The following is a 129,586-nucleotide window of genomic DNA, read 5'->3' on the forward strand; positions in this document are numbered from 1 at the left end:
TAGCCCTCACGCCGCCTCACACAGTGGGTGAGGGCCTGCAGTTCTGTGGTCGGTGGTCCCAGTGTGGTCCGGGACCTTCGGGAGCCGGTTAGAAGGACTCCCAGCCCCACCCGGGCCTGGCCGAATCGGAAGCTGAGGCTGGGCTCAGGGGTCTGTGTCGGGAGAAGCTCTCCGGTGACTTCACACGCGTCCTAACAGCAGAAACGTGCTGCCCTCCCAGTAAGGCAGCTGGGAGGGGCTGGGAGGGACCTGACCTCATGCCGGCGGCCTCCCCCCCACAGCCTCAGGAAGCCTCTCCCGGGGTGGAAAGGGGGTCTGCCTGAGCCAGAAAGGGGGTCTTCCCGGGCCTGTTCCCCCCAAACCCCTTCCGACGGGTCAGCCTGTGGGGCCAGCGGCCACGCAGCACCGCCGCAGTGCCAGGGGCGGGGGCTGGACACAACAAGCGTGGGAACACCTCAGGGCAGTCTGAGGCTGGGAGAGAGCCAAGGGCAAGTGAAAGAGGAGGTGGCTCTTCCAACCCGGCAAGAAGGGGCAGGAGCTCCCGGCCGGTAGCGCAGTTGGTTAGAGCATCATCCCGTTACACCAGGGCGTCGAGGTTGATCCCTGGTCAGGGCACATACAAGAATCAACCAGTGAATGCATAAGTAAGTGGAACAACAAAAGTCGATGCTTCTCTCTCTCCCTCCCTAAAAAGTCAATAAGTACATTTTTAAAAATTAAAAATAATAAAAAAGGAAGAAACGGGAGCTCAGGGTAGTCCTCTGAAGTTTGCCATCTCTCCCCACATTACCAGTTAGCAAGAGAACAAAATACTGAAACCCTTGTATGATCTTGTTCAAATGAAATCCTCTTTGGGGTGTTAATTCCACCCATGAGCCTGCCTTTGCACTTCTGTTTCCTTCTCTGGTTCTCCCCAGAGGTGTCTTGTGGGGGAGGGGCTGGAGCTCCCTTGCTCTGAGCTCCTCGTTAGAACCAGAGTGGCAGGCCTCCTGTGGCCCTGCAGCCCCCTCCACTAGCCCCGCAGGAGCTGCAGCCGGGCTGCTGAACTGAGCTGCAGTGAGTAGGTTAAGCTTAGCTGCAGGGAGGGAGGGTAAATGTAGCTGCAGGGAGGGAGGGTAAATGTAGCTGCAGGGAGGGAGGGTAAGCTTAGCTGCAGGGAGGGAGGGTAAATGTAGCTGCAGGGAGGGAGGGTAAACAGGGAGGGAGGGTAAACGTAGCATGAGCAGTGAGAAAACTCACCACAGTATTGGAAAGGAGGGTGGAAAGACAAACAGTCAGGCAGGAAATGGCTGGAGATATTTTTAAAAGTTAGATGTTTTTACATCAGCAGGGTCTCATAATATGCACATTAAATTCCTTCAGGAATTAACTGATGTTATTAGAGATCATCATTATTCCTTTTTAGATTAATATGTTTTTATTGATTTCAGAGAGAGGAAGGGAGATAGAAACATCAGTGATGAGAGAGAATCACCGGTTGGCTGCCTCCTCACACCCACCTCCGGGGATCGAGTCCCAGGGACCTCCTGGTTCATGGGTCAATGGTCAACTACTGAGCCACACCAGCTGGGCGGTCATCATTATTCTTTTTTTTTTTTTTTTCATCATTATTCTTGAGACTCATTTAGGTAGAAGGAATCCCTAAGAACTATGACATAGTCAATGAACTGCTTTGAGGCTGAAAATGGGGGTGGTGTCTGAGGGACGCATGTAAAGGGCTTATAACTTGGGCAAACACGTAGGAGAAATTACAGGAGACTAACTTATGTGTATCATGACAATAAGGCTACATGTGCAGGTAAAGGGGGAATGACAGGGTGAGGGTGGTTCTGGTATAAATCACTATTGCCAGACTCACTGAACAGCAGAGTTTAGCTTTAGTTTCTTTAAGGGGAGTCACTCTTAGCCTGGCCGACATGGCTCAGTGGTTGAGTGTCGACCTATGAATGGTTTGATTCCGTCAGGGCACATGCCCGGGTTATGGGCTTGGTCCCCAGTAGGGGGCGTGCAGGAGGCAGCCAATCAATGATCCTCTCTCATCATTGATGTTTCTCTCTCCCTTTCCCTTCCTCTCTGAAATCAATAAAAATATATATTTTTAAAAAAGATATGGCCAGGAGAGTGTCAATCACTCTTAATTGGTGTCTCTAGTCTGACCACTGCCCTGAGCTCCAGGCACACACTGCCACCTCTGGTCACAGATCCTTGAGCATCCATCCCAAAGCCACCTGCTCCTGCTGCCGTGCTCCGTGGCAGAGGTAAGCCTTCAGGCCACACATCTCAAAGAAGCTCTCCCTCCCCTCTCCTCCTGCTTCAAAGGAGTCTCCAACTCTTGTTAACCTGAAGTTTCCTAGGACTCACTCCCTTCCTTCCAATCTGAACACAGGCATATTTCAGGAATACTGTGGGCGTGGTTCCAGACCTTTGAAATACAGCGAATATTGCAATAAAGCAAGTCACATGAGGTTTTTGGTTTCCCAGTGCATACAAAAGTTATTTTTGCATAATACTGTAGTCTGTTGTGTGCAATAGCATTATGCCTAAAAAACCAATGCACATACCCTAATTTAAAAACACCTTATTGATCCCACCACTGTCACCAAAAAACCTTATTGCTAAAAAAATGCTATCATCTGAGCCTTCAGCAAGTCATCATCTTTTTGCTGGTGGAGGGTCTTGCCTTCAATTTGTAAGAAGTGCAACATCTGTGGAGGGCAGTAAAGCGAGGTGTGCCTGTACTGCAGCCCTGGTCCTGTCCTGGATCTGGACAATAACTCAACCTTTTCAAACGCCGCTCTGATCAAGTTACCCTACTCCTTTTGTCCCCCTGGATAGCTTCCTGTTATTCTGAGGAGTCAGAGCAAGCTCCTTCCACAGTCTACCAGGCTCGCTCTGAGCATTCGCCTTCTCTTGGTTGCTTAGCTCACAAGGATCTTTAGGTTTTCCGGAGATGAAGTGCAACCAATTAAAAAAATTCCCACAGCAAAAATTACCAGACCCACAGGGAAGAAAGCCACCATCGAATTAAAGCATCAGTACAAAAAACACACAACAGATTTAGCTGTCTGTCCTTCCATTCTGTAATTATATACTTCCATTGGTGTGACTCTTTGATTATAACTGTCTCTTCTCTAAACTACGAGCTCCATGACGCAGTGACTTTGACTCTAGGTGGCATACAGAGGTGCTCAATAAATAATTTTGAACAAGTGAATGAATGAATGAAAGAAAACTATTCTTCCCGACTTCCCTTCTGTCAGGCCAGCGCTCTAGACTTTATGTGGATCCCGCCTACCATGAAGCAGCTAGATTCCAGACCCAATAAACAAACGTAGTTTAAGAACCATGACTAACTTTGCCATGACTAACTTTGAGGGAACTTCCCAAGGACCCCTGCAAACAACAGAGTGAGTGTAAACCAGGTTGTCTCCAAAGCTGCCCTTGGGGCAAACGCTAATACCGTGACCTTGAAGATTAAAGAACCACACAGAAGACTACATAGACCGTGAGTCCCAGCTGAACCCAAGTCTCATAAATTAAGTCAAGATCTGGAAGGGGCTACACTTTTAGCAAAAGCAGAGACCAGAAAACTTCCACCCACCAGTAAAGGGAACCTACAAAGAAATATGCCTCTCTGTGTGTGGTGGGGAAAAATTAAGAATAAGATCGGCTCCCCTCTGAACCAGGAACCAACCACACGCCTGTTCGCCTGTTCGTTCACTTCATGTTACTTCAGGTCTGGGACATCTTCCTCCCAGAAATTAATTTGTGGTGTTAGCGCCCCCTTGTGCCTGGTGGGAGAAACTACAATTTTTTTCGAAAGGCGAGCAGCCTAAATCAGGATCTTGAGGTTTTCCCGAGATAAAGTGCAACCAATGTAAAAAATTCCCACAATAAAAATTACCAGACTCACAGGGAAAAAAGCCACCATGAATTAAAGCACCAGTACAAAAAACCCACAACAGATTTAGCCCCCCAAGCATTTCAGATATTAGGTTTACCAGATACAGAATGTAAAGTAACCATGCATAAAATATTTAAATGCATAAAAAGAATGAAAAGAAAGACAGTATAAAAATTATTATGGATATTTGAAAAAAACAAAACACCAAAAAACTGTCACAGCGGAAGAGAACTGAAGGCAGATGGGAAGGAATTTGAGCACAATGCAGAGATGTAAGAAGATGGGGACCCATCTTTCTGCCTCTGGGCTCTGCATCCAGTCCATCGTCTTCTCAAGACTGATGATGACAATGCAGAGTGTTTAAAATAGTGCCTGGTATACTCCCAACAATCTAGATAAATAAAATAAAATAGTGCCTGGCAAGTAGAAAACACTTTATAAATATCAATTTGCTTAAGCCACATGACTGGCCTGTATAGTCGGTAACTTACTATCTCTCCCTCTAGTGAGCACCTAGGAACAGGGGCTGTGCCTTATTCACCTTTGCCCTGGAGCCTTGTATGCCTTCTGAACACAGCGGGTGTCCATTACAGGCTGTAAAGGAACTGAAATAATGTACATAATATTTTTTTGCCACCCCTTACTTTGCATGTGGCAGTACCTGCAAAACTGAATAGGACTGCCTTGACCTTGATTTTAAAAAACTTGATCTGTTGGAAATAGTCCTCTTCGGCTCCTCTCACCCCTTCATACGTAATTAAAGCATGTGAAAGAGGAGGTGGCTCTTCTAACATGTGAGCATGTGAAAGAGCTCTATCCATGAAGTCCCACCAACTCAGCAGCTTCCTGACTCGGTTTTCTCGTTTCCACTTTTGCTCCCCACCTTCCCATGTTTTGCACACCGCAACTAGAATTAGATTTTTTAAAATATAAAATACATCATGGTCTTCCTTTGTCTCAATCTCCCTCCACTCCCAAACTAACATCTCCTGTCTATTTAGAATAAAATGTAAATACTGTTGGCTCAAAGGCCCTGCCTACCTCTCCACCCTCCTCCTATTGGCCCTTTCTCACTTGCAGCCACGGAGCTGTCTTCCTGCTTCTTAAACCTGTTGAGCTGTTTCTGGCCTTCGCTGTGCGATGTGCGTACCTACTATTCCCTTGGCAGAGGACACTCTTCCTTCGGAGCGATGAGTGTTTCCTTGGTATCTTTTACGACGTGGCCCAAACGTCATTTCCCTGACTCACCCCTCACAGCCACTCTCTGTGGCATCATTGTCTTCACCGGCACACATCCCTACTTAAAATCACACATCCCTACTTAAAATCACACATCCCTACTTAAAATCACTGCGCTTATTCGTCTGCCTGCATCTTTGTCTCCCTCCACCGGAAAGTAAGGGGTCCTCTCTGTCTTGTTCAGCACGAGCTTGTGGTCCTAGAACAGGGCCTGCCCCACCAGCAAGGCATTCCATAAGCACTGCTTGAATGAGCCACCAACGTTGCCTACAGATAGGCAAGGCGTGATATGTGATCTCAGTGCCAGAAAGGGAGAGGTGACTTGTGGCTTTAAAAAAAAGCTCTGGGAAGAAGTCAGCAATAAAACGCTGTGACATGATGCTGCTCATGTAAGAGGAAAATGACACCCAAGAACAGAGAGCTAATCTATCTGTCGCTTTGGTCGGGCCTTTAGAGGCTGTATAATTTTGGTTTTAACATTTAAAACGGTATGTCAGAACTGGGATGATTTCAGAAAAGGGACCATTTAAATGAATACAGGGTAGAAAAAAATAGAATCTGTGAGGAAAGGCTAAATGATTTGAGAACTTAGGCTAGAGAAGGAAGGCCAGCAGGTGGCTTCGGAACTGTTTAAAAGTGAGTCTCGTCATTGTCCAGCTGCCAGGTGTTGTGGCCAATTAGGAAGAGTCACACGGGAAGAATCAATCAGCCTTTATTCACTTCCTGTGACAGGGCAAGCGAGAGGCAGAGGCGCCACCTCCCCAGTGTTCCATGTCCCCCAGTGCAACCGCACCAGGCGAGGGCCAGTGAGATGCCAGGCAGACCAGGGCTGTCTCACTGTCAGGAGCCCCCTGAACAAAAGGCTCCTGCCTCTTTATGGACCATGGATGGGGAAGGGAGAGAAGGGCTGGGAATGAAAGGTGCTGGGCCAAAGCAGAGGCCCCTGGGAAGTACTTGGGCTGCGGCCTCTAAGGAGGAGCCTGGGCTATGAATGCAGGTATAAGCGGGGCTGCCCTGGGTGGCCTGAGTCCTGACTGCAAGACCCTCCACAAAAGTGCACACGCAGTTGTGACTGCCTGTGGTCAGCCTCAGCACGTAGGATTGTGGCCTGAGCGGGACTTCTCACCAGTCAGTCTGTCTGCGTTCAAAGCCCACATCCCTTCCAGGTAAAAGCATCCTCTCGCCAGCTCACTCTCACCATCTGGCTCAGGCTTCACCATCTGGACCAGTCAGTCAGTCTCTCTGCCTCTGGGTCTCACATCTTTGACCCACCTTCCATGTCTGTTTTCTAGAACCCCACAAATGACCTGTCCATTTCTAACTGAAACCATTTGGGGTGCCCCACCATTAAGTCTGGTGGGCTAATTGCCCCTCCTGCTCTCGGGGTCTCCCCCGTGGCTCTGGTGGGAATGCCTGACTCCGTGCCCCCGCCCCTTGGCCTGGAATATCCTTCCCATTCCTGTCTGCCCTTCCAGCTACAGCTCAGCACTCACCTCCTCCAGGAGTCTCCCAGGCTCTACAGGGCCACAGCACTTTGCATATAATCACACTCCACTGTCATTGTCTGCAAGGTCCTGCCCAGCAGGGACATCATCTTTGCAACCTGGTCCGTCACACAGGTCTTGCTGAAGAGATGTTGTGAAATGATCAAATGAATGAGAGAAAAAGAAAAAAAAGAAAAAAGAACCGACGACTATTCCAAGTTCTGGTCCATTCTGTATCCCTAGGAAGTCCCTAGCCTGCCTCCCTCCTTCCTCACATCACCTCCCCTCCCGCAATCTGAGAGTGAAGTTAGCAGAGCAGCAGAATGTGCGGGGCAATTCCTGGGATCTGTCTGCTGGCAGAGGAGGAGTCCCCATGCCCAGGGGGTCCTTCCTGCTGGAAGAAGAGGACCCCATGGTCATCCGCAGACAGCTCCAGAGCTGTGTGGTGGCAACCCTCAGCAATCAAGCTAAAAATCAGAGTTGAGCCCTGGCCAAGTGGCTCAGTTGGTTGGAACATCGTCCTGTCCATACATCGAAAGGTTGAGTTCGATTCCCCATCAGGGCACAAACCTAGGTTGCAAGTTTGATCCCCAGTCAGAGCGAGTACAGAAGGCAACGGATCGATGTTCCTCTCTCACATCAATGTTACTCTCTCTCAAATCAATAAACTTACCCTCAGGTGAGGATTAAAATAAAAATCCGAGTTCAAAGTTTCCATCCTTCTCCCCTGAAAATTACACCCTGGCCTCTTTCCTCATTAAAAACTTTATTTTCAGAAGCAGAACTGTTTTTAACACAGAGAGTTCAAGGCATCGGCCTGTCTGTAAAGCCCAGATTCCACCTTCCCTAGTCCCAGCCTCCCTAGAGGTTCAGAAACTACCTAGCCTAGCTTCACGCCCCTAACACGCCCCCTGGGTCCCTCTTCCCTGGGCTTGGATAACTTGTTCAGAGCTTAGACTTGGTCTCCCAACTTGTCTTCCTTGTACACCTTTCACAAAAGCTCCATTTCCATGGGAAACAGACCAGCCTCCAATCTGCCTTCTGTGAGGGCGTTTCCATGGGAAACAGGAGAGGAAGGGGCTCTGGAGAGCAGCAGGGGCCTTTACAGGCAGCAGAGCCGCTCCACCTCCTCCTCGCAGGCATAGAATTTTTCAAAGAGCTCCGGGGAGGTGCCATTGCACTCAAACCACCTCCTCAGCGTGCCCAGGGCCCGGAGAGCGTCGGCTTTGGTGGGCAGGGGCTCGAAGCTGTCCTCACCAGGCCCCTCATCTTTAGTGTCCACCTCCTCTTTGCACGCTCCAGATATGGGCTCCTCCCCCTCCAGGTCCACAAAGCGGGAGAACTCCTCGAGGCTCAGGCCGCACGGGACTGGTGGCATCTCAGAGGCTTTGTCCAGGGTCAGGGGCATTCTGCAGGGAGCCAGCCCTTCCTGAATGAAGCTGCTGACAATGGACTGGGGAGGCACCTTGGCCCAGGCAGCCGCCACCATGTGCAGAGTGTCCAGCACTGTGATGCCTGCCCCAGCCTCAGCCAGCGATGTGCCAGCCCTCTCGCTCTGGACAGCTGCCAGCTTGCCCAACAGACGGTGCCGGTAATGGGCCTTAAAGGCCCGGACCACAGAGTTGGGCAGGGACCGTGTGGTGCTAGCGGTAGAAAGAGGCAGGAGCCTCACATGGCAGAGCCCAGACAGGCCTGCCAACCTCTCTGCCATTTGGGCAGCCAGCAGCAAGGCTACCTGTCGGCCCTGCCTCCCCACGTCCCGGTCAAACTGTGCCAACCACTCTGACCAGGGGGTGCCCAGGTCAGGGTGGTAGGAGGCAGGAAGAGCCTCACTGCTGACCCCAAAGAAGCACCTTGGTGCAGCTTGGAGCCCACTGACCAGTACCCGTCGCTTCTCTGTGCCCCTGGTGTTGGCACACAGCAGCACCTGTACCTGATCACCTGTACCCACTCTGCCAGGCACTGCCCGATACAGCAAGGGCACTTCAGCATAGCCAAAAACATCCTCTGGGGAGAAGTCTTTCAGGGAAAGAGGCAGCTGGGTCTGGGACGTGAGGCCTGAAGGAGGTGGCTCAGGGGGAAACGGAGGTGCGAGGACATGGCGGGCCCCAAAGCCCACGTTGTTTCGGCGTTTCCAGCGGACCAGCCAGCCGATGCTGGGCACAAAGTCCTGGCCCATGATGTCGGCCAGCTCCTTGGCTTTGTGGAGCAGCATGGGCCCCGTCACGTCCCAGGCCTTGGCCCGGGCAATGTGGTACCAGCAGAGCAGAGCCTCGTCGATGCTGCTGTACTTGGACTCCCGCTTGCGCTTGCGCTCCCTGTTGGCGGTGCCGCTGCACCAGTCTGCCAGCAGCTTCTCCTTATTCTTGCAGATGCGTGAGATCTGGGGCTGGGAGACCTGGAAGCGCCGGGCCACCTCCGACTGGGACATCTTGGACTCATCCAGGAGTTCCAGCACCTGGATCTTCTCAGCCAGGGACAGGGCATGTAGCTTCTTCTTGCTGCTCAACTCCATGGCTTCTCCAGGGCACCTGTGGGGAGGAAATTGGGCCATCTGGGAAAGGGTGAGAGGGTACACTGGGCAGGAGGTGTGAGGGCTGGGCTGAAAGAGGAAGGGAAATGGCTAGGCTGAGTGAGCGGTGGGCTGGACACTGATCCGGAGGAATGCCAGAACACAGCTGGGGGGTGGGGGGGTGGCTCAATGGTCAGGAGAGGGGAGTCTGGGCTGGGTTTGATATAATTGGGGGAGAAAGATGAACAGGGCCAAGGGAACAGCTGCAGAGACAACAAAGGAGTTTGGATGGAGAGAACATGGGGCTAGGGCTGAGGGGGGCAGTTGTAGGTCAGACAATCAGGGCTGCGGGAGGAATCCGGAGGAGGAAAAGGGGGATGACGGCCTGGGCTGGATCTAGGTAAGATCTTGGAAGACGGGGTGGTGGAGTGGATGAACAGAGTTGAGGTGACAGGTGTACAGATGACAAAGAGAGAGAGATGGATGGGGCTGAAGAAGCAAATCTAATTTGGTGCTGGGTCCCGAGGAGCTAGGCGGGGCGGGGGTCCAGTCTGGAGAGTAAATGGGAGCACAAGGCCTAGAGGGCAGGTGCACAGACGACAAAGGGCAAGAGGGGTGATGAGGCCACGGGCAGCTCGAGGGGGCGGGGTGTCACTAATGGGGGAGGTGGGACTGGGAAGGGTATCTGGGCGCGGGCTCGAGCGTCGGAGACCTAGGCAGGCCGGGAGCAGGCTCCGCAACCTGGCCGGCCTCTTCCCGCCTCGATGCCAGGTCCGTCCTCCGGCCAGACCCGGGAGTTCCCCCTGGGCCTCCCCGCCTCCCGCTCCGCACCCACCTCAGGCGCTCGTCCCGCGGCTCCCGCCCTGCCCCTGCCCGTATCCCGAGTCCCGGTCCGGGCGGCGACGGGAGAATAGGGGAGGGACGGGTGCCACGACCCGGAGGGCGAAGAGGGCCGAGGGGCTGCGCGGCCAGCGAGCGGCGGGAGCGCGCACAGCAGGACCTCAAGCGCGCCTCCCGCGCCGGGCTCTCCCGGCGGAGAAGACAGCTGTGCGGCCGCTCCGCTCCCACCCGCCGCAGCCCCGCCCCTGGCCAATTAGATTGGCCCTCAGCGACAGCCGGTCCCGCCTCCGGCTAAGTCTCATTGGACGTCGCGGAAGTGGCGGTTCGTCGAGCCGTCGGGGGGCGGGGCTTCAGCGCGCGGTTGACAAGGCCGGATCCGCCGAGAGCCTTCGCGGCTCCTCCAGCAGCTGGGACCCGGCCCGCAGCTGGGACCCGGCCCTCGGTGCCTGACGACCTCAGGGTAGCGTGGGGGCCGGAGAGCAGACTTGGTGTCCCAAGGCCTCCCTGGCCTCAGCTTCCTCTTCTACCAAACAGGGCTGATGCCCCTCACGAAGTGGTTTGAGAAAATGGAAGCAAGCGTTTCACTAAAAGCCGTTACCATGGACAGCGCTAGACTAGGTCCCAACCAGGTTATGGAGAAACTATTTGCCTAGGCCCTAGGGCCAATTCTGATTTAGGGCGTGTAAAGACTAATTTTTACTAGTTTTGGTACCTGTTGGCAAGATTCAAGTTTCTAAACCCAAGATGTAATGATCATTCCCTTCCTTAGTAACCTTCAGTTCTGCCTGGGCCTGTTCTATGCAATTAAATGTAGGTGTCTTAACCAGGGGCCAAGGCCCCATGCTCTCAATTTCACCTGCTTTCCAGCGTCTCTTCCCTCACGCAGTGATGGCGAACCTATGACACGCGTGTCAGCACTGACACGTGTAGCCATTTCTGACACGCGGCCGCATGCCGAGGATGAAACATTTGCGACTAGAGTCTTGGAGTTAGTTTTTTCCTCAAAGTGACACACTACCCGAGTTATGCTCAGTTTTTTGGCGAAGTTTGACACACCACACTCAAAAGGTTGCCCATCACTGCCTCACAGCTTTGGCTGAAAGGCTGGGGCCACAGACCTGAGTCCCCATCTCTCCGCCTTTCTCATAGGCTTCCCTCCCCACCTCAATCCTGCCCCTATCCTTCCATGTCCCATCCTAAATATAAAAGAGAATGACACAGGAAACCCATCTCCTGCAAACACTTTCCAAATTTCCTCATACTATGCCTGCTATACTAAGGTTCCTTTTTTTTTTTCTTTTCAGATTTCTTTTCTGCCCCTAGGCTGCTCAGCCACCAAGAATCATTGCTTTAGTCCCTCTACTCCTGGCCTACTTCCGTGTGAAAGCGTGATGACAGAGGCTGCGTTCTTGTCCTAACACAATTCCCAGCCCAGAGCACCCTGCTTGCTTGCTTACGGCAATGGCCCAGGCCACTGTGTTAGGTAACAGGGGCTTTCAGACTGTTCCAGAAAACCCTAACGATACTTTGAGGGTTCGTAACAGATTGATTCAAATTTTTAATTTTAATAAGATCCACTACGGAAACTGTCTACATGCTGGCTTCAGGGAAAGAAAACTGCACATAACCATGTCCGGGGAAGGCTGCAGTCCTGCACTCCCAGCTGAGTTCATGCACACTGCACTCACATGAACAAACAGGCTCGTGTGGCTGAGGTGCCTCCGCTCATGCTCATTACTCTTATGAAAAGCTTCATGTGTCCCATCGCGAGGTCAATAGGTTTCCTGTGTCATTCTCTTTTATAGTTACATCATAAGCTTCTGGACCCCCTTTTAAGTATCTCAAATTGCAAGGTCAACTGTTACAAACCTGTCACCACTTGTGTATACAAGTTTAGCTGAATTTCCTCCAAATCAACCAAAATACAGAAGTAAATAGGATGCTAAAGTTGATTTAAACCCAAATTTTGTATTATTTTTTTTTTAATCCTCACCCAAGGATATGTGCCCTGACCGGGAATTGAACCTGCAATCTTTTTGGTGTATGGGACTATGTTCCAATTGACTGAGCCACCCTGCCAGGGCTACAAATTTTGTATTAATCAAAACAACTTCATTTTTTTAAGTCCTCATAGATGCTACATATAACATGGATGAATCTTGAGAACTTTTTTTTTAAAACATATTTATTGATTTCAGAGAGGAAGGGAGAGGGAGATAGAAACATCAATGATAAGAGAATCATTGATTGGCTGCCTCCTGCATGCCCCCTATTGGCAATCGAGCCCACAACCAGGGCATGTGCCCTTGACTGGAATCGAACTTGGGACTCTTCAGTCTGCAGGCTGAGGCTCTATCCACTGAGCCAAACCGGCTAGGGCAATTCATTGTTCTTTATAACAAGGAACTGTTATAACCTGACTTTACATAAGAAATTAAAGTACCCAATTTTCTATCTGCTTTACAGAGTGGAATTCATCAAAAACTTTAATTTGGGAGAAAAAGCTGTATTTTAAAACATTAAAAAAACAGTCCTGCCCTGGGTGGTATGGTTCAGTTAGAGTGTCCTGTGCACCGAAGGGTTGTAGGTTCAATCCCCGGTCAGGGTGCATACAGGAGACAACTCATCAATGTTTCTCTCTCATGTCGATGTTTCTTTCTCTTGTCCTTCCTTTCTAAAATCAATAAAGTAAAAAAAATTTTTTTAAAACTCACAGTCCTAAGAAAGTTTTAGAATAAAGTGGCCTTCATAACCAGGAAAGGGATTCAGGAGATAAACTATTCAGCAGAAGGCTCTGTGTAAAAATGTTTATTTGTACTAATGTTTAGAATACGGGAACTAAAGAAAGAAAAAAGACACATCTCCAAAGCAACAGTGAATTAGGGCCTGCCCATGGCCAAGGGGAAGGCCACACCAGGGTGTCCTAGCATGGAGTATCCCTCCCACTACTGAAGTGTTACCAGGCAGAAAAGTGAGTGATCAGGGTGTGAAGACCTTACCAGCTGCTAGTGAGTGTGCGAGGGAAGAAAGGGATGTCTATGTGGCTTCCCTGTGACCCAGGACCCAGGATCCACAGAACAGGAGGCAGAGACTCTCAATTCAGTTAAGGGCAGGAGCTGAATACCCAGGTCCAGGAAGAACAAAAAGGAAATTACGGAGGTAGGCTTTTTTATCGAGTTAAAAAACAGGCACATTGTCCAACATCTCCCTGTGACCCCCAAGTGGCTGGCCTGGACCCCTGATGCTTCCTCTCCCCACAAAACCAAAGGGAATAAGGAAGGGAAGCAGAAGATAGGAAATTCCAATAGTGGGGAATGCTGCAGTCATCTGTGAGAGTAAGCCAGGTAAGCACAAGAATCAGGGTGAAGCTGCTACTCCCCCTGGGATGGGACAGGGCAGAACCCAGAGGATGACCAAGAACCTACTGGCTTGGGCAAAGGATCCTCAGTAGCAGGAACAGAAGGCTGCAGAGAGCCACTCTGAGGGAAGAGGGTGGTGAGGCTAAGCAGCAGGAAGGGCATGAAAAGCTCCTTGCAAGTTCTTCCTCAATTTACTCAGTTGCTCACTACCAGCTACTCCTGGTAAAGAGGTCCCAGCTTGACTCACCCCTGGGGGAAGGGAAAACCCTGGGGACCAGTGTGGAGGCAAAGCTGAGAGAGAAGTGAGCTGTTCCCCCCACTCTTTCTCAGTGGACACTGTGTGAACCCTGTGATCATCAGGGCCAGGGCCCAAGGCAGGCAAAGTGAATGCACTTCATGGAGAGCCATGAGAAGCTGGGCCCACAGGTACTCCTTGGGGCATGTGTTGCTCCGTTCTCCCTGAGGGCCTGGGGCCAGAAGCAGTCAGAGCTGCCACTTTAGCTTGCTGCTGCCAAAGGCAGGTTGGCACAACCACCCCCAGGTTCTCTGGACTTTTGAGAGAGAGGAGGAAGGGAAAATGGGTTATGGAAAACAAGAGAGGAGGAAACAGCCCTAGATGTTGGGGGGACAGGGGAACTGGCCACATCAAGAGGAGTTCTGGTTCTGGTAGATGGAAGCTTTCTCCTTCAGCAGGTCCAGACACAAGTGGCAGCTCCAACTTCCTACAGAGAAGCATAATGAATGGGGTTAGGATGGCTCCCACACAATCTTAACCTGCTGTCCTTCCAATCCCCACACATCATCTCTGGTATCAGGATCGGCTACAGCAGGATGGGAAAAGTTCTGCATAACAAAATTTCATAGTTATCCTGAACTGGGAGAAACTGCTAGGTCTTCAAATACCATGAAAAATAATTCTCAATGGAGATGAAAGAATCACCTGGAGGCCCGGCTGGCGTGGCTCAGTAGTTGAGCATTAACCTATGAACCAGGAGGTCACGGTTGATTCTCAGTCAAGGCACATGCCCGGGATCCCCAGTAGGAGGTGTGCAGGAAACAGCTAATCAATGATTCTCTCATCACTGATGTTTCTGTCTCCCCCTTCCTCTCTCTGGAGCACACCCACGCTTTCTTCCCTCTTGAGTGTGCATCTTTTCTCTCCTAAACTACAAAGGTCCACATGAGACTTGCTCATGAATTTCTATAAAGGAGGGGTTTAGCACAGAAATTTGGTCGGAAGGGGCCTTGTGGAGAGGTAGCCATTTTTAACCAGGGGGCCAACAGGCAGCGGCAGCTCCTCTGGGCTAACCCTCTCACTCTGTCTCCAAGGCCCCTTTTCTCTGACTTTTCAGTGAGTTCTGGCAGAGCCAAGGCAGAGCACCTGGGCTCGCTCTATTGCCTCTTCTATTCTACGCACTTCCTTTGTTTCACTGTCTCCAGTTTTAATAAACATACTCTCAAAAGAAAAAAAACGAAAATCGTTCTTAGCTTGAGAGCTAATTAAACTAGGTGCAGCTAGATTTGGCCGTGGAGTAGTCTGCCAACTCCTGACCTACAGCCTATGCCATCTGATGGCTTCTAGGCCCTCCACCCCTAGCTGCCTGCAGCTCTCCACTACTTTAGTTCTGACAGTACTTCCAAAGGAAAGCCTTCGACAGTTAATGTAGAATTTTATCAGTAAATTGATACTTTATGGTTAAAAAAGTAAAACACAGAACTCATTACTTCTCCCCAAAGTAGATTTCTAAACTCAGCATGACAGATGACAAGAACAGCTACTAAAAGACTCGGACTTAGTTAGTGGCCTGCTTCTCTTGGGGGAAGGGGAGGATCACTATTTGACCTTACAAGTTAGCTTACATCACACAGTGAGTCACTCTCTTGCCTGGAATGCTGGCCCACATCCTCTGTGCATAGTAACAGCTTCTGGGCATTCACATCCTCCTGAGTAAGCTCATGAATTTCCATAAAGGAGGGGTTTAGCACAGAAATTTGGCCGGAAGGGGCCTTGTGGAGAGGTAGCCACTTTTTGGTGCCATCACCGGTTTCTTCAAAGAGCTTCCATAAACGCGGAGCATTATTAAATAAACTACTGAAGGCCCAGAGTGACCCGTTCAGGCTCCAGGTTCAAGTCCCTTCCAGACTGGGTGGAAATGAACACTAATTTGTCAGGTTCAAAGAGCTGATACCAAAACATCACTTCAGACAAGCTATGAAGTGAGTTTCCTGGACTAACTAGAGGAAAACAAATCACTCCTTCTGGCAATTGTTCTCTGCTCGGTATCTGCTCTCTCTCTCGGACTGTTGATCTTGTGTTTCAAATTTATCTGGTGATAATGTGCAAACATGATACATTTGAAGTTGAAATCCTAGGAAAGCATTCTAAACTGAGTGAAGGCAAAGTGCCTGCTCCCCAATTTGGAAGGATGTATTACTGGTAAGAGAACTCATTTATTATACAGGTGATGGTCCCAGTTACTAATAATTGTTCTGAGTAAAAGATCCAGGCAACCTACCTTCAGGAGGCTCAGACATGGACGGGGTAAGACAGTACATGTGGTAGCCACGATCACAGTCGTCACAGAAGAGCAGCTGGTCCTAGAGAAGGCACGACGGAAGAGGAAGGGAGGAGGTGAATGATAATGGGTCTCAGGTAGGCCACTGGGACAGGTAGGAAGGAGAGCTATGTAGACACTGCTACTACTTCCAAGAAAGGTGAGATAAGTGCAGGTAAGGACAGACATGGGCATCTCTACATAGAAAACCACTGGTGTCCATCTCTACCCTATCAGCTGCCTAACTGATTTCATGGTCCCCAGTGTCCCCTACAATCTATTTTCCAGAGAGCAGCAAAGTTATCTTTTAAAAATATACGACATGCCACATCACTGCCCTAACTAAACCCTCCGACCTGGTGATCCTGCCTTCCAATCTCTTCTACCCGCTCTCCCAATGCAAGGCTCCACCCAGCTACGCTGGCTTGTCTGCCTGAGGTCTTTGCATCGCTGCTCCTTTCCTGGGAATGCTCCACCTCAAATCTTCTTGGTCTGGCTCCTTGGTATCATCCAAACCTCAAAACCAACATCACCCCCTCAGAAAAGCCATCTCTGACTATCCAAGTCGACCAGTTTCTCTCTGCCACATTACTGCTTTCATTTTCTTCATGGCACATCATAAAAATGTTCTTTCCTTGCTTATTCCCACAAGAATTAAATTCCATAAAAACAGGGACCTTGTCTGTCTCGTTTGGTGTGCTTAGTGTCTAGAATGGTACCTGCCACCACGCAGATCATCACTAAACCCCTGCCAAACGAAGTTCCACCCAGGGTGCTGGGGAGGGGCAAGCAGGAGGGAGTTTGCTCCCTCTTACGAGAAAGCTCACTTTGGAGGGGGCTGGGGAAATAACAGTGAGAGCTGAGGAGTGTGCTGGGAGGGGCAGGGACACGCACGTCATTCTCGGAGGTGCCACAGATGTTGCAGCATTTGCACTCGATGCACTGCCAGCGGTAGGTCTTCACTGCCGCCATCATCACGGGGGTGAACTGCAGGCAAGACGGATGCCCTGTGGGGGGGTGGGGGGAGCAAGTAAAATAGGAGCTGGAAATGGGGGAGAGGCGAGGTGACCTGGCTGACTGTGACAGCCACTGGACAATGACAAGTCAAGAACCTCCTGGGGACTGGGTGCTGGCTGTGGCAGCCCTCGCCCTTGGAAGTACCTGAGCGGCCGCAGTCAGAACAGGACACCAGCTCCTCGGGTTGTCCTGTCTTCTTGTTGATTTTTGAGTCCCCCAGGCAGAAGTCGCAGTAGTTGTTGGGCAGGGCCAGTCCATCGGGACCTTTCTTGGCTACAGTGAGAAAGAAAGAACTTTGATACCCCTGGGGGCCTTGAGGTCTCTCAACATCTCCAAAAGGAGGGTTTTTCATAACCAGGCCGACTCCTGCTTGCCCCCCTTCTGACACCTCAGCTTACATTTCTGCTCCTCGGACCTCTGGGAAACGGGGGTGGGTGGCTGAGAGTCTTCCTTGTCCTCGCCCTCCTCCTCAGCCAAGTGGGAGTGGGCATAGTGGTAACTGAGGCCTGGTCGGTTCTTGTAACGTTTTCCACAGACTGAGTGGGGAGAAGATTGCAGAGAAAGGTGTGAGGATCCAAGAGTGCCACCTCCCTCTCCCGCTAAGCTGTGGCTCCACCTGAGGCAGAGACAACCACCCCACCCCATCCGCTCTGTTCTGGGACAGGCCTTTAGTGGCGGCTGCTTCTCCTTGGTCAGGAGCATCGGGCCCTGGGGCTCTCCCGCTTCCATGGCTCTTCTCCCTGCTAAACCCCAATCCATGGCCACCTCTACTCTTCCACACTGGCTGTCTGGGAGACTGAGCCCGGCCCCATCAACACTTGCCCTGGAATAGTCTGGGGAGCTCCAGGTCAGGAAGGAAAGGGAATTTCTATAGTCTTGCGATATGACAGGAAGGAGAGGAAAGGTAAGAAAGATAATCCAAACTTTCCCCCGCCTCTTAGTAAATGTGGGAGGCTCATATATATACCCCATATACAACACGGAGCCCATCTCAGCCCAAAGTGGATCAAGGTTTAGGGCCTGGGTCTCTTGGGGATAACCTGTCAACTGAGTCTGCAAGGTAGCTGGCCCCCAAAGAAATCCAAAGACACTCCCAACCAATCAGTGCCCTGCCCAACCCCACCAACCAGCAAGGAAAGCAGATCTCCACGAGGCACCTTGTACTTTTGAGCAGTGATACCAAGAAGAGCCAGGGAGCCAGCAGGAAAGGAGTGGGAAGAGGATGGGAGGAGGAGATGGCAGGATGATGGGAACATTAGCTCACCACCAAGTGGCTGTTTGGGGAAAGGGGAGCAGAGGGATCTGTTTGTAACGGGTTTCTTATAATGCTTTTGAAGCCACCCCATGCAGTGGGCCTGAGCAGCCCTCGCAGCAAGTTTGTGGGAGACAAGCAGTGGGAAAGGCAGCTTCCAGGACTGCGAGGACTGGAGCACAACAGAAGGCCCATTGCTCCCATCCCCAAGCCATTCCAGAGATTTTAAACCAGCATCACAGGAGATGAGAAAGGCAGGAGGAACAAGGGAGGAGGGAAAAAGGGATAGGAAAACCAAAAGTCTGAAAAGTTGAGAGAGCTACCTCTCTGGGGCGCTTTCGAGGTATGCTTTTGTTTGAAACTATCTGAAAGACAGAAAGAAAAGTCATGAGAAGAAGGCCTTGATATACTTGAGACAGGAGCAGCAGCAGCGGGAAAGCGGAGCAAACGAGAGAGAAACCTCAGCGGCGATGGTGCTCCCAGGGTGGAGGGACAGAAGTGGGGAGTCAGAGCAAAGGGGGAGAGAGAACAGACATTGAAACACTTGGTGTTGGACTTCTGGGGCCCTGGCTTGACTGGGGCCAGCAGACCTGGATGCCATCTATCAAGAGGCCGATTCTGCCTGCTGTGTATGCCCCCTTCACCAGCCCCCAACCCCAGGGGACAGCAGAAGTCTCTCCCAGAGCATGCAGGTCCCACCCACCCGGCAGCAGAATGCAAGGGCTCCCTGAGGTCCCAGAGGGAATCGGTCAGCAGGCAGGACAAGAGTCCAGGCTTGTTTTACCGCGCTGAGCAAGAACACAGCCCTCCCTCCTCACATCCTGAGCAGGAGCTGGGTCCAAGGCAAGGACTACCCACCCACTCAGGAGGCACTCACTGTCACAGGCATAGGGCTTGTCTCGGTCCTCTAGGATGGAAGCGTCCAGTTTCTTACGGGCACTGCTAACGCCTTTACCCTGCCAAAAAGAGCAAAAAGATGCTCTTACTAAGGTGTCTAGGCCTAAGGAGTTTAAACTCTCCTAGAAGTGGCTGCTAATCTCACTTGAATCCACAGGCTCCCCTGCCCCAGGCTGTAGGCAGCACCCTGGCCCCTCACCTTCGATTTCCCTTTGCCCCGACGCTTGGGAGTGTCTTCTTCATAGTCCTCATCATCGAGGTCATCCAGGAAGTCATCGGGTTCTAGGATCCGCTGAGTAGATAGGATGATTAGGGTTAGGATGGGCAGAAATAAAGTTCCCCCACAATGGCAGTGGCAAGCTACCAGAACCTCCTTTGTGACCTGGTCTCTCCACTCTAGCCTCATTTCTCACTGTTACCCTTCAACACCCTATAACCCTGCCCCCTTCTCCTTGCAATGTTTTCGGCTCTCCCTCCTCTGTGCCACTCATGTTGTTCCCCTAGCCTGGAATGCCTTTCCCACCATGTTTCCATACAGCTTTCCCTGACACCCAAGTAACCATGCCCCCTCCTGCCTCTGATCTGCTGCCCCGGAAGCACGTTTATTGGTGGTCCCCTTCCAGCACCTCACTTACTAGATTTAGAGCCTTCCTGATTAATTGTGTGGACTTATGGGAAATTTTTGTTAACTGCTGTTTCAGCCTCTCTATATGTGAAATGGGGACCACAGTACCTACTTCATAAGGTTGTATAAACTGGAGGAAATGATGGAAAAGCACTTAGTACCGTGCCTGGAGTAGTTTTAGCTCTTATTATTTTTATGTATAGTTTTATGTGCCTGTTGGCAGGGACCAGGTCTATTTCACATATGTAACCCCAGGCACCCAAAAACTTTTGTGACAGATGAATGAGGGAGAGCCTGAACTTAGAAGGAAAGGAGTGGGAAAGGCTGGATGGTAACAGTGAAGCAGGTCAGCACCCAGCACTGATTAGGGAAAGAGCAGAACTCCGGGGCCTGGCTACAGTAGTACTGTCTCACCTTGCCTCCGTTCTGATTTTGCCTCTCCTGAGGAGAAGGCTAGTTACCATCAAAGCTCCCTTAGCCAAAGTGTTCATCTCGTACCTTCCGTGCTCGACTGTTGGTCACAGGAAACTCGCCCAGGCTGTCATCATCAACTCGGGGATCTGGGGCACCTCGCTTCTCCAGGGGGTCAGTGCGCAACAGAGCCTCTAAACTGCTGCCATCCTGAGAGATCAGCCCCTCCTTCTTCAGGGTCTGGTCTGTGTCTGCAGGCAAGGTCAGGATGAGGCCCTCAGAAGGGCTGAGAGCAGACCGCTCTGGTCTATAGGGTGCTAGGCCAGCCACAGGCCAGTCACTGTCTTCTGGTCTCTGGCTGCCCAGGAACCAAGACACCCTAATTCACTTGGCACCATAAATTATCTGTCTCTTCTATTAGACCGAGTTCTTTAAAGAAAGGATCACATCTTATTCATTTTAGTATCCTCACAATCTAGCATTAGGACTGGTACATAACAGATTAGCAGGCCTCTTATCATGCAGCAGGCCACGACCCTGCTCAGGAAGGAGTGGGCTTACCTGGTTTAATAGATGGGAAAGAAAGCCTTGGGTCCTCAGGAGGGTGGGCTCGCCGCTTTTTCCGCCAGCGCCGGGCAGGGTATGAGTACAGCTGCCCAGAGGCCAATCCTGTGGAAGGAAGAGAGAGAAGTCAAGCCCTAACCCAGTTCTAGAAAATAATATCAAATCCTTTCTAGATGAGTAGGCCCCACGAGTTCTAGAGCAAAGGAGGAATAATGGCAATGCCGGGGCGGGGGTGGGTAGGGTAACTTATAGAAAAGAAAAATAGATGTGAACTCAGGGGTCTTGGCTAACTCTGCAGAAGCCCAACAATAGCCTCAGTCCTGCAGAAAACCAAGATGCTGGTATAAACCTGTCTGCTTCCTCCTCCCTGGGCTTCTAATCACGGGAAGACCATATTCATCCATGGTGGAAAGCAGTAGGGAAAACCCTCTCAGCTGGCTCACCCCTAAAATGAGGAAGCTTCTCCTTCCTTGTGCTCCTGAGTCTGAACCCTCACCTGGACCCCGGTGTCGCTTTTCCATCCAGATGTAACAGTTGCTCTGGGCTACTCCGGTCTGTGAGTCCAAGAAAGGCAGGCGCACGCTGCGCTCAGCACAGAGACGGGCATTGTAATTGTGGCACTGCTCCATGGCATCTTTGTAGTACTGCTCCCCAAGGCTGCAGTAAAGACAACAGGCAGGTGTGTGTCTATGTGTTGGGGGTGAGGGGCAGGGCACAAGGTGCTGAACTATCCCTCACCCTTCCCATCTGCTTCTCCAGAAGGCTCAAGGGTCTGGGAGACTGCTGCTTTGGTTCTATCTGCCTCCATTTCTGCCTCATGGGACACCAAGCCCCTTCACTAAGCCATTAGGAGAAAAGGCACTTGACAAATAAATTACTATTGGGAACGCATGATTTCTTCATGTGTCTAATCAGACTTAAGTGTAATCCACAAAGAGAACTAATGTTTATTTTGGGCCTTTCATGAGTCCGTGCCACTCAAGATGCTATTTCTAAAGGGAATCAAGAAAGAAATAAGAAAAAAAAATGCTATTTCTCTTAACGCTCATCCTCTGAGAAGCAGTGGTTAGTTCCTTTTTATAAAAGGAAATGAGTTCAACAAGGTCTGGGAGACCGACTAAAACATAGTTAGCAAACTACAGTATATCTATACAATGAAATTCTATTTAGCCATAAAGAAGGAAGAAAGCTCTTCATGTACTGATATTGAATAATCTCCAAGACAACTAGGAAAAAACAACAACAAGGTAAGGTGTTGAGGAAGTGTTATAGGATGCTACCATTTATGGAACAAAGAGGAGGAAAAGAAACTGTAGGCCTCCAGGGAGAAAAACCAGGTGACTAGGGGACTTTCTCCTATTTGCTCTTTTATATCTTTTGAATTTTGAACTAGGTATTTATAGGTATTTACTTAGCTAACTAATTAATTCTGTATACTAAGTTTAGAGTCAATGAAAAAACCTGAACTTCCTTGAATACTACTCTTTTTTTTTAAAGGCTATTATTTTAATTTACCAACATCCAACATGTACTTTGTTTTTGAACATATAATTGCAGAAAGTAATGATCAACTTTACTTTTGCAGGGAACATTCAGTTGTCTCAAATTATATATTGCAAAATTATAAAGGAATTATTAAACCCACATTAATTCATATTGATATAAATGTAGAAAATATGCACATAACCAATTTTTAAAAAATGGGTGCAATAAATTAAAAGTAAATAGTCATGGTGTTTCTGTTCCTAAAATATGATACATTGGGACATGTTCCTTAAAAATGTGCTTAGAGCCCTAGCTGGTTTGGCTCAGTGGATAGAGTTGGCCTGAGGACTAAAGGGTCCTGGGTTCGATTCCAGTCAAGGGCATATGCCACGTTGCAGGCTCAATCCCCAGCAGGGGGTGTGCAGGAGGCAACTGATCAGTGATGCTCTCTCATCATTGATGTTTTCATCTCTCTCCCTCTCCCTTTCTCTCTGAAATCAATAAAAATTTTAAAAATAAAATAAAATATATTTGATTGGCTGCCTCCTGCACGCCCCCCACAGGGGATGGAGCCCACAACCTGGGCATGTGCCCTGACCAGGAATCAAACCTTGATCTCTTGTGTCATAGCTCGATACACAACCACTGGGCCGCACTGGTTGGGCTCAATTTGAAACTGTAATCAAGGGTAAACCTTTAAGTGGTCTAAAAAGCTGGAAAACTGCACAGTGCCAGTTATCTGGTTCTAAGCATGTATATGGACACAATCTTGTTCTCATCCTTTAGGGCTTAATGAACACTTTAGCACTGGAGCTTAAACTATAACAATTCATATTTACATATTTTATCGATCTTAAACAGAGGGCAGAGATGATTTCTTTCTCACAGTAACTCCAGTACCAATGAAGGTGTCTGGGCATGTTGATTTGACTTGGGAGTAAAAAGACCTGACTTGGCGAAAAGTCATCAAATGTGAACATTGAGTCAAACCATGGGATCTCCAGTTCCTCTGCTATAGACAGGGGAGGTTGGACTAGATAAGTTCCAACATATCCCACGAGAGGAGACTCATGAAAAGCTGGACAGAGTAAGTCTGTGTTGCTTACGTCCGTATCTTGAGCTACATCAACAAATCCTTCTGGAATCTGAGGGGGGGTTCCCTGAGCAGCTGCAATCAACCACTTAGGCACAGCTTAGCATGTTCCCAGCAACTGAAAAAGTCACACCACACACAAGGCAGTGACACCACAAGACAGCCTGCGTGCTTCAACAAGCTGAAATGACTGTAATTGGAGGTGGGCATAAATCTTATGTTGGAGTGGAGAGAATGGAACGGACTCACATTTGCTCGCCTTTAGGAGGCAGCCTCATAACACAGAGGAAAACTGGATAAACAAGGCTGAGTGCAGCAGCTCCTTTGTTTCTGCTGATGGGAATTGATACTGACACTGGAAGTCAAATGGAAGGAAGGGCCAGACTGGCTGAGAGCTGCCAAGTCAAAGCAAGGAGGCTGGACACAGTCTGAGGGGAATGGATGAGAGATGTTTTATCAAAGTTCTTATGAGTCAAGTGAAATCTCAGAAGGTGGGACAAACTGTCTTGTGAGAAAGAGAGGTGGGAATAAAACAAGTTGGGGGGAGAGAGGACCTGATGAGGACAGAGCAAGAGAGAATGAGAGAGCTCTTAAAAACTTAAGAGTCCTAGCGTGAGAAATTTCAAGCTAACTTCATTCTCTATATCTTGTTACCTAACAGGTTTCAAAACTAGTCAGCAGCCACAGATATTTACTACCATTATTTTACCCTAGTAAATACCTTAAAGATTGTTTCAATTTTGACACCACATTTGGAGGCACACAGAATTTATAAATAGGAAAATTCTTCCCCAGAACAAGATGTAAGTCAGAGCCAGCTGGTGTGGCTCAGTTGGTTGGGCATCGCCTTGTGCATCCAATGGTCTCAGGTTCGATTTGCCTGGGTTTTCTGGCTCAGTCCCCAATGGGGGGCATGAAGGAGGTGGCCAACTGATGTTTCTCTCTTACATCCATGTTTCTATCTCTCCCACTCTCTCTCTCTCTAAAAATCAAATTTAAGTTTTTTTTAAAAAGATGTAAGCCCTAACCGGTTTGGCTCAGTGGATAGAGCGTCGGCCTGCAGACTGAAGGGTCCCAGGTTTGATTCCGGTCAAGGACATGTACCTTGGTTGTGGGCACATCCCCAGTGGGGAGTGTGCAGGAGGCAGCTGATCGATGTTTCTAACTCTCTATCCCTCTCCCTTCCTCTCTGTAAAAAATCAATAAAATGTATTAAAAAAATAAAAAGATGTAAGTTAGAAAAGATGAGCTAGTAGTCCTGACCTCGATGTATAACTCAGCTGTCAGAAGACTAGGCACACCATGATCAAGAAAAGCAATGGAAAAGCATTTTTTTCCCAGGTGGGAATGGTACTGAAAGAATGGAAGCCCCTTTTTAAAGGGAAAGTTCTGTAGGAAAATGTATTGTGATCCACAGCCCTCTGCAACTAGAACCAAGGAAGACAGTGTTGGTTTCTCATTACTAGTACTCAGGAACCAGTGCCTGGTGACCCTCACAATCTCTACAGCTCTTGAAAGAGAAATAAGATGTCATGCTCTATTTAAATGGGCAACCCCTTACGTCTTAACACTACACAAAAGGGTTGGCAACCCTATTTCCCTGAAGAAAGTCTTTCAACATAAAAAATCTCACTACAGCCCGGCCAGCATGGCTCAGTGGACCTATGAACCAGGAGGTCAGGGTTCGATTCCTGGTCAGGGCACATGCCCAGGTTTCTCCCCAAAGGGGAGGCAGCCAATCAATGATTTTCTCTCTCATCACTGATGTTTCTTTCTCTCTCTTTCCCTCTCCCTTCCTCTCTGAAATAAAAAGATATATTTTTTAAAATCTCACTACATATAACTCTCAAAATCTAGGCAAGTCTGACATTCCCCCAGTATAGTAATATTTCCAATATTTTTTCGGGAAGCACGAAACCTGTGTAAAACCTCCCCTTACCATGGGATGGGGGAGTCAACAGAGAGAAAGGCAGACAAAGAAAGAAAGAACATCTGAATCAGGAAAAATAAGTATACGAGTGGTAGATCAACAGCCTCATTTCTAAAGTGAGGGAAATGTCAGTGTGCAGAGAGAGCTGGGGAACTGGAGTGGGCAGACCAGAGAGAAAGATAATGTGGGGAGGATGGGTGGCGGAAAGCAGGAGGATCCAGCTAAAAGCAAGTAAAATAAAAAATAAAAAACACACACACACACACACAAAAAAACACAAAACCACAGGAGGAGGAGAAGGCACTTAGCTTAATGGAAGTGGGAAAGCTTCTCAAAGAGGCTCCAGGCAGGGAGGGAGAGGCAGGGTCCTCTTATTAAAAGGCTCCGGGGAAGAGGGAGGCTCAGCCCACCACAAAGACAGCCGAGAGGCTGTGAGTCCCTAAGACCAGTTCCCAAGCCTTTACCTTGTCATCCAATCAAAATCCAAAAGCCCCAACTAGACAACTAGACACCTCTGTCTTCCGACCGGCACCCAGCCCAATGGAAAAGGAGCCGCTCGATTCGCCCCGGGCATGAACCCATTTCAGTCCTCATTCCCATTCCTCTTCAGGGAGGAGGCTGGGTTGAAGCAAGTCCCAAAGCATCTCTCCCTCGTGGCTACCAGGCCTCTCTCCATTTCCCCGACAACGATGAACTTTAACTTGGCTCGAAATCTGCCCAGCACAGGGATTGCCCACCGCGAAGACGGCCGGCCTGTGGCTCTCCAGGCTGCAAAGGCGGCCAGGGCGGCCTCGGTCCAGTTCCCGGGTTGTGATGGCTGGGATGCGCCGACGCAAGGCCCTTTCCCCTCAAGTTCTTCCCCTTGTATACCTGCTCTTCAACGAATTCTTCCCGAGAATATTTTTGGTGTTGGGTACCTGATACCCAAGACCCCCACCCCCCACGTCACGCAGCTGTTTAGGGGGAAAAAAGAAAAGAAAAAAACAGTCCCGCGATGCCCAATCGCGCAGAGCTGCCGAGCCGGTTGCTTCAGGGCCAGCCTCGGGCAGCCAACGGGAGATCGGTGACCGGCTTCGCGGGGACCCGGGTCGGTCCCGGACCGCCGTCGGCCAGGCTCCTCCGGACTGCGGCGTCTCGGGAGCGACCCCGGGACAGTGTCTCTCGGACGCAACAAGGGCGCCACACTCTGGAAACCGTCGACTGAAGGAATGCTCAGACCGCACAGCCCCGCCGAGCCCAGGGAGGCTGCTCGCGAGGGGCTCCCGTGTGCCCCTCAGGGCCTCCACAAGTTTCCAAAGAGGCGCAACGTCTTCTCTGGACCCTCCTGTTGCCCTCCCCAGGAGGAGTCCCAACATGGCCCTCCCGGGCACGTCCCTCTCTTCGCCTCGTCCCTTCCCGCACCACCCTCTCCTCCCAGGCCCTTTACAGGACCTCCCGGCCCAGGAGAGAAAGAAACGACCACTCACAGCTTCACTACATTTTCCACCACAGCCGCCATCTTCCCTGCTCCTCTCCCTCAGGCCGGGAGGCCCGGAGCCCAAACGCGCAGGCGCGGGGACCTAACGGGGGACCCAGTTTCCTAGTCCCTCTGCGCAGGCGCCGCCCGAGCGCGCGCGCCCTCGAGAGCGAGCGACGGAGGACAGGCTTGGAGCCGGCTCGCGGGGGCCGAGGAGCCCGACGCGCAGGCGCAACGGACAGGGCGCGCGCGCCGAGCCGCCCGCTCCGGCCCCGCCTTCTCCATTTGGAGGAGCTGGAGGAGGGGAGGAGGGGAGGAGGGTCCGGCCGCGTCAGAAAGGAGAGTGCGTGGTTGGTGAAAACTGGCAGGCCCGGAGGTGGGCTAGGTGGGCCCCAAGCGTCCTGTTACCTCGCTGACCTTTAACCTTGTGGTTAACCCTTTGCTGTCATCACAGGCGGGGCGGGGGTGGGTAGCGGAAGATAATAGCGCACAGTCCACTTGGGATGCCAAACGTGGCCATTTTAGGGAGAGGAAAATTAACGCCCAGAACTGGGTAATTCTCTGGCCTACATATGGGGGTCTGCTCAGTAACCCCGCCTTCCTGCCACCCGCTTCCCTGGTACCTACCTCTTCTCCCCGCCTCCTGCTCCTGCCTGAGCTGTCCCCTCCACCGAGGTTCTGAGCTTCCCTCCTGCTGAAGTATGGTAGCAATCATCTCAGGTAGAAACTGCAGTTTTAACTTTAACTTGAACCCTGCTGTTTTGGGTTCTGTACTTACTTGCTTGCTAAAACAATAGAAAAGTTATTTTGATTTTCTGAACTTATGTATGCTATCCCAATCGATTGAATACTCCATGGATGGTGGTTTGAACATCCCATTGATTGTGATCTTACTGGTTATCGAAGCACATTCCTTCTGTACCTGGGAACCAGGACAGCACAATTACCCTAAATTGTCTCAGTAGCTACAGATAATGTGTTTCGGTTGACTCAGTGGTCCCGAGACCAGGACAGCACAATTACCCTAAATTGCCTCAGTGGCTCCAGATAATGTGTTTCTGTTGATTCAGTGATCCGTAGACCCAAAACTATACTTAATCTTTATAGATAACTAACTTGCTCAATTTCGCTTCTGTAACTGCTTTGTGCAAACCAGGTTCCTCATTCCAAACCCAAAGATGTAATCGATACCTTTGTGATATTCTGCATATAAGCCAGATGTGGCGAGCATTTCGGGGCTGCGAGATTTGGAGTGCTGATTGCCCCCTCGTAAGCCGCCGGCCTTTAATAAATGACTCCATAATTCGACTTCTTGATTGAGGCGTCCTTTGTGAGATTCGGGGTACACTACAACACTGCACCTACCCCTCTTTCTGTACCACTCATTTCTCCTTCACTGTCGAAGCATGCAAATGTGTGCACAAACATGGCTTAGTATCCTTTAAAAAGAAGCCCTTCCTTGAGCCCATGTCTGCCTTCGATTATCACCCCATTTCTTTCACCTTTTCATAGCCAATGTTCTGTTTGTACTTCCTATCTCTGTTGACTTATTTCCAAGTCTTTGCACCTAATTTAAAGGGGGTTTTGTACCCACCAAGTCACTTGAAACAGCTCCTAACAAAGTCGCCATGACGTTCATTTCAGTAATTTAGAGATCTCTTCTCTGTCCTCAACAGCCTGTCAACTCCCATGGCACCAGTGACCAGTCCCTCCTTTTTCCAACTTTGCTCCAGGTTTCTGAAACATGCACCTGGCTGTCCCATCACACTGTCAGTCCAGCAGCCTATTTTCTTGACTCTCAGTCCTCTGTCCCACCTATAACTATCAGAGCTTGGTTTTTGGTCCTTGTCATATACCTATTTCATCAGTTCCAAGATGCACATATCTCCTTCCCTCTCGCCCATTTTTAAAAAAATATATTTTATTGATTTTTTTACAGAGAGGAAGGGAGAGAGATAATTAGAAACATCAATGAGAGAGAAACACCAACCAGCTGCCTCCTGCACGCCCCCTACTGGGGATGTGCCCACTACCAACATACGTGCCCTTGACCGGAATCGAACCCGGGACCTTTCAGTCCACAGGCTGACGCTCTATCCACTGAGCCAAACTGGTTTTGGCCCTCTCGCCCATTTTGAATATTTCAGAATTCTAACACGTCTTACCATCAAACTTGTTTGGCAGATGAGAGTTGTGAGATATTTGTCATTATCTACTCCTTGTACCAAACTTGCAGACTAGGTGTCATCAGCTTGGAGGACCCCAGAGATACTTCTGGGAACCAAATGATTGTGGGGACAAAGGGTATCAGAGTTGACTCCAGCCAAGGAATCAAAAGTATGTGATATGGCCTAAATGTTTGTGTCCCGTCCCCCCCGCCCCCAACCCCGCATTCATGTTGAAGCCCTAACCCCGATGCGATGGTGTTTGGATGTGGAGCCTTTGGGAGGTAATTAGGTGGAGATAAGGTCATGAGGGTAGAACCCTCATTATAGGGATTAGTGCCCCTTTAAGAAGACAGAGCCCCAGCCGGTTTGGCTCAGTGGATAGAGAGTCAGCCTGCAGACTAAAGGGTCCCTGGTTCCATTCCAGTCACAGGTATGGACCTCGGTTGCAGGCTCTATCCCTGGCCCCCTGTGGGAGACAACCAATCGATGTGTCTCTCTCACATCGATGTTTCTCTGTCTCTCCCCCTTCCTTCCACTCTCTCTAAAAATCAATAGGAAAGTATCCTCAGGTGAGGATTAACAAGAGGAAAAAAAAAAAAGATGTTGTTGTATTAAATACATAGTTCCTATTAAAAGAAGAAGAAGACAGCCGAAACCGGTTTGGCTCAGTGGATAGAGCGTTGGCCTGCGGACTCAAGGGTCCCAGGTTCGATTCCAGTCAAGGGCATGTACCTTGGTTGCGGGCACATCCCCAGTTAGGGGGTGTGCAAGAGGCAGCTGATCGATGTTTCTCTCTCATCGATGTTTCTGACTCTCTATTCCTCTCCCTTCCTCTCTTTAAAAAATCAATAAAATATATTTTAGAAAAAAAAGAAAAAGAAGAAGATGAAGAAGAAGAAGAAGAAGAAGAAGAAGAAGACAGAGATATCTCTCTCCATGAAGACACAACAAGAAGGCAGATGTTGACAAGGCAGAAAGTGGGCTCTCACCAGGAACCAAATCTGCTGGCACCATGATCTTGGACTCCCCAGCTTCTAGAAGTATGAGAAACAAATGTCTGTGGTGGAACCATCCAGTCCATGGTATTTTGTTACAACGGTCTGAGCTGACTGACAGAGTAAGCTGTCAATAAAGCTGAACACTCACATAGGCTGTGATTTACCATTTCCAATTGTGGATCTACACACCAAAAAGAAAGGACAAGAATGTGCACAACAGCATTCAGTGGAATAGCCCTAAACTCGAAACCTCTCAAGTGCCCACAACAGCAGAATGGATTAAACAAGAATGAAAAGCGCAAGCTATTGCTATACAGCAACATGAATCAATCTCAAAAACTTAATTCTGAGTAGGAGAAAACCATTTTAAAAGGACATCATGTTTGATTCCATTTATATAAAGTTACACAAACAGACACTATGGGGCTACAAGTCAGGAGAGTGTTACCTTTACAGGACAGTGACAAGGAGGGGGCATGAGTTGTCTCCTGGGGTGCTAGTAATATTCCTTTTCTTCACCTTGGTAGTAGTTACATAGGTTTGTTCACTTTGCACAAATTAATTGAACTACACAAGATTTGTGCACTTCTCTGTATTTACAATTCAATAAAAATTTTTAAATGAAAAGCATTAGCACTAATAAGTAGGCTGGTTCTGTCTCATTGGGAAGGCAGTTTATGAGCCCAGCATCAATGGCTTTCCGTTCTTGCAGGCTCCTTTTAAGAAATGCTGTATCGCCGAAACCGGTTTGGCTCAGAGGATAGAGCGTTGGCCTTCGGACTGAAGGGTCCCAGGTTCGATTCCGGTCAAGGGCATGTACCTTGGTTGCGGGCACATCCCCAGTAGGGGGAGTGCAGGAGGCAGCTGATCAAGGGCATGTACCTTGGTTGCGGGCACATCCCCAGTAGGGGGAGTGCAGGAGGCAGCTGATCGATGTTTCTCTCTCATCGATGTTTCTAACTCTCTATCCCTCTCTCTTCCTCTGTAAAAATCAATAAAATATATTAAAAAAAAAAAAAAAAGAAATGCTGTATCACTGAGTAATAGGTACTCTATATGCTCAGAACCAGCGACCAGTCATACAGCGTTTCTCTTACAGACAGAAACCGAGGAGTGGACGTAGGGGGTGCAGCCACTTGCCATCTGAACTAAAGACTTTTGCAAAATATTTCCTGTGCCTGCCAGTCGCTTCTGGCTCTGGCTGGTCTAGAGCCTTTAAGGACCAAAGGGAGTTATGTTTCCACCAGGGGGCACAATATGATTTCTCCGAATCAGGAGCTGAGCTTGCCAACGGGTCATTTTGCATTCTACATCCACTGGGCAAGAAAGTAAAAAGAGGGTACTACTATCAGCTGGAGTGATTGATACTAATTGATAAGGGGGTAATAGGACTGCTATTACCCAGTGGGGAAAGAAATATAAATGAAGCCCAGAGGGTTTTCTTAATATTACATTCAGTTAATTGGAGACAGGCTCCTGGTTAGTTATTTAATTCCAACATTCCCACTGAAGACAAATGAAAAATCAGAGAACGTGAACAAAAAAATCTGAAAAGCATTGCAAAGCTAATAATATAGTGAAGAATTACTGGGCCAACATTTAGGAGGCTCAAACCCAGAGAGGTAAGCCCAGAATTCAAAGCAATTTTTATTCTGGAGACATTCACCGATCTGGAAGATACAACAGTGAAACAGCTGTTGTTTGGCAGTCTTTGGTGGGGAGGGCCAAAACTCAAAACCCAGAGCCTGCCCAAGGTAGGAAGTCCGATACCCCACCAACACACACACTTTAAGATGGGACCCCTACTTGTATGAACATGTAGCCCAGAATCATATTACCTGGGTGGTCCAGGGACGCTCAAGCCTTGAACTTGGATTCAGCTGGACCCATCCTTATCGTGCCCCTAGTCACCTGGCAGAAGCAAGCATATTTAGTAGCAAGCAATGTCCTTTCCGAAGGAATGTACTGTCATCCAAGGCTTCAACTTATTTCTAAACACCATTTTTCAGATATGATATTCAGTCCATAGTCAAAGGTAATCAGGCACACAAAGAAATAAGAAACCCTGCACAAGAACTGACACAAACAACAGAAAACATAAACTGACCCACAAAGATTTAAGATTCCGAACTTATCTGATAATGGCCGTAAACTAACACTGCTTACTGTGTTTAAAGGTAAAGACAAGCATATCAATATCTGCCGGGAAAAAGTACCTATTAATAAGTGCCCTAGGTTTGGCTCAGAATCACATGTGATCATCCTAATGTGCCCTGACACCACCGTACCCCTTGCCCCAGGCATTTCCGGTCAAATAGTTTTTTCAGAGTGTTCAACACTATTGGGAATCGGCTTCCTTGCTTACAAACTTAGTATCTTTCTCCTCCTAGAACGTTAGCTTCAGGAGGGCAGGGATCATGTCTGTCTGGTGTCCCAGCACCTGGAGCACGCCAAGTACACTGCAGGTGCTCAATGAACAGCACTGATAGTGCTCTCAGGTCCCTCCCAGTCCCAGGCCCTCAGAATCAGGGAAACTCTCCCGAAGCCAGGAGCTGGGGGCCCCCCCAGGGTCAGCCCGGGTTGCAGACTGGCCTGTCTTCGGGGACAAGGGTACAGGGAGCACAACTATGAGCAGCAGCAAGTTTTATTGCGACCAGAACCCTTGGTCATGTGGAAGGGGATGGGGTGGAGGGCCATTCGGTCATTGATGCCATGCTTCCCGTCCAGGACATGACACCAAAGGTCTGTGCCCTGCCTCTTCCCTGCCCCCCAATCAGGGCATCCGAGGGGGCTGAGGCAGAAGGGAGGTGAAAGGGGAGTCCATTTCAGCAGAGCCTTCACCCAAGAGGTCTGAGGGAAGGAGGAGCCGTTGGTAGTGGGGGCCCAGGCGGCCCAACATGCTCAGGGCCCTTTGGGCTGAGTTCTGCACGTGTCCTCGTGGGTTTCATGGGAAAGCAGTGAGATGCACTCTGCCCATGGGGAGAGCGGGGAGGGAGGCCAACAAAGGCTCAGAGTGAGAGATCTCTGGCCAGTGACCACACCAGCAGGACTTGGGATCCCGACTTGTAGGCCAGGGCCATGTCCCCCGCGCTTCCCGGCATTCACCCCAGCCTAGGCTTCCAGCCTGGCTCGCCTCGGTCCTATGTGGAGACCTGCAGGTCCTGGTCCATGATCTGGAGCACGTCGTCCAGGATGGACGGCCCCAGGTCCACGTGCAGGGAGAGCAGGGAGCTGGCGTGGGACAGGAAGGGCTCCTCAGCCCCCGACTCAGGGGTCAGCCCATTTTGGGCTGAGCCCGCCTCCGGAATTCTCCACATGTCCACACTCCCTGCCTCCTGCGGGGAAGGCTGTGGGGAGTGCTGAGGGGTCTCCAGGTGCAGGCGAGGGGGTTTGGGTGGGGCCTGGGTTGTGGGCAGCGTGAGGGCCTGGGGCCCACCGATGACTGGGAGGGAGATGGCGTTCTTGAGCAGAGGGGACGGCCCTTCGGGGAGCTCCTGCCCACACAGGGCGGCGGGGGTGAACTGGAAGGGGAGGTTAAAGGTGCCATCCTCCTCGGGTCCCTCGACTGCCGTCCCTGGAAGGAGGTGGAACTTGCCCTGCAGGAAGGAGATGTCCCCGAACATGTCACTGCCACCGCCACTGCCGATGTGAATGGTATGGCGGAAGTCCCCCAGCGGCGGGCTGATCATGTCTGAGGACAGCAGGTCCCGAAGCTTCTCCTTCTTGCCCTTGCGGCTGCCACGCTTCAGATAGATGGGCGCCTTGGTGGACATAGTGACCTCCCCACCCGGGCCTGGCTGCCGCCGCTCGCCGAGACCACAGGCTCCTGCTGCCTCCTCTCGCCACTCAACCGGACACACCCGGAGGGTGGTTTTCAGGCACCAAAACCCTGCAAAGGGCAGGGAGCAGGGTGTGGGGCGTGGTCACAGAGTTGGCCCAAGGAATTAGAAAAAGAAAGACGAACTATTGCTGAAGTCAGCGGGTGGAGATAACGCAAGTCACACTCTCCCAAAAGCGTGGGGAACTTCTGGAATTGGCAGCAGAAAGGTGATCGTGTAGGCAGCTGTGCTCCCTGGTCTCGCCCTTGTGCGTGTCTCCCTGGTCCCGGGCTGAGGAGCTGAAAGAAACGCCAAGGGTACAAGTCAGGGACAGAAGGACAAAAGGCAGAGGCAGCAGTGCCAGCCCTGGCAGCCCAAGTGCAGGGGCCCCGCTGGAGGGAGCATGTGCTCAGTCCTAGGCCCGCTGCACCTGAGGGCCTGGATCACCAACGCCAAGCCGCTCTCTTACAAGAGGGGAAACTGAGGCCCGGGAACCTGAATGACAGGCCCGAAGTCCCATAAAAACTGGCCCTGGCCAGCTTTGCTCAGTGGTTAGAGTGTCGGCCCGCAGACTGAAGGGTCTCAGGTTCAATTCCTGGTCAAGGGCATGTACCTCGGTTGTCTGTGCGGGAAGCAACCAATTAATGTGTCCCTCTCACATCGATGTTTCTCTCTCTCCCCCTCCTCCCTCCCTTCTATTCTCTCTAAAAGTCAATGGGAAAAATATCCTCGGGTGAGGATTAAAAAAAAAGTCCTGGCTCTGGTCTCTTGCCCTGGGTCCCTGGCTCTGCTCATTACCATGGCCCAGGCACTCACTCGCTATTGCACATCAATGGCGCCCCAAGAAATGGCAGGCAGGTGCCAAATTGCCTGGGGCTCTCATAGACTGGTCTCAGTTCCCTACCTGGCAGAGGACAGAGATCTTGTAACCTGTCTTACCCACCCAGACCTGGCACAGGGCTGGACACACAGTAGGTGATCAGCTGGCAGAGCCATGTTACTGAGACACCCCTCCCCCCCCTGCCCTCCATTTGGCCCAATCACATCCCACCTGGAAGTGAGGTCACCTCACAACTTCTCTTTTCTCCTCCTCCTGGTCAGGAGTTCCTTACGGGCAGGGGCTGAGTCTAATGTAGTTTCTGCCCCCCTCCCTGCCCTAGCACCTAAGGGGAAGATGGATGGGGGGACCAGTTGGGGGGGTCTCTGTTCTTTGTCTGGCATTTTGCTGAGTTCTTTGCAAATACATCTCATTTAGTTATCACAACCACCCACCTATCATCCCCATTTAAGAACTGGAGCTATGCCCTAGCTGGTTTGGCTCAGTGGATAGAATGCCGGCTTGTGGACCAAAGGGTCCTGGGTTGGATTCCTGTCAAGGGCATGTACCTTGGTTGCAGGCTCCGGCCCGGGCCCTGGTCAGGGCACATGCAAGAGGCAACCAAAACACATCGATGTTTCTCTCTGTCTTTCCCTCTCCCACTCTCTCTAAATGTATTTTTTTATTGATTTCAGAGAGGAAGGGAGAGGGAGAGATAGAAAGATCCATGATAAGAGAGAACCATGGATCGGATGCCTCCTGCACGCCCCACACTGGGGATCAAGCCCGCAACCCAGGCATGTGCCCTGACTGGGAATCGAACCTGTGACCTCCTGGTTCATAGGTCGATGCTCAACCACTGAGCCATGCTGGCCGGGCTCTCCCACTCTCTCTAAAAGACCAATGGAAAAATATCCTCGGGTGAGGATAAAACAAAACAAACTGGAACTATAAGACATTGGAGGGCCCTGACCGGTTTGGCTCAGTGGATAGAGCGTTGGCCTGCGGACTGAAGGGTCCCAGGTTCAATTCCGGCCAAGGGCATATGCCAGGGTTGCAGGCTCAACCCCCCGTGGGGGTGTGTGCAGAAGGCAGCCAATCAATGATTCTCTCCCATCATTGATGTTTCTATCTCTCTCTCCCTCTCCCTTCCTCTCTGAAATCAATAAAGAAATGTATATATATATATATATATATATATATATATATATATATATATATAAAAGACATTGGAGGAATTCCCACAAGGTACTGCAGAGGGAGAGAAGCAAAATGCAAAACTGTAGTCTAGAAGATTCCATTTATTGGAAGCCTTGACCAACTCCCCTCCCGCTTCCCACATACACATGTATATGTACCTACATACAATCCGCGTAGAATTTTATTCTATGTGTGAACAGAGAATATAGGAGACCAGCACTAGATGTCATATGTGCTACCTAGACTGGAGTGGGGGGCAGGGATGGAATGTGAGGTCAGTGATGTGAGAGGAAAGGTGTCCTCAATAAAAATTATCTAATATTTAGCCCTGTTACTATAAAATAAAATATGTAAATATGAAAGGATGGCGGTCAAAATATTGATGGTACTTCTCTAAGGTGGTAATATTTCTGGTGACTCTGCTTTGCTTGTTCATACTTTTATAAACTCAGATTCTTTTTTTTTATATATATACATATATTTTATTGATTTTTTTACAGATAGAAAGGGAGAGGGATAGAGAGTTAGAAACATCAATGAGAGAGAAATATCCATTAGCCCCCTCTGCACACCTCCCACTGGGGATGTCACCGCAGCCAAGGTACATGCCCTTGACCGGAATCGAACCCGAGACCATTCAGTCCGCAGGCCAACCCTCTATCCACTAAGCCAAACCAGTTAGGGCAAACTCAGATTCTTTTTTTTTTAATATATTTTATTGATTTTTTACAGAGAGGAAGAGAGAGGGACAGAGAGTCAGAAACATCGACGAGAGAGAAACATCGATCAGCCGCCTCCTGCACACCCCCTACCGGGGATGTGCCCACAACCAAGGCACATGCCCTCGACCGGAATCGAACCCGGGACCCTTGAGTCCGCAGGCCGACGCTCTATCCACTGAGCCAAACCGGTTTTGGCCAAACTCAGATTCTTAATGAGCTTATATTATTTATGTGCACATTATTTATAAAATCAGAAAAATAAAGCAATTTTAAATGTGGAAAAAAATAAACACACTCTGAAGGGTGTCACACTGGGTTAACAGGAAGCCTTCCGAGCACTCGCTCTAGTTCTCACGGTGAGGGAGTGGCCCTGATACGTGGATACAGATGTCAGAGCACAAAAGGCAAAGGAAGGACCGTGTCCAAGGTCATCCAGCGGGTACCCACATGACCTCACCATCTCCCTCTGCCCCGTCCCCGGGCCGGCAGGGGTTGAGCAAGTGGGAGTCAGCCAGGGAGGGCTGAGCAGGGCAGCCCTGCGGGCTCTGCCCCAGTATCCTGGGCCGGGTGAGGGGCTGGCAGGAGGAGGCAGGAAGGAGGCAGGAGGATGCAGACGTGGCAGAATCACCCCTCAGCCCAGGCTCTCACTGAGGAAACCCCACCCAGCACCGGACACCCAGGGTCAGCACGCTGAGCCTCAGAGACCGGACATCTTGCCCCTCCCAGAGCACCTGCAGCTTAACAGGAAACAAAGGTCTAAGTCTCCAGTGTCGGAATTCCAGCTAAGCTTGGAAGGAGCTGGGGGGAGGAGGGTGCCTCAAGGTCTTAGAGTCCCCTCATTCATCTAACAGATGCCCACCATGCCAGGCCTGGGGGGCGCGTGCTGGCACACACTCTGTCTGTCCCCTTGGCAGGCGAGAAGGCCTGGGGTGGCTTTTCCTTCCTTTTTGCTCATGGACAGTGGGGCTGACTGGTGGGATTGCTCAGAGCCTGGGCCAGGTCCCCCCCCCCCCCCCATTACACAGGGGTGCCAAGACAGCCTGAGTGTTTCCACAACAAACTGGGCGTCCCTGACAGCTGGCTCCCTCAGAGCCAGATGTACCGCCCAATTCCAGATGTGGGAGAACAGGCTATCGAGGAAGGGTTGGGCCAGCAGCAGCCACCCAGGGGAGAGCTGAGAATTGCAACCATCAAGCCGCAAGAATTCACATTTGGCAACCACAAGACCCCGCATCCAGCCGCCCTGCACAGCTTCCATTTGAATGCTCCCAGACACAGCACGGCGGGTGTCATCACTGCCTTTTAGAGAAGCAGAAGCTGAATCTCGGACCCAGCCACTCTGGGCCTCCTTCGGAGAAAATGACCTCCCGTCACAAGGAATACTAGACCACTCCCTACCCCTACCAGGGGTGTTCTAAGGGCAGCCTGACCTCAAAATCAGGAGACCGACCTTAAATCCATCTCCACTTAGGATTCACTCTGATTTGGGGAAAGACACCTTTCCTCTCTGGTCCTCACCTTCCCCATCCATAAAATGGGCTGGCAATAAAGCCATCACCAGAGGGCTACTGGAGACCCTACTGCTATACTGCAGTTGAGAGCAGCGATGTCACCGTCAGCCAGGCCTTTTATTCAGCAAGCAGCTGTAGGGCCTCCCCAAGCACTTTTGTGATCTGGACACAGTGCTCCCAACAAGACAAAAAAAACAAGGGTCCCTGACCCCGGGCGTCCACCTCCTCGCCCGCCCAGCACAGCCCAGCACAGCAGCGAAGAATACCCCTCGCAGGCCTGGGGAGGCGGGGAGTTGGGGGGGTGGGGTGGGGGCTGTCTCTCGAGATCCCGGGCGGCGCTGGAACCCGAGGTCGCTAGGTGGCGCGCGCGCTCGCTCTAGAGCCTACGGCTCCGAGTCCTGGAGGAGTCCGGGCGCGCGCTGGGGTCTCCGGCGCGCCTCCGGCTCCAGGCAGGCGCCCCCAAGGAGCCTCACGTTCGCGCACCAGATGCGGATGGTCTGCGATATCTTCTTTGCTTGGGAGTGTGAGGGGGGTTCTGTCTCACAACCAGACAATCACGGGGAAAGGGGCGATCCGGGACCCTGCGCGGGTCTCCAAGCTCTGGGAGGAGCCCCCCCCGCCCCCGTGCTTTCCGGCCTGGGCGATGTCCGAGTGTCCATTCGGCGCAGGGCCAGAGCTCGGCGTGCGGGCCCCCGCCCCTGGCTCCCGCGGGCCCCGCTCCTCAGCCCCAGCTCGGGTTCCTGCGCCGATCCCTCCCCGCCCTCTCCCGGAGCGCAGCCCAGCCCAGCCCAGCCCAGCCCGGATCCGTTTCAGGACGCTCGCGGCCGTGGCTAAAGATAGGAGGACACCTCACCATCCGCTAAAAATACGACCCCTAGCCCTGGGCACAGTGCTCCCAACAAGAGTGGGTGGGGACACAGGGCGGCAGGAAGGCGCTCCGGGGCCCCGGGGGGGGCGCGGGTAGCTCAGGCGCAGGGTGGAGGGCGGATCGGGAGTTCGGGTTCGGGATGCACGGCGCCCCGCAGGCAGAAAGGGCTCGGGTGTGGCCGCTGGGACCGAGGCACAGGCGGGAAACACCGTGGAGCCCGCGGCTCCGGGGAAAGGACCTGCGCGGAGGTGAGATGGGAGCGGGAGTGACGGAGCGCCACAGGGTGGGCCTCTCGGGCGACCCCTCGGAGCCGCGGTCAGGCTGCAGAAGCCGGGCGGGAACTCACCTTCAGCGCGCAGGCGGCGGGCTCGCGGGCGGCAGCGGCTCCGGAGCTGGACCCTGCGGCCGATTCCGGCTGGGAACTTGCTGTGCAGACCTGGTCCCTGAAGCCCCGCCCCGGGCCCGCGGAGCCAATGCCCGGCCTCCCCGGACAGGCCCCGCCCACTCCCCGCCCCGCGCCTGCGGCCCCGCCCGGGCTCCCTCCGCAGCTCCGCGCCTGCGAGCAGAAGCGGTCCTGGGGGTCCAGTCCCACCGAGTGCCTGGCTGGGCTCCGTGGACTCGGGCTGTGCCCGTCGGAACCTAAATGCTCAGCTCTAGGAGGGCCGAGGGGGCGGCAGTTGGGAGAGTGAATTCTGCAGAATTCAAAGAGCGTCTTCGGACCGGTTCCTTCCCTGGAGGGCTGGGTCAGGGAGAATTCAGTGACTGCTATGGAAACGAATGAGGCCTTGCAGGTGCCCGCATTATAACATTACAAACGTTCGAGAGCTTTCAGGAGCTTACTGCCCCCTGTAAAGAGAGGGCATTGCGGTGGGCAGGTGGAGTGTCCTGGGCCCATATTTGCGGTCAGGCTGGGTGGCTTCTTCGGAGGGAAGCAGGGATGGGATCCATACTTAGACTTGGTACAGTTGGTTCTTCATTCATTCGCTCACTCTTTCATTCGTACGGTACCAGGAACATTTACTGAAGGGCAGCCCTGCACAGGGTGCTGGAACTAGATGGAAAGGAACTGGACCCTGGCTCCATTTAGCTAGTCAACAAATACGTGTTGCCTGCGGAGATGCTCCGTGATTGAGCGCCCACCTATGAACCAGGAGGTCATGGCCCTGTTCCCAGTGGCGGGGCTGGCGTGCAGGAGGCAGCCAATCAATTATTCTCTATCATCATTGATGTTTCTATCTCTCTCTTCCTCTCCTTCCTTTCTGAAATAACACACACACACACACACACACACACACAACAAATACTTGTTGAGCTTCTACCAAGTTCCATGTGCTGTTTTTGTTGCTGGGAATTCAGCGCCCTCTGCATGGGGACCTCCAGTCCAATGAAGTGAGATGGAGGAAATCCATGTCCCCAGGTACACCATGATACCCTTCCAGTTGGGCAAGGGCTAAGAAGAGTGAGGCAAAGGAAGACTGGACAGTACTGGGGTGCGGGGACCTTGCTTTCTGGAGGGTGACAGTTGTGACAGTACAGTGAGACCACGATGGTGAAAGTTTCCATACCGTAAATGTGGGAGGGTCCATGTCCTAGTCTCCGGGACCTGTGAACATGTTCTATTACAGGGCAAATAATAATTAAGGCTGCCGATGAAATTATAGTTGCTAACCAACTGACTAAAATAGGCAGATTAGTGTGGTCCCAAGTACCAAGAGGTTGCTGGTTTGATCCTTGGTCAGGGCACATGTCCGGGGTTGTGGGCTCCATCCCCAGTGCAGGGGCGTGCAGCCGGCAGCCGTTTCCCCATAGATGTTTCTCTTTCTTTCTCCTTCTCCCTTCCTGCCTCTCTCTCAAAATCAATAAAAATACTTTTTTTAAAAATAGGCAGATTATCCTGAATTATCTAGGTGAGCTCTGTGTAACATCTGAGTTCTTAAAGGAGAAGAGGGAACAGAAAAGGAGGGTCCAAGGAAGGGCAATGGATGATGGGCCAGAGAAATGCTCTGCTGCTGCCTTTGAAGACGGATGGGGGAGGGGGCTACAAACAAAAGAATGTTGGCAGCCTCTAGTCACAAGCATGTCAAACTCGCAGCTGGTGGGCCACATGCCTCGGCCCGCTGGCCGCGAGTTTGACATGTTTGCAAAAAGCTGGAAAAGGCGAGTGAACACTCCCCCGGGGCCTCCAGAGGCCCGTGGACCTGCTGACACCCCGATCTTAGCCCCGTGGGACCCATATTGGACTTCTAGCTGCAGAGCTGCACCTTAACAAATCTGCGTCCTTTTAAGCCTCCAAGTTGGTTACAGCAACAATAGAAAACTAATAAAGGGAAGTTTCAGGGTTTAACCTTGAGCCATCCCGGCTCCCCCCTCAATTCTCCAGGAAGCGTTAATTAGGTAGATTCTGCCAGAATTGGCCTGGTGGCTCAGAGGAAAACTGGCCTGGGCAGTGGAGAGAGGGGCGTGGTGACCCTGGGCCACACTGTGATGCAGGTGGGTAAGAGTTTTGCCACCCACCCAGGCCTGCTTGTGCCCTTACCTAGAGCTTCCTGTCCCTGAGGGCCCAGCCAGGTGGGCAGAGCCAGCATCACCATCCCCCTCTACAGACATGGAAACCAAAGCCAGGGGCACTGACCGTAACCTGCTTGGTCTGAAAGTGTCAAGACACGCAGACTCGGCCTTCCTCCCCCCTCAGGATGCTCACCTCGCCGTCGTCACCCCTGCCTGCCCCTCCCTCCCACAGCACAGTCCTGGGGTGGGGCAGCTCTGCCCAGCCCTGAGCTCTGCCCCTGAGCCCTGGGCCCAGGGTGGGCAGGGAGCCCTGGCCCTGCTGCTGACTTGTTCTGTGGCTGCAGATAAAAGACAGTCCCTCCCCAGCCGGTGTGGCTCTGTGCTTGAGCGGCCCATGAACCAAGAAGTCCTGGGTTCGATTCCTAGTCAGGGCACATGCCTGCGTTGCAGGCTTGATCCCTAGTAAGGTGTGTGCAGGAGGCAGCTGATCGATGTCTCTCTCTCATTGATGTTTCTATCTCTCTATCCCTCCCCTTCCTCTCTCTCTCTCTCAAATTAATAAAAACATATTTTTTAAAAAGACAGTCCCACCCTCGCTGGTTTGGCTCAATGGATAGACTGTTGGCCTGCAGACTGAAGGGTCCCAGGTTTGATTCTGGTCAAGGGCACATGCCCTGGTTGTGGGCTCGATCCCCAGTGTGGGGCGTGCAGGAGGCAGCCAATCAATGATTCTCTCTCATCATTGATATTTCTCTCTCTCTCTCCCTTCCTCTCTGAAATCAATAAAAAATATTTTTAAAAAAGACAGTCCCTTTCTGAACCTCTTTGCCTGTAAAATGGGAGTTAAGTGAGCCCCGAACAAGATAAGGGACTGTGTGTGTTTTGCTGATGGAAACACATGGCCTCGGCAGGAGAGTTTCGTGGACACCAGGTAACAGGAGCTTCGGGGGAAGCGGGCTGGCCTTGCCACCTGCCCCGGAATGACTCTAACGATGAAGCCCCTGAACCTGCAGGAATGTGCCTGAGCTGCAGCCCCCAGCCCCTGCTCATTCGCTGAGAGTCCGCCATTGGGGGGAAGGGGGTCAGAAGCTCCATTCAGAGTTAATGACAAAACAAAGGTGCAGGGATGGAAGCTTAGAGCAGCAAAGACACTCAAGGCCACAGAAAGCCGGAAACCAACTCCAGAGGTTCAGGGGGTCGGATGGGGGAGCAGTGGGGGATGGGTGGAGAGCAGCCTATTTGGCCACACCAGCCTGGCCCAAGCCCTTGCTCCCCTTGCTCAGGGACTGGTGAGCAGTCCAGCCTGGCTGCCAGGCCAGGGCTCCCAGCCAGGGCCCGAAGCCAGAGGACCTGCCGTCTGCGCTCTGGGGACTGTGTTAAGGACACCTGGATGTGACAGGCTTCCATTTAGTGCTGGGTCCCCTTGTTGCTCTGTAAACTCCTGCCATCGCCCCGAGCAAGGGCCCCCCACCAAGCCCACAGCCAAGGCCCGATTTGTGCCTGGCAGTGGGTTCTGCGCTTTGCAAGCGCTCAGGTAGGCGGTTCGCTCTCCCCGTTCACAGGTGAAGTTCTGTCCCTCGGCTGGGGCCAGGGAGCCCGGGAGCCCGCTGCCAGTCCTCCTGGATCTGCTGAATGGACAGACCTTTGTGCACACGCCCAGCTGCCAAGGAAGCCCTGCAATTAAGGAGCATTTATAAACCAGAATCTCATTTACTAAAACTGGTGTTTTTACGTAACCTCTCAGGCTGTGTGCAGGGCCCGAGTGTGGGCAGGGAGGCTGGGATCCGGGGCCAGGGGATGGCTGGGTTGTCCTGCTGTTCTGACCCAATAGACACAGGCCAATTGCCCCACCCGCTGCCCCCCACCCCAGCCTGCACCCCATGCGCAGGGTCTGATGCCTGAGCCAGGGCCTGCACTGTTCTTGCTGGAAGGGTTCCTGGACACCCTGGTGGCTGAGGGGCAGGACCCTGCAGGATGTTTGGGAGAGTTTAGAGGCAAGGAAGGCTGCCATGGCGAAATGCCCTGAACGGGGTATTCAACTTCCTGCTCCTCAGGGTGAGCCCCGCCCTGGCCCTGGGATGGGCCCAGTCCATTCTGCTCCCCGCAACCCCACGGCCAATCCCCCCACACAGGACCCTGTAATCACCACCCGGGGACTGACTCAGCCCTTCCTTCCCCTCCCAGACTCTTCTTCCTGGAAATCATTTGCGTCAGCAGGCCCAACCCCCCAGTGGGTCCAGGGGGAAACAGTGAAAAGCCCCTTCTCCAAGGTTGGCTGGGGGTGATGAAGGGGCTGGCAGGGAAGGAGCCCCAGGCTGGAGCCAGCTCTCTGTGGTCCCACTTACCTGGGAACCTAGGGCCCTGGGAAGCAGGTGGGACAATGGGGACCAGGAATCTGGGGCAGGCCTGGGAGCGGAGGGTCACAAGGGAAGGGTGGTGATAATCTTGGGGGCATCTAGGAGGTCAGTAGAGATGAGGTCTGTAGAGCACCTTCAGCTCCCCCCTCCCCACACTGCTCCCCCTCCCCCAATACCCCCAGGAAGCCTCCTCCATCCCAGCCTGAGCTCAGCCTGCAAGGCTCCGTGACCTGAGCCAACCCTAGGCCTGGGTTAAATTTTTCCTTGATTGTTTCTTGTTTCCTTCCTCCCCTGCGCTCCTGCCAACTCCAGCCCTGTCCTCCTTGCTCCCCCCACCCCCCCAAAGAGCTCTGATCCATCAGAGGCCGGGCTTTGCGATGAGTGTCCCCTTGGAGCTACCTCTGCCCTGCCTTGCACCCCTCCTTGGGAGCTGGGCGGCCTTGCTGGGGGACTTTCCTTTGGGTCTGAATTTTGGCCCCAGGCTAAGGCCATGGGGTTTTCCAGAGTGGTGACAGCTCTGTGCTAGCAGGGACCAGCCCAGACACTTCCTCCCAGAGGCCCTGGGACACCCCAGCCGCACTGCTGTCGCTGGGCCTGGGGAGTAGAGTCCACAGGGGTCCTCCCCAGCACTCCCACCCCTTCAATGCACCTGGTCGTTATTCATCGTGAAAACTCTTATTTGCGTCCACCTTGTGCCTAGGGCTGTGCTGGACTAGAGAAGACACAGGGGGTCAAGGCTGGGCCCCAGCTCTCAGGGAGCAGGTAGCTCCGAGTGAAGCAACCAGCTCTCAGCAGCATATTCTGTACACTAACGGGGGCCCATGTGGGTACAGGCCGGCCCTGACTCACTCTGGCTACCCCGGGCCGGCATGGATGAGGCTGTCAGTGACTGTGGATTGAATGAAAACCAAAAAGAACAGCAGTGAGAAAGATTTGTTCTGCTAGCGTGGGGAAGCAGATGGGAAAGTTAGGAAGCCTTCAGGAGGAGGTGATATTTGAGTAGGGTATTAGTGGGTGAGTAGGAGTTTGCCAGGCAGATAAAGGGAAGGCTATTCCAGGGGGAGCAGGCAGAGGCAGAGGCAGAGGCCAAGAGGGGTACAAGTAGATGCATGGCATGATCAGGAAACAAGAGATGTCCAGGAGACCATGGCCTAGGAGGGGGAAGTCCAGGAGGGTGGTTAGTGAGCGCTGTTTTCCTTGCCCAGCCTCCATTCCTCTTATTGTGGTGACGCCCCTCAATTGTCCAGAATCTCCAGTCTGACTGAGCCCACCCCCAGGCTCTCAAAGTGGGCCTGAGACCCAGGCCTAGCCAACCTGAGTCAGAGGAATGGTTCAGGGATGGGCATATGACACCAATGAGTTTCAGCCTGGGAATTGCTGGGACTCTTAGGGTTACAAATGTCAAGAAGCAAACCCAGGACTGCCAGTGACTAGATCTACCACCACAAGGAAAGATTATGTCTAGAATAAAGCCTGAACAGAGAAAAGCAGAGCCAAGAGAATGAATCTCAATAACATTGCTTTTGATCCTAGATCCAGCCATACCTGAAGCAGAATCTGCTATATGGACCAACAAATTATAATTGTTTTCTAATCCAGTTGGAATTGGGTTTCTGTCACTTGCCACTGAGAATCTTGCCCCTTAAAGAATAATTTATTTTTATTTATTTATTTTAAAATATATTTTATTGATTTTTTACAGAGAGGAAGGGAGAGGGAGAGAGAGTTAGAAACATCGATGAGAGAGAAACATCGATCAGCTGCCTCCTGCACACCTCCTACTGGGGATGTGCCCGCAACCGAGGTACATGCCCCCGACCGGAATCAAACCTGGGTCCTTTCAGTCCACAGGCCGATGCTCTATCCACTGAGCCAAACAAGTCAGGGCATTAAAGAATAAGTTAAAGGCAAGCAATAGCTCATGAAAACCACTGAATGCCATGGGAAAGGAATTAAGGACCTGTGTGGAGGTGAAACATAACAATTGCATGTTTTCCATTTAAATTTTTTTGACATGGCAATGATTTCATGTGGTTCAAAATTCAGAAGCCATAAGAGGCAAAAAGTCTTTCTCTTACCTCTGTCCCCACGCATCCGTTCTCTGCCCCATAGACAAGCAGCATTATCAGTTTCTTGTAAACACTTCTAGAGATAGTCTGCATGTGTAGGCAAAGCCTCTCCCAGATGTTTTACACACATGGCAATGTTTAGACAAGTAGAGCCCCAACGTCCTGCAGGCCCTGGTAGCATGGAGGGAAGCAGGCTCCATTGTCGGGGGCAGTGGGACTCACTCGTAGGGGCGTGGAAACCACGTTTTATTGAGCCTCTGCTATTCACCAGTCCTGCACCTTGCTTTTTTCAGTTAATTTATATTTATGGCCACTCCCTGTCAGTATACAGAGTATGTCCTGGGTTTAACTCTTAAAAATAAATATATTTTTATTGATTTCAGAGAGGAAGGGAGAGATAGAAACATCAATGATGAGAGGGAATCATTGATCAGCCGTCTCCTGCACGCCCCACACTGGGGATGGAGCCCACTATCCAGGCATGTGCACTGACCAGGAATCGAACCGGGACCTCCTGGTTTATAGGTTGATGCTCAACCACTGAGCCACCCTGGCCGGCCTGGGTTTCACTTTTTGATGGCTGCATAGTATTCCAGTGCACTGTAATTTACATAAGCAGTTCTCAGCTGGTGGACATTTAGGTTGTTCCCAGCCTTTTCCGATGACAAGCTGTGCCACAGTTAGTCTTCTTGCACAAATGCTGTTTCACACACGTGTGAGCATAGCTGTGGAGTAAGTTCGGAGAGGCTTGGGGGTCAAAGGGCACATTCAGTTGTCATCTGGTCAGCTCTGTCTGTCTGTCCTTCTTGTGGGATGTGCCAAGTACCAGGCCCCCAGCAGGGACCTCAGGGCCATTTCCCCTCAGTCTCCGCAGCCCCTGGCTCTCAGCCTTTTTGATTCCTGTCAGTCTGAAAGGTAAACACTAAACAGAGCCGGGGAACCTCGGCGTACTTTCAGCTTGTCAGAGGCTTCTTGGCCATCTTGGCAGGGCTTCAGGGCCATTTGAATTTCCTTTCCATGTTGGTCGCTTTGGAGAGGGCGGGCTGGCGGGAGGCCCAGTTGGAGGCAGGGGACAGTTGGTTCAGTAGAGAGAGACAGGACTTGCCTCTGGATTGTGGTGTAAAGCCAGGGTTGGAGATAATAAGATCAAAATATTAGAATTTGGTGACAGACCAGAACCATGGAGGGAGAAGGAGGGTCAGACCCAGTCCAGGGTGATGACTTGGGTGATGAGGGTGGGCAGGGAGGAAAGGAGGACGATGAGGCACCAAGGGAGACAGAGGATTCTGGGGGTGAAGATAATGTGCCTCCTGCCCGTTCCCCAGTTGTGATGGATGCATAACACCCACTGCCGGCCACGCCCCTGCTACCTGCTTCAGTGCCACTCACCCTGGGCGGGGTCCTGCTGGCCTCTGCGGCCTCAGGCCTCAAGCCACCTCTCCACTCCCTCTGTTCCAGACAGCGGCCTTCCGGCCCACCAGCCCTGCCAGCCCCTCGGCAGCCCCCTTGCACGCACTCTTCCTGCAGCTCACCTGGCCCCCGCCTGCACATCCTGCAGCTCTCGGCTGTGCTGCCTCCCACTCCAGGAGGCCTTCCAGACCCCAAGTCCCCTGCCGTATACCCTTGGAGAAACTGGACACTGTCTTCGCTCTGCCATTGTCACTTGATACAGGTCTACCTGCCACTGGACCGTAACCACCAGTTTCCCCAAAGCGTATGCCATCTAGCAGGTGCCGTATGAATGAATGAATGAATGAATGAATGAATGGCAGGATGCTGGGGACAGCAAGAAGGGGTTCTGGGAGACAAAGGTTCAGGAAGTAGAAGATTCTGGAACCAGTGACCGGTGACTCGCTGTGAGGCACAAACAGCAGGTCTTGTGAGCCGGACTCCCAGGCAGCGCGTTACAAACGTGACAGGATGTGGAGAGCTGGAGGGCGGGGAGTTGTATATATACATAGTTTTTTCTTTCTTTTAAAGTCATCCATGCTTATGGCAAAAGATTTCAAACAGGACATGAGAATGGACATGACAAAGAATTTTCTAAACTCCTGACCCCTAGCCTTTTGACACCATCCCCCCCCCCCCCCCAGAGGTAGCCAGTGTTACTAGAAATATTCTAAGGGGCAGGGGCAGGAGGCACATTATCTTCACCCCCAGAATCCTCTATCTCCCTTGGTGCCTCATCGTCCTCCTTTCCTCCCTGCCCACCCTCATCACCCAAGTCATCACCCTGGACTGGGTCTGACCCTCCTTTTCCCTCCATGGTTCTGGTCTGTCACCAAATTCTAATATTTTGATCTTATTATCTCCAACCCTGGCTTTACACCACAATCCAGAGGCAAGTCCTGTCTCTCTCTACTGAACCAACTGTCCCCAAAGTGTCCCCTGCCTCCAACTGGGCCTCCCGCCCAGAGGTAGCCAGTGTTACTAGAAATATTCTAAGGGGCAGGGTGTTTGAAGGGGACTTGCACCCTCATCGGGGGAGAGGGCTTCAGGAGAAGGCTGTCAGGATCAGGAACGGACCTGCCTTCTAGTCCCTGGCCCAGTGCGCCGCCTGCTGCTGCCTGCTTTGTCTTGGGACCCCCACTGCCTCTGCGGGGTGCGGGGCCTGGAGCCCACCTTGGCCACCCTGCTTCTCCCCTTTCCCACTCCTCTGGGGTGGGGCCTGCTGACGGGGCCCTGGAAGAACTGGGAGCAGGCAGAGGAGACAGGCTTGGCTGGGACCTGAAGGCTGGGGGCTGACGCCTGGGCTCTCAGGGAGCAGCGTGCAGGGATCAGAGGTCAGCAGGGTCACGGGGCAGCAGCTGTCCCTGAGACCTCGGAGAGGCCCCTGGGCCGGGGCAGCTGCAGGGTTCTCAGCTGTCAGGCAGGCTCTGGGCAGGGAGGAGCCGGAGGAGGAGGGAGGGTCTGGGTAGAAAAATCTGGAGCTGGCCGTGGGCCCAGTTGTGTACAAGGACAGACTGGCCCCTAGGCACCTGGGGCCGTTATGTCCAGGACAGTCCCAGAGGGAGCAGAGGTAGGTGTGGCCACTCAGCGACAGAAGACCACGTGTGGTGTCGTTCCATGTACGTGATATGCCCCGAATAGGCAAGGCCATAGAGACAGAAAGTGGAATCATGGTTGCCAAGGGCTGGGACTGGGGAGATGGCAAGTGACTGCTAATGGGCATGGGGTTTCTTTTTGGGGTGATAAAATATTCTGCAATTAGATAGTGGTGATGTTTGCACTCTGTTACAGAGAATATACTAAAAACCTTTGAACTGTACACATTAAAACGGTGAAGTTTATGTTCTTTTTATATATCAGTAACAATTCTTAAAGTGTTAAAAAGTAATCTGCCCAGCTGGTGTGGCTCAGTGGTTGAGTATTGATCCAGAAACCAAAGGATCACCGGATCAATTCCAGGTCGGGGCACATGCCCAGGTTGCTGGCTCATCCCCAGGAGGGGGCGTGCAGGAGGCAGCCGAGCGTGATGTTTCTCTCTCATCAAAGTTTCTATCTCTCTCTCCCTCTCCCTTCCTCTCTCTCTAAAAATCAATTAAAAATGGAAAAGCTCTAACTACCCGCGTCAGTGGAGGGCTTTCACAGTCGGAGCGCTCGCAGTCTGGAGGGCGACCATCCAGGACAGTCCACCCAGGGGTGGCTCTCAGGTGGCTCAGCCAGGAGCCCCAGGGTCAGAGGAAAGGAAATGTGTCCCAAACAGAGAAGTGAAACACCAGCGAACATGGCTACTCCCAGCACCAGGGGAAGCGACAGGGCCCAGCTGAGCCGGCCGGGTGACCGAGGTCAGGGAAAGGAAACGCCAAGTCCGAAGAGGCTGCAGAAGGCAGAGCAGAATGGAGGGCCTGAGGGGCGGTCATGGCCCTGCCCCTGCCCTCACCCCCGGAGGCCCGCCCCCCCCCCCAATTCCCCTGCTTTGTTCTGGGCACCCACTTGTTTCTATGCAGCTGTCAGCTCTCCCCTGCCCTCAGCCCCCCACCCCGCCACCAGAGTGAGGAAGAGGCAAAGGGCAGGGCTGCGCAGGGCTGGAGCTTAGAGGCACGGGAAGGAGAAACTTGGTGAGAGCTTCACCTCTGGGCTTGTGTCTCAAGGACACAAGGCACAACCAGGACCAGGGAGATTCTACCAAGAACCTGAAGCAGGTGGGCCCCAGGAGTCCAGGCCCAGCCCAGGCTCCTCGCTTCCTCCACCCTCCCAACCTCAGCCAGAGACCCTGTGCCCGGCGCAGGTGGGAGCAAGAGCCCCCACGAGCAAGAGGGATGACGCTAGGACACCAGGGACTCAGCTGAAGAGGGGCCTGGCAGCTGCTGGGCACGGACTTCCTGACAAGGGAAGCATCTGGTGGCAGAGGCGCACCTCCGCCAGACCTGGCTGTCCTCTGCTTCACACCCTGCTTTCTTGCTTGCTTTTTATTTAAGTTTTAAATGCCTACTCTGACCTTCCCGGATCGTTTCCAAGTCACACGACTTGTATCCAGGCAACGGCTCTCAATCCCATTCATTCCAGGCGGCTCCAGCTCTCTTCCCGGGAGGCCCTGCACACGCCTCCCCCCAGGATGCAGCTCTCTCCTTCCCCTCTGCCGTCTGCCCCCATCCCACAGGGCCTCTGGGTCCTCCTGAGCCGGTCAAGGAGACGGGGCCTCTCTGGACCTCACCAAGTGGGGACCAAGATGTTACCCTGCCAAGGCTTCTTCAGCAGCAGCATGAATAACTGCCAGGAGCCGGGCTCCCAGGAGCCACACGCTCACGTGACAGGGCTTGTTTATCATGGCCGAGGGCCTGTTGCTTATCTTCCCAAGCAAGGGTTTCCCAAGGAGGGGGGCGTTTTGAGCGGACACTGGGCTCGGCGGAAAGAAAGGTGACATTCTCGAACCGGGCAACTGTGTCATGTTGTGGAAGAGGGGCCCGAGCTCCAAAACGCCACATCCGGAGCCCAAGTCACGCTGCCCTTCGGACCACAGCTGGGAGCTTCAGGCGTGGGGAATTCTGGGAGGGAGATCAGCTCCCCAAGCTGGGGCTTGTCTCCGATTCTTGTCTGCAGAGGAGGCGCCTAGCAAACGAATGAGGCACAGCAGCAGCTGCTCGTTCTCAAAGGGAGACCAGCTTTACTCGAGTCCCGTCACATCTGTCATCGATTCCGCCGGAGGCGGGAGGCAAAGGTTGGGTGCTGCTGGGTTACCTATTTATCTCTGACTCAAGGCACAGGCATCAGCCCCGCTGCTCCCTCGGCCCGGCAGCTGGGGGTGTCCTGTCTTGGCTTTGGCATGTGAGGCAGGACCGTCTGCCAGTTTAGGGCAGAAACCCACTCCACGTTTAGCCAGCCTTTCCTCGGTGCCAGAACCACGGGCACGAGGACGTGTTGGGGATCCTGGAAGGCCTGGCCTGCCGTGTTCTGGGCTATAGGTGGGCGCAGCGCTGCTGTGCAGCTTGGCGGAGCCAGCGCCGGGGAATCCAGCATTGGCACAGCTCCGTGAGGCCGCCCCCTCCAGATGGAGGTCAGGCTGGGACCACAGTCTGCATGGGAGAGCGGCGGGGAGGGCCAGGCACGCAGCCAGCTGCTCGCTCTGCAGCCCAGCTCCGTGGCCTGGGCCTGGCACCCCTCCTCAGCAAGAGGCCGTGGGGCCTTGGAGCAGCTCAGGAGGACCCAGGCTGGGGCTGGCCAGAAAGCCAGTGTGACAGCCACTCTGCCTTCTCTGGACGGAGGTCAAGGTGGCAACCCTCCTTAGTCACCACCGGGAAAAAGAGAGTGGGAGAGAGATTAGACCCAGAAGTTACACTCAGAATTTACTTTTATTTCTCCAAAAGTTGTTTCTGTGTCTGACTCACGTAGAAAATCACAAAGCCATCTTGCTTTTTCTGAGCACGCTGCGGCCCCAGCCAGTTCGCGCTGGACTTCGTGTGTCAGAAACAAAAGCGTTCTCCCGGAGCCTCAGAGCCTGGGCAGCCGCACACGCCTTCCCTGCCGGGCCCTCTCCCCGCAGCCTCTCCCCTGCAGTTGGCTGCCTCTGCTCCTTCACCTTCCAACAGTTGGGATCTTGTCAGAGGGCCACTCCTGGGCTCTTGGCGGCTATGGCTACACGAGGGCCTCCACAGTGGGGGACGGTAGAGCACCCCAGGCCTCAGATCCTCACCACCTGGGCGGCAACACACGGACTCCGCCTCCCCTCCCCGTCCATGGTCTGCCTCCTGATGTAGAGTCGGCCATAGGTGCCCCCGACCTGCCCTTTGGTGAGGCGCCCAGGGTTCACACAGACACAGCCAAGGACATCCTGGGAAAGGAGAGGAGGAGACCGGGTTTGGAAAGGCCAAACTAGGACTGCTGTGACAAAGTTGGAATTATCTAACAGATGTCAAACGGTTTTATAAAATGGAAAGACATGCAACCAAACACATCTTACGTCAAATATGGGAACTTATTACTGGAAAACTGAGTTCCTTTGGAGTCTCTGAAACAGAATGGAGGTCACTGGGCAGATGTCAATCAGCTCCCAAATTTGGAGACACACGTGACCTGGCTGTTTTCCAACGTGAAAAAGTTTACCTCTTGCCAACCCAGAGCCAGTTCAACGTGAGGTTGGCAAGAGGGGACTTGGCTGGGGGAGTCCCAAATCCCAGGAACCCAACTCCAGGTGGGCGGGGCCTCGGTGGCAGAGATGAGCAACCTCCAAGTTTTCAGGGCTGAGGCCACTTGGAGGTGAAGTCAGGATTCAGGGGTGGAGCAGGCAAGCACATGAGTGAACCGTCCCCAGGTCACCGTGGCAGGGCCCCCTGAGAACTACTGTTTGAGGGCCATACTTCTTGCCTACAGGGCTCCCAGGCTGGGCTGACTGAGCACCAAGCTCTGGGGGGAGAGGGAGCAAGAGGATGTCATTTACTTAAGTGTTTGATTAAGAGATTTGTTTTCTAGTCCTACCACCGCTCCCAAGAAACGAGGCCACCACCCCCGTCAGCAGACCCACGAAGAGTGGGCGCGGTGGGTGGTCTAGAAGGGAAAGTCAGAGACTGCTTCTGGCCTGTCTGGGGAAGAGCAGAGTCCAGTCTTACCTTGACAAAGTATCTGAGCTCTGAGGGGACTATGAGGACATCTGGGGTGACAGGCAGCTGTGCATAGGCATAGAAATTCTCATAATCAATGGCCATGTCTTCCTGGGGAGGGTACAGTGGGTAGTAGCTACAGAGATGGAGAGAAACAGTCAGAGCAGCTGATTCAGATGCAGGACCCCCTTCCCACATGGAGGCCCTCTATGTCGCGGGTTCCCATGCCGTCACAGACTCTTTTCCTTTCCCCTCTGTGTTTGGGGGCAGAACACAAGATTGTCATCACAGGGTGGAGCTCCCTGGTGGTGGCCTGGGAAAGGCTCTCAGGATCAAAGCTGCCAGAGCTGCATGAGCCCAAAGCAATCTCCCCACGGCCAGTCATTGTTCCAGGAAGCGAGCTCACCTCCTCTGCGTCAGGATGTGCTTGAGTATTCGGCTGAATCTGTCTGAAGTTCCAGAAGCACTGGGGAAGGCAGATAAGAAATGGAATGCAGAACCTTGTTTTTCAGTTTCTGTTTCTCTTCGGGAGGACTCGAGGATTTGATAAACTAGAGAAACTACATTGCCAAGGCAAGAGCGTCCCTCTGGGGAAGTTTAAAGACCCACCCACAAGTAGCTCGGTCTTTTCCCACATGAGGAGGGGCAGGATGCTGGGTTAAGAAGGGAAAGAGCAGGAATCCCCTGTGATCAAAACCATGACAGCCAGCACTGGATTGTGCAAGAGCACGCAGCGTCTGCACCAGTGAGGGAGCGTGTAGCTGGGGTGACCCTCACAATTCAAATCTCCGCCAACAAGCACACGCCCATGTTCACACGGCTGCAGAACCGACACGCACAGATCTGGCTGCGGCGGACTCTCTGCAGAGCTACTCACTGCTCTGGTGGGGAGAAGAGCTTCCAAAGCTCACAGGCCAGCGGGGACACCACCCTTATTTAGGTCAAACGTGGGAGGAGAAAGGCAGATAAACTTCTCTCGCCATAAATTAAGTGCAGGCAGCAGACGTGGTTCTTTGGGGTCTCAAAGACGGCAGAGACAAGTGCTAACAGAAACAATGGCTCCAACGGCTCCCTCCAGGGCCCAAGGGTGTGGGGAGGGCCGCGGTCCTGCCTGCGGGGCTGGAACGTGCCTCACCTGCTGATCTCCTCGGCCCCCATGTGGAAGAGCAGGTCCGTGGACGTCAAGCCGAAGACCAGGCCGTTTATAGAGAGGCTGCAGGGCTCGGACACAAGCTGCACTCGCTAAAACGAGAAGGGGTTGAGACGCACATGTGCACTCCAAGCTCAAAACTTCCTTATGAAAGTTGGGGGTCTCCAAGGGCTTAGGGAGCCCAAACCAGCGTACAGTAATTTATGAGCACATGTGCCTGTTAACAATAGCTTAAGCCTGGCCGGCGTGGCTCAGTGGTTGAGCGTCGACCTGTGAACCAGAAGGTCATGGTTCGATTCCAGGTCAGAGCACAAGCCTGGGTTGTGGCCTTGATCCCCAGTGGGGGGCTTGCAGGAGGCAGTCAATTAATGATTCTTTCATCATTAATGTCTCTATCTCTCTCTCCCTCTCCCTTTCTCTCTGAAATCAATAAAAAAATATATATTTTTTCAAAAAAGAGTAGTAGCTTAAGATTCAGGCCCTGTGCATGCCCCAAAATGGCATCTTCACCTCCACTTCGGGGACAGAGCTGGGTCACCTGCAGCACAATCGATTCTGGCTGCCTGCTGGCCAAGGAGGGGACGCTGGTACCTTTTTGTCCTCATGAGGCAGATCGGAGTAGCTGAAAGGCGGCTGTGGGTACACAGGCTCATGGTGCACATCTCTCAACGATGGGACAAAGACGAGGTGGGAACCGGAGCTACTCCGTCACAAAATCATCCGAAGAGGGAGGAAAATGAACGCAGGTGAGTAAGGACAGCTGGACGACAGCGCTTGTCCAAGACCCTGCTTCCAGGGAAGTATTTCAGAACCAAACTCTCCTATGAAGAGAGATGCCACCTCCCATGGGACAATTTGTGCTCATTCACACATCCACCTTGACCTGGAGCAGTCACCCAGGATGTATTCTCTTGGCTCTGCGTGATGAGGAGAAGATGGAACTACTGTTTGGTAGAGAAGTTAGGATCTAGAAAATCTAGGAAGACAGGATTTGACCAAAGGATCAGAGCCTCAGAGCCAGAGCTGAAACCAAGATGTGGCTTAAAGGCGTTAAGTCTCGTGACAGGGCTCTTGCCTGGGGAGGGACCAGCATATGTATCAGACCTGGAGACCACAGCCTCCTACTGGATCAAGCACTGGGCCACGGAGCGGCATCCAGGACAGAGAGGTCTTCAGAGCGATGGGGAAACCTGACTGGCTTCTCCCAGAGCCAGCCCCTCCCCTCTCCCCTGGGGAGGCGATGCGCTGTTCTTATTTCTCAGCAGACAGCCTCGGAAGAATGAAAGACATTTAACAGCAGCAGTAAAAGCAGAGCTGACAGATGTTTCCTTTGATGGAGGCAGAAGGAGAATCCCTAGGTTACAACGCATAAGTGATATAAAAACCTTTAACTCTGGGGGCCAATTGTTATCCTCCCCAGCCACACACAAGACAGGAAAAAAGCCCCATTTCCTTGGTCCCCTCAGCTGTGCTTGCAGAGGGGCCTATTATAAACCTTATTTAAAAGGACTCTTATTTAAAACCCACCAGGAACTCTCACTGCCATCTCCTTCTCTCCTTACAGGGTGGCCTTCCCCAATGCAGCCAATGGCCAGAGCTGCCTCGTACAGGATAAAGGTGTTGGTGACTGCTGTCACTTGTATGTCACCCCTGCTCATGTGAACTGAGACTTCTGCAACAGAAAATCAGAATCTCGAGACCAAAGGAACTTCACATATTAGTTACAGTCCCCTTGACATTGAAAATTCACTGTAATTATCCAAGTCTACCAATTTGGTGCCGGAGGCTAGCAAGTAGGCTGGGGGAACCTGAGGGGACAGCCTGTGCTCCAGGCCCCAGGGGCTCAGTCTGGATGGACACGAAGGTACAGCTGGGCTTTAAGAAGGAACTGCTGTTCAGTGTAGGCGCTGGAAGAGCAATAGTTAAGGAGGAAACGCTCTTGCTCATGGTTATAGACCGGCTGCAGGGGGAGGGCTCCGAAAGAAAATTCCAACTATGCTGAGGATTGCACAACCTCATACATCACCCTGGGAGGGCCCTCACACAGGCTTGGCTCCTGTGAGGGAGGTGCTTTCTCACTGGTTGTGGTTTTTATTGATAAATCAGCTTAATGCTCTGCATTTCCGACCTCTCAGGAATAAAAAGGAACTCCCCAAATGAGGACTGTTTATATACTGTTTGGGGGGAGGTGGGGCAGCCTCCCTACCCGAGGGCACACCCTGGCCGCAGATGAAAGTGCCTGGTGGTGCTGGGTGCTGCCCCAGGGTAACAAAGCCTGGTCTGTTCTTTGTTTGTGCCACTGCCGTCAATACCACACGGGGTGAGGAACCAAAACAGAACCCAATCTCACACTGAAAGCTCCCAGGCGCGCGGGCGCAGTGCTACGCAGCCCTGCCTGTCCCCAAGGGGACCTCAGGCTGACAGCACAGGGGCAGCAGCCCTGCTCCTGTTTGTGGGGGTTTATCTCCCGAGCTCTCCAGGTCTGATGAACTCTCAGGGCCACAGCAAACCTGGGAGGCGAGAGGGAAGCAGAGCCATCTTCACGGGAGGAAGAGGCAGTTCCCGCCGCAGCCGGTCACTGCACCATTCAAGTCCCCTGACTCGGGGTCATTTAGGGGCTGTTTCCCCCAGTCCACGAGGCCTACCATACCGGCCATGGTGCTGCCGGTACAGGAAGGTAGTATTCAGGCTAATCGACTCTGGGATCAGTTCACTCGGTCAAGGGGTGGAAGATTATACATCTTGTTTTAAAATCTACCTTTGTTACAGACTTGTTTTTAAAAGCTTATCCTCAGGAATGTTGGTTTTTTATGAGCTCAGCTACAGGCCAGCAAATCCCCAGAGAAGATCTATCACCTACACCAATCTCTCCCAAACCCAGCACCGCAGGAAAAGGGACAGGAAGTGACTGTTCCTGAAACAGCACCTTTTCTCTCAAGTTAGAACTGCACATTCTTCTCGTCCCCCTGTGACCTGCCACGGCTCCTTCCCCCGGGTCTATGGCAGGGATTCAAGATCCCCACCCTGAGTTTCTACCACGGCTGCTTTGGCCACCGGCGATGCCCACAAAATGTGGGCAAGCAGTGACTCAGGGGAAGGACTCGGGCCCACCCCAAACACTCACTCACACAATAAGATGTCCAGGCCTCTCGGGGTTTTGCTGTGTAAGTCATCACACACTTCCAGGAACATCCTGGGAAGATTCCGTGGAACATGAGTGTATACGAACAGGAGTGAGAAAAGGAAGGAAGTACAGAGCGAGCAAGGGAAGAGCAACGTCAAGTGTGTTTATCTTTGTGGTTTACAAAGATGCCTCAATGCAGCGTCTGTGCCCTTGAAGTTCAAGAGTTCTATCTGATCCCTAGTTCAAAAGATGAAAGGATAGGAACTACCCCTCCTTTTGAACAATTTCAGTTTTTTAATGGGAAGGAAGCCCAGGAGAAGCCTAGGCAGCTTAAGGCAGCATTTCTAAATTCTGACCTTCGTGTCCCTTCAATAATCGTGCGTAGACACTGCTTGAAAACATCTTCAAATGGACTCGTCAGGAGACAGTTCTGCAAGAAAAGATTGAGAGGGGGGACATTTGGCGATGATTCATTTGTTTAACGTTAGATGACCCAATGTACCAGCTGTTGAACTAAGAGCTGAAGGGGGTGCAAAGGAGGACAGCTCTCTGTCCGTAAGGAGCTGGGTCCCATGGGGACAGGAAAGGAGACCGGGAAATAATTAATCCTCTTGAATATAAGCTGAAACACTAAAAGGATGAGCGTTTGGGTAGATGTCCGGGAAGGGCCATTTGTGTTAGTGCATCAAAGGACAGCAGGTCTGGGCCACGGAGCTGAGGGGAGCAATGGTAAGGGACTTCCCAGTGCAGCCCGTGACGCCCGGACACCTGCATCTGTGCCGACGCTCTCCGGCCTTGGCGTCAGGCGTCACAGAGGAACACCAGGACTCAAGTATTTGTATTTCCCTCCCCCAGCTCCCAAATGGCCTTGGATTCTGGTGAAATGAAGCCCTCAAATTCCATATCTTTATTTAAAATGCCCCACTACAATGTCTTTCTGACTAGCTATAGGGATTAGATGCAGGGTAACTCCAAGAGATGAAAATAGCCCAGCCAGTGTGGCTCAGTGGTTGAACCTCGAGTCAGGAACCAAGAGATCGCGGTTCAATTCACGGTCAGGGCACATGCCCAACTCTATCCCCAATAGGGGGTGGGCAGGAGGCAGCCGATCTATGATGTTTCTCTCTCATCAATGTTTCTATCTCTCTCTCCTTCTCCCATCCTCTCTGAAATCAATAAAAATATATTTTAAAAAATGAAACAAAATAAAAAATAGCCTCGGGTGAGGATTAACAATAAAAACAAAAACATAAAATAAAATGAGATGAAAATAACACTGAGGGCTCAACTGAATGCAAGTATCCACCACCCTCCCCCTCATCCCAGTCACTTACCTCAACCTGCTCATGCTTAGCATCCAGGAAAGGGCCAAACTACAAATAAGGACAAGGAGAGAAACAAAAGCATCAAATCAGAACCATGTGCGTCTTCACCCCTCCTAGCAGTTCTTTCTCAGCGTCCATCTGTCCTGCCAAGGCTGCGTGTAGAGCCTGGGACAGTTAGCAAATGGGGTGGGGGCACCCAGCCAAGATCAGACAGAGGCCGGGAAGCCTGGAAGCAGGGAGTCCACCATGGCCCCATAACCAGTTGTACAGCCTCCTACAATACTGGGCTTTTTCTAATCGTCTAAACCCAGCAAGGGAAATCTACCACGCTAACAGCAGTGCTTTGCACTTAAAAAGAGAACAGGTCAGAACTTGGAGAACTGGGACAGAGGCAAGGATCCTGTAAAGACAAGGAAGGATGTAAAAACGTTGGGCTTTTAGATTAAATTAAGGCCTGTAGACATGTACACATCTCCAAAGATGTAGATGAAGAACTAAAAAATATTTTTTAAAAGGAGGAGAATCCGAAACGCTTCCCAGGAATTTAGATCGGCACTGGATCTTTTTCTAAAGCCAACTGCCTGGTTTTCCCGCTGGTGCCTCCCTGAGCGAAGCTGTCCTGGGAGGGCCCCCTACCAGGATGCAAACGTCCGGCCGGTCATGGTTGATGATGGCAATCAGGTCAAGCAGGGGGTCATACGTGATGCTGTCAGATGTGGTGTATGGTCCACAAGCCACCAGGACCATGTTTTGCTCAAAATCTAAGAGAGAAAGGATGGTAAGGTGTTGATTAGAAGATCCTGGGATGGTGGGAGAAAGGACAATTAGGGAGAAATGCCACAGGATTCAATTAATTGAGTCTCCTTGTGTGTGCAACTCGGGAAACCCAAGATGAATAAGACCACATCCCGATCCTCACAGAATCCTCCACCAGCAGGTGCACAGATGGGTACGCAAATACCTGGACCACATGACATGCACACTCCGAGCAGCACATGGGAGTGGCGGGAGGAATGTGGCAGTTAGGAGAGGACGGATCAAAGTGAGATTTTCTTATATTTCCCCCCCTAACTTTTCTTTTTAATCTTCACCCGAGGATGTTTGTTTGGTGTGTTGTTGTTTTTTAAATTTATTTTTAGAGAGAGAGGAAGGGAGAAAGACAGAAACACTGATATGAGAGAGAAACAATGATTGGTTGCCTCTCGTACGTTGCCCCAAATGGGGATCGAACCTGCAACCTTTTGGTGTATGGGACGATGCTCCAACCAATTGAGCCACCTGGCAAGGGCTCCCCCTAATTTTTTTATTGTGGTAAAATACATATAACATAAAGTTTACCATCTTAACCCTCTTAACATTTCAGTGGTATTAAATAAATTCATAATGTTGTGTAACCATCACTACCACCCGCCTCCATAACTCTTCATCTTGTAAAACTGAAACTGTCCCCAAACAGGCTGCAGTGCAAGGCTGGGAATGAGCAGCTGCTGCCGGGTGGGGTGCAGGGGTGCTGTGCTCTGGCCACTCCTGTGTTGCCCTTTTCCTCACAGCATCTGCTCTTCTTTGGAGAACCAGCTGCCTCCTCCATAAAGCAGTCTTGGGAGGGAGGGGCTGTAAATTAGGTGCACTGTCCTCCCCTGGCCACAGGACAGGCATGTGACCCAGTGTCAGCCCTTCTTCCTCTCCTCCCAGGTTCTGGAATCTCAAGGTGAATTATTCAAGGACAGAAAAAAGGCTGGAGCTGACCTATTCCAGCAGAGGTGACCGGACGAGACAGCGGGGAATTCCTGCTACCTGGACACCTGGAGTTGCTAGCTCCTATTCTGGTTCTAGCCGCCTGTCTAGTCTGTGAGCTACCTGGACTTCCTCTAACAAATTCTCTTTTTCTTAAGGTGGTCTGAACCAGTTTCTGTAGCTTGCAACAAAACAACAAAATCCAAAGATCCCGGACTTCTTAACATGCAGCTGCAACAAATCACCACAATTAGTGACTTAAAACAACCCGCATCTATTTTACAGTTCTAGAGGCCAGAAGTCCTAAAATCAAGGTGTTGGCAGGGCTGTGTTCCCTCTGGAAGTTTGAATCTGTTTCCTTGACTTTTTCGCTTCCAGGGCCACCCACATTCCTTGGTTCGGGGCCCCTCCTCCATCCTCAAAGCCAGCAGCCTAACATTTCTACTCTCTCAGAAGCTGATCCTCTTGTCCTCCCTCTTAGGGACCCTGTCACTACACAGGGCCTCCCTGGATAATCCAGGATAACCCCCAGCTCAAAAGCCTGCATTTATTCACATCTGTAAAGTCCCTTTTGTCGTAGAAAGTAACACATTCACAGGTAATAATACCATGAACTGAGACAGAGAATCAACGGGAAGAATAAGTTTCATACAGAGCAGGGGGCAAAGTTAAATTTGGTTCTGCGGTGCCTCTAGGAGATGTAAACCCAGGGCAACTAGCAAGCACCAGGAGGGCAAGGCCCACATCTTACTCTGTCCAGGAGTGCCTCCCTCCTACCGTCTCACAACACACTCAGCTGCTTCCAAAGGCTTCCCTGGCAGCTCAGACTCTGGGCATCTCAGCCACACTCCCCTCCCTCCCTCCCTCCCTCCCTCCCTCCCTTCCTTCGTTGTTGTTAATCCTCACCCGAGAATATTTTTCCATTAATTTTTAGGGAGAAGAGAAGAGAGAGGGAAAGACGAGAAAAATATCAATGTGAGAGAAAACACACCAACTGCTGCCTCCTGCACAAGCCCCGACCAGGGCCTGGGCCGGGGAGGAGCCTGCAACTGAGGTACATCCCTTATCAGAACTGAATCCAGGACCCTTTGGTCCACAGGCGAACACTCTATCCACTAAGCCAAACCAGTTAGGGCAACCATGTTCATTTCTTTTCATTCTCTGAAACTGATCTAACACCACCATGCTACTCATACTGCCATAAACACGTTTTCTGATAAAATGCACAGTATCATCAATTCCTAAATTTCATTCCTCGTTCTATATCGTCGCCAAGAACGACCTCATACACTATTAATGTGTATGGGCGGTGGCCATCTTACTGTGAATCCTTAATAGTCTTCTTTCCTTACAAAAATGCTTTAAGCCCTTGCCGGTTTGGCTCAGTGGATAGAGCATCAGCCTGCAGACTAAAGGGTCCCGGGTTCGATTCAGTCTAGGGCACATGCCTGGGTTGCGGGCTCTATCCCCAGTAGGGGGCTTGCAGGAGGCAGCCGATCAATTATTCTCTCTTATTGATGTTTCTATCTCTCTCTCCCTCTCCCTTCTTCTCTGAAATCAATAAAAAATATATTTTTAAAAAATGCTTTAAAATATTTTGAAGCAAAGTTTGTTAAAATTTATTTTTGTCTTTCCCCATCTGGTTTAGTTACCAAACAACTCTGGGCTTTCTTAGAAAGTCATCTAATTTTTTAAATAAACTTTTTATTTTGGAATAACCTTAAACTGGTAGCGAAGACAGTACAGAGTTGCTGTATGTATACCTTTTACCCAGTGGTCCTGATGGCGGCATCTTTCCTACGTTTGTCAAAATGAAGGAATTAGCGCTGACACATCACTGTTAACGATTCCTGACTTGATGTGGATGTCACTAGTATTTCCAGGATCCACTCTAGGGTACCACATTGCATTGAAAAAAAATCTTTTTTAAATAGCTCCTAGTTTTCCTTTTTTCAAAGCAACCTTCAAATACCTGTTAACATTAGCACTGAACGGACACGCCTCAGTATGCAGAACCCAGGCGGTCAGACCCCTGGCCGCCCCCGGGCCCCATCGCTGCGGCTTCCTCGGGCCTGAGGCACTGCACTCCTAGACCCTTGCCCACCCTGTCATTGTTGGCACAACAATGCTTGAACCCAAACTTACCTCCATCCTCTTCGGTGGGCTGATAAAATGGAAGTGGCACACCCTTAGAAACAGGAGAGAAATGAAACTGAGGTCTTGCTCCAAGCATCGCCGTGGTAAGGAAAAGGGTGGGCACCGAACAGGGGCGTGTTTGTAGCTGTCTTGCTCCATGGAGCTAAAAGCTCACAGAGCTGATGGTATCTGCCGTTTTTCTATATTTGCTCAGAGCAACAAAGAAACCCAGAAAATGGGAGGTCACAGCAAAACTCATAAACACCCAGCAAAAAGTGGGAGCAAAGTGTGTGTCCTAGAGAAGGAGGGGAGAGCAGCATGTCTGCTACTCTCCCCTGCATTCTATGAAAATCCACGGAAGATTATTGCCTAGAGCAGGGACAGGTAAACTACGGCCTGTGGGCCAAATCTGGCTACACCTATTTTGTAAACAAAGTTTTCCCGGCACACAGGCACTCATGGTTTACAGGTTGTCTACGGCTGTGGTTATTAAAATATTTACTCTCTGGCCCTTTACAGAAACAGTTTACTAACCCCTGACCTAGAGGTAGGTTCCTACTCCAGAGAGAGAATTGAGAAGCAAGTAAATAGGCTCTTTAAAAGGACAAAGTGCACATCTGTGCCCATGGCAAACCTGGAGGGAGGGCAGGGGACCAATGTGGTACCTCGTAGAGTTTAGTGGCAACAAGCTGTCTGCCAGTGGTGTTGATCCCTTCCATAACTACAACCTGAAAGACAAGAAGCAAAACAGGGCAGATGAACGAGAGGTCAGGAATAAATTATTTTGATGTAATTAAAAAAATATTGTCCAGCTACTCTCATTTTGTAATTGTAAACTTGGCAGTATTTTTTCTAGAAACCAAATTAAGGGGGTTGTATTAGTAATAATAATTATGCTTTGCACGGATGACCTAACTTTTACAACAACCCTATGAGGTAAGAATTATTATTCCTATTTCACAGGTGAAGACACTCTGGCTAACTAAAATGGCCACAGTCACACACCTCATGGGGTGGAGCTGGGATCTGAACCTGGGCCTCGGATTCCAGAGCCAAGATCAGAGATACGAAGGCAAATCAGAATCCCCTCACCAGGGTCCGCTGCTGGGCCTGTGCTCCAGTCACATCTCATGGCAGCAGAGGTTGGAAGCCAGGAGCAGCAGGCCAGTGAGGAAATGCTTATTCCTACGCCACAGCCCAGCGCACAGACTGCAGAAGAAAGAGCAGGCCGCATCCTGTCTCACCTGCCCGGGAAACAGAGAGTATTCTTTGAGCTCAGATAAATCCACTGGAACTCGAGCGCCAGAGGAATGTTCTCGGTCTCCCTCCAGAATCACCGACTTGTTGTTCAGCTTCCCATTGCTATCACAGCCAATCTGGCCCAGCAGCGTGACAGGCTCCTGCGGAAGGAAGGTTGCAACAAAAGAACAGAAGCTCAAATTCTGAAGTCAACAGGTTGAATAGCAAAGCAAACCCCAAATAACAACACACATTATTTTGGCAGGTATCATTTTAACCCCAACTCTCAGGGGTATTAGAACTCTTAAAGGGGTCCAGTCTGCCCACCTAATGCTTGAGACCCCCTAAGTGGCACCATTAAGCTTGAGCATCTCGATGAAGGGGAACTTGCCCCTGCACCCCGAGAGCAGCCCCCGCTGCATCTCTGGATAGCTGTAGCTGTTAATAATAATAGCTCACATGTATTGAGCTTACCAAATACCAGGCACTGTTCTAAAGGCTTACATGTATTAACTCATTTAGTCCTCACAACAAATGTGAGGGGCATACTATTACTGTACCCACTTCACAGACGAGAAAACTGAGCAACAGAGACACCAGATTATTTAGCCAAGGTTAAACGGTGAGTGAAGCCTGGCTTTGAAGCCTAGAAGTTTGGCTCTATTCAGGGGAGGAGAACATCCGGCCCATGGGCTGTATGAGGCCCGCAAAATCATTTGGTCTGGCCCTGCCAAGGCATTGGGGGTGAGTTAATTAAATGTTTGACCACGTATAGCAGACTAATTTTTTTTGGGGGGGGACTAATTTTTCAGTTAATAATTTTGTGTAGCTTGTGTATGATGTTGTAAATATCCAAATGGCCCTTGGCAGAAAAAAGGTTCCCCATCCCTGCTCTACAGCCACATCCTTAACTACACACTATACTTACTGCCACTTAACCGGAAGTTCTTCGTTAAATTGAGCTGAAATTTCTCTTCCTGTGGCTTTTTCTGTCCTGTTCCCATTCCTTGGGGCAAACTGAGGAAGTCTAATCTTTTCCCACAAGATCATGCATCTTTGTCCCCCCTCCACTACTTCCTCCCAAGCTTCCTCATATCACATGGTTTCACATTATCTTCCCCAACTGGTCATTCTCTGAATGAAAATGTCTGACCGAGGTACCTTAAAGGCTCTTCTAGAACACACCTCCCTCTAAAGAATGCACTGGCCCTTTGCCAGATTAAACCACGATGTAGAGACACTATTGGCAGCAGCTAGTTCATAACAACAGAGACCAAACAAGGAAGAGACTGTGAAACTCGTTTCTGGAACTCCTGTCCTTGCTGTTGTCCTCACAGTCTGACACGGAATGCTAAGGCCTTCCATCTTTGCTGTGTGCAGGATCCAAGGTCATAAAACCAGAAAGCATTTGTAAGTCTTTCTTCAAAAGGACCCATTTTACCAAATCGAACCAGGGAGGATGTTCTAACTAGCAGGTAGACAAGAAGTGAAAAGGGACACAAGAGGATGCTTTTCACCAGGGATTAAAAATATAGTATTAATTAGGAAGGACCATGGGAACAATTCTTACCTGTGCTGGAACTAGAACAGGAGTAAAAGCCTCAATCTTGTAATGTTCCTTGAGTTCACTGCCAAGTTCTTCTATCTTACAGGTCAGAACTGAAATCCCAAGGGGAAAAAATATTGTGTTTAAGACATTGCACTTGCCAAAAAGAGAAAATACAGCACATTGTCAAACATTAACGCCAGTCATTTTACAGAAGCAGGAAGGGTGCTTAGGAGAGCTGGCCAGTTTATACTTTCTAAAGCCCTAGCCAATTGCCTGATACTTGCTGCTGAAGCTGGCCTTCCATCTGGCCACAGCGGATCCCGGGGCACAATCCCAGGGGCAGCATGGATCCCCACTCCACAGCCTTCCTGTTACTCAGCTCATCAGTGAGAACTAGGGCAAGTCAAGGCCAACCTGGACAGTCTCCCATTCTTTACCAGGAAGAAGCCATAAATGTTTTTCTGCTTTAATACTTTAATTGGCTTCCTTTACATAGCTCAAGTAGTTGTTCCTGGGAAGTGGTTATGTGCTTTTCCTTTACCACTTTTCTTTAGCAAACGGAAGTCACCGGGGAGAATTACTGAGAGTATCATCCCATGTCCTTGCACTAACAGGAGCCCCAGAGGACACCTACGAACTTACGTATTCCAAGGCAGCCCTGGAACTTGCTCTGCAGCCTAGCTGACGCTTTGCTACTTACTCTAACCCTTCCAGGTGGTTTTATATCCGCCAGAATTTCAAAGGGAAAATCAATCACCTTCTCGAATATCTGGGAGCTTCTGGAACATGAATTTGTAGCTCCCAGTTAGTGATTCTGGACACCCCAAGACCTTCAGGCTGATGACACCGGCTCCTCCTCTCCCGGACCAGGACACGCCCTGTGCTGAGCCAAAGGAGGTAACCACTTCTCCTCGGTTATTTCTTGAGTTATATTTCTGAGAGGGAGTAGCACTAATTGGAAGCAAAAGAGACGAACATTACTGTGTTCATCTGTAAAGAGAGAGGAACAAAATGAGGCTACCTTTTGAAAATGGGGACTGGAGAGATGTCAAGCTGGGGTTTGTAAACCTAATCAGCTTAATGGGGTCAGACATACCCAGACCTTTAAGGAATTTCAGGAATGAGGGGCTGCGGAAGACCAGGTTGAGCAATCCCAACCATGTTAGAGAAGTTTAGAGACAGAAAGATATTTTATAGGGTCATTCTCCTGGCTTAAAACTAAACAAAGGAAAACGAAACCCAAACTCTGAACTGATTAAAAAGCAAACTTCAAGTACCATTTTCTTTCCTTCTTGTGAATATTTAGCATTTATTAGAACATCGTCAGAGCCTGGAACTTTGGACGAGCCAAAGGTTGCTGTGCATGTACTAGTATATATCACCTCCCATATAGTTCCAGGTGGAAACAACAACAAAATGAAGTGAAACGAACCAACTTTCCAGTGTCCGTGGTGGGGAGATGTAATGAATCTGGTCAGCTGGTGAACAAACATTCCCATTCTCCAAGGCTCAACTGACAAGTTCTCACATTTCCACTCCCTCCCCAGGGGTAAATTACACCTCCAAGGACACTGACTTTGCTACCTGCTTAGATGACAGTGAGGCCTTCTAACCCTTGGCTGTGAACTAACTTAGAGAGGCCTATTTAGAACAGGCTTACTAGTATTTAATGCACTGAAACTCTGCAGGAACCAGCTGTATGTGGGCCCACAGCAAGCGGGGCCATCGTTCTGTCTTTCCACAGAGGCTACAGAAAATGACTCAGTTAATTATCTCCATCTCCAGGGCTGCCTCCACCTGAATAATTTAGAAGTTACTTTCATAAATTACAAAACCAGTTTCTGATGTCGGCTTTATTAGCGTGCATTTAAAAATGACTAGGCAGCGTATCCCGACTTCTCCAAGCCCCTCCCTGCCAAGCTGGTGGGATGTCTGTGACCGCCGGCCCTTTAAGGCACCGAAACACTCACACGAGGTCAGCTGTACAAAGATCTACAGGTGTCAAAGGACTGCTTCTTCAGAAAATACGACCACTGCAGTAGTGCTGGCCCGCCTACGAGAACCATCTCTATACACCAAGTTTCACAGGCGCCTTTGTCAGTCTAGAAAGTTCGCTTCTAAAAAATCTGAGAACTCCCCAAAGCAGCAGTGGACCACATGAAAGTCAAATTGTCCTTTAGAACCCAATGACGGCTCATCTTGACCGACTGCTATCACCTCCTTTCTAAAGCAACAGAAGTCTTCAGCAGCGCTTGCCTAGAAATGATGCAAAGTTGAGGTGGTGGCCCTGGCAGCCAGCGTCTCCCTAGACCAGGGGTGGGGAACGTCTGGCCCGCGGACCACGGCCCGCAAAATCCTTTGTCCCTGCCAAGGCATGAGGGGTGAGTTAATTAAATGTCTGACCAAATACAGCAGGCTCATTTTTAAGCTGGTAATTTTGTATGGCCCCTGAAAGGGCCCTTGACAGAGAAAAGGTTCCCCACCCCTGCCCTAGACGGTCAGCAGTTCTGTTCCTCAGCCTCAGCCTGGTGTGGCAAACCTTTCTTCCATGCAGCACAGCCCTCACCTATGGAATTCTCTAATATGAGACATGTCATTTACGGATTTCAAAAAATCACGTATGATCTCTGTGGATTCGCGTGCAGAAGTGGCTGCAGGGACAAAACACCAATTAAGTCAGTGCAGATCCACAGTGACAAGAAAACTCTCAGAAACCAGCTGTAACCTGAGGTGGCACAATAACAGGTTATGCAACATTATGAACAAAGATACGTGCTTTTCTTTTTTAAAAACAAATAACTACTTTAGATGGGGAAAAAGAAAAAGAAACCCAACGACACGAGCTAACAGAAGCAGGTGAAAGGCTCGGCGCCTCCGCTGGCAGGACTGGGAGGACTCAGACTCCTGAATAGACAGGTTGTTTCCAGTCAAGATATCAGTTCCCGATCTAGGAAACGAGCCCCAGAAAAGTGGGTGGAAAGTGATTTCCTTAATTACTGTAAGAAACAGTAATTTTCCACACAGGAAGAGAGCGCAGGGAGGGCACAGGGCAACAGGCTCTCCAGCCAGTTGACGGCGGCGGGTGTCCGTCCACCCCTTCAATAAGTTACCCCCAGTTTAATTTGATGGTGGATTAGCCTCCCCCGGATAACCAGACAAAGGGGAGGGCAGAGAGGCTTTTGGGCAGCTGAGTTAATTCCTACCTTGGAGAGAAACTCGATGGCGAGAGGAGCACATGGGGGCTGCGGGTAGACACCCTCCTTTTTGTTAAGGGGGTTTCTGGGGTGGTGACAGCTCGCTTCTGAGAACCCTAGAAACAAAATAGAAGACAAAATCCCAGTCCCCAGACTCAGTTACTAATTAAGTGTATAGTTCCTTAGGACTGGGTCTTAAAAGTCCCATCTGCCAAGCACAATCCCATATAGAAAACTTCAGCAACTGTAACCCAGCTTTTATCAGAATACTGGCCCCATGTTGAAGGCAATTATGAAAAAGTGCCAACCTTTCCCAAAAGGACTGCCGAGCAGGCATGTGTCCTGTCAAACCATGCATGTGGTCACCTTCTTCCCCATCTCTAACTGCTTTAGAACAGGTGTGAGTTCAACAATGCATGGGTTTGACCTGTGTGGACAGATTTTCCTGAGAAGGGATGGGACCATGTTACTATTTATTTTGGCAAAGTCTACCACACATTTGTAAAATTAGAGAAGGGAATGACTAAGGCAGAAAACATGGTTGAGCTCATACTTGGAGAGTATTTAGCAAACACCTCATTGATAGTCATTTTTTGGTTTTTGCTCATCAGCAAGAATCCCAGGATATGCCCAGAATGGAGATGAAACCCGCAGTCCAGAGACCTATTGCTCCCCAAAGTCTAGGATAACTGACCAACAGAGCTAAGGCAAAACCCTTGCCTGGACTGCAACCAGGAGGCCAACTAGTCTGCCCTTGGGCTCCTCCTGGCTGTGCATCTGAGTCATGCCACCAAAGCTGCTTACTGTGGCGACTGTGAGATGAACACTATACAACAAGCATTTTTTAATATTCCTTTCTAGTATTTTACTATTTTTCCAATTAAAAATACAAATTCTAATAGGTACAATTTTAGTTTAAATATAAACCTTTGTTTAAGTACTATGTATACTGATCTTTTTTGCTCTATATTAATTACCAGCATTTTTCCACAATGCCACAATCTTTTTGTAATCTCCACCAAAGGATATTATTTTTCCATTGATTTCTAGAGAGTAGAAGGGAGGAAGGAAGAGGAGAGAGAGAGAAAAACATCGACATGAGAGAGACATCAATTGGTTGTCTCCTGCACATGCTCCTCTCAGGGCCAGGGAACCTACAACCAAGGTACGTGCACACCTTGACAGGGGAATCTAATCCGTGACCCTTTGGTACAAGAGCCATCGCTCTGACCACCAAGCCAAACTGGCCAGGGCCATTGCTACAATCTTTATCCTTTTTAGTAGCTGTATTGATTGAATTGAACTTATCCTATCCTATATAATAAAAGGCTAATATGCAAATTGACCGAACAGCAGAATGACAGGTTGCTATGATGCGCACTTGACCACCAGGGGGCAGATGCTTAACGCAGGAGCTGCCCCCAGCCCGCAGGCCCCAGGCCAGCCAAGGCGGGTGCCAGCCGGGCCCCCCCCACCTCCCCCCGCCGCCATCATCCTGCCATCGCCCCACAGAGGAAGGCAACGCCTGGCGGCTGCAGTGGCAACAGGGGTCAGGGCCAACAAGTGGGCAGCCAAGGTGGATTGCCCCACAGATCGGCCCTGATCGCCAGCCCTACCCATGCACGAATTTCGTGCATTGGGCCTCTAGTACATAATAATTTACAGGATGACTTCTCTATTGCTGGATGTATCAGCTGCTTATAATTTGGGGTAAATATAAATTATGCTGAGATTCGTATTGTCACACATATAGATTTTTCTCATAATCTGGTTTATTTCCTTAGGAGAGTCTTACTAGGAAGAATTATTGGGTCAAAGATAGAAAAGATTTTATAGTTTTGATATACACTGAGTGGCCAGATTATGATTTCTGAACGCATAATAATCTGGCCACTCAGAGTGTGTGTGTGTGTGTGTGTGTGTGTGTGTGTGTGTGTGTGTATTAGAGGCCCGGTGCATGAATTCATGCATGGGTGGGGTCCGGCCAGCCTGGCCAGGGGGAGGGATATACACTGAGTGGCCAGATTATTATGCATTCAGAGATCATAATAATCTGGCCACTCAGTGTATATATTTTCTCAAACTATTTTCCCAAAAGATATTTCTAATATACAATGCTCTGTAGGACTCTAGGGCCAATGTTGTACAGAGATTATTTCAAGAGACAGTTTGCCTCCCAGAACATGGCAAGAGGATGGTACTCTGGGAAAAGCAGTCTCATTTCTCTCATCCTCAGCCCTTGTCGTGAAACCTGATTGTCAACAAGTCAACTGCCCTTACACTCCTCAGGGATGCGCTCACTCTGCCCACGCTCATGAGCTTCACTATTACCACTACACGCCAGTTACTCACTTGTTATGAGAAATCAGTGGGTACCCTATCCTCATATAAGCACATTCTCACACCACACAGGAACCCAAATTATAGCCAAAGATGCCAGTTTATTAATTTACTAGAAATTTTATGCCAATGGTATGGGAACTTCATATTCTTAGGCTAATACACCCTTTCCTGTCAGGCAGGACACGTGGAAACCCAAATTATAACCAGAAGATTTATGGTGAGCATGAAGGCAGAAGAATAGCTGCCAAGTGCACAAGTCAAATATTCAATGGCAATAAGCAAGCCCACTGACATTCACCACTGTAACAGGAATACACCTGCCCCAAGCCCTGACAAGGGTCAGGCAACCTCACCGGGCACTGACTGTGGAAAGGCCGGCGTTGGGCACTACTGATGCCCGGTGTACAATGATTGAGCAGTTTCCACGAGATGGGTACTGTTCTCAGCATATGACATATCTCTAGCCCAGACCCATATTTGCATCTCCTCTGAGCTTCAGACATGTATTTCAAATTGTTTGCTCATTTTAACAAATGAGCTCTGATTGCATGGTCACAAATTCTGATTTATAATTGAGTCTCCCAGGTACCTCTATAGTAGAAATGGGTGTTCCCATGTGGCACCTCAGTCTTTGAGAGGGTACATACTTCAACAGTCAATTTGCATCTGACTTACACATCGAAATACTGAGAGCTGGGTTACCACGAGTCAATTCCCAAGAATGTGATTAACTCTGGATATACAGGCAAGTCAGATACATTCTGGAGCTGCGAAGTTGTCAATCAGATCAATAGGATGGTGGCCCCAACAGGTATTACAATCTGCTTGATGCTACTTGGAGAGCCACCCAATTGTCCTCTTTCAGACAGTCTGTACTTCAACAATTACTGCTGTGCCAGGCACTGGGAGAACAGCAGTGACTAAAGCAAAATCTCTGTCCTCAAGGAGCTTATACTCTAATGGAGGGAGACAGACTAAATCAAAGAGCAAATATATAACATGTTGCATGGTAGTAAGTTCTATGGAGAAAAATAAAGCAATAAAATAAAGGAGAGACCCGGGCCAGTGTGGCTCAGTTGGTTGAGCATCGTCCCATGCACCAAAAGGTCACCCGGTTCAATTCCTGGTCAGGGTGCGTAATTGGAGGCAACCAATCATGCACCAAAAGGTCACCCGGTTCAATTCCTGGTCAGGGTGCGTAATTGGAGGCAACCAATCGATATTTCTCTCTCGAAACAATGTTTCTCTCTCTAAAACAAGCCATCCTACATAATCCTGTATAATAAAAGGGTAATATGCAAATTAACCCTAAAGGTATGACGCTGACATGGCGCATTGACCACTAGGGGGCAGCAGCTCAATGCAGGAGTTGCCCCCTGGTGGTCAGTGCGCTCCCACAGAGGAATCTCCACTCAGCCACAAGCTGGACTGACAGCTACGAGCTCAGTGGCGGTGGGAGCCTCTCCCACCTCCTCAGCAGTGCTAAGGATGTCAGACTGTGGGCCTAAGCTGGCAGGTGGACACCCCCCGAGGGGTCCCAGGCCAGGCTGAGGGACCCCGCCCCCCCGCCAGTGCACGAATTTTCGTGCACCGGGCCCCTGGTAAAAAAATATTTTAAGAAAGAAGAAAAAAAAGAGGGTGTTACGATTTTAGCCAAGTTTGTTCCCTCTGACAAAGGGACATATGAGGTGGACCTGTTTGGTGTGTTTGAAGAGTGAGGAGGAGCATGGAAGGAAACCAGAGGGAATAGGGCGGGCTCAGACAGAACCTCACACTCTGACTCTGAATTTACAAGGTTACTAAGTTACCAGGGAAGATGGAGAACTGGTAGAGAATTGTGAACAAAAGAAACCTGGCCTGACTTTCATCTGAAAGGAGCAATCTCTCTGTTTGTTTGTTTTTGTTAATCTTCATCCGAGGATATTTTTCCATTGATTTTTAGAGAATGGAAGAGAGAGGGAAAGACAGAGAGAAATATCGATGTGAGAGAAACACATCGATTGGTTGCCTCCTGCACAAGCCCCGACCAGGGCCCGGGCCGGGGAGAAGCCTGCAACCAAGGTATGTGCCCGTGACCAGAATCGAAACCGGGACCCTTTGGTCCACAGGCTGAGGCTCTATCCACTGAGCCAAACCGACTAGGGCTGAAAGGAGCACTCTGGCTGCTGTGTAGAGAATTGGTTAGAAATGGACAAGGCAGAAAGATGCCAGGGGACCGGTTAGGAGGCTGTCCTACTCATTCAGAAGGAGACGGTGAAGCCAGGGCCTGGTAGTGGCAGTGGAGGTTGTGAGAGGGGCCCGTCCTGGAAGCAGGGCTGATGTGACTGACGGGTAAGGTGCATGGGGCTATGAGAGGAAAGAACAACTCAAGGAGGTCTCCAAAGTTCCTGGCCTGAGCGAATGAAGAATGGAGGTACCTTCTGCTGAGATGTGGACTCTAGGAGAGGACCACCTTTAAGGGGAAGATCAAGTATTGCTTTTATAATCTCTAAGGGGAATCTCATTACTCCATTTAATGTTATATGCACTTGGTTTTGTGTTAGCAACTTTTTTTTTTTAAATATATTTTATTGATTTTTTACAGAGAGGAAGGGAAAGAGATAGTTAGAAACATCGATGAGAGAGAAACATCGATCAGCTGCCTCCTGCACGCCCCCCACTGGGGATGTGCCCACAACCAAGGTACGTGCCCTTGACCGGAATCGAACCCGGGACCTTTCAGTCCGCAGGCCGACGCTCTATCCACTGAGCCAAACCGGTTTCGGCAGTTAGCAACTTTTTTTAAAAAATATATTTTTATTATTTCAGAGAGGAAGGAAGAGGGAGAGAGAGATAGAAACATCAATGATGATGAGAGAGAATCATTGATCACCTGCCTCCCACTCACCCCCTACTGGGGATCAAGCCTGAAACCCCGGCATGTGCCCTTGACCGGAATTGAACCTGGGACCCTTCAGTCCACAGGCTGACGCTCTATCCACTGAGCCAAACCGGCCAGGGCTGTGTTTAGCAACTTTACAAAGTACATTTTTAGCTTTCTTGCTCTCCACAGACACACTTAAACTATTTACTTTCTTTCTTACAATGTAATTTACTTTGAAAAATTAAGGCTTACTCCATGTTTATGTGTTTCCATAAGTTTATTTATTCACCCCTTTTGAATTTATTGGGGGTGACACTGGTTAACAAAATTATACAAGTTTCAGAGGCACAATTCTATAATATAAATTTATTTTGTATAAATAGTAACTACTATTACTGAATACCTTGCTATGGGCTTGGCACTTTACATATTCATTTCATCCTCAATCCCTCTGAAATAGATTATTTTATTTTATTTATTGTCTAAAGTTTTACATATGTCTCCTTTTTCCCCGCTTGACACCCACCCCCGCCCGAGATAGATTATTATCCCCTGGCTGTGAGCTTCTGGAGGGCAGAGCCCCTGCATGCCCGTTTCATTCATTGTACAGCGCCTGGCACATAGTAGTTGCTCAGTAAATGAATAATGAACCCTAAGTGTATACATAAGGAAACTGCAGCTCAGAGAGCTAAAACCACTTACCCAAGGTCACCTAGGTCTTTTGACTCAGGCTTTGAGGGCAATGCTTTTCCACTACCCTACTCTCTGTCGTGCTTGAATCCAACACAGGAACTAGATTATTTAATTACAGTATCTCCACTTGATATGAAACTATACAACCATTAAAAAGAATAGTTACAGAGAAATGGTATTTATAAAAATTCTATGATATGCTAACTGAGAAAAGCAGGATAATTAAATGTTCACAAGAACTGCCACTATGTAAAAACACGTATGCACAAGGGAAGGAAGATGCATTAGAGGAAATATGGTAGGAAATACATGGAAACTATATGAGTGGTTAACTTTCTCACAGAAGTTCAAATGTCATGATGTTTTTAGAATAAAGAAAAAAACACTATTTGCAGAATGCAATTCCAAACACTGTAAACTCACCTTAGAGGGTGTGGTATAAGAGTTCAAGAGGGTCTCCTCTTCTTCCTCCACTTCAATTCTAAAAATATTGGTTAAGAAAAACAGTAATAAACTTCTCAAAATCTAAGGCAAGGATTGATTAAATAGAAATCTGAACAGAAGGTACTTTTTATTTTTGTTTGTAAATTACACGTGCGACTGTAAATAAATTATAAAATAGACTATGGCTTGAGGCAAAGACCTTCCACAGAAAGGATACAGCTCTTGTATGGAAACAATGTCTCTGGCTCCCGCATGCCCACTGTCCTTGGAGGCACTGTGACGGGCTTTGGACAATCTTTTGCTCAGAAACTGAGGAATAAAAGACGTTGAATATATTACCCCAAAGTCAAGTACTAGAAAAGGTAGATAACAGTCATTAGAAATATAATTAAAGATATAAAATTCCTCAAAGTAAGAATTAAGAAGACACACATGTTCAACTAAAAATAAAGACTTATTCTGTGACAATTTCTCTACAACAATAATAACTTGTTAAAGACCTACCACCTGCTGGGCATAGTCCTAAGTGGCTTACATCCCTTTTCATGTAATTCTGACAATAATCCTAAAAAACATGCATTACTAGAACCACTGACAGAGAGGGAACCAAGCTCAGAGACATTCAATAGTCTGTCCGAGCTCACATTGGGCCTGGAAGCCAGGTGGGTCCCAAAGCCCACGCTCTTCTCAATATGTCAACCTGCCTCCCCTGGAGAGCAGAAACGGAGAATTACCCGATGAGTTCCCTTACATGGTGCCCTTACCTCATGCTCAAAAGAGCTCAGGGTCTCTGAGGTAAGGCAGTCTTTCTGTGTGCTGGTGTAGAAGGCTATGAACTCGCGTACCATTTCCTCCTCACTCTGTTCATACCGAGCACACAGCTCTGCCACTGTGGGGGGAACATTGGACAAGTAAAAACTTAGTTTATTTCTTGCAGCTTTCACCTTGAAAAGAGAAAATGATCCTCTATTTACTCAATCTACATTTATTCAGCACCTACTAATGCCAGGCACTGTCCTAGGCATGAGAATACAGCAATGAGCAAAACAGAGAAGAATCTTTGTCTTCATGAAGCTTACTATTGGTGGGAGACAGAAAACGAACAGATAAGTAAAATATGTAGTGTATCAGAGGCTTAAATGTGCTATGTAGAAAAGTACAGCCAGGAGAGGGATCCGGGAGATGGGGAAGGGCTTGGCACTTTTATTTATTTTTAATTTTTTTAATTGATTTCAGAGAGGAAGGGAGAGGGAGAGATAGAAACATCAATGATGAGAGAGAATCATCGACCAGCTGCCTCCTGCACATCCCACACTGGGGCTCGAGCCCACAACCCAGGCATGTGCCCTGACCGGGAATCAAACCCGTGACCTCTTGGTTCCTGGGCCAGCCGCTGAGCCACACCTGGCTGGGCTCAATAGAGTATTTTAACGGCAGTAGTAAGAACCACATCTCTATGTTATTAAGGAAAAAATCTCAAATAGAGAAAAATACAAAATATGTAAGAGGGGAGAATTACTGGAGTGATGTCCCTAAGAAGGTGAGAAGGAATGGCATTTAGGACTCAAGTGGAAGGTGCGGCTTTTGCCAGGAACATGGGAATACATGCACTGTAACAGGAAAGAAGGCAGGGTAGACAGCACAGACACAGGTAGGCAGGAAGACGCAATAGTAGTAACTTACTGAAGTTCACCAATAACTTCTATTTTTCCAGCAAAACAGGAAGTAAAGTCATCAACTGAGAGTGGGACAGAAAGATGCCAAAGGAGGAGAAGGTGGAAACCAGTCACCGAGAAGACTCAGAGTGAACACGCAGGGAAAGATGGTGTAACTGTCAGGCAATATCAGAGTCCCGTTGAGGTTAGGGACTATGAAGTCAGAGTCTAGGATTCCAACGCCACTGCCAATGTAGTCCCACATGAGACGGAAGCCACAGCACCTGGGCTGAAGCCTTTACAAATTTGGTTCACACAACTAATTTTTCTTTTCTTTCTTTTTTTAAAAATATATTTTACTGATTTTTTTACAGAGAGGAAAGGAGAGGGATAGAGAGTTAGAAACATCGATGAGAGAGAAACATAAATCAGCTGCCTCCTGCACGCCCCCTACTGGGGATGTGCCCACATCCAAGGTACATGCCCTTGACCGGAATCGAACCTGGGACCTTTCAGTCCGCAGGCCAACACTCTATCCACTGAGCCAAACCAGTTAGGGCACAACTAATTTTTCTTGTTTTGACTTCAAGCTCACATTATAGCCCTAGTAGGTGTCAAGGGCACAAGTTTGGGGTGCGGGCTCGACCCCCAGTAGGGAGGCAGCCAATCAATGATTCCCTCTCATCATTGATGTTTCCATCTCCCTCCCTCTCTCTTCCTCTCTGAAATCTATCTATCTATCTATCTATCTATCTATTTGTTTATTTATTTTTAAAAAGCTCACGTAATAAATGAATGACCAGCATTGGGTTTCTCACTTAAGTCTCCTGTTAAGAAGAGTATGCACCAGGCATAGGAGTAATGTGGTCTCTCATAAGAGATTAACAAGTTAATATGATAAAAGTTCAGCCCTAGCTGGTTTTGCCTAGTGGACAGAGCGTTGGCCTGCGGACTGAAGGGTCCCTGGTTCGATTCCGGTCAAGGGCACATGCCCGGGTTGTGGGCTTGATCCCCAGTACGGGGTGTGCAGGAGGCAGCCGATCCATGATTCTCTCTCATCATTGATGTTTCTATCCTCTCTCCCTCTCCTGTCCTCTCTGAAATCAATAAAAACATATATTAAAAATTTTTTAAATTAAAAATAAAAAGTTCAAAGTGTTGATGAATGGTTAGGGCAGGTGCACACTCATCCGTTTCTAAAACCGAGAACTCTACATACCCCAGAGGTGCTTCAATGGAGTCCTTACCCTGCCCCGCGCCTGACCACACATCGGCCCACAGGATGGAGCTCTAGGCTCGGGGACAGGAGGCTGGAGTCACAGACCGACTCAGGCGGCCAGCTCTCCCGTCTGTTCCTGCATGTGTCCCGCTGACCAGCTCCCTGAGGTCCCCTCCAAAGCTAGAACTGTTTCAGGAACCCGCCTCACGGGACTCCCGTCTGCACAGACTGCCAGCGGCTTTGATGAGGAGTGGCGGGTGGGCAGGAGTGTAAGGTGCAGGCTGGGGAGAGGGGCCGGGGTAAACAGCTTCGTTTCACCGCCCCCACACCTCCGGCTTAAACACTTTCCAAACCTGGAGACGACCCGGAGCCTGGTGTGACCCCGGCACGTCCCCTTCCACCTCGGAACCCGCAAGGACTTAGAACCGTACTTCATGTTCTCACTTCTGAGGCGGGGTCCAAGCAGTACTCGGTGAGCATTTCCAAATCCCAAACTCGGTTCGATTCCCTCTCACGCACCGAGACGCCTCATCGAGGGGAGGGGACACCGGAAGCGCTCCCTTTGGGTCCTAGGGCCTAGACTAGGCGGCTGGGAACCCCGAGCCGGCCGAGCGTGGACCCCGGCTGGGGTCCGGGGAGCGGGGAGGGACTCACGTTTCTCAGTCAGAGACTCCTCGCAGTCCACGCCGAAGATCTCCAGCTCCTTTGTCAGCTGCTGGACGGACACGGTCATGGTGACCCAGGAGCGGGGACGGGTCCACCCAATTCCCACCGAGTCCAAGAAACCCACGGGCGACCGATGCGCAGGACGAGGTCCCGCTGATCCTTTCGCCCTCTAGGGGGCTGGGACGGAAGGTGACCAAATAGCCCCAAACCTCAGGCGTCAGTCACGGAGAAACAATTTTTTTTTTTTAATGTGGAGGAAGCCCCCGAAGCCCGAAGGAATGGCGCAGAAATCTCGAGAAGTCGCTCTCCTGAGGAGAACGGCCTCCTACTTCCTAAAAGCTACCGCTGAGCATCTCAGTACCCGCAACACAACAGAGCGGCCAGGAAAAACCCGCCAAACTGTTTGTGCAGCGCACGCATGCGCGAGACCAGGGTTTGACCCCACCCCTTCCCCTCCGCTTCCTCTGGTTCCCGGACTCCGCGCGCGGCCGAGGGCGCGTGCGCACACACTCCAGCCCGCCTGCGCGCGCACGGACCTGGCGGCGGGAGGGTCCGACAGCGGCTGCGCAGTGTCTCTCCCAAGACGCGGAAGGCGGGACCCCGCTCTCGGCACCGAAACCGCGTCTCCGTGCCAGCCTGGGCGAAGGCTCATGACGCACGACCACCACCCTGTAGTCCTGTGCTTGATGCGCAGGTGCTTTGTATACGTTCCTTCAGATGTCCCAAACATTCTGTGCCCATCCCGGCGAGGAAGGCATGTCTTTCCTTCTCTGTCCTCCTAACCCATTCATCTTAAAAGGGCGGCTTCACTAGAAAATGGTTGTCCTGGTTGTCCTCATAGTTGCCACTTTGGTCCCAGCCATAGTGATAGGTCTATTTTCTGGATCTGGAGCATTTTGGTGGAAAAGGAGTGGAAAGGTGACAAATGACTTAGTTTTGGAAGTTCGGTTTGGGTGCCTTTGGGATTTCCAGGTAGAGGTACCCAGAGGGTGACAGAGTTTGGGAGTGAAGAGAGTTTAGAGGTGAAATGAAAAGAGGGCCTTCCCCCAGAAATAGCTCTTAATTCCTTTTTTATAACTTAAAACAATTGTTTTAATTGCCCAGCCAGTATGCTCAGTGGTTGAGCCTCGACCTATGAAACTGGAGGCCATGGTTTGATTCTTGGTAAGGGCACATGCCTGGGTTGCAGGCTTGGTCCCCAGTAGGGGGCGTGCAGGAGGCAGCCGATCAATGATTGTCTCTCATCACTGATGTTTCTCTCTCCCTCTGCCTCTCTGAAATCAACAAAAAATATTTTTTAAAAATTTATGGATTTGAGAGAGAAATATCCATTTATTATTTCATTTATTTATGCATTCATTGGTTGCTCCTTGTATGTACCCTCACTGGGGATCAAACCCGAAATGTTGGATAATCGGGAGGACACTTTAACAATTGAGCTACCTGGCCAGTTGTGTTAGGGTTAACCCTAACCCTAACATCTTCTAATTCTTTGAGCCAAAATCTCCATTGGCTTACCTTAGATCAAATAACCTTAGGCATTACACTCTGCCAATGGGATAGTAGACAGGTGGAAAACAGTTCGGCAACATATAATAGGAGCCTTAAAAATGTTTATTCCTCCTTGACTCAGCATTTCTTATCCCAAGAATAGCAGCCAAAGCCCAGACAAAGTTTTATGTACAATGATATTTGTTGTTGGCATTATTTACAATATTAAATTTTTTAAAACATTTTTTATTGATTTCAGAGAGGGAGAGAGAGGGGGAGAGAAACATCAATGATGAGAGGGAATCATTGATCAGCTGCCTCCTGCACTCCCCCTACTGGGGATCGAGCCCACAACCCAGGCATGTGCCCTTGACTGGAATCGAACCCGGGACCCTTCAGTCTGTGGGCTGATGCTCTATCCACTGAGCCAAACCAGCCAGGGCTAATTTTTTAAAAATATATTTTATTGATTTTTTTAACAGAGAGGGATAGAGAGTTAGAAACATCGACCAGCTGCCTCCTGCACACCCCCTACTGGCGATGTGCCCACAACCAAGGTACATGCCCTTGACCGGAATCGAACCTGGGACCTTTCAGTCTGCAGACCGACGCTCTATCCACTGAGCCAAACCGGTTTCGGCTAACTTTTTTTAAAGGAAACTTTCTGAACATCCAAAGGTAGGGGCTAGCTGGTTGAGCAGAGTATGGGGTTTTACCAAAGCAGTGATTCTCAAGACTGTGCCAAAGAAGCCAGACTCCTGGGGACACCTGAGGGCGTGAGATGAGAGAGAGGGCCAGGCAGAGTGACAGCACCCTGTCTTGGCCTCAGTGGGGCAGTGTGGAGCTGGTTGTCGTCTGCATATTAACCACAGTAGGGAGTGGGGGGAGGCCTTGTGGAGAGAGAAAACCCCTTACACTCCCTTAAAATCTCTTCCTGCTGGGGACCAAGGGCAGAGGTGGGAGTGGTCCACCTGGGTATAGGCAATAAAGAGTGTAATAGCTTTCTATTGCCATGTAATAATTTATCACAAACATAGTGCTTAAAACATCACCCGTTCATTAGTCCACAGTTCTGCGGGTCAGAAGTCTGAGCACAGCATGTCTGGGTTCTCCACTCAGCAAGGCTGAACTCAAGGTATTAGCCAAGCTGCTTTCCTTTCTAGGGGCTTGTTCCACAGCCAGAGAAACTCCGTCTTTAAAGGGCCCGTGCTTTAGGTCAGGTCCACTCAGATAATGTCCCTTTTCTTCTTTTATTTTCTTTAAAAAAAAAAAAAAATGATATATATATATATATATATATATATATATATATATATATATAATTGATTTCAGAGAGAAGGGAGAGGAAGAGAGATAGAAATATCAATGATGAGGGATGCCTCATCATTGATAGGCTGCCTCCTGCACAACCCATACTGGGGATCAATCCTCAACCACTGAGCCACACCGGCCAGACTTGCTTTCTTTTAACTAATGTAGTTAATCAGTTCATTCGTTTTATCATCTTTCCTAACCAGGCAAAAAAAAAAAAAAAAAATCACAGGTATCCCTTATGTTCTAAAGTCACTTTGTTGCTGTTTAAACACCAGAAATGCATTGCATGTGGTATGGCTTTCTGATAAAGAAAATACCTTGTTTGATGTATTGAATGAAAATGTGTAATTATGAGTTTGCTGATTGGGTTTACTTCCAAACATTGAAATTTCTGCTGCAAATGGACATTGAGGCATCTTTCAGGTCTTAGTTTTTACCCCTTTACCTCAAGTTAGGCACCAGTTTGGGAAGAGAATAAACTGTCAATGTTACGGTAAAGCGAAGTGAGTACACAGAAACCTTTGCTATGTGTCAGCAGTTTCTCGGAATAATGACGGATCTGCAACAGGCAAGCGCTTACCCCGTAAATACCTGAGCGCCCGGCCCTGAGGCTGGGCTCTTCCCACTCACTTTATGCAGACCTCAGCTCCCTAATGGGAGAGACCAGTGCGAAATGAACATGCAGGGCTCCCTGTTCAAAATGATTACGATTTTCAGGATGACAGCAGGGCACCGAACCAAATGGGGGGCCCTTCCGAGCGTGGGGTTCGGTGCAGCTGCACCAGTTGCACACCCATGAAGCCAGCTGTGTTCACCGTCGTTCCTGGCCAATGGCAGAGGGGCCTCTGGCTGGAAGCCAGTACTGGGCCAGGACCACGTGGGCCAGCTGCCCTCCACTTCACTTGGGCCTCTCAGCTGCTCTGTCTCCGCTCCATGGGTCTAGATTAAAACCTCACCCAGTCCTGAGACCGGATGCTGGCCTAGGAGAGGGGAGGGGTGTGCTGGGAAACGCCCTGCTGAGGAACCAGGAGGCTTGGCTGGGTTCTCTCTCAGGTAGGGCTGGGTGTGGGCTGTGACAACTGACCTTGGGCTGCCCTTCCGTGCTTGCTGAAGAGGGAGGTGGCAAGGCACAGGACCTGCCAGCCGGTGAAAGCCTGTCCTGCAGCGATAACAATGGTAGCATTATTAAAGCTGTGGTTTTGGTGGTTTACTTTTTTTTTTTTTAATTTTGTGTAGTCATCCTTTCTTGCACAGCACTGCCCTTGTCTTTCTCAGCTTATCCTTTAAAGTCCATCTTTTGGTGGCACCTGCTGCCTGGCAGCCCCGGGGTCCGATCAGCATGTTGATTCCACAGATGTTGCCTGTGGATCACGAATGGGGGTTTGCGGGCCTCGGGCAGTCTCCCTGTCCTCCCACCAGGCCCCAGGCCACACTGCTCAGGGGCCAGTGAACATGGAGGCAGGTGCACCGGGGGCTGCTCTCCATGTGGGCTCCACAGCCCGCCTCTGCCCAGTAAGCAGAGTGCTCTGTTCCATGCACAGCTGGTAGCAGAGGCACGTGGCACCATCAGCCTTCCCAGTTACCTGCTTAGCACAGTGGTCAGCAAACTGTGGCTCTCGAGCCGCGGTTTGCCGCTCTGTTGACTAATGAGTTTGCCGACCACTGACTTAGGGAAAAACACTTAAAAGACATTTTAATAATGTACTTATGTCTTTAACCTGAAGTCAAAACTTCTGGGTAAGGGTAATGCCTTACGCAGTGGTCGGCAAACTCATTAGTCAACAGAGCGGCAAACCGCGGCTCGCAAGCCACAGTTTGCCGACCACTGCCTTAGCGGCTCTTACCTGGACCGGGCAATCTTTGATAAATGGAAGCCCCAGGCCCTTGGCAGCCATCTCCCTGCAGCCACAGGCTCATCGATACTTAATGAGAAACGTGGAGATGCCTGGAAGATGGTTGACAAAGACTCTTGAAAACAAAGGACACATATGTAATACCTTAATCAATAAAGAAATTTAAAAAACACACACACATAACATGCCAGCTGGTCAGTGCCTTAGGATATAAAGGCAAAGAAGTCTGGAGGTCATTTGCCAGTAACCGGGAAGATTATTATAAGGAGCGTCAGACAAGTGGAGTCCGGTGTAGACAGTGCAGTCTATGCATCATCATCATGAACTTGTCTTCATGTAACAGTTTCTGGCCAGTGTCTTTTGGTTTTGTTTTTAATCGTTTATTTATTTCAGGGAGGAAGGGAGAGAGAGAAAGAAACATCGATGATGAGAGAGAATCATTGATCAGCTGCCTCCTTCATGCTCCACACTGGGGATCGAGCCCACAACTCAGGAATGTGCCCTGACCGGGCATCAAACCGTGACCTCCTGGGTCATAGGTCACACTCCACCTCTGAGCCACTCCAGCCAGGCGGGCTAGTGTTTTTTGCTAAGGACAAGAGTAGTCAAGGCTTCGTGGTTTTACCCCAAGGACTGTGACCTGTAACCTCAAGGTTACTTACACTTGTTGTAGGAAACTTCATTGTCAGAATGTTTGTTATAGAAAATCAGGTTTGTTCACGAAAAGGTATGTATTTTCTTTGTCCTAGGATTTCACAATATTGTTTTAATTAACTCTATCTACTGGACTAAGTTGTGTAAATTCTTTTACTGGTTAGGAAAACTATTTCTAGACAGTGGTTCTCAAACCCAACTAAAGACATCAGAATTCTTGGGAGTGGGCCCCGGCACTGGTATTTTTTTAAAGCTCACAGCTGATTCCTGGATTGAGAATCACTGTTTAAATTTTCTTCAAAAAAGAAAATGGTGTTTATAACAGATTTGTTTTTATTTTATTTTATTTATATATTTTTAAACAAACTGAGGACACTTGAGAAAGTGCCCTTTTATTTTTATTTATGTATTTATCTTTATTAATTTCAGAGAGAAATGGAGAGGGAGAGAGAGATAGAAACATCAATGGTGAGAGAGAATCATTGATCAGCTGCCTCCTGCATGCCCCCTAATGGTGATCCAGCCCACAACCCAGGCATGTGCCCTGACCGGGAATTAAACCATGACCTCCTGGTTCATAGGTGGACGCTCAACCACTGAGCCATGCCAGCCAGGCACAGATTGGTTTTTAAAATACATACAAAATATTGTTATTCTACCCGGATTTTCCATTTAGTTTTTCTACCTCCTTCCTCAGCGTTCAGCAGCGACAGATCACTTTGTTTTCAGTGTTCTGACTATCTTATTCACTCCAATAACGTGAACTGAGCACCTACTCTGTGCGGGCCACAGAACCAGGCCAAGATGGCCCAACTCTACCTTCAAGGAGCCACCTGGTGAGACCAGCGCGTAAATGGATCCATTACAATATAGTGGGGAGGATGAGTAGAGGGCATGACTGGAGTCCAGAGGTAGGCAGGGGTGGTCAGGGAGTGCTTCCTGGAAGAGGTGACTCCCAAAGTGAATCTTTAAATATGACCAGGCACAGCAGCCCTCCGCCTTTCAAATTTGCTGATCTGCTGAGGGCTGTGAGTTGAGAACAATTCAGGTAGGAAAGCTCATGTATCGGGTCGTTGAAAGAGAGGTTACTTCCATGGGAGGGACTGGGGGATTGGTGCATGAAGGCCAGGGCCTTGGGACGGCTTCCAGCGGAGTTTCACTCCAGCTCTGTTCCAAGGGCGAGGCTGCTGAAAGACTGACCTTGTCGAAATGGCAGGTTGCGGTGTTTTTTGCCCAAACTGTGACATTCCTACTTCTTTCCTAGATTGTGCCTTTCCTTGGACTGTGGGGGACTGAGTATTTATCTTGTTTGACTCCCTGGAAACTCTAGGAGGAAGGGGTTAGACGAGGAAACTTGCCCAAGGCTACCCAATGGGCCAGGATTTTAATCCCTTATGAATCTAATCTGAATTCTGGTGAATCTAATCTGAATTCTGGTGAAGTTCAAAGTCAGGAATGCAGGCACACATCCAACATCTGGGCTGGAAATGGATCTGAGGTCAGAGGGAGGCCATGCTATGCTAGGGATTCACCGCTCTGTATGTCTTCTGCAAAGTGATATTGCTAGAAATGCAACCTTGGGTAGAGGTCTCTCCATCGCCCGAGACTGGCTTCATCATTTATTCATCAACTATTTATTGAGTGTGTACCATCTGCGAGGGCCACCACGAGGGGCAAGCAGGCTCTGGCATGGAGACCATGTGCCCCCCAGGAGGTAAGGCAGGAGAGAGTAATGTGTCAGGAATGGAGCACAGTGAGTTTTCAAGGACCAGTGGGCGGGGCTGTTTCAGGTGGAACCAGAATGAAGAGAGGTTTGAAGGGGCAGAGTTGGAAGTGGGAAGGAAAATGGTCCCTCCTTCGGTCCCTGGGCATGGTTTCTCCTGACTTTCTAGCCATGTGTGGTGCCAGTGGCTGCTGGTCTGGTTTCCGCCGGCAGCCCCAGCACTGGCTTTTGGGTGGCTCTTTGACATGGGCTGATGGAGCCACCATGGTCCTTGGCCAACCTCGACCCCGGTCAGCACCAGGAAGCCGGACGCCGGCTGAGGCACGGCCAGCGTGTGCCGGGCCCTTGGCACCTCAGATGGTTTCTAGGAGGGGAGAAGCTCCCAGCTGCTGAAGGGCAATGTCTTCACTCTTCCGCTCTGCATCCTTCCGGGAAAGGCCTTGGGCTCTGTGCAAATGAGAGGGCCAATGGAAAACTGACGCGGAAAGGCAGTGGAAGGGAGGTGGTGAGGGGCAGGGGATGGGTGCGTGACGATCGAGGGTGTTGGTGTCACGCACGTGACGTGTCTCCACTGTCCCTTCTGCCCCGTCCTGGCTCCACTATGAGGTCGCACGGTGGCAGAGGCTGGCCTGGCTAGTAAGAGCCAGACTTGGAAAAGCTGCTGGTCAAGGACTTTTCCAAAGAGGACTAAGGCCAGACAGTCAACCAAGGCCACACTGTTGGGCCGGGCTCAGCGTGGACCAGGGCACAGCAGAGACTGGGCGCTGGGCAGGCCAGGCCCTTCCTACCAGGTGGAGAGGCAAGCAGCCCAGACTTATTTTTTTTCTTTATTGATTTTAGGGAGAGGAAGGGAGAGGGGTAGAGAGAGAGAAACATCAATGACAGAGAAACAGCAATCGCTGCCTCCTGCACGCCCCCTACTGGAGATCAAGCCTGCAACCTGGACATGTGCCCTGACTGGGAATTGAACCCATGACCTCTTGGTTCATAGCTCAACACTCAACCACTGAGCCGCAGGGGCCGGGCTACAGCGGATTCTTCTTTCTATTGCACCATTCGCCGTTGGGTCTGTTCTTGTGAAAGCTAAGCCTCCACCGATGGAGGAGCAGGGCATGGTGATGCCCAGCTCTCGCTCAGCGGTGACGTTTTAGCAGCAGCCACAGGACACTGCCCTCAGTTGTTTTGGGGACCACAGCCCGTTAGGTCGCCTCCACCCAGCTGTGCCCAGAGGCCTCTCACCTCCTCTCCATCACCTCAATGGTCTCCACCAGGGGTGTGTTTCGGGTCTCAGCCAGGAAGCAGACGGCCAGCCCGGCCAGGATCGAGGTGGCCCCGAAGGCCACAGGCGGCAGGATGGCACTGAACTCCCCGACCGCGGTGACCAGGGGCGCAGCCAGACCCCCGAGGCGGGCGTTGACCGAGACGAAGCCCATCCCCATCTGCCTGTGCGAGGAATGTGGACAGGTCCGTGGCCGTGGCCTAGGCCCAGAGGCAGGAGTGCTAGGGGACCACGCAGACAGGAAAGGGGACTGCCTTGGCGAGCCCAGCGGGTGTCAGCCAGGAGCACCAGGGGCTCCCAGTTCGGGGAAGGTGCTCTTCTGCCTCCCCCCACAGACCCACCTGATCTCCGTGGGGTACAGCTCTCCCGTGAACAAGTACACGCAGATGAAGGAGCTGGCCAGGCAGCCTTTGCCCAGCGCTGCCTGGGCGGTGCGCAGCGTCTGCATACCTGGAGGGCGGACAGACTGTGGAAGGGGTGGCCCAGAGCCCAAGAGGGAGAGGGAGGCAGAGGGGGTAGGGGTGGGGGTGAGGGCCATGGGACGGGGTGCTGGGGGGGAGGAGACAGGAAGGTATAGGGCATGGGGTGGGCACAGCCAGGATGGGCAGGGCACCCAGAACCTGGAGGGGGTGAATCAGGGTTTCCACCACCTCACGTCCCCACCTGGGACCCAGAGTCCCCACACGGCCCTTCTCTGACTTCTGCCTCCTTCCCCCCTTCTTTCTGTCCGTGACCAGGTCCTGCTGGGGAGCCGGGACAAGCTTTGGAACTGTGCTCAGGTTCAAATCCTGGCTCTGACCAGATGGATGACCCTGGTCACGGTCACGTAACCTCTCTGAGCCTCCCCGTCCTCCTCTGGAGAAGGAGGAGAACGCAGCGCCTGCTTCACGGGCTTGTCCTAGGCTGACAGGACGCCATGAGTGCAGGCGCTAGCGCTCATCAAACGCTCGCTGTTCCCGTTATTCGCACGCTCTTCATGCTGCTGCTCACACACAGCACAGCCCCAGTGCCCATGCCCAGCCTGGGGCAATGGGCAGGGAAGTGGTGGCACAGCCTTTGGTGGCCACTCCGGCTGCTCACTGCAAGTGGAGGGGATATTTTATCAAATGCCCACACCTGGGCCCCACCCATCTCTGTTATCCCAAAGCCTCATGGGGCTGGGCTCAAGTTGGTCATTTTTTTAAAGGTCCCAGGAGAGTCTGACGTGCAGCCAGGGTTGAAAATCACCAATCTGGATGGAATATCATATAGCGATATACAATTAGGGCCATGAAGCATCTGTCCCAACATGGAAGTGTTTATGTTGCAACATAACATGGAAAAGCATGTTTCTGGATAACACACAATGTGAAAAAGGACACATTATATATAATATATACACACATATCATCCTTTTTATATATGCATATAATAGTATCTTGATTCTATCAAATACGAAATCAACAAATAGGAAAAAAGATGGGAAGAAATTCGTCAAAATACCAATAGTAATAATCGACCCATTTTGTGGGGAGGAACTGAAGCACAGAGGAGTCAGACAGCCCGCCGTGATTGTCACAGCGAGCCCTCGGCTCGGCACACGCTCTCGGACCGGGATACCCACCCCGGCTTCTTGCTGGAATCACTGGACAGCTTTTTGAACCCTAAGGGTTGGGACCCCCCGGAGGCTAACTGCGCTGGCCTGGAGCCCCTGGGCACTCGGAGTTTTCAAAGGTCTGCAGACCACTGTTCCAGGGCCAGCGGCTGAGGTTCCAACTTGAACTTCTCAGCCCTGGAAACGCTGCCTGGCCAGACTCTAGGTGGACACACACCAGCCAGCCTTGGTTTCATGCATCCGTCTAACACCCCGGACAAGATGGGAAATGCCGTGAGGGCATTCACAACCAGGAGGTGACACGGCACTGAGCGCTTATTAAAACCCCTGCTGATCGACAGTCACTTTCTTCCCAGATCCAGAAGACTGTCTCTCATCCTTGTTCCCTTGTTGTACATTTTGCCCACCAGACCCCGGACCCCAGACCCCAGAGGCTCCCAGGCGGTCATGGCAGAAGCCCGTGACTCACCTTCGGGCACAAACATGTTGGCGATCACCATGAGCCCAGCCAGGACGAGGAAGGAGGCCACCGTGGCCCGGCGGCCCACGTAAATCATGGTGGTGGTGGCCACCAGCATGGCCGGGATGTCTATGACCCCGAACAGGACCTGAACCAGGTAGACGCTGAGCCCAAACTTCTGCAGGTCCATGGCCAGGCCGTAGTAAGCCATGGAGTTGGAGAACCTGGGAGAGGCGGCAGAGCAGGCCTGCTTGGGAAGGTCCCAGCACACGGGGCGCACCGCTCCAACCTCAGCTAAGAGAACAGACTCTTCACCTGCACATCCCCGGGGCCAAGGTGGGTTTACATGTCAACTCTTAGTCCTCACAAGGACCTCAGGGGCAGGGGCACAAGTGGGAAACTGAGGCACAGGAGGCTGGTCTGCCTGGGCCCAGCTGGCAACCTTAACAACGGTGCCCGGCTCTGCTCCAGAGCTCAGGCAGTGCATAGCCTGCATTCCACACTTCATCAATATCAACCCCTATTACTTTTATGTCCAGGACACCCAGTCAAGCAAATTTAATTATTTTTTTTTTAATCAGCCCCTTACCTCAGCATTTGCTAGCTTCCAGTCTGTGCTAACAGGTAAAGGTTGCCTTTGTATTTTTATTTATTTCACATCTTTATGCCTATCTATGTACCTGTTAGGAAGTTCTTCCTGCTCACCTGGCAAACTCTATTAACTGTCTTTTATTTTATTTATTTATTTATTTATTTATTATTTATTTATTTATTTTAATCCTCACTCGAGGATATTTTTTCATTGATTTTTAGAGAGAGTGGAAGAAAGAGGAATATTGATGTCAGAGAAACACATGGATTGGTTGCCTCCTGCATGTGCCCTGACCACGGCCCAGGCCAGGGAGGAGTCTGCAACCGAGGAACATGCCATTGACCAGAATCGAACAAGCGGACACTCTGTCCACTGAGCCAAACCAGCTAGAGCAGTGGTCAGCAAACTCATTAGTCAACAGAGCCAAATATCAACAGTACAACGATTGAAATTTCTTTTGAGAGCCAAATTTTTTAAACTTAAACTTCTTCTAACGCCACTTCTTCAAAATAGACTCGCCCAGGCCGTGGTATTTTGTGGAAGAGCCACACTCAAGGAGCCAAAGAGCCGCATGTGGCTGGTGAGCCGCAGTTTGCCGACCACGGGGCTAGGGCTATTAACTGTCTTTTAAAACCCACCTGAATGCCATCCCCTGTGTGAAGCCCTCAGCAGCCCCAATTAAGAGAACTGTTACTGGGACACTTGTCGTACCTCATTGAAATTATTGTTTTCCTGTCTGTCCCCTCTGGACCCACAAGTGGTTTTGTCCCAAAACCCCCTGGAGAGCCCCAGGGCAGAGCGGATGAGACATGGTGCCCAGATGCTTCCAACAGGTGCCCCACCCAGGGGAGACCCACTGCCCAGATGTGGGGTCCCTAGGTCAGCATGGATGTCTCCTCCATGGCCCCATCGCAGCACCAGCAGAGGCCAAAGGACCCCAGAGCAGTGGTTCTCAGCCTTCCTAATGCCACGACCCTTTAATACAGTTCCTCATGTTGTGGTGACCCCCAACCATAAAATTATTTTCGTTGCTATTTCATAACTAATTTTGCTACTGTTATGAATCATAATGTAAATATCTGTGTTTTCCAATGGTCTTAGGCGACCCAGCTAGCGGTTCTCAACCTGTGGGTCTCGACCGGTTACAGTTATGAAGTAGCAACAAAAATAATTTTATGGCTGAGGGTCACCACAACATGAGGAACTGTATTAAAGGGTCAAGGCATTAGAAAGGTTGAGAACCACTGCCCTGGAGGAAGGGTGTGGAGCAGGATTGGGTTCACAAGGCTCACCTGCTCATTGCATTAAGCATATTTAAGAGTTAGTCAGTGGCCCGGCTGGCCTGGCTCAGTGGTTGAGTGTCAACCTACAAACCAGGAAGTCATGGTTTGTTTCCCAGTCAGAGCACATGCCCGAGTTGCAGGCTTGATCCCCGGATCGTGCAGGAGGCAGCCGATCAAAGATTCTCTCTCATCATTGATGTTTCTCTCTCTTTCTCTCTGAAATCAATAAAAATATAGTTTTAAAAAATAGTCATTGGGGACAAAAGTTATGTCTCTAACTTGGGTCAGAGTCTTGGGCATGAGCCCATCACCTACCAGACCACCATGAGACAGCATGTGACCTTGCGGATGGCCGGGGTTCGGAAGAGGTCCAAGACGGAGGTGGAAGTGCGGACGCTTGTAAACTCACTCTGGATGTAGGAGCTCACCACCTGGGCCAAGAAAGCTCGATCAGGGGACAGGAGGGATCTGAGACCATGTTTCTCTGCTGGGTATCCCTTCATCCAGGGAGAGGAGGGCCAAGGTCAAAGGCCCTGGCAAGATGGCTGGTCCTACTCTCTCTCTATCTTGGGGCTGTTGGCCCTCACCTGGCTGTTCCCAGGGATTTGGGATGAAGCCGAGGCTCCCAGAGTCCCACGGCTCCTGAGCGGCCTGCTGCTTAGGCTGAAGTAGCCACCGGTGTTCCCGTGGGGCCCTCACGCCCCCTCCTTGGTGGAGACTCTGAGACAGGCTTGGCCAATGGCAAAGAGCAGGGTTCTGAGAGGTTCTGACCCTCCCCACGGTGTGTTCTTAGGCAAATTACCTGACCCACCCAACGTCATTTTCCTCATCAGCAAAAGTGAGACATTAAATGAGGTCATGTACGTAAAGGCCTTAGCATACATGGTGCCTAGCATGGGCTCGATAAATGGTACTTATTTATAATAAACTAGAGGCCCAGTGCACAAAATTCATGTATGGGTAGGGTCCCTAATGGCTGCCGGCTGCTGGCCGGGGCCTTCCTTCATTCTGCATCACCCCCTGGTGGTCAGCGCATGTCATAGCGAGCAATCAAACTCCCGGTAGGTCGAACTCCTGAGGGGACACTTTGCATATTAGGCTTTTATATAGAGAGATGGTAACCATCTTATCATAAATAGTGTTTATAATAAATGGTACTTTAATTATTAATTCTTCAATAATTTTACTTCATGATCGCTATTTTAATATTCTCATTTTGTTTACATTTTGGCTGGATGTCAGTGTGAATGGTAATCTCTCCATTATACAGTCGGATAGTCTGATGGACAAAGCGGCTGACATTTTTATCCCAGATCGCACAGCCATTCAATGGTTAACACCTTTGCTGCACAGCCTCTTCCTGTTCTGTTTACCTCCAGCCTCTTCACCTGGATGGTGGGTGAGTCCCGGGGAGCTACTAAATAAATCCTAGCACAGTGGTTCTCAACCTTTCTCATGCCGCGACCCTTTAATACAGTTCCTCATGTGGTGGTGACCCCCAACCATACATTATTTTCGTTGCTACTTCATAACTGTAATTTTGCTGCTGTTAATGAATCGTAATGTAAATATCTGTGTTTTCCGATGGTCTTAGGCTCTACAGCAGCGGTTCTCAATGTCGCGACCCACAGGTTGCGCCCCCTCCTTGGTGGAGACTCTGAGACAGGCTTGGCCAATGGCGAAGAGCAGGGTTCTGAGGGGTTCTGACCCTCCCCACGGTGTGTTCTTAGGCAAATTGCCTGACCCACCCAAACGTGACCGCTAGCAGGGTCGCCTAAGACCACCGGAAAACACAGATATGTACATTACGATTCATTAACAGTAGCAAAATTACAGTTATGAAGTAGCAACGAAAATAATGTTATGGTTGGGGGTCACCACAACATGAGGAACTGTAGTAAAGGGTCGCGGCATTAGGGAGGTTGAGAACCCCTGTGCCGCCAGCACGAAAGCAAACTGTGCCTCCCGCCCATCCGCCTACCTCCTGGGTCAGCCTCTCCCCTTCCTCCTTCCTCCCGTTCATGGCGGCCACCTTCCGCAGGTTCTGCACAGCTCGCTGGGACTTGCCGTGGAGGAGGAGCCATCGGGATGACTCTGGCAGCCACCTGAGACCAGGAGGAGGATGACATTCACCTTCTTTCAGACCTTAAGGGAGGTGAGATGCCCTGCCGTCTGCAGAGTCAGGAAGACGGGGGAGGGGGGAAATGGGGGTGTGGGGGGTGTGGGGAGAGACACGACACGCCAGCTTCCCTTTTTCGCAACACATCACACAGGGACCCACTGAGGACACTCAGAGATACTGGGGCTGGGGACCAGGACAGGTCGGTTTGAATCTGGGTCTGACCCCGGTGTGTGGCCTGAGTAAGTCATGGACCCTCCCTTGGCGGGGCCTCAGGTCCCCTCCCATAAAATGCCAGGCGGTGGTTGTGAGACACAAAGGAGCTGATAAAGGCGAAAGCACTCAGATTGTTCCGGAACCCGTGCCAAGGCAGGGGATTTTCCCGGAGCTTCCCATAGCCATGCACATACTTGGGAGTCCGTGGTCCCACGAGCCCCGCCCTTCGTGTCACCCACCACCACACGCAGCAAGTCCCAGTCACTGCACACCCCAGGCCTCGCAGAGGGACACGTTGGCCACACAGGGGCACCCTCCCCACCCACTCTGCTCAAGACGTACCAGGAATAGAGGGAAAAGACGAGGAAAGGCACGGAGACGGCAAACTGCAGCCACCGCCAGGGGCGGACCAGGTACGCCACTCCGGCCAGGATGAGCTGCCCCAGGGTGAAGGAGAACCCCAGCAGGACGCCCGCCACGGTCCGGCCCCGCGTGGGCATCCACTCCACGACTGCGGAGAAAACGCCGCAGGCTCAGCGACTCGCGCCCAGGAGGTTGCTCAGTTCCCCCACCCCCACTGTGGTCACTTGAGAGGAACTCAGAGACCCACTGAGTCAGGCCAAGGCACCCCCACCTACTCCTCGCACTCCGCGGAATTCCAGGTGGACCAAAGACCCAAATTAAACACAAAACCTCAAACGTAGTAGAAGAAATCATGATAGGTTGTTTTTTCGATCTTAGAGTCAGGAAAGGCTTTTCTAAGAATATCACAGAACCCAGAGGCAATAAAAGGAAAGATCAATAAACTCGACTTCATAAAAATGAGAAGTGTCTGCATTAAAAAGACAAACGACAACAACAAAACCCACCATAAGCAAAATCATAAAACCAGCAAAAAAGCGGCAAAGGGAAAAATTGCAACTCAACAGATAAAGGGCGAGTTTCCCTAAAACTGGAAAAATTCTCCCAGATTAGGCCGGCCGGCATGGCTCAGTGGTTGAGCATCGACCTAGGAACCAGGAGGTCACCGTTCGATTCCCGGTCAGGGCACATGCCCGGGTTGCAGGGCTTGATCCCCAGTGGGGGGCGTGCAGGAGGCAGCCGATCCATGATTCTCTCTCATCATCAATGTTTCTCTCTCTCTCCCCCTCCCTTTCTCTCTGAAATCAATAAAAATATATTTAAAAAAAAATTCTCACAGATCAGTAGAAAAACAACCAAAACAAACAGAAAAGCAGGCAAAGGACGTGAACAGTTAGTTGAAAGGGAAGGAAATATAATGGTTCTTATTTCCATGATTTCTTTTGTAAATAGCAAACTGTGGCAAGAGCCTACATGCGCACGCCAGAGGCTGGTAAAGAAATCACGGCGCCACGTAAATGACGGGGAGTCAGCACCTTTGTGGCCCAGGTGAACCCCAGCCCTTTTGGACCCACATAGTCTCAGCGCTGCCTGCAGCCCTGGGGCCACGGTCTCACCTCACCTCTGCGTCCCCACACTGAGAGCCTGGCACACAGTAGGTGTTTAGTAAGTGGTTATTATTGACTCATTCACACGGGAAATAAACCCAACCCTCTCAGCTCACTCCCTGATGGCAAATCACAGCCCAATCCTCTCAGGACCCTGCTGGGAGGCTCAGAACAGAGGTCACTGGGTGCGAATCCCACACAGGACACAGGTCAGATGTTTGACGATGGGGCTGCCGTGCCGCCTTCCGCGAGCCCCCTCCCGGCCCCCCCTTGGCTGGACTCACCCAGAGAGAGGGAGTTGAGGATGATGCCAGAGAAGGTCATGCCCATCAGGAACCGGAAGACGCAGTAGGCACTGAAGGAGCTGAAGTACGCCGTGGCGGCCCCCGAAACTGCCAGCTGCAGGTATGACCAGACCAGGGGGCCCTTGCGGCCCAGCCTGAGCCGGGCCATGGCACAGCGTCAGGGTCCCCGCAGAGATTGCTGAAGGAAGCTCTCCCGCCCACTGCCACCCGAAGCTACCCCTCCGTAGCAGAACCCCCATCCCGGGCTGGCACCGGTGGAGGAGGCTGGCCGGGAGGGAGCACAGTGTGGGAGAAAATGACAATGAAGAGGTGTGCTCCCTCCTTCACTCCTTCACTGGAGCAGTATTTCTGGCCCCACTACCACGGCAGCTGACGCCGGGGCTGGGGTTCTGCAAAGGCCCAGGGGGGCCCAGGGGCAGCAGCCGTGGGCGGCAGCGAGCTCTTGGTGGGGCCTAGGCAGGGGGAGCGGGACCCCAGGGTCAAGTCTTCATTTAAACTGATCACGCTGGGGAGGCCAAGCTGGGCGGGGGCTGTCACACCACAGAGGGGTCCAAGGCCAGGGTAGCAGGGTGATCGCACCCCCATTTGTGAGGGTCCAGGAGGGCAGCAGGCCAAGAAGGGGCGGCTGCATATTCTTCTCCACACACCCCGTGAGACCCTCGTTCACTCATCCATTGTGTTGCCAAGCAGTTCACCCACCTCCTCTAAGTGACCGGCCCAGCTGGGCTGACAGGGGAGACACTGAGGTGAGATACACACTCTCACATCCAGAAGCCCAGGCTGTGGGTGTCACACTGACAGAGCTCCCACCAGGGGCTGCGGCCTGCAGCGCCCTCCAGAGGGTGGGGTCTGGAGTCCAGGAGGCCCCCCCAGAACCTGGACTGGCAAGGGTGAGAGGGGCCGCGGGGAGGAGAGAGGAGAGGAAAGGGGGAGAGAGAAGGGGAGGAAGAGACGGGAAGGAAGGAGAAAGGAGCCAGAAGGCAGCGGGAGCTGACTGGCCGGGCCCCCATCGGTGCGTTTCCTGCTGTCTCCCTAGCGGGGCGCAGTGGACAGTTGGGGCCGCACAGTCAGTTCTGACTCCTCCCCGAGTGGGACGCAGCGGGCAGAGGGAGGAGGGAGGCACTTTCTGAGGAACACGCAGCGGCCTTGCGGGGAGGAAAAGGCCGCATCGGTGCGGGAAGGGGCAGGCACAGGGGCTCATCGGCTCGGGCTGCAGGAAGTGTCTGGGGAGGTGCCCAGGCAGGGCAGCCCCCGAAGGTGCGGGAGGGGGGGTGGCCGTGGGCGCGGGCCGTACCCTACACACTCCCTCGTGCCTTCTGGAATGACGAGCCATGTGGATGTGTCACAGGTATTATCCATCTACACGCACACGTGTGAACATTCTTAAGGAAAAATGAACCACGGGGGGGGGGGGGGTCCGGCCTGTGCTGGTAGCCGGGCCCTGGTCCCCGAAGACTCACCGGTCCGCGAGGCTGCCGAACACGACGGCGCCCACCAGCACCCCGGCCATGTAGACGGACTGAGCCAGGTCGCGGAGGGTGCGGGCCTCACACACCAGGTCCCACTGCGGGGACAGGGGGCGCCTCAGCCGGGGCCTCGGCAGCAGCTCCCCGCCCGCCGGTCCACCCACCCGGCGACCCGCGCACCTCCGTCACGATGGTGGCGGGGAAGACGCTGCGGTCGTAGACCCAGCCGTCCAGGCAGCTCTCCGTGGGGACCGAGGCGTTGGGGCCCAGGAGGGCCCACTGAGGCTCCGTGAAGCGCCGGCACGGTTCGGGGGCCCCAAGCCGGTCCCAGGGGACGGTGGCCCGCAGCCAGGCCTCCGAGCTGTTGGCGGCGGCGGGGGCTCCGGGGCCGCGGCAGTGGTGGCGGGGCACGGCGGCCGTGAAGTTCTGCAGGAAGTTGTGGCAGGCGAGCAGGCTGCAGGGCAGCAGCAGCAGGCCCGTGTAGACGAGCTGGAAGCGGCCCACGCCGCCCAGGGCGTCCAGCAGGTCGGTGAAGGCCATGCTCGGGCCTGACCCAGCCCGCCCGCCGGGCCTTATGTACAGGGCGGGACGGCCCTGGGAGGTGGAACGGGCCCGGGGTCAGGACCACAGGGGCCCTGTGTCCACGGCTCAGAGGGTCCGGTTACACCTCACAGGAGGCCTCAGGTGTCCCCTGTCTGCAGGGCTCCGCCCTCCAGACCCTTTATCCCAGATCCTTCAATCTCTCACCCCCCCCCCCCCGCCCCCTAGAAAAGTGAGCGTCCCCGCGGGCTGGCTCACAACCCATCGCCCCGCTCTGCGGGCCCAGCAGCCCTGCCCGCTGCCCTCGCCGGGGCACCCCAGCAGTAAATGCTCCTTCCCCTTCCCTTTGAATGGGGTTTTGCGAGGGGTTCGGCCCCCAGATCATCCAGCCCCATGGTGTTCTCATCAAGCAAAACCCAATACAGAGAACTCGGAGGACAGGACCATGCACCTGCCCCCACTTCCCCACTGGCCCTCACAACCAGCCAGGCTCCCAGGAAGCGATGGGCCAAGCCCCCTTCCTGTGGACACCCCCTTTTCTGAGGACACCGAGGCCCAGAGGACCTGGCCCAGGGACCCGCAGGGCAAGAAGCAGGCCCAGGATGGCCCACTCCCGGCCCTGTGCCAGCCCGTGGCGGGCAGAGTCGAGGCCGTCTGCCATTCGGGGCTCCACCTGGGGCTCCCAGCAGCCGAGGGCAGCCCCTACCCCTGGGCTCCATCAGCCTTTGCCCGCACACACTGTCCTAGTTTGTGGCTCCCTCTACACCCCCGCCACCCCAACTCCTCCTCTACCCCCACCTCAACCACTCTTATCTCTGTAAGGAAACCAGGATCCAGAGGGCCCAGGGCAGCTTACATAAGCTGCAGGTGTCGGGGCACAGGGCACCCAGGAGGACCTGAAGGAGGCTCTGTGCTCTGGGGAGCTTCCTGGGGGGTCGGGATTGTGCTAATCAGGGGTTTTGGTTTCAGCCAGAGCCTCACAGGCGGGAGCGTGCCAGGAAGGCAGGAGCCGGGCCTCCAGGGCTGCCAGGAGGGGTGCAGGACCAGCAGGCCACACTGCCAGGTCCCAGGGCCCTGCAGGCCAGGGCAGCAGCCTGGGGCAGGAACGCACTCCAGAGACAGACACGGGGCCTTTCTCCTTTATTATTTGTGGTTTCGCTGCAAGGAAACACGAGCCCCCCCACACCCAGGCCCAGGTGCCTCTGGCACCCCCATAAGTAGTATACCAGTACCAGAGTCCCCTTTAAAATCACCGATATAAAAAAGGAGGGGGGGGAGAAGGGAGGGCCTGACCACCCCCTGGGCCAGGCAGCTCCTGGTCAGCAGACAAGGCCGGGGCCCAGGCTGTGGGGCAGAGGGGGACATTGCACAGGAAGGGACAGGCGTTCCCAGCCCTGGGAGGGGCCCGGCTGGGAGGGGGCTCTGCACACTATGATGCAGACGGTGCCGAGCTAGTGGTTATGGTTTAAAGTCCGCAGGTAAGGCCAGGCGGCTGGTCTCTGGAGTGAGGGCAGAGGACACAGTAAGATGCTGGGGGGCCAGGGCTGTCAGCGCCCCCAGGAGCCCCATCCTGAGGCAGGAACAAGCGAAAGCTGCCTTCCTGGCTTGGCGACGGGAGGGGCTGGGGGCGTCCACCTGAGCCCATGGTCCGAGGAGCAGGGGGGCCACACAGCTCTGCCCAGAGCAGATGAACCGTGGCGGCTGGGAGGTGAAGGGACAGAGGCCACTGCCCGCTCCGAGGAAGGCACTTGCAGCTGGCATGGCCTGGTATGGCGTGGTGGGAAGGCATAGCTTGGCAGATGACGAGGGAGAGGACGCAGCCCGGGGGCCTAACCCCCGCTCATGCAAACATGGTCAGCTGTAACCACTGCCGGTGGAGAGGGGAGGAGAGAGGAGACGGGTCAGCGGGGCCAAGGCCAAGCCCAGCCTCCCAGCCCCGTGGCTCAGGAGCCACCATCTCCTCGGCCCTCTGAGGGCAGGTCGGAGAGCGGCCTTCTGGGAGGGTGTAGGAGGGCTACTTTCTTGCCTCCTCCACCCTGGGAGGCCGGCTGCTGGCTCCTGCAGAGGCCTCCAGGGGCCTGACCTCCCTTCCCAGGACCCAGACACCCCACCCCATCCTTCTAGGACTTGGGTGGCCTGGCCTTTAAGGCCGGCTCTGAGGCCACAGGCTCCAGCGCCAGGAAGGTAAGAACTCCACCGCCCCCTGAGGTCCTTCCCCGACCTGGCCAAGGAGGTTCCCACCTGAAACAGGTCAAAGGTCACAACGCCATCCAGATCTGTGTCCAGAGTTTTGAAAAACCCTGTGGTTCAAGAAAAGATGACATGGGGCTGAGAATTCTGGGGGGCATTCATGCAGGCCTCCCCTCCTGCCTCCCCGCCACCTCCCCACGGCACCCCACACTTTCACCCACCACAGCCATTAGAGGCTCTTCCTGCTGCCTGAGAGCCCCCCCCCCCCCCCACAGGCACACAGGTCTCCGGGCACTCAGCCCTGGGCTCCACCCGAGACCTTCGCCGCCCCGGCACGTGCCACACAGGGTCTGCGCCTGGAGGCAGGAGCTGCACGGGACACTCACGGAACATGGTCTCCAGGCGCACCAGGCAGCACACGAAGTTGTCAAAGTCCACGGCCAGGTCAGGCTCGGAGTAGCGGGTGATGATGAGCTCGTACAGCTTCTTGTTGAGCTTGAAGCCTGGCCCAGGGGAGCAGGTGAGGGCCAGGGAGGCACAGCCCCGCCCCAGGGGACAGGGAGGGGACCAGGGCTGGAAGGGCGAGCCCCCGGGTGTCTCCACCGGAGGCTATGGCTGCTGCCCCCTCCCTGTCTGTGTGGCTCAGGCCAGTCCCTTTCCCTCTCTGAGCCTCCGTTTGCTCCATGCACAGTGGGAACAATCAAAGCCCCCATCCTCACAGCGGCACCGCGGGGAAAGGGCAGAAGATGGCCGTTCCCACACCGCCACCATCGCCACAGGGACAAGGGCCAATTGTCAGGGAGGCAGCCTGGGGCCCAGCCTCACCTGCAGACTCGATGGCCATCCGCATCTCGTAGGCACTCATGCTGCCCGACTTGTCCAAGTCAAACTTCCGGAAGATGGACTGGGGAGGGGGGAGCAGAGGCTGAGGGCTGAGCCGTGACAGCCAGCCCTTCCAGTGCGCCCCAGGGTGAGGATTGTGGAGCCGGCGGGGGAGGGGGGAGGCCCCAAAGGTGGGTCAGTTGCTGGGGCCTGTGGGCTCCGGAGAACCAGGCCTGAGGTGGGACCTGGGCCGGCCTGGCCCTGCTGCGACTGAGGCCGCAGAGGAGGGGGCGGCGGCGCAGCCGGCAGGGGCCACCTACCAGGTAATTCCGGATGCGGTTCCACAGGATGTTGAACTCCACTAGGCCCAGCTTCCCGTTGCCGTCCCGCTGGGCAGCCGTTAAGGAAAAAACTCCACCGCCTAAACCAGCTGGGCGAAGGGGAGACTGGCCGCAGGGAGCGCCAGAAGCAGCAAGACCCGAGGACAGCGAGCCGTGGCCAGGCCGGCCCTGCCCTCTGAGCCTGGGTGGGCTGGGGTGGGTGCAGAAAGAGCACCAGCCTTAGGGTCACTCGGGGGTGCAGGCCCTGCTCCACCTCTCACTGGACACAAGGCCCGCGACTCAGTTTCCGCTTCCCAGTCAATGGGATGGTGCCCAGGAAGGCACTGGTCCAGCCACACTCCACACAGCTTTGTCCCTTCCTCTGCACTATTCCTGGGGCGAGTCACCCAGCCCCCTTCCCACGCCTGCACCCCAACCGCAAGCCCCACGCAGGATACGTCCATGAGGTTGACCATGCTGCGGCAGGACTCCATGCTGAAGCCCTTGGTCCGCAGGTCTTTGTCTGCAAGAAAAAGCAGTTCCAGCGCCCGGCCCAGCGAGCTTCCTGGCCCCCTCCCCCCCGCCAGGCAGTGCCGCCAGGTGGGACAGGATCAGGGAGCACCAGCCCTGAGGCCTGGCGTGTAAAGTCTAGCAGAGTCAGTGTGGAGCAGTGTTTTCATCACTGGAAATAACAAGTTTGAAGTCTTTTAGCCATCAAGCCGGGGTCCCAACGGCCACATCAACAGCGCGATGAGACCAGAGTAAAGCGAAACGGGTGCCAAACAGAAGTGAAAGACACGCGGTGGAAACGGGCAGCAGAGGTGGCCACGGCTGGGGTGGGGTCTGCCTCAGGCTCCAGGGAGAGAAGAGAGGGGCTCTGGGCATGGTCAGAGGTCGGAGGTCAGAGGTGGGGGCAAAGGGAAGGTTGGGGGGGCTGCCTTCAGTTGTGCACATCGGGGAGTGAGCCAGCTCTGCTCCCAAGCCACTCGGCCTGGCCCGGGCGCATCTTCGGGGAGGAAGGGGTCCTGTACGTTGGCACTGAGGTGCTGTCAGCAGCTAAGCTTCTAGTCACCGGGCACCACGCTCAGGCCCAGAGAATGTAGCCCAGCAAGTGAGGGCCTCATTTGGGAGGAAAGTGGGGGTGAGCAGGGCTCAGGAAGGTAGTGGAAGGTTCCCCACCCCGAAGACCAAGGGGCCGGGGTGAGCTCAGCGTGGGAGCAGAAGCCTGGGTTGTGGACTTTGGAGGAAACGGGGGGCAGGACGCTGGGTGCAGAGCAGCCGCTCGGGACACTCACGTTTGCTGATGATCCTGTTGAGGATGGTCTGCAGCTCCTTGACGCTGATCTCCAGGTCCTGGGGGGGAAGGGAGGATGGCACGTGCCCTGGGGAGAGGCTGCCACCCCCCGATGCCCAGAGGCCCCCTCCACCACGCCCCAACCTACCTCCCCTGCCAGCTGTCTGAAGAGGGTCTTGAAGTTCTCATCAATCTCCTCTTCCGAGAGCACTTGCTGGTTGGAGGAGGGGGAGCAGGTCAGGGACCCCCCCCCCACAGCCCGGCCCCCGCATGGGCAGCAACTACAGGCAGGGCTGGGACCACCCATTAGCTGCATCACTTCACCTCTCTGAGCCTCACTCTTCTCCTCTGTAAAATGGGGGTCTAGTCCCCACTCTACCCCCTGCTCAGGATCCTTGTGGCTTAAGTGAGGAGGGTGCAGTTCAGCTCAGGATGAAGGGTGAGCTTTGGCTCCTCGCTGCGCTACCCTGAGCTTCCCACTGAGAGGGGAGGGTGACAGCACCCTGACAAGTCGTTGTGGAGGAAACAGGGAGACCCGGGAAAGAGCGAGACACAGGGACCCGCACCACTGTTATCACAAAGTCCTCTGCACACTGTGAAGTGCTGGCTAATGAGGAATCAGCATTCTTATGGCTCCTGCCAGAGGGGCTCTGCCCTGCCAGACGGCGCCCGGGCACGGGACGCCCAGGGTCCATCACACTCCGGGGAGGAGGAAAGGAGCAAGGCGGGGGCAGGCACGCACCTCATCAGGAAGATTGGCCTGGACCTGGTCGTCCAGCTCCCTGTGGAGGGTGGGGAGAAAGGGGCCGGTCAGGGGGCAGCAGGGAGCCTCTGGGGACAGGAGGTCAGGAGAGGGCCCACGACTCACTCGGTCCCGGCGCTCTTCTCCGAAAAGAAGCGCAGCACGAAGTCGCCCTCCTTGTTGGGCTCGAAGGTGGAGGGCACCACCACGTACTCCCCGGGCGGCAGGCGGAAGCGGGTGCTGACCTCCCGCAGGTTGATGAACTGCTCCGATCGGGCCCGAGACGAGTTGGCCAGGAAGAAGTCCCGCTTCAGGTGCACGGCCGGCTGGCCCACCAGCTGGTGGAGGGGAAGGAGGGAGTAGGGTCTGCAGCTGCCCACTCCGCCCACCCTTAGCAGCTGCCCCCAGACCCAGAGGCCAGGCTCCAAGTCCTGGCCAAGGGCCTGGAGAGCTGGATCAGGGCTCAGTCACTCCATGGCTGCGTGACCCTGACAAGTCATTTTGTCTCAGCTTCCTTACCTGTGAAATGGGGTAATAATCCTGCCTACTGCACAGGGTGCGGGGGGATGTAGATACTACAACCATGCAATAACATTCTCATTACTATTCGGAGCTTCCCCGGGTCAGACTCCGGACCCCTGTGGGATGGTGCTCCGTGCCCATTTCACAGCCACTGACATCGAGGCTTAAAGCTTAAGCAACTTGCAGAACGCTCAGCCATCCACCCCCGGCTCCTAACCAGGGCCCCAGAAGGCTGCCGCCAAGACTCAGGCAGTGGACACAGGAAGACAGAAGAGCCTGGGTGTGCATGTCGGGTGGGGCTCTGAGGGCCAGGGTTCAAATCCAGCTCCCTCGCGGGTTACTTGCTCTGACTCCAGGAGAGCAGTTGGCTCTGCCCACGGAACAGTGGGTGGGGGTTGGGAGCATTTTGTGAGCAGTAAAACGAGGTGACTTCGTAGTGTGGGCTCCCCTCTGGGCACCATCAGGCCTGTGTGTTCAGGGGCGTGTAAATCCGGGTGAATCACGTGCCACACCTACCTCCGGAGGAACCTACAAGAGAGACACACGGAAGTTAGAGAATCGGAGCCAAAGTCTGGCCCCAGAAGCTGCCTTCCAGGTGTCGGCGAAGGCAGCTCCCTCTTCCCAAGAGCAGCCTCTGGAACATCCTCCCCCCCTCCACCCGCCTCACGGGACGAATTTTAGGCCCCTGCCCGCCCCAAGCCTGGCAGAGGGCCTCAGCAGGTGCCTCCCTGGGCTGGTGGGAGGCTGCCTCAATGGCGTGATTCACCCAGGGGCTCAGGATGGGCAAGCGGGGTCCTCTGGCGCCCCCTGGCGGACCTCGCCTGCTGCGGGCGGGCGCCGGCCTTTCAGCCGGGCGTGGGGACCTCCACCTGCTCACCTCGTACACTGCGAAGCCGATGGTCTCCATGTCCCGGCCGAAGCGGCGCTCCCGCCGGCGGTGCTTCTGCATGAGCGCCAGGACGAAGCTGCAGCCTGACTCTCGACCCCCATAGTCGTCCTCGTTCACGTCATCTGTCTCCTCCAGCCGGATCTTGAACTGGGGGTTCACCCAGAAGGTGGCTGCAGGAGGGGAAGAGGTGAGGATCAGAGGAGCAGAGAACCCCCAAGCCTTGTCCTCCCCCATGTGCCTCTCCGTTCATCCATTCCTTTAACCAAGTGCCACCGTGAGCCACGTGGCAGACATGCGGGGGAGGCGGGACACAGTCCTTGCCCTCGGGAGCTCCCATTCCTGACAGGGAGGCGAAGGATGCACAAGGCGGTTAGTGAGCAGAACCATCACAGAGAAGACGCAGCCGGAATGGCCAGGGAGGGCATCCTTGAGGTGGCATTTAGGCTGAGAAGTGAAGGGGGGCCCTGGGAAACAGGAGCCAGGCAGAGGGAGAACTAAGCCCCCCACACAGGGGGACGCCGGTGTCTAATGGGGCTCCAAGTTCCAGTGAGCACCAGGGACCCAGGGAGGTGGCAGAGTGTGCAGAAGCCGGAGCGGTGCTGAGGTGTGTGGACTGAATCAAAGAGCAAAAGAACCTTCTGACAGCCCGGCTGGCCTGGCTCAGTGGTTAGCGTGGACCCATGAACCAGGAGGTCGGGGTTCAATTCCCGGTCAGGGCACATGCCTGGGTTGTAGGCTGGATCCCCAGTAGGGGGCATGCAGGAGGCAGCCAATCAGTGATTATCTCTCATCATTGATGTTTCCATCAATCTCTCCCTCTCCCTTCCTCTCTCTGAAATCAATAAAAATATATTTAAAAAAAAAAAAAAAAAAAAGAGCCCTAGCCGGTTTGGCTCAGTAGAAAGAGCGTTGGCCTGCAAACTGAAAGGTCCCAGGTTCGATTCCGGTCAAAGGCACATGCCCAGGTTGTGGGCTCGATCTCCAGTGGGGGATTTGCAGGAGGCAGCTGACCAATGATTCTCTCTCATCATGTTTCTATCTCTCTCTCCCTCTTCCTTCCTCTCTGAAATCAATAAAATTATATTAAAAAAAAAAAAAAGAACCATCTGACAGACTTGCATGGGAGGGGCATGATTGGGTTAGGCTTTTTAAATTAACTTATTTTTAAAATTCAGACAAGGGAGTTGATGAATTTGTTCCTAAAATGGATTAGGATCTTAAGAGGTGGTTGGAGCTGCTGTGTGGACAGTGGTTTAGAAGCGGGTGAGAGAAAGCAGGGTCCGACAGGAGGCCACCGCGCTGCAAAGGGTGGCGGGACTTGCATTTCTGGCCGTTTGGTGATTCAGCTGCCTGAACAACCCCCTTGACTAAAACAACTAAGTGCTGGATAGAATATGCAAAATTTCTCTTTAAAGGCACAGCACACTCCCCGCCCCCCAAAGTTGACATTAATAAAAAAGGTAGATAACAAGTGTTTCCAAGGATGTGGAGAAATCCGAACCTCACACACAGCTGGTGGGAATGTAGACATGGGGCAGCCACTGGGAAAACAGTCTGGCAGTCCCTCACATGGTCCAACACAGTTACCACGTGACCCTGCCGTTCCACTCACAGGTATATATCCAAGATAAATGGAAACATTTGTCCACAAAAAAACTCATATGTGAATGTTCATAATAGCATTATCTATAATAGCCATATGGTAGGAAAAACAATTTCCCATCATCTGATGAATGGATGGTAAAAGGTGGTATAACTGAACAAAGGAATATTATTAGGCAATAAAAAGCAATGAAGTACTGATACACGCCATAACATGATGAACCTTGAAAACATGCTAAGTGGCCGAAACCGGTTTGGCTCAGTGGATAGAGCGTAGGCCTGCGGACTGAAAGGTCCCAGGTTCGATTCCGGTCAAGGGCATGTACCTTGGTTGCTGGCACATCCCCAGTAGGGGGTGTGCAAGAGGCAGCTGATCGATGATTCTCTCTCATCGATGTTTCTAACTCTCTATCCCTCTCTCTTCCTCTCTGTAAAAAATCAATAAAATATATTAAAAAAAAAGAAAACATGCTAAGTGAAAGAAGACAGACACAAAGAACCACATAGTGTATGACTCCATTTCTATTAAATAATATTGTCCAGAACAGGCAAATCCATAGATTTGCTTGGTACCAAAGCCAGATAAAGACATCACGAGAAAATTACAAACGCCTGGGCTGCGGGCTCCATCCCCAGCAGGGGGCGTGCAGGAGGCAGCCAATGGACTGATTGATTTCTATCTCTCTATCCCTCTCCCTCTCTCTCTAAAATTCAATAAAAACATATTTTTTAAAAAATACTATACATCGGATCAACAAAGTCAAAAGACATTTCTTTGTAAATTCTAATATTGACAAATTCCTTACAGGATTAACAAAGAAAGAAAGAGGCAGTGCAAATAAGCAACACTATGATAGAGGACAGCAACAGATGAGGTATCAGAATACACAAAGGATAACTTTATGCTAATAATTTTGAAAACAGATGCAAAGGATAAACTCCTAAAAAAATACAACTCATGAAAATAGGCTCAAGGGGAAATAGAAAACCTGGGTGACCCTATCGCCATTAAAGATACTCAATATCAGAAGTTAATCTTCACAGGAAGACGGCCTTACAGACCAGTTCCCCCAAACGGCCAAGCAACCAATCATCCCCATCTCGCAAACTCTTCTAGAAACCAGAGAGAGAGAGAGAACACTTCCCAATTCACTTCAGAAGCCAAATATAAATATAGCACCGAGAGCAACACCAGGCAAGGTCAGTATAAGAAAGGAAAATCACAGGCAAATCTCATTCATTGGTGCAGATGTAAAGCTACTGCATAAAAATGTTATGTCCCCGGTCGTCCCGCTATGACAAAGTTGAGATTCAATCTCTGGCCAGGGCACATACAAGAATCAGTCAATGAATGCTTAAGTAAGTGGAACAACAAATCAATGTTTCTCTCTCCCTTTCTCTCTATCTCTAAAATCAATCAATAATTAAAATTAAATAAAAATGTTATGCGATGAACGGATTTTTATCTCAAAATGTAAGGTTGATTTAATATTATAAGAGTGGTAAGTGTAATTTACCATTTTGACAGATAAACAACACTCTTGCATATTAAACAAGAATGCATAACACTAAAGTTATAAGAACTGGAAAGAAGAAACAAACTTGTCATTATTTGCAGATGCTATACTGTCAATTAGAAAACCAAAGCGAATTTACAGATAAATCCTTAAAATTAATTATTAACAAGTTTGCTGGATACAAAATGAATTTAAGGAAGAACTCAGCTAGCGTGGCTCAGTAGTTGAGCATAGACCTATGAACCAGGAGATCATGGTTTGATTCCCGGTCAGGGCACACGCCCGGGTTGTGGGCTCAATCCCTAATCGGCATGCAGCAGGCAGCCGGTCAATGATCCTCTCTCATCACTGAGGTTTCTATCTCTCTCTCCCTCTCCCTACCTCTCTGAAATCAATAAAAATATATTTAAAAGACAGAAAGAAACATCAATTGGTGCTGAGGATCAAACAAATCAGCAACCCAGGCAGGAGATGTAATTTTAAAAGAGATACTATTTGCAATAGCAACAAGATGATAGAATCTCCCCCTGGCTGGTGTGGCTCAGTTGTTTGGGCATCATCCCATGCACCAAAACGTTGACAGTTCGATTCCCGGTCAAGGCACATGCCTGGGTTGCGGTAGAGGAGTGCAGGGGCAGCCAATCCATGTTTCTCTCTCTCTCTCCCTTCTCCTCTCTCTAAAAATCAATTTTAAAATCTTACGTAAATAAAAAAATGATAGAGTCTCTAGGAATAAATCTCAAAAGATGTATGAGCCCTGTAATGATGAAAATTATAAAATTTTGTCACAAGACATTAAAGAAGACCAAAATAAATCGAGATATACAGTAATCCTCCCTTATTCATGGGAGATACATTCCAAGACCTACATGATGCCTGTAACCTCGGAGAGTACCAAGCCCTATATATTCTATGTTTTTCCCTATAAATACATACCTATAATGAAGTTTAATTTATAAATTAGGCACAGTAAGAGATTACCAAAAATTACCACTAATAAAATACATCATAACAATATACTGTAATCAACGTTATGTGAATGTGGTCTCTCTCAAAATACCTTACACTGCACTCCCCTTCTTTTTATGCTGGCGTGAGGTGTCACAACGCCCATGTGATGAGAAGTGAGTGGCGGTGCAGGCGTTGTGACGTACGTAGCTGCAGACTACTGCCGGGGCTACTGGGACCCACGCTCCGTGGCTGCGGCAGGGGCCTGGTCACCTCGCTGCTGCCAACGGGCAGGCAGCAGACACGGGGAGGATCAAAGGGATGACCCCCGTCCTGGGCCGGCCTGCCCAAGATCTCATCACGCTACTCAGAATGGCTCACGATTTCAAATTTATGAATCCTTTCCGGAATTTTCCATTTAATGTTTTCAGGCCACGGTTGGCTGTAAGTGAATTTGCTAAAAGCAGAAACGCAGAGGAGGGACTACGGCACCGCATTCTTGGATAAGCCTCAAAACCGGCAATTCTCCCCAAATTGATCTATCGATGCAGCGCCGTTCCCAATGGAATTCTCAACAAGGTTTTTGGAGGACTTGGTAAGCCGATTCTAAAGTCCACAAGGAAAAGCAAATGCAAGAATAGCGAAGAGACTCCCGAAGAAGAGATGGCCCTGTGGGACAGCAGGACTTCTCACAAAACCACGTCGGCGTGCTATTGGCAGAGGGACAGGCCCAGGGGCGGGACGGCGGGGCCAGAGCACACCCACACGAACGCCGGAGCTCCGTGCGGCTGGCACTGCAGGGCAGGGTCCCGGGAAAGGTACGGGGAGCAGAGGTTCCTATTTGGGAAGAAGTGAAATCAGATCCCCACGAGGGAGAAGGCTTCCCAACAGAGGGCTGTGAGCCGAGAGCGGCTGGAGCACGCAGGCGCGAGAACCGCAGGGGCGGGCTTGGCAGAGCCAAGGCTGAGTGGCCCTCACACAGCAGTGGCGGCAGCGTGGCGAGGATGGCAGCTGGACGGCAGTGGGTGAAACACTGGACCGGAAGAAAGAAGGAGCATGGCAATTCCTGAGAAATGACTGGGGAAGGGGGCTGAGGGAGGGGGGCTTTAAGGCAGACACGCCTGCATAATGACACAAGAGAGAGAGGTGATGGATGCAGGAGCAAGGCTTTCAGAGGTGAAGGGGGACAGAGCTCGGGGTCCCCACGGGCAGGGACAACGAGGGAAAGCAGTCAGGATGGCACAGGCCCAGACAGGCCGGGGGGTGGGGGTGGGAATGAGGGGTGTCCCGCGTGATGAGGTCTTTCACTGACACGCCAGGCCAGGTGTGCGGATGAGTCACGGCGGAGGGAGGTTTGGAGAGCGGGCCGGGCCGGGGCCGACAGCAGTGGGATTGCCGGGGGCGAGCAAAGGGCTCGTCTGAGGTTTGTGGCTGTGATTCCAGGGAAGCGATTCCTCTCCAGCCACATCGTGGCTCAGCGAGGATGGTGGCTGAGCCAAGTGAGCGGAGCAGAGGGGGCCGGGGGCCAGGAGACAGTTCGCAGGGACAAGACGAACCCCATGACTCTAACCTGGGGAGGAGGGAGGGAGAGAGGGAGAGCACAGCGCAAAAGCAGGGGCTCAACAGGTCAGGGAGGTCAAGGCTGAGGGCGGCGGGGAGGGGCTGGAGGGTTGAAGGGAGTCAGGGAGGGACGTTCGGATCCGCTCAGGGTGCTGGCTGCACCAAGGGAAGAAGGCTGCTGCCGGTGAGGACGGCAATGATGAGGGGCCAGTGGACTGGGTCACCCCATGGGTCCAGAAGCCCAGGGAAAGGTGACAGAGGGGTCAGGGGGGACTGCGGGCCGGGGCAGGTCTCAGAGGGAGGAGGGACAGGAAGCGCTGGCTGGATGGCAACAAAGTCTTGTTCCCCGGCTCGCAGCCTGGGCTCAGGCCAGGATGGGGAGGCAAGCGTGGCTCTTTGGCATTTACAAGGACGTTCAACGTTTTCCTCCTCAGAGCAAGTTCGAGAGGTCAGCACGAGCATCCCGTGCAGCGAGAACTAACGGAGGCTCAGCGAGGACGCCCCTGCCGGACGCCCTGCGGGCGGCGCTCAGGTCACCTGGGTAGTTGCGGCAGCCGCCCGCGGTGCTCCCCCGCCGCCAGGTGCCGTCGTACAGGGTGGTGTTCCACTTGCGGAAGCGCCGGCTCTTCAGGGCGTCGGGGGTCAGGTTGCAGATCTCCAGGCGGGTGAACTCCCGCATGAAGTCTCGGAAGGACATCCTGGGGGCCGAGGTGCAGAGGTGAGCCCCGGCCCGGCCAGGACACCCGGGGGTGCCGCAGGCGCGGTTCCTGGGGCGTGGGCGGTGGGTGCGAGGTCCCGAGAGGGGCCAGACCGGGGAGGCAGCTGCTCACCAGAACTCCCCGTCCTCCATCTTGATGCGGAGCTGCTCCCGCTCATAAGGGTCCACGTTGTTCCACTCTGAGGAGCTGTGGGGAGAAGGGCCTCTGTCCCTGGGGCCTGTCCTCCCCTAGCCCAGGTCACGGTCAAGGTCAAGCCCCAAGATCCCAGTTCCAGGGGTGGCCTCAGCTGGGTCCCTGGGCCCAGGAACATGAGGACGGGCCCCTCTGCTCCATCCTGAGCCCACCCCCGGCTGGCAGCGCCCTGAGCAGAAACGCCAGGGGCCCGGAGCAGCCTCCCCAGCCAGTGCCCCCGGCCCCTCACCCGTCACTCCAGGCTCCAGTCCACTCCACCTCGCCCCAGGGGTTCCGCATCCGGATCAGGTTCACCATCTGGCCCATGTAGTTCACCTGTTCCCCAGAGCTCCCATCAGCGCCTGCCCGGCACGCACTGCAGCACCCCTCCCCCCACGTCACCCTCGCCTAGCCCGGCGCAGCACCCAGGCGCACCCGACCCAGCGGAGAAGCAGCTATGGACGCAAACTACAGGCAATCGAGGCAGGCCAGGACACACAGCTCAGGATAAGAGTCCCCAGGAGGCCAATAAGGGGCTACGACAGGCGAGCCAGCCCCTCCCACAGCCCCGGTCTCAGGCCCGAGGGGCAAGGTCAGGCAAAGACGCGGGCAGCACCCTGCAGGGAAGGCCCCAGGTACCTGCTTGGCGCCCGTCACAGAGTAGGCGTGGCCCTTCACCAGCTTCTTGAAGGTGACGGCCTCCATGTCCAGGACGCTGGAGATCTGCAAAGTCATGTGCTCCGGTCAGGGGCGAGGTTCCAGGGACCCGGTCAGCATCCCTACCCCCAGGCAGAGGTGAGCCCCGAGCACGAGGGTCCTGGACATGCCCCCTGTGGAACGGAGTGGCAGGCAGGGACCCTGACCCCACCTAACCCAACACCTCCAAGGACAGATGTGCCCGCCAATGCCGCCGGGGGTGGGGGCTGGGCACCCTGACACTGCCTCTGGCCAGAGCCAGGCGGCCCGGTGCACGCAGGAGGCTCGGCCGGCACTCACGTCGATGGAGCAGCCCAGCAGGGAGCCCCGCTCCAGGGCCTTGATGATGATCTGGTAGAGGTCGCTGGGTGCCTTGCGCAGCTCATACCACTCGGTGACGCCGCCCGTGAAGTCCTCAAAGCCCTCGGAGGTGCTGCCCCCCGACAGGGCTTCGTAGCTGCCGTTCACCCTGCGGGCGGCCCCAGGTCAGTGCTCCGGCGCCACAGAGGACACCGCCCCTGGGTGGCCGCAGCGGCCCCGGCCCACTCACTTGGCGTAGGCCTTCTCGAGCAGGGCGCTCCAGAACTCGTTGCCTTGGGCCGAGTGCACGAACACCAGCTTCCCGTCCTTGGTGGGCAGCAGGTCATCCACAACCACGTCCACCCACTCCCCGAACTGCCACAGCTGTGGGGGGAGGGGCACGGTGAGACCCGCTACGGGGGCCGAGCCTGAGGTCCAGCCTCAGCCTGCCGCTTACGAGATCACCTCTCCTAGAGCAAGTCATGCCTCTGAGCCTCGGTTTCCCTGTCTGTGCAAGGGGGCAGCCGTGCCTTCCTCGCGAGGAAACCTAGCCCGACCTTGAAGGTAAAGCGGCCCCACAAGAGCAGCACTGGAGTCCCCGAAGGTGTGGAGAGGCAGGACGGCTCCCCCCCCCCGCCCCCCGAGGCTCTGGGGAACTAGCCCCCTTTAGGGCACAGTCCCCACCGCTCCCCTCCGCATTCTAGACCAGGGTGTGTGGGTGGGGGTGGGGGATACATATGCAAAGTGGGTGTGGACCAAAAATGTAGCACCCAGGTCCTTCAACCACAGGATGGGCGGGGTTCCTGCAATCCTGGGGCTTGCTTCAGAGGTGCCAGAGGCCGGGTTCCCCAGAAGGGAGGAGTCAGGTTGCCCCGGGCCAGCAGCAGCCCAGTGCGGCTGAGAAGGAAGGTGTAGAACCACGGGGAAGGGGAGCTGTGCACCCAAGTAGCACAGGTAGTGGGGGCTGTCGGACTGGCCAGAAGAGGCAGGGAGGAGCGGATGGGAAGAGTGAGGAAAGGGGGCGGGGACAGGGACGGGGAGGCCAAGCCCCTTCGGACAGCCCTGGCAGGTGTGGCACTTGGCCCAGGTGGATGGCACCGGGATCCTGTAGGCCGGCGGTCGCCAACCAGTGGTCCCTGAGGTCCGAAAGGTTGGCGACCGCTGCTGCAGGCTGTCTCCTGGGACCCGCGGTGGGTGAGGGGGGAGTACAGTAAGGGGGCTCCCTGACTAGGCGGAAGGAGAAGGAGTTCCCAGGGCAGGGCGGGGGCCACAGGGGACCGAGGGTTTCATCCAGGGCTGCTGGGGGGGGGGGGGGGGGAAGGGGGGCAGTGATGTCTCTCCCAACACCAGCTCATTAAGAATTAGTCTTTGATTTGAAAAATGGGCTTGGTGCACAAACGTCAGGAAAATCTGGCTTAAATAGACTCAACCCCAAGCTGTTCTTTTCTGCAGGGCTGTCCGAGGCTAGAGGTGGCCAAAGTCCAGGAGGAGCTGGGGGGGGGGGTGGACACCATGGGTGGAGATGGCCATGTGTGCTGGTCTGTCTTCACCCAGCAGAACATTAATTTGTTTAGATGGGGAAACTGAGACCCGGGAGGAAAGAGGATTTGTGCCACAGGACGGAACACAGAGCTCTTTCTCCTCTTCCCGACACGCACAGCCACCCAGGAACCCTGCCAGCCGAACACCTGCCCACCGCCCACAGCTGGCCGGTCCGATGGCACCGAGAGGTCACATACTTTCCAGAGGGAGGGCGGGCCCTGCAGGGTGTGGCTCTGAGCCACCCTCGCTCCAGTCTGCTGAGGGTCACCTGTCCCCCCCACCCCCGCATCTCACCTGGAAATGGAAGATGCCGGCGTAGCCATCCTGGAAGCTCTGGCCGTGCGGAACCACGCGGTGCAGGAGGGTGTCGTTGAGGGTGAGAGAGGCGATGGCAGCCAGGAGCCAACAGTCCCCTGGGACGGGAGACGCCCATCAGACCTGCTCTGCCAGTCTGCCCCTGGCCCGTGCCGGGGAGAACCAGGGGTCCCCCGAGTGGCCTACCCCTCCACTTGCAGAAAAGCCCCAGGAATCTGGGCGAACCAGCCCCGGCACGGACAGCCAGAGCCTGTCTGAGCTTGCAGGAGGGAGGAGTTGGGGCAGAGCCAGAAGGAACGGGCAGAGGGAGCTCCCGGGGAAAAAACACCCCCGAACCCGCTAGGGCCTACCCAGGGCTCCCTGGCAGATGTCCGTGCGGGTGGCTCCGTCCACGATGAACTGGGGGTTTGAGAGCAGCTCCTGCAAGAGACCCAGAGCCCTGTCTCCCAGAACCGGGAGCCCAGCCCCCGGGGCCCACTCCCTCCGGGACCTGGGGCCCTGCTCCCCTTCCTCACTCAGGATGGGGGTGACGCCCCTCACCGTGGGACGCTTCCACTTGATGCCGTAGGTTTTGGAGGAGTTGGGGCCCAGGTCCTTGTAGCCCAGGCTCTGGGTCACCGGCGGGAAGGCGTCGTCCCGGAACAGGGCCCCGCTCTGCAGGCACCGGGCCCGCAGCTGCTCGTAGTCCTGGCCCAGGTACTTGATGGCGTTCTCATGGCGGCCCAGGCCCAGCTCCTTGGCCCGCTGCTTCTGCACTTGGGCCGACACCCCGGTGCAGTACACGGGGGTGATGAACTCCTCGGCCATCCTGCGGGACAGACCGGCCTCCTCAGGACCCGGGCCTCCCCAGGACGACAGCGGGGTCCTGCTGTCCCTGCCCAGCCGTCCGCCCCACCCCTGGGGTCACCCACATCACTGCTCCCCTCACGCAACGCAGGACTCGGCCACTTCCTCCTGCTCCCGGGAGAGGAGTTCCCCAGCCCGGGGTGTGCGGGCCACGCCCTCGCTACCCCCCGCCCCCCCCCCCCAGGGCCACCACCCCTTTCCCCGGAGCCCATTGTCCTAGGCCCGCTGCAGCCCCGCGGCCGGCCAGCCCGCCAGCCAGGTGGGGCAGGGCGGGGCCCGAGGGGCCACCGGACCCGGGAGGTGGGAGACCCCAGGAGAGGCCTGCGGACCCGGGCGGCCTGCGGGCAAACCCTCCCCAAACCACTCCAGCCCCACTCACTGCCCCTGCCCCGGGCTGGAGGCGGAGAGCGCCGGAGCCGGGGTCGGTCCCCGGGCCCCGAGACAGGCCGGGGGGTCAGGCGCGGGCCCCCCGTCCCCGACCCCCCGGCCTCCCCAGCCCAGCCCGGCGGAGCGGAGCGCGGAGTGCGGCGGGCGCCTGGGCTGTGCGCTCCGGGCCGGGGTCGGGCAGCCCCTCCGCCGGGCGCAGCGGCTGGATCGGGCATCCCGGCGCCGCCGCTCGCTCCTTACCTGGAGGAGGAGGTGGGGAGGGTCGCTGCGGTCCCCGCGGCCGGCTTCCCGGTGGCAGCTCCGGGCAGGGCCCAACCAGGAAGAGCGCTCCTCCCCGCCCGCCCCCGCGGCCCCTCCGCCCTCCGCCCGCCCTCCGCCCTCCTCCCCGCGGCTCCGGCCCCTTCCCCTCGCTCCCCTTATCTCCGGGCGCCTTCCCCGGCTATCGCTCCGGCTCCCGGCGTCTTCCCGCCCCTTCCCCCGGGCCCGCGGCCAGCTGCGCGCGGGGACGGGTTAGTGAAAGGCGGAGCGGCCGGGGAGGGGCCGGCGGCGGGCGGGCGGGGAGGGCCGGGGCTGGGCCGAAGGGCAGCCGGGAGCGGGGGCAGGGCCGGGGGTATTTTTAACCAGGGGCAGCTGCTGCGGGGCCGCCCCACCCGACGCGGGGCCCCGAGGGCATTCCCGGGCGCGGAGCCGCGGCGGCGCCTCCCGCAGCCCCGGGCCGCCCCCCTCCGCCGGCCTTCCCCCCGCGCCACGTGAGTGCCGGCCCGGGGCCGCGGGGGCCGCGGGCGGAGCTGCAGCGGCTGCGCGGGGGCGGCGGGGAGCGGACCCTGCGGGGCGCCCGGTTCGCGGCAGCCCCACCCGCCCGGCCCGCGCTCAGCTCGGCCCGGCGCCCTCTCCACCCCCGCGCCCGCGGGAACAGCTCGGGGCGCCTGCACCGCCTTGGCGGCTCCCTGCCTCCGGGCGGGGCGCGGGGACCGGCCCCCAGGCCGCAGCTCGCGGCGTGACCTTGGGTGAGTCCCCCTCCCGGCCGCTCGGCTCCCGGTTCGCAGAGCGAACGGGACGGGGATGAGCGATGGTGGGGAGCCGGCTTCTCGTTCGCCCTGGGGAGTATCGCCCCGCGAAGCTGCGGGAGGTGGGCATCCCTGCCCCTTCCCCTCGACCTCGGCCCGCACTCCCGGCAGCGCCCTGTGCCCCCGGCCCCGGAGGGGGCAGCCGAGGCTGCGAGCCCGAGCCCGGCCGCCCGGCGAGAAGATGAAGGGCCTCAAAGCTGGAGGGAGGGGCACGGGGGGAGGAGATCCCTGTGCCAGGTCCTGCACTGGCCTTGGGGCCCAGCCCAGCGGCTGTGGCAGCGCCTGTAGGGTGTACACACGGGCACTGGGGGGCGGGGGGCAGTGCATAGCTCTCCTAGCCTTTTAGGACCCAAGAAGGTCGGACTCCCCGTCACTCCGGTGAGAAAGGGGGAAATCGCAGCCTGACAGGTGTGGCTCGCTGAGCTCCCTCACCTGGTGAGTCAGAGCCGGGCAGCGCCCCTCACCGTTCAGCCTTTATGTGTCCAGTGGTGACTCAGCCCTCTGGCAGGTCCTTGCACGGAGGCCCGTGACTAAGGCAGAGCAGCCCCAGCTGGGGGAGGGGGCCCTGCTGGTCCCGTTTTGGGGGTAGAGCCCGTGAGCCTAGCAGTTGGCTAGGTAGGGAGGTGCTGGAGAGGGCGTTCCTAGCCGGAAACCGCAGGTGCAAAGGTCCAGAGGCCAGGGGAGCTCCGGCCAATGAGGGAAACTTCCAGCGCCTTGTGGTCACGTCCCAGGGAACAGGGACCTTGAAGAGGGAGGATGCTCTGGACAGGTACCAAAGGTCACCCCTCCCGCCAGAGCCCTCGGGCTCAACCTGTGTGTCCCACCGTCCCCAGAACCTCCCGTCACTCCTCCTCTGATCCATTCTTCACCAAATGGGCACGGGCACCTCCCATATGTGCCAGGCACTGTGCTGACCTGGGCATAAGAGGGTGAAGACCCATGGACTCAGGTATTACCCATAGTTAATTGGAAGGAGAATGGGTGCTGAGGCAGGCGTGGGGAGATGGCTCGGCACAGGGGAGGGATAGGGATGTGCTTAGTGTTGCTTGAGCAGAGAGAGAGAAAGGAAGGGAAAGGTTATGACAGGGCCGGGTAGGCTACGGGAGTTTAGATTTTATTCTACCGGAGCTCAGATTTGTACAAATGCAGGAGGAGGATGCATGGGAGTGGGCTGGGTGGGCAAGAGAGGTTTGAAACACCAGGGAAAGAGACGTGTTTCAAACCAGGGAGGTGATGGACACAAGAGAGAAACATGAACTTGATGACTATTTAGGATGCACCACATCAAACTTTAACTCGCACTGGATTATACAACTACATGTAAACTTCGAAACTATGAAACTTCTAGAAGAAAGCTTAGGAAATACCTTAATGGTCTTGGGTTTGGCAAAGATTTCATAAATACGTACATAAAGCACAAACAATAAAAGAAAAAAAGGTTTAATTCATCAAAAAACACTTGTTCTTTAGAAGGTACTATTATGAAAAAGCCACAAATGAAGAGGAAATAATTGTCAAAATTACTGAGGGGTTGTATTTAGAACATATAAATAACTTTTACCCCTTAAAAATAACTCAATAACCTTAGCCAGTTTTTCTCAGTGGTTAGAGCATCGGCCCATGGACTGAAGGGTCCCAAGGTTGCAGGCTGGATCCCCAGCCCTGGTCAGGGCGCATGCAGGAGGCAACCAATTGATGTGTCTCTCTCACGTCGATGTTTCTCTTTCTCTGTCTCTCCCCCTCCCTTCCATTCTCTCTAAAAATCAATGCAACAATATCCTCAGGTGAGGATTAACAAAAAAATAATAATTCAATAAAAATGGGCAAAAGAGCCGAAACCGGTGTGGCTCAGTGGATAGCGTGTCGGTCTGCGGACTGAAAGGTCCCAGGTTCGATTCCGGTCAAGGGCATGTACATTGGTTGCGGGCACATCCCCGGTGGGGGGTGTGCAGGAGGCAGCTGGTCGATGTCTCTCTCATCTATGTTTCTGGCTCTCTGTCCCTCTCCCTTCCTCTCTGTAAAAAATCAACAAAATATATTTAAAAAAATAAAAAAAATGGGCAAAAGATTTGAACAGACATCTCACTCAAGAAGATATATGAATGGCAAATAAGCCATGGAAAATTGCCCAACACTGGGGAAATGCAAATTAATGGTAGAAGGATGCACTCTGGCCAGTGTGGCTCAGTTGGTTGAACATTGTTCCATGCACTGGTTCGACTTGCGGTCAGGGCACATGCCTGGGTTGCGGTTCAATCCCAGGTTGGGTGCTTACGGGAGGCAGCCGATCAGTGTCTCTCTCTCACATGGATGTTTCTCTCTTTCCCCCTCTCTCTAAAAATCATCAAATGGGTGTTCTCAGGTGAGGATTTAAAAAAAAAAAATGAGTGTTTGCCAAGAGTTCGGGGGCGGAGGGAGGAATGAATAGGGGAGCACAGGGCATTTGTAGGGCAGTGAAACTTCTTTATGATACTGGGAAGGTGGATACATGACATTATGCATTTGTCAAACCCCTATGATGTACAACACTGAGTGAGTCCTAATGTAAACTGTGGGCTTTGGTTAATAATAATGTATCAATATTGGTACATCAGTTGTAACAAATGCGCCACAATAATGCAAGATGTTAGTAATAGAAGAAACAGTGTCAGAGGGAGAGGGGATATATGGGAATTCTCTCTACTTGCTGAGCAATTTCCCCCCCTAAAAGCAGATTGTTTAGGTTTATTTTAAAAACACACACACACAGGAACAATGGTTCATTTCTCCAGTGATGGACATCCATCCACATCATAATCCTCCTCGTTTGGCATCACCAATGGCTCCCCAAACATCAAAGGAAAATTCATCTGGGAACGCAAAGTCTCCAAGAGTTTTGTCAAGTGCCACAGCGAGTTCATCTGGATTACCTTTGCCCTTTCCAGCTTCAAATATTGTGGCAGCTAATCCAGTATCTCGAATTCCCATGCACAGCTCACGATCATCAGCCTTTTCAGTTGCCTTGGCGTTGGTTTCAGAGGGCACTTCTTCCACAGTGGCAGGATCTTTGTGTCTCAGTCGAAGTGTCTCCCTTCTGGTACCAGTTTTTCCTGTTGAGGTATGTCCAGCTTTTTTTTTTATTTTTATTTTTTTTTTTATTGATTTTTACAGAGAGGAAGGGAGAGGGATAGAGAGCTAGAAACATCGATGACAGAGTACATCGATCAGCTGCCTCTTGCACACCCCCCTACTGGGGATGTGCCCGCAACCAAGGTACATGCCCTTGACTGGAATCGAACCTGGGACCCTTCAGTCCACAGGCCGACGCTCTATCCACTGAGCCAAACCGGTTAGGGCATGTCCAGCTTTTGACCTTGGCTCTATTTCGCTCGATGTGAAGAGAGTAGACTTGCGAATTTCCTGGCCAATGCACCATCATGATATGGAAATTTTGGACCGGAAATGCGCGGTGTTCCCCTGGGCAGGGTGGTTTTTCCCTGGGCTCTTTGTCCGTCGGAGGCAAAGAATGAAATCACGAACAGAAGATAGTATAGTAAAGGTGGAAATTTATTGAAGAACAAGTACAGACTCCCACGTGGGGAGGGGAAAGAGTCCCCACGGAGCAATTTTTCTGTAAACCTAAAACAGCTCTAAAAATAGTCTATCTTTAAAAAAGAAAAAAATGAACATACACTTACATATGACCCAGCCATTCTACTCCTAGGCAATGTTACCCATAAAAGCATATGTCTGTATAATGACTTGTGCATGAATATTCATAGTTTTATGGCCCAAACTAGCAACAACCAAATGTTCATCAACAATTGTGAGGATAGAATACTACGCAGCAGTAAAAAGGAACAATAATGGGTGACTCTCAGAATAATTTATACTGTGTATAAGAAGCCAGACAAGAGAATATCCTACAAAAGGGGAGAGAGAGAGAGAGGGGGAGAGAGAACATACTATATAACCCCACTTACATGAAAATTGTAAAAAAGGGATGCCAATTTAGTGACAGAAAGAGGATCAGTAGTTGATGGAGGTGCTGGCAGGTGGCAATAGGTGGGAGGGAGGGATTATCAAGGGCCTTGAGGAAACTTATTGGATGATGGATATGTTCATTATCTTTACCAGTAATGGTTTTAAGGGTATATACATGTCAAAACAAAAATGTACATTTTAAGTGTATGTGCTTTATTGGATGTCAACTATGCCTTAATAAAAGATGAGGTTTTCACCCTAGCTGGTTTGGCTCAGTGGATAGAGCATCAGCCTTCGGACTGGAGGGTCCCGGATTCGATTCCGGTCAAGGGCACATGCCTGGGTTGCAGGCTGGATCCCCAGTAGGAGGTGTGCAGGGAGCAGTCAATCAATGATTCTCTCTCATCATTGATATTTCTTTTTAAAATATATATATATTTGTATTTACTTTTTACAGAGAGGGATAGAGAGTTAGAAACATCGATGAGAGAGAAACATCCATCAGCTGCCTCCTGCAACCAAGGTACATGCCCTGGACCGGAATCGAACCTGGGACCTTTCAGTCCATGGCCCAATGCTCTATCCACTGGGCCAAACTGGTCAGGAATCATTGATATTTCTATCTCTCTCCCTCTCCCTTCCTCTCTGAAATCAATAAAAAATATATATTTTTTAAAAGATGAGGTTTTCAATAAAAAACTATTAGGAAAACGGGAGGAAATTTTGTATACGATAAATTACAGATGAACTCAAGATTTATATATAAAAAATTAAAACAAATATAGCCAGGAGCTAAGGAGAAGCTTTTTTAGTCACCTCAGTGTGGAAAAGGTCTTTTTAACTACGACACAAACCCAGAAGCCACACAAAATTGATCTTACTAGATTTAAAAATCTGTCCAGCAAACCCAGGCCAGTGTGACTCAGTTGGTTTTCGGTTTTTTAAAGGGGGTGGGACATAAACGCATATTTGGTGTGGTGTCTTTTTTCTGACACCACTTCTCACACTAAATGTGTGTTTCTTCCCAGATACCAAATACATGTGGTTTTCCCACACCAATTCTCCAACACCAGCTAGGTACCCACAATCCAATTCAGTCCTGACATTAACTGCCCAGAGTCAACACAGACCTCGTAGGGTAAGGACTCAGTCCCACGGGATGCCAGCCACAAAAGGGATGCCCCGGCGACCCCCACTCTTGTCTGGCTAACTACAAATTTGAGGGTGCCATCACCCCCTCCTCAGGTTTGATGATTTAGTCCTTAGGCTCACAAAATGCAGGAAAGTGCTTTACTTACTGTTACCAGTTTATTAAAAAGGATACAACTCAGGAACAGCCAAATAGGAGAGATGTGTGGGGCAAGGAATTGTTAGGGGCAGAAATAGAATATTGGGGACTATTGGTTATAAGAAATATTAATCAGAAAGCACATTCTAACCTGGCTGGCTGTTGTATGCCCTGGGACTTGGGAGTCAAGCTTGGAATGTGGTCCAACCTGCCTGTGATCAAGGAAAGATTAACAACCTTGTTGCCCAAATAATGGAGTCCCACCTCAGCCCCCAATGCCTGTCATCTGTAACCATTATATCCATTTAAAAGAATTATCACCTTTCTTCCTGTCATTTTTTATTTTTATATATTTTCTCTGTCATTTAAAAAAATAAAATATGTTGTTATTGACTTCAGAGGGGAAGGGAGAGGGAGAGGGAAACATCAATGAGAATCATCCATCGGCTGCCTCTGGCACGCCCCCTACTGGGGATCGAACCTGCCATCCGGGCATCTGCCCTGACCATGATCTCCTGGTTGACAGGTTGATGCTCAACCACTGAGCCACACCAGCCGGGCTATACCCATTTTTCATCCCTTTTGCCTGCTTCCCCATGTAATCTTTGTCCTACTCCATATAAGCAGCTGGCTTATGGGGGCTGCAGAGCAGATTTTTGTGGATGACCTGCTGCTCTCCCGTGCTGCTGGCATTATTGGAATAAATGCTCATATATTGATTCAAACCTGTCTGCTTAAATGGCTCCAGTAGTGACGGGCAGCCCAGCCCCATGGGTGGTCCGGTTTCAGTATGGGGGGAGGGGTACAGAGCTTCCATGCCCTCTCCAGGCGAGCCACCTCCCAGCACACCTGTGTTCACCAACCCAGAAACTCTGCTCTCCGGTCCCCGGCCCCTGCTGGAGATGGGGGGGGGGGAGAGGGGGGGAATGTTTGAAAGTTCCCACACCCTCTAGATTGATCTCAGTCACTCATTAGCATAAACTAACTCAGGTGTGGTCCAAAGGGGACTGGCTCTACTCCTATGACTCAGGAAATTGTAAGGATTTCAGGAGCTCTGTGCCAGGAACCAGGGACAAAGACCAAATATATGTATAAATATATGTATTTTTATTATGCTGCATTTGGTTATGTATGTCATTGCTCCCAGGGACAGGAACCAGGTGGCTAGGAGTCAGGAATAGGAGGTGACTTTTGGTTCAAAATTCAAAATGTACAAAACTCAAATGACTATATCACCTGTTTGAAAAATAAAAAGACTCTGTCGTCCTTGTCTTGGCTACTAATGTCTGCAGCCTCCAGGCTTGCTTTTCTTTGTTTTCTTTTTAAACAAACTGCAAGCCATAGTGTTTTTGTGGGTTTTTAAAATATGTTTTTTATTGATTTCAGAGAGAGGACGTGAGATAGAAACATTGATTGTCTGCCTCCTGCACACCCCCCACTGGGGATCGAGTCCACAACCCAGGCATGTGCCCTTGACTGGAATCAAACCCAGGACCCTTCAGTCCACAGGTTGACGCTCTACCCACTGAGCCAAACCGGCCAGGGCTGTAACACATATATGAGCTCCATCCTTTTTTTTTTTTTTTTTTTTTTTAGAAAGAGAGAGGGGGGAGAGAGCAAGAAACATCAGTTTGTTGTTCCACTTATTTATGCATTCATTGGTTGCTTCTTATATGTGTCCTGACCAGGGATCGAATCCGCAACCTTGGCATACCCGATGCTCCAATCGATCCAGCTACCCGGCCGGGCTGTGCTCTGCTCTTGAGGCAGTTCTAACCCCTTCTCGGCTTAGAGCATTCAAAACCCATTTGGGTACAATACCCGTTTTACAGATGAGGCAATGGGGGAGATTAAGTAACATGCCCAGGTCACGCAGGAACCTGGGATTTGAAGCTGCCTGGCTCAGAGACCGAGACTTAATCACTCCTCCAGGCTGTCGCTCTAAGAACCCCGTTCCTCAGAACCACCCCCCTCGCCACCCCCCATGTAAACCTGACATTGTCCAAGGCCAGTTCAAACCCCACCTCCTCTGGAAAGCCCCCCTGCCCTTCATTAACAAATACCCTGTTGGGAGGGGGTGTCCTATCATAATCATCACATTCTATTCGATGGCAGCCCAGGGCAAGGACTAGTCTTATTCCTCAACAGACCTCAGACCGCCCCTCGGGCATTTCAGACCGAGTGTAGAGCTGTTTCATTTGAGCTTTTTGTGTGCAGTAGCCCCAGGCCCTCTGCCCAGGGCTACGCACACCTCATCTCAACCGATGTCATCCACATGGCAGACCTCATCTCCCACAGGGGGGGCCAGAAGGGGAAACTGAGGCTCAGGATGACCGCCACCAACGGGAAGGAGAAGAGCGACGACAGAACTTGTGCTCATGGGTCTCAACCACAGATCTGAACCTGCCAGACGCCTCTCTCCCCACTCCCTCCCTCCCGCCCCCACCCTGGGCCACGGAGCCAGGCCTAAGCACAGTGGACATGAGTTTATTAGAGGGGGGCAGAGTCAGAGTGGGTGCAAGTTGCAAGTTGGGAGGAGGGGCAGGGGGCTTGGGCAACACTGCCAGCCTGCGGTCAACAAGACAGGAGGCCAGGGGGCCACAGGGCAGGCAGGCCAGCTGCTCTTCACCCTGCGAGCGGTGTCCGCCCGTCCATCTGTCCGTCTGCGCCTAGGGCACTGGCAGCGGCTCCAGGAGGACTGGGGGAAGGAGGGAGAGAGGCTCAGAGAGGAAACTTCCCAGCTCACACAGCTCGGAGCTGGCAGAGCTGGGGCCTGCACCCAGACCTGCCGGTCCCCGGCCCTCCCTCTCATTCTGTCTCCCAGGCGCCCACGCCCACCCCCAGCTCCTGCCCACAACTCACTGTGCAGGGTGTAGGTGCCTGGCTCCAGAAGTAGCTGGGAGGGCAGGACCACGAGGAAGGCCCCGGCCCAGGGGTCTTCAGCCCCTGAGAGACAGGCCTGGGAGGGAGAGCCGTACCACTCGGGGCTTGGGGAAGGACTCTTGGGTAAGACAGGCAAGGGGCAGGGTTGGCGGCAGTAGTGACTATGGAGAGGGGGTGAGCCACAGAGGGAGCAGCAGGGTGGTGAGAAGCCGGGGGCCCGGGGGAGGGTGATCCCGGCCTTTGAGTAGCTCCTGTGAGCCCCGCCGTGGTGGGGGCACCGCTCCCGAGTCCAGGCCCAGTGGGACGGCTCCGTGGCCATGACCTGGCAGGGGTGGAATAAACGGTAAATGGGGGCTGGGGGGGGGTCCCCGGCCTCTTTTTCCCACCCCAGGATGCCACCAGGGCCTCACCTTCTCACAGTGCCGGCGGCTCACTAAAGCCCGGAAGCCCATCCTGGCCCACAGCTTGTCCCTCTGGCGCAGGAAGTCTGCCACCTGATTGTGCCAACCCTCGCCCAGGGCCCACGGGAAAATCATACACTTGGCTTCCTCCAGGTCCTCCTCCATATCGTTTGCAAGGTACCTGGCCACAGGGGTGGGGTGGGCAGGGGCTATGAGCATCTGCCCTGCCCACCCTACAACAAGGAGGACGGGCAGAGTGCCCCCCCCCCCGGGGCGCTCACAGTGCCAAGAACAGGTTGCTGCAGGTGTACTCGCTGAGCTTCAGGTTGGCGCGCCGGAAGTAGACCAGCACCATGGCCAGGAGATACTGCGGGCACAGCACGGGGGGGGGGGGGGGGGGTTAGAGTGGGCACGGGGGAGGGGAGCTGCGCCAGGCCTATGTGCACCCAAGGAAGTTCTGTGGGGGTTAGAGAAACGGGGGTTCAGTGGTGGGGAGGGGTCTGCAGAGACATGGGCTGAAAAAGCAGGCGGTCCCTCCAGACCAGGGGACCCGGTGAACCAGCAGCATGCGACCCCCACTAAGTCAACCTTCCCCAAGTGGCCGCAACGGCGACCCGAAGTCCCAGTCCCCTCACCTTATCTGAAATCTGGAAACAGGGATCTCTGGCGAGGAATTCCTGAAGGAAGCTGTGCTCTGCGGGGAGAGGAGAAACCGTCAAGTGGGGTTACCACCCACCTCCCCCCAGACAAGCGTGGCGTGAAGCTCCAAAGCCCCAGACTCCACGGAACCCACCTGCCGAACCAGGGCCACCTGGGGAGGGAAGGGGCGGTGAGAGCCCGCCTCTCCTGTCCGTTTCCAACTTGGACCCTCCCCTGCCAGCCCCGGCAACGCACCCAGAAGGCGGAGGAAGGCCCGCAGCTCCAGGTGCTGGCGGGCAGGGAGAGGCCCGCTGCCCCCATCTTGACAGCTCCAGCCCCACAGCTTCACCTGGATGGCAACCTCGTGGGCAGGGGCTCGGGCTTTGCTCATCTCATAGGGGGCGGGGCGGGTGGGGCGGGGCGGGGGTGGGTACCTGTAGAGAAAGGAGCCCCAGGACTTAGCAGCTTTCCCCTCGCCCCCAGCAAGTCAAGGGAGTGGTGAGGCTGGTCTGAGAGAGGCCTCCAGAAGGTGGAGGGATGAAGATGGAGACTTGGGGGCTTGGAAGAGAAGGAAACTGGGGGGCCTGTAGGGTGGGGAGGCCAGAAAAGAGCAGAGATCCTAGAGGCTGCAGCTCCCCACCCCCGCCCAGCCCCTCCAGGCTGGGCCAGAGAGAAGAGCAGCAGCAGGCAGCACTGAGGGACCCTAAGTGCCTGGGGCTGTGCTAAATGCGTGGAGGGCATCACCTCATTCCGCCCTGGTAGGCAGACAGAACCGGAGACCCATTTTGCAAACATGGAAACAAGTGTGAAGATTCATGGCCACCTAAAAGTGGAGCCAGTCTGACCCCCAAAACCAAAGAGTTTGATTCTCCCCATGCTCCCCCAACTCATTACCACCCTCTCACCATGCACCAAAGTGGCAAACTTTACGGAACCACTAACGCCTTATTTCACAGGGGGAAACTGAGGCCCAGAAGGAGGGCTGTTATACAAATGCTTGGGTTTAAGCAAGTTGAGTTGGGACCACCTCAAACTTATCAAGTCCTGGAGAGAGACGCCACCTAAAGGACTCAGGAGAAGGTGCCGCCCACCGCCCTGAGGTCAACCTGGGAGCCTCCGCCTAGGACCCCACAAGCAGCCCAGCCTCCTCCTCTGCTCTCCAGAAGCCTCACCTGAGCTCAGGGATGACCTACAGCGTAGCCAGCAGCCTCCAGTGACTGCGTTAATATAGCCTCAGAGCTGCCCGCCCACAGCTCGCTGCCAGCCCGCCCCTTCCTGGGAGTGGGGACTTGGGCCAGCCCCACCTACCTACCTCTACCAGGAGTGAATCTGGCCTCCACCGCTCCCTCCCCAGCTGCCCAAGATACCAACTTCCCCAAAGCCTCATCACCTGCAGAGGTGACCCCTCCCCACCTCTTTACCAATGCAGAGCCAGGTGCAGGGCATGAGGCCATGACTGACGTGTGAGTTAAAGTTCACCGATTGTGCCTCGCCGGGGCAGGGTCGCTGGGGCAGGGTCTCGGGGTGTGCCTGTGTTTTCTTCAGATCCAGGAATCCCAAAACCTGGGAGCCAGAAAGAAGATGATCCTGGCGTGAGACTCCCAAGAGGCTACATTCCCTTCCCAAGATCCTTTGAGGGAGGGCGGGAGAGCCTGACCCATGGCTCAGAGTTGGTAAAGGAAGGCTTTACCCCAAACCACTAAGCCACCCTGACCCGTCGCTCAGTGGTTAGAGCTTCTGCCCCCGGATTGAAGGGTCATGGGTTCGATTTCTGTCAAGGGTGCAGGTTCCCCAGCCCTGATAGGGCCGAGTGTGGGAGGCAACCAATCGATGTTTCTCTCTCTCTCTCTCTCTCTCTCTCTCCCCCTCTTCCCCTCCCATTCTCTCTGGAAATCAACTGAAAAAATATCCTCAGTGAGGATTAAAAAACAAAAAACAAAATCACTAAGCTACCGCTGCCCTGCCCACCCCTCCCCCACCCCACCCCACCCCTCCCCACCCCCACCCCTTCCCACCCCCTGGGGCCGGCAGCATTAGGCCCTTTGGGCTTCAAGTCTCCACTGGCTCATTACTGCCCACAGTCCCACCTACAATCAGCTCCTACACCACTTTCCACATTTGACAGGTGACTTTTTCCCTTTTTGTGTGTGTGGTAAAATATACATTACAAAATTGACTACCTTAATGGTTTTTAAGTTTATTGGTTTTAAGTACATTCCTATTGGTGTGAAATCAACACCCACTATTTATCTCCAGAACTCTTCATCTTGCAAAACTGGATTTCCTTGCCCATGAAACACTAACCCCCCCAGCCCCTGGTGCCACCTTTCTATTTTCTTTTCTTGTCTTTTTTTTTTTAAATATATTTTATTGATTTTTTTTACAGAGAGGAAGAGAGAGGGATAGAGAGTTAGAAACATCGATGAGAGAGAAACATCCATCAGCTGCCTCTTGCACACCCCCCACTGGGGACGTGCCCGCAACCAAGGTACATGCCCTTGACCGGAATTGAACCCGGGACCCTTAAGTCCGCAGGCCGACGCTCTATCCACTGAGCCAAACCGGTTTTGGCACTTTTCTTGTCTTTTTAAAAGAATTTTTTTTTAATTTTTATTTATTGATTTTGGAGAAAGAGAGGAAGGAAAGGAAGAGAGGGAGAGAGAGAGAGACATCGATTTGTTGTTCCACTCATTTATGCATTCATTGATTCATTCTCGTATGTGCCCTGACCAGGGATTGAACCTGAAACCTTGATATTTGGAGGACATTCTAACCAACTGAGCTACCGGCCAGGGCCACCGTTTCATTTTCTGTCCCTATGAATTCGACTACTCCAGATACCACATGTCAGTGGAATCATACGGCGTCTGTCTTTTTGTGACTGGCTCATTTCACTTAGCATACTGTCTATTGGTTCATTCATGCTGTAGCCTTTGTCAGAATTTTCTTCCTTTTTTAAGACTAATATTGATTCTATGTTTATGCCACATTTTGTTTGAGACTCTGCTTTCAATACTCTGGGTTATATACCCAGATGTGGAATTGCTGCATCATTTGGTAAGTCTATTTTTAATTTTTGAGGAAACATCAAATTGTTTTTCATAGCGTTTGAACCATTTTACGTTCCACAAACAATGCACAGGGTTCTTATTTCTCCACATTCTTGCCAACAGTTGTTATTTCCTGTTTTGTTGGTAGTAGCTATCCTAACAAGTATGAGGTAGTGAGAGGTGACTTAAAATATGTATTTATTCCTGGCCGGTGGCTCAGTTGGTTGGAGCATCGTCTCATGCACCAAAAAGTTGTGGATTTGATTCATTCACTGGTTGATTCTTGTATGGACCCTAACCAGGGATTAAACTCCCAATCTTACGTATCTGGTGGATGCTCTAACCAACTGAGCTACTCAGTCAGGGAAAATAGCAAGGATTTAAAAGGCATGAAGAATATGGTTAACAAATATGACCTAGTGGACAAATCAGAAGCAGTGTACCCAACATGCAGAAAAGCATACATGCAAAACATTTTCCAATAAAGTCTCAAATTCTAAACCATAAAGTCACTGAACTAATTTCAAAAAATTAAAATCATTCAGTCTGTGTGGTGTTTGTTTTTTTTTACCACAAGACAATTAAGTCAAACATTGACAACCAACAGGTAAGTTAAGGGTTAGGGTGGGGAAGGGGGAATCCTGCATCAAGGTAAAAAAACACACAACATAAGGTAGAAAGTAGACGCCCGGCCGGCATGGCTCAGTGGTTGAGCATCGACCTATGAACCAGGAGATCACAGTTTGATTCCTGGTCAGGGCACATGCCCAGGGTGTGGGCTCCATCCCAGTGTTGGGTGTGCAGGAGGCTGTCCATCCATAATTCTCTCTCATCATTGATGTTTCTATCTTTTTCTCCCTCTCCTTTCCTCTCTGAAATCAATAAAAAAAAAATATTTTTAAAAAAGAAAGTAGATAATAGATTTGTGGTGTTTTAGCTTACAATCATAATGAAAATATTGAATGTCGCCCTAACTGGTTTGGCTCAGTGGATAGAGCATCGGCCTGCGGACTCAAGGGTTCCGGGTTCGATTCCGGTCGGGGGCATGTGCCTTGGTTGCGGGCACATCCCCAGTGGGGAGTGTGCAGGAGGCAGCTGATCGATGTTTCTCTCTCATCGATGTTTCTAACTCTCTATCCCTCTCCCTTCCTCTCTGTAAAAAATCAATAAAATATATTTTTAAAAAAAGGAAAAGAAAATATTGAATGTCAAAGTTGGGAGACACAGCTAACAGTTCTTAGAGAGAAATTTGTTACCTCAAATGCATACAATATTGGATAATAAAAAAGATAATTCAAGCTAATGAGCTAAGCTCTGTCTTAAAAAGTCACAAAATAGGAGCTGAGGGCCTCAAGTAGCTGAGGGCCGTAGCGGCTGCCTAAGTCTCCATCTCCGTGCTTCCTTCCAAACAAATCAGGACAAGAATGGGAAACAAAGTCTGCCGAAAACACAGCCTCAGCACCTTGAAAGCAGAGACCGTGCAAAGCGCAGAATAACAAGTGTAAATAAAAAGAAACACCGAATCCCGGTGCCGACCCCTCACGCCTCCGCCTCACCTCCACCTGCCACAAGGCTTTGTGCCAAGAAAACCGGAAGAGGAAACAGGAAAGTTGGCAGCTCGGCCCAAGGTTGATCTGATCTAGAAGATGCATCAGAAAGACGAGGTCCTTCCGCAGTCTTAAAATACCAGGAAAAGCTTAGACTACAGAGAAGGCATGTGGGATTTGAAGGGTTAGTCTTTAAAGTGCATAGGTTCTGGGATATGGGATAAAGGCCAGAAAAGAGAGACAGAGAGGAGAGAGAGAGACAGAAAGAGAGAGGTACACTTAGGCAATAGTGATGAAGGGAGGGAAAAAAAAGAGAAATGTAGGATCTTGCCAGACAAAAGAGAAACAAAAAGAGTGGAAGACACAAATCCCTCCTCCCACCAAATAAACAAAAATCCACTAAAATATCTGGACTTTGCTATATTGACATGAGTGTGCTATTGAAAAAAAAAAAAAAAAAAAGAGGGTGCTATTGAACTAGGAATATTGTAAAATGCCCCAATATCACACAAATGAACAGGAAGAAAATTAACAGAAGCTATGATTAAAAACAAAACAAAACAAAAAAGCCCAGCATAGGTAGCTCATTTGGTTAGAGCATCATCCTGGTACACCAAGGTTGTGGGTTTGATCCCCGTCAGAACACATACAAGAATCAACCAAGCCCAGCCAGCACAACTCAGTGGTTGAGCATTGACCTATGAATCAGGGGTCAGGGCACATGCCCAGGTTGTGGGCTCGATCCCCAGTGTGGGGCATGCAGGAGGCAGCCAATCAATGGTTCATTTTCATCATCGATGTTTCTATCTCTCCCTCTCCCTTGTGTGTGTGTGTGTGTGTGTGTGTGTGTGTGTGTATGTGTGTATGTATATATATATATATATATACACGCCTTCACTCCGGCCTAGAACCGCCTTTCCGCCTTCCCAGGCTGCCCAGAGTCCTGGAGCAGCTGGGGCGGTGCAGAACGCCTGTGTC

General features: G+C 52.3%; 7 protein-coding genes across 10 annotated transcripts; all 7 read right to left on the bottom strand.

Moving 5' to 3' along the window:
• Window positions 1–7,385: 7,385 nt before the first annotated feature.
• Window positions 7,386–10,120, bottom strand: TIGD3 (tigger transposable element derived 3). The gene is made up of 2 exons (XM_008161439.3): window positions 9,975–10,120; window positions 7,386–9,158 (listed from the first exon to the last, which is right to left on the bottom strand). The coding sequence occupies exon 2, from the start codon at window positions 9,140–9,142 to the stop codon at window positions 7,730–7,732; it is 1,413 nt and encodes a 470-aa protein (XP_008159661.2). The 5' UTR covers window positions 9,143–9,158; window positions 9,975–10,120; the 3' UTR covers window positions 7,386–7,729.
• A 2,652-nt stretch (window positions 10,121–12,772) lies between these two features.
• DPF2 (double PHD fingers 2) lies at window positions 12,773–26,757 on the bottom strand. 3 transcript variants are annotated; one of them, XM_054725152.1, is made up of 12 exons: window positions 26,634–26,757; window positions 21,156–21,316; window positions 20,657–20,764; window positions 20,183–20,346; window positions 19,259–19,351; window positions 19,040–19,118; window positions 18,486–18,527; window positions 17,309–17,446; window positions 17,055–17,183; window positions 16,788–16,900; window positions 15,855–15,936; window positions 12,773–14,060 (listed from the first exon to the last, which is right to left on the bottom strand). In XM_054725152.1, the coding sequence occupies exons 1-12, from the start codon at window positions 26,663–26,665 to the stop codon at window positions 13,984–13,986; spliced, it is 1,218 nt and encodes a 405-aa protein (XP_054581127.1). In that variant the 5' UTR covers window positions 26,666–26,757; the 3' UTR covers window positions 12,773–13,983. The 3 variants fall into 3 exon arrangements, with proteins under 3 accessions (XP_054581127.1, XP_054581128.1, XP_054581129.1); XM_054725153.1 differs by lacking the exon at window positions 26,634–26,757 and adding an exon at window positions 25,632–25,874; XM_054725154.1 differs by lacking the exon at window positions 18,486–18,527 and having other exon boundaries at window positions 26,634–26,755.
• A 5,658-nt stretch (window positions 26,758–32,415) lies between these two features.
• On the bottom strand, window positions 32,416–39,151 carry CDC42EP2 (CDC42 effector protein 2). Its single transcript, XM_008161436.3, has 2 exons — window positions 39,072–39,151; window positions 32,416–33,906 (listed from the first exon to the last, which is right to left on the bottom strand). Exon 2 carries the CDS (start codon window positions 33,560–33,562, stop codon window positions 32,930–32,932), a length of 633 nt encoding a protein of 210 aa, XP_008159658.2. The 5' UTR covers window positions 33,563–33,906; window positions 39,072–39,151; the 3' UTR covers window positions 32,416–32,929.
• Window positions 39,152–51,443: 12,292 nt separating this feature from the next.
• Window positions 51,444–78,422, bottom strand: POLA2 (DNA polymerase alpha 2, accessory subunit). Its single transcript, XM_008159114.3, has 18 exons — window positions 78,019–78,422; window positions 75,255–75,379; window positions 74,708–74,799; window positions 74,470–74,527; window positions 68,157–68,263; window positions 65,711–65,904; window positions 64,975–65,063; window positions 63,410–63,565; window positions 62,831–62,893; window positions 62,175–62,217; window positions 58,932–59,056; window positions 58,305–58,343; window positions 57,327–57,400; window positions 54,438–54,546; window positions 53,832–53,938; window positions 53,103–53,162; window positions 52,706–52,832; window positions 51,444–51,930 (listed from the first exon to the last, which is right to left on the bottom strand). The coding sequence occupies exons 1-18, from the start codon at window positions 78,095–78,097 to the stop codon at window positions 51,781–51,783; spliced, it is 1,797 nt and encodes a 598-aa protein (XP_008157336.2). The 5' UTR covers window positions 78,098–78,422; the 3' UTR covers window positions 51,444–51,780.
• Window positions 78,423–85,030: 6,608 nt separating this feature from the next.
• On the bottom strand, window positions 85,031–96,388 carry SLC22A20 (solute carrier family 22 member 20). Its single transcript, XM_008159113.3, has 10 exons — window positions 96,029–96,388; window positions 95,843–95,946; window positions 94,362–94,516; window positions 92,951–93,119; window positions 92,255–92,378; window positions 90,589–90,704; window positions 88,408–88,622; window positions 86,686–86,794; window positions 86,305–86,508; window positions 85,031–85,512 (listed from the first exon to the last, which is right to left on the bottom strand). Exons 1-10 carry the CDS (start codon window positions 96,386–96,388, stop codon window positions 85,419–85,421), a joined length of 1,650 nt encoding a protein of 549 aa, XP_008157335.2. The 3' UTR covers window positions 85,031–85,418.
• A 1,125-nt stretch (window positions 96,389–97,513) lies between these two features.
• Window positions 97,514–114,279, bottom strand: CAPN1 (calpain 1). Of its 2 annotated transcripts, none has more exons than XM_028135955.2 (22): window positions 114,011–114,279; window positions 113,078–113,345; window positions 112,888–112,957; window positions 112,517–112,635; window positions 110,931–111,064; window positions 110,681–110,849; window positions 110,324–110,407; window positions 109,935–110,020; window positions 109,625–109,699; window positions 109,332–109,492; window positions 103,156–103,337; window positions 102,795–102,806; window positions 101,883–102,094; window positions 101,757–101,796; window positions 101,163–101,228; window positions 101,016–101,073; window positions 100,179–100,243; window positions 99,721–99,789; window positions 99,404–99,482; window positions 98,965–99,081; window positions 98,630–98,688; window positions 97,514–98,255 (listed from the first exon to the last, which is right to left on the bottom strand). In XM_028135955.2, exons 2-22 carry the CDS (start codon window positions 113,342–113,344, stop codon window positions 98,229–98,231), a joined length of 2,151 nt encoding a protein of 716 aa, XP_027991756.1. In that variant the 5' UTR covers window position 113,345; window positions 114,011–114,279; the 3' UTR covers window positions 97,514–98,228. The 2 variants fall into 2 exon arrangements, with proteins under 2 accessions (XP_027991756.1, XP_027991755.1); XM_028135954.2 differs by lacking the exon at window positions 114,011–114,279 and adding an exon at window positions 113,449–113,491.
• An 8,300-nt stretch (window positions 114,280–122,579) lies between these two features.
• On the bottom strand, window positions 122,580–124,402 carry SPDYC (speedy/RINGO cell cycle regulator family member C). The gene is made up of 6 exons (XM_054725407.1): window positions 124,267–124,402; window positions 124,008–124,066; window positions 123,654–123,739; window positions 123,382–123,553; window positions 122,951–123,293; window positions 122,580–122,786 (listed from the first exon to the last, which is right to left on the bottom strand). Exons 1-6 carry the CDS (start codon window positions 124,400–124,402, stop codon window positions 122,758–122,760), a joined length of 825 nt encoding a protein of 274 aa, XP_054581382.1. The 3' UTR covers window positions 122,580–122,757.
• Between the last annotated feature and the right edge of the window lie 5,184 nt (window positions 124,403–129,586).

The sequence above is a fragment of the Eptesicus fuscus genome, chromosome 13 (assembly GCF_027574615.1).
Source record: "Eptesicus fuscus isolate TK198812 chromosome 13, DD_ASM_mEF_20220401, whole genome shotgun sequence".
In the NCBI taxonomy this organism is placed as follows: domain Eukaryota; kingdom Metazoa; phylum Chordata; class Mammalia; order Chiroptera; family Vespertilionidae; genus Eptesicus; species Eptesicus fuscus.

Coding starts and splice junctions, on each gene's coding strand:
- TIGD3 (XM_008161439.3), bottom strand. CDS start 9,142: ATGGAGTTGAGCAGCAAGAAGAAGCTACATGCCCTGTCCCTGGCTGAG.
- DPF2 (XM_054725152.1), bottom strand. CDS start 26,665: ATGGCGGCTGTGGTGGAAAATGTAGTGAAGCT. Junction 19,119..19,258: donor GGGGCAAAGGGAAATCGAAG/GTGAGGGGCCAG, acceptor TCTTTTTGGCAG/GGTAAAGGCGTTAGCAGTGC. Junction 18,528..19,039: donor CAAGCCCTATGCCTGTGACA/GTGAGTGCCTCC, acceptor TCTGTCTTTCAG/ATAGTTTCAAACAAAAGCAT.
- CDC42EP2 (XM_008161436.3), bottom strand. CDS start 33,562: ATGTCCACCAAGGCGCCCATCTATCTGAAGCGTGGCAGCCGCAAGGGC.
- POLA2 (XM_008159114.3), bottom strand. CDS start 78,097: ATGACCGTGTCCGTCCAGCAGCTGACAAAGGAGCTGGAGATCTTCGGC. Junction 53,939..54,437: donor TGCCTCATGAGGACAAAAAG/GTACCAGCGTCC, acceptor TTCTCGTTTTAG/CGAGTGCAGCTTGTGTCCGA. Junction 53,163..53,831: donor GGGGCCGAGGAGATCAGCAG/GTGAGGCACGTT, acceptor TGCCTTCCCCAG/TGCTTCTGGAACTTCAGACA.
- SLC22A20 (XM_008159113.3), bottom strand. CDS start 96,388: ATGGCCTTCACCGACCTGCTGGACGCCCTGGGCGGCGTGGGCCGCTTC. Junction 93,120..94,361: donor CCTCAACTCCCTCTCTCTGG/GTGAGTCCAGCC, acceptor TTTTCTCCGCAG/TCGTGGAGTGGATGCCCACG. Junction 88,623..90,588: donor TGCTGTCTCATGGTGGTCTG/GTAGGTGATGGG, acceptor CGCCTCTCCCAG/GTTCTCCAACTCCATGGCTT.
- CAPN1 (XM_028135954.2), bottom strand. Junction 112,636..112,887: donor CATCTGCCAGGGAGCCCTGG/GTAGGCCCTAGC, acceptor CTCCCGTCCCAG/GGGACTGTTGGCTCCTGGCT. Junction 101,074..101,162: donor TCAGACAGCTGGCAGGGGAG/GTAGGTTGGGGC, acceptor CTTCCCCCCCAG/GACCTGGAGATCAGCGTCAA.
- SPDYC (XM_054725407.1), bottom strand. CDS start 124,402: ATGAGCAAAGCCCGAGCCCCTGCCCACGAGGTTGCCATCCAGGTGAAG. Junction 123,740..124,007: donor GTTTCCAGATTTCAGATAAG/GTGAGGGGACTG, acceptor CTGTGCCCGCAG/TATCTCCTGGCCATGGTGCT. Junction 123,554..123,653: donor AGCAACCTGTTCTTGGCACT/GTGAGCGCCCCG, acceptor CCCTGTGGCCAG/GTACCTTGCAAACGATATGG.